Source organism: Lates calcarifer, linkage group LG4, assembly GCF_001640805.2.
Source record: "Lates calcarifer isolate ASB-BC8 linkage group LG4, TLL_Latcal_v3, whole genome shotgun sequence".
Lineage (NCBI taxonomy): Eukaryota > Metazoa > Chordata > Actinopteri > Centropomidae > Lates > Lates calcarifer.
Window position 1 is genome coordinate 20686140 of NC_066836.1, and position 124897 is coordinate 20811036.

A 124897-nucleotide genomic window follows, 5' to 3' on the forward strand; every position below is an offset into this window, starting at 1 on the left:
CGAATGAACACTGCTCTTGAGTGAAGCAAGTGGAAAGTTGAGAATTTGAAATAATAACACTGAGAAACAGCTGAGTGCTTTATGTCAGTAGACTGAAGCTTGGACATTTTTAACATGGTGGAATTTGAGAACAAAACTATGTTTTACACTTGGAATGTTCTGTGGAGCTATGCAGTCTGATCAGCTTTAAGTATGTGGAAATTAAGTCAGAGTGGACAGTTACAACTAAGACTGAATGAAAAAGAAATTTTCACCTTACACAAATTTGATCACTGGAGTAATTTTCAGTCTTTTTATTGTAATTTTATTTCTAGACTCTAGAAGCCAGTGTATCAAATTTATAGAGGTTAGCTGTAGTTAGATAGCAACATACACATTAACTGCATGTGTATGATGTTTCTGTTTGTGTTAATATATCACCCTGGCCTCACCGTGAGCCACCAGCTTCAGGTTGAAACATTTTCACCTGGCAAGGACTTTGCTACAGCAGCTATGCACCCACTTACATCTTTGTCCCGTGTATGCAATTGCACTTCTCCCCTTTTCTGAATACACACTTGGAAAAAATGTTACATATCATCAATAAATAAATAAAAATCTAATTAAAATCTCACCAGTATATTTGAACTGGCAGTCTGATGTTTAAGAAAACAGGACAATATTAGTGAGTGATTTAGATTCTGACCAATGTTTGCCTCTGAAGATTTAAATCATTAATGAAGTCATATGTCTGTGTCATTCATGTGTAAAATTAGACACAGCCTCCCTCTCTAAGATCAGAGACTACAGATTAAACCTGTGTCATTTTTGCTGTTGTGTGATGAATACAGGTGTATAATCAACTACACAGAGTAGATGTGACACTCTACACTCACTCATCATGGAGAACAACAGTATTGATGTTTTCTGTAGAACTCTGGGTCACAGGACTACACTTGTGGATGATATTGTTGGTAATCTTTTTAAGTCCAATCATGTATATTGTCAATGTGGATTTTAAAAAGTGTGGCAAATGGAAAGAGGCCACACTGACTCAGAGGTGTTTTTTGGAGAGGTTTGTACACCTCTGCCAAATCAAGGCAAAACATTGCCCTGCATCTGCAACAAGAGGTGATCTATCGCAGGTTTTAACACAAATGCAAAATCATGCCAGAACTGCCAGTGTGAACACAGCCTAAACCCCCCAACCATTGGCAGAAACACTTGTTCGCTGCCAATGCTATTACCAAACTGAAAATTGCATAAAAACTGTGTTTACTTGGCACTGGCATTGGAACAGGTTCAGGTAGAGAGAACAGGAACAGAGAAAGGAATAGGTAACAGGCAGGATGGTGAGAACACAAGACTCCATCAAAGACAAAACGGACAACGTAATGATCTGGGAAAGAGCAGACATGAAAATGGCTGGTATAAACCGTGCAGGCAGCAATTTTGAATGAAGAACAGGTGAAGTGGGTGTGGAAGTCAGGTGACTGGCACAAGTCTTGGGGCATCTGGTGGTCTGTTGATAAAGATTTAGCTTCAATACATGGTGTGCACATACCCAGGTGAGCTACTTGTGCGCCCCTGATCTGTGGCTCAAAATAAAAAAAACTGCTTCAACAGTGCAGATTGAAAAACCATGGTTAATGATAAAAATGCAACCACCTTACAGTCAACATTGGTTTTTCACTGACGTTAATCTGCAGGCCCCAAAAATGAACCAAACACTAATTTCCCAACATTGCTATTTAAAGTTCATTTGTGCTAGTTTATAAAAAAAAAGGGCCCCAAAACATCACTCATTACTACTTACAATTGGCAAGATGTATTTTAGGAGCCTGGTGAATCCATGGTGAATCCATGGTGAATCCATGATGTGTGTGTCCACACCTGCAGGTGTGTTTGATCCCACATAAAAATCCACCATCTGCTGCGATCAGCGCTCTTCAGTGTTCAAGTGTGTGTGCGTAACATCGGTCCAGTGAAACTGACAGCCAAATAGCTAGCAGACACTGACCTTTTGTTCTGTCCACAGGCACACACACACATGCACACACAAAATCAATCCATCATACACTATATGCATTGACACAGGCAGAAACACACACAGTGCATACGGTCTGTTGCTTCTCAGGCTTTGTGACAGCTGTCAGTCAGCGCTCATGCAGTCAACACACACAGAGTTTGAGGTTTAGTGGTCTGTGTGATCAAATTGGTGGACAGGCAACGTACGGCCCACGTTAGGACAATAACAATCCTTCAGGACATGTTTGGTGAATACCAGTTTGTGTGTGTGCGTATGTGTGTAACCCCTCTGGCTCTGGTGCTGTGAATACCAGTGTGACAACTCCCCCCACCCTGAGCTGACTGACACATCTGGGTTTAAACAGGACAGGCCACACACACACTTACACAAACATATAACAATGTATGCGAATATTCACTCTGGACAGGACGCCAACTTTCTGAGGCCGCTTTCATGCCAAGTCTTTGGCATGATCCAGCTGTCATATCTCCACTGGTGGGAACAAACTGATGATGACATGAGTCAAATATCTCAGCTTCTTCTTTACTTTATATTCACCAACAATAAAAAAAAAAGGCCAAGACAGTCACTCTGACTGATTTAAAGGTTCTGTTTAAAGGTAACAACATTGTTAAAGCCACAGACTGCAACAGATGCACAGCAGCTTTTGGTTGGTTGTTCACAAGGAGCAGCAGCTGGCATGTTGTCACCCTTGGCAACATGCAAGCTGTGCTACATGCTTGCAGCCAGATGTCCTTTTAGCAGCATGACATAGCAAAGTAACTACCTGGATTAATTCTATTAAATCTTTGATAGTAATACAGACACATAATGATTACATCAGAATCAGCTCCTAGATGTCCTTTTAGACACAGTGCATCAGCTGGAGTTGTATTTGAGGTCCAATATTCACTGTCTAGTTGTAAAGTCCAGTTCTAAATTTGTAGATCATAAAACAAAAACATTGGTTAAAGATGTTAAAATGCACTGAAGCTTAAATAAACTCCAGATGATTCTCTGACCTCTTTTACATTACATGAGGTCATTTGATCACTGTTAATATAAGTACATTTATTAGCAGCTTAAGAGAGTAGGAACAAACCTCCACTTTTGGGAGATCTTTACTATTGTCAGTATTTAGTGCCAACTGCCACAACAACAAACACCAAACTATCTCAGTATTGCTGTGATCTTTGATTAAAGCTATAATTAACTATAAACTATACTTACTAATTACTACCTAGTTGGTTTGGTGATTTAAAACTTTTCAGCCTTCTGCCTCTGTATGGATCATTTCAGCCTGTCCCAAAAGTAACAAGTAATGTAAGAAGCATCATCATGCTGACTTGCTGTCTTTTGATGTCTTCTGATGTCTGATTTTTTTCCCATTAGCTCATGATCAGAAATTGTGGGATACAACTTTAACCCCACTAAGCCTACAGCCTGTTAAATATATTATGTCCACTGATTAACAGCCGGTCAAAACAAATATGCAGGAACCTAACATCTCCCAGTTTTCTTCCTCTTAATCTATATCAAACAGGGCATAAAGAACACATTGCTGCACTCCTGTGATTTGACTCACTGTGACTTTCACATGTAAGTGAACATCATTTTATACTCTTTCTGGTTTAATGGCCCATCACGTCTAACATAGGCTAACTGTGACATGAGTATTAGGCTAAATCATGTTATTTATGACTCAATATCTTGGTCATATTATACCAATGTTAAATACATCGCATTAATACACTTATTACTATTAAAAAGGTGTCTATGCATGGTAACAAATACACTCAGGCCTGTGTCTGGATATATCTCCCATTATTATGACTTACCTACCTTCATACCTGCATCTCTTTATTCACTCAAGTGTTACATGTGGTTAAGTTGTGTGTTGGAGGGAAATATACCCAATCATGTCTCTGTAGTTTGGTGATAAGTAAAGTCTCCCACTGATTTAAATCCTCTTTCTGTTATGGCTGTCCTTTATTACACTGTACAAAATACTTAATGAAAAATCTAATCAACAACTCTATCCCCCACCCCCACCCCTCTCTCCTTCTTAACCCAACTGGTCGAGGCAGATGGCCGCCCACCCTGAGTCTGGTTCTGCTCGAGGTTTCTGCCTCTTAAAGGAAGTTTTTCCTTGCCACAGTCGCCTAGTGCTGCTCATGGTGAGATCTGTTGGGTCTCTTTCTGTAATTACCTATTTTAAAGAGTATGGTCTAGACCTGCTCTTTATGAAAAGTTTCTTGAGATGATTGTTGTTGTGATATGGCACTATATTAATAAAATTGAATTGAATTGAATTGAACTCAACAAAATAAGGTAAAATAATAAATAAAATGTATTTTGTACTTTTTTTACTTATCAATTATCAACAGCAACTGACTTAGACTTTGTGGACAAAGTGGAGAGGTCCAGATAACTATGTTCTTAGCCTGACAACCCTAATGTTTGTCTGCCCCTGTAATCAATGAATGCCATAACAACAACACAGATGACTGAGCTTTTTATAGATAGATATATGTGGGTTTCACTCTCTCATGGTAAAGAGGCTGATTAAAAAGAAAGATGAAAAGGTAGATATAAGGGAGTAAAAAATATTGATAGAAATGCTAACGGACAAAGGAAACAAAAGAGGAGGTGAAAGAGATTATCTTAAGAAACATGGACGAGGAGGAGAGAGAGTGACTACAGGAGTGACAAAGATAGCAAGACACACACGCACACAAACATGCGCACACACACACACGCAGAGGTGCCTTTGGGCAGTACTTTCACCTCCACTGACATTTAACTAAAAACCAATCTCCATGTCTGCCATCTACAGCCCCTAACCTCAGGGCTAGAGGGTGGAGAGGGCCGAGTGTGTATGTGTGTGTGTGTGTGTGTGTGTGAATGTAAGCACAGCAGTTTGCAAGCATGGATTTTGGGGGGATGGAGTGAGCACACATACGTATCTGTTCGCACATTCACAATTGTGTGTGTGTGTGCCCGTGCACATAAAGAGAGAGAGAGAAGGCACGGGAATGTCCATTGTCCCCTGGGTGAGGTCAAGGTCTCTGTGCCCACTCGACATCAACACTTCCTCCAACTACACACACACACACACAGCTCCAATAATCATGCCATTGAATCAAATATATAATCAGAGAGGAAATGTCTCCTCGTCACCACCATGCCATAATCCAGCAGGAATTGGAATTGGAAAACTTATACAAGGGTTAGCCGGTGCAGTCGGATGGTGCCCCAGGGCCTCAGCAGAGCAGAAGGGGGGAGGAGAGAGATAGTGGGGGTGAGGAGATGAGACAAGAGAGAGAGAAACATCCAGAAAGAAAGAGAGAGAGGGAAATAGAAATGGAATAAATGACAATGGAGAGTAGGAATATGATGTGGAAGAGAAGACACAAATATTACAGACAAAATCAAAGACAGACGTTGAGAAAATAAGAGTAAGGAAGAGAAAACACACATATAAGCATGTCCCTCCTCATGTTTGACATACTGCCCAGGGTGTTACAACCCCACTCACCCGTTGTCTTTCTTTTACACCTCTGCAATCTTCAGTGTTTCATGGGAGAGGGGCTCTGAGCTCAGGTTAACTGCTAGCCTCAGGGCCTGCAGTAACACTCAACTACCCCTCCATCCCTCCACCCAATCACCACCAGCACTAGTACCACCATTTTACACTGACAAGCTGTTGTCAGCAGCACAATGAAGTTAGTCAGATGACTAAATGAATGATGGGGTCCTACATTCTTACTTTTTCCCCTAGTATTTCATCTGCTATCAGTGGTCACCCAGAAATTGCCCCAATGAGGTATTTAGGTACTGTGCACGGCCTTTGTCTTGTGTTATAGACAGACAGTAAACAGCAGACTGTAAACTCTATCCATTGATGAAGGATGTAAATAGAAGATGCTGCCTTCTATGCTGCACAAGGTTCTATTTTTTTTTTCTGAAGCCCTCTGTACTGTCAAACCTACTGCATGGACAGGTCTTATTCAAATGAATGAGGGACTGGGTTTTCACAGTTCTAATCAGCTGGTTCAGCTGGTTTCATTCTAATTGTTATATGTATAACTGTTATAGGAACATAATATTTAAATAGATTTTTATTTTCTTCTCTTTTTCTTAAACAAATTAAAAGTTATGTCATAAACAAGGAAGACAAGTCAAGATATGTTTAAGCTACATTTTGAAACAAAAGCATAGCATTAATTCAGGCAGAGAACTAAATTCATTCATACTCATGAATTGGCTATCAGCTGACTAGCAACGTCCAATCATACTCTGCCATTATAACTTCACACTTCTTACTGCTGATTCATGCCAACTCCATTTGCTGCTGCACGTCCACCCTAATCTCCTCAAGCTCTTGGTAGATGCTTAAAGAAGATCTAATGTTCATAGATGTACTTGTTTAAAGGGGATTTGTTTTCCTAGCTGAATCTTCATTGCCACTCTGATTCTTTGAGAACGCCCTAAAACAGGAAAGCTTTTTCTGCCAGATATAACTCAAAGACTCAAATGTCAAATGTAGTGAACACAAAGTTATTCCACCAAGTTAAGTTAAGTTTAAGTTAGCATTAAATAAACAAATCCACAGGTTCACATGGTTTTCTGGGTGGCTTTCCAGTTCGCTTGCAGTAGATTTGTCCAGTGCAAACAGTGTCGGACTGGAATGGCAATCCTTATAGCCACAGAGGAGATCATGTACACAGAAACTATGCTTCATTTAAAAAGTATCATCTGAACATTATTGACAATGACCAGCTTTTGTTGAATCAAACTTAAAACCCAGGTCAAGGTTGAGTTGCCACATTATCTTCTACTTGACTGGATCAGTCACCCACAGCATCCAACACCTCCACACTCAAGACACCCGCTCCACCTTTACTGTCACTCCTTTTTTTTTTTTTTTTTCTCATTCCTTATCGCAGGACACTCTTGTGACATTGATTTTTTTCCCCATTGTCTCTTTCTGGTTTCCCTTTTTTCATCCAGTCTTTCTTGTTCTCATTTCTTTTCATCTATCTTTGTCATTACCTCAATTTGTTTCCTCTATCTCTGCGCGTTGTCTTCACCTCTCGCTCATTCTGCCTCCCCATCTCTCCCTCCTTCCTTGTTGTCACTGGGAGGCCATTGCTGTCGGTGAAGTTTTCCCAACCTCCTCATCCTCTCATTTTTCATCAGCTCCCCTCTGACACCCCCCCACCCCCACGCATCCGCACACACACCTGCTCCCATCTCCCCATTCGTCCCCTCCCTCTCCTCTCTCCCTGTCCGTCCGTGGCACAAATGCATTTGTTCAATACCTCCAGCAAACAGATTAGCGAGCTGTTATCAGCGACAGGGAGACGGTGATAATGGTTTTCACCACATCTTCTCTCTGCCACAGATTAAAATGGGCCAGGTCACCCATCACACACTCACACACACACACACACACACTTTTATGTTCACTCACAAACACGTACACACACCTGCATAATCAAAAACCCTGTCAAAAAAGTACCAAAAAAAACTTTTTTTAATACACATATCCTTATAAATGCATTCATACACACCCACAACACTCATATAATACACATAAACACACACACACACACACCTGCACAACAGCAACATATTAGCAATCTGTTTTCTTCTTCTGCCCCTCCATCCCCCTCTCCTCCTCTCCTTGTCTCTCTGCTTGCCATTGGATTTCCTGTCCAATCTATTGTCGCAAGCCGGGGCCAAAAGATACAAGGTGAAGTCAGTTTCAATCTGATGGGCCATTGTTTTGGCTTTGGCTTTCCCAGACACACACACACACACACACACACACACACACAGAAACATGGTCTCACACACACATTCATACTAGCTGATTCCCTGCTTGGCCATCGATCGTGGCTTTGCTCCTGTTAGGTGTGTTTGTATGCGTGCGTGTGTGTGTGTGTGTGTGTAAAACCTGATCAACTTGATGCTGCTTGATTAACAGGATTAAAAAAAAAAAAAAAAGTTGAGCTGAATTTGTCCGAGAAATGTATTCAAGATGTTTGCGTCTTTAAATTTGACCAAACCTGGACAGTGTTCATCCAACTGTGAGGTTATGTTTGGTGCCAGGTACAAGATTTTGAACTTACAGTCGCTGTTAAAAGCACAACTCACAGCAGGTACATGTTGAACTGTGAAAACATGCAATAACTTTATGACTGGACTAAAGTTTGCCTATACCTCATGAACACTTTCAACAACCAGATCAGTGTTCCCCTTATAGCAGTTCATGGCAGGTGAACCCTAGCAGCCAAGGGGTTATGGGCTTACAATGAATAACAACATCACTGGTTCGAGTCCAGTCAGGGACCTTTATTGAGTGTCACTGTCTCCCCTCTCACTCATTCATTTCTCCACTGTGCCTCTCCAAAATGCCCTGAAAACGCTTTATCAAAGTCATTCTTTCACATCTCAAAACTGCACTATGTCACTGAATGCCTTGTTTTGGTGCTGATCTTTATATATCAAGTACATGTTTGCACATTTCATATTAAAAACCTTGGATATCCTCTTTTGTAAAGTGCTAAAAAAATTGCTTTGTGAATACTTCATTATTAGTATGAAGGAAAGAATGATAAAAAACTTCTTTACCCAAGCACTGTCTTCTTCTACCTCCTCCAGAGAGCCAGACACACACTTTATAGATGAAGCCCAATTACGACCCCTAACTGGTCAGCCCTGACTAATTTCAGAATTGGCCAAATTTCTGCCGGATCGGTTGTCATTTGACATGCAGTTCGGGGGGGGGTGTCACGATGCCAGATTAACTGCCTGAATGATCAGAGTTCTAGCTCTTGGTTAGATTTCTTTGGCACGTCAGAAATTTTGGTCAGCTCTCTGCAGTTTGAGCAGTTCCACATCTGATTTCCAGCATTTTTTCATTTGTGGCGAATGTGTGCATGTACGAGGTGCATATTTGTAACAAAATGACTTCATACATGCTGGATAGAAGTTTAAGATTACTATAAAAGCTGAGCGAAGTCAGTGCACAGTGAGTAAGTTTATTTATGTCATGAGAAACAGGACATGCCCAAATGATGGTGTAAATCTCAGGATCTTCTGAGGACTTGCTGACAACTTTGATGTCAATATTCTCAACACTTACAGTAACACTTAAATTAACATAAAGACTCCATGTGCTTTGTTCATTTGCTTCACTTTCTCTCAGCACCATCCAGTGTCCATTAGTGATTAACTATGCCGGTGGTCAGCGTAATGTTTTCGCCCCTTGTAAACCCCTCCAGTGGCACCTCAGCCCGGTCAATAATTAATGCCAGGGATGCTCAGTGTTTTACAGGAGGCTACAGCCGTGTTTTATCACTGTAGCACATCATTCTCATTAGGCCAGATTCGATCAAGACTCACTGTACACAAAGACACAGAGAGTGAGACACAGTGAGATAGATGGAAAACCGGAGAGAGAGGGATGAGGTGGGTAAAGGAAAGAAGTGAAGTATACATGTTACGCTTTTCTTTCTTAACATGAATGACAAGAAAAAGAATTCACTGTTGACTGAAAATACTCTCCACTCTTTAAATCCCATCCTCCATCATGCTTTTTTCTGCTTACCCCTCATCCGTGCTCTTGCTCACCCATTAGTAGGCCAGTCTTCTTGCTCTCTCTACAGCCCCGTCCCTGTTGCTTGTTGGAATTTACTGCATGCAAATTGGTGTCAGTGTGTGTGTGTATGTGTGTGTGAGAGAGAAGGTTGGGAGATAAGATATACATATTTAATGAGATGGAATGAGATGTGGGTGAGGGCAAGGTCAGGGGTGACACACACACACACACGCACACACACATACACGCACACAAACACACATGCACGCACACACACAGACACAATACTTCAAACATGCATGTGCAGCCTCTCAGACTGTTAACATATCCACAAAGTGAATATGCGCGTGCACACACACACACACACACACACACATACATACACACACACACGTAGACCCTCGAAGGAGAGTGTGTGAAGTATGGTCTCATTAGGCAGGCTGTATGGGATTAACAACAGCGGTGACATTTGGTGGCTTGTAAGCGACCAGTCTATAAAAACAGAGGAAAGGTGTGTGTGTGTGTGGCTGTGCCCATGAGTCTGCATATGTGTGTGCGTTAGATATAAATGTTTCTACACTTTCATTTTTTTTTCGGTGTTACAGCCACTCACACACAGACACACTTGTACACGTACACCTGGCAACAGACGGGGCCCAATGTGCTTGATAGGAGAACCTTATTATTTGTCCCCAGGGTATTTTAGCCAGTCTAGTTTTTCGCTGAAGTCAAAGTGATTATGTGATCCGACTTTTATTACGCAGCTTTGTCCTAATACAAAGCTCCCCCAAAGGATTCTGGGTGAGCATGTGTGTATGTGTGCCCTACCATACCTCTGTCATTTCCTTACTTTGTGCCTGTCATTCTTTTTTTTTTCCCCTCTGAGAATCCCCTTTTTTTTCTCATCCCTAGTTTTCTTGCTGCCAACAAACACAAGCAAACCCCATGCAAACGCACCTACACACTGCGACATATTCTAACACACACAACATCTACAATTTACTGTCCTAAGGACGGAGGATGGCAGAAGAGGCTCAGCATGCGGCGGCTGCCAAATAAGCCGATATAGAGGAGATATTGTGGTTAACGAGCTGCAGAAATACAGTTCTCACACACTGTCTCCATGACTCGTATGTATGTATGTTTGAGAGAGGAAAGAAAGGAAAGGTAGATAAAAAGTCAATATCGCTCTCGTCTCTGTGTCATCCTCCTCTACCCCCTTTTCTGTTCTTTATGCTCCTGCATTTTAAACTCCACTCTCTTGTAGATACAGGAAAAGAGGGTGAACAAAGCCATGTAGATTTTCAATCAGCTCCCACATGTTTGGATTTCTACTGATGAATCGAGACTTGTCATTTAAATGTCTGTATCATAATCAGGCCAGGTTGAGCTGCACAGTTTGGTAGCAGCTTTTTTTGTCTGACTTCTACTACAAAGACTTTAAAAAAGCATTACTATTAAGAGTAGAATGTATTTCTTGGATTGAGAGATATGTTAACTTAACATGATCCAAGATTATGTATTCATGCTTATTCTGCAATTGCCACAAACAGTGCAACCTTTCTAAAGCTTAACTTTCAGTGTTATATTCATTATTTGAAAGGCTGTGTTTGTTGAGAAATTTGAAAAATTGTATTCTTGTAAGTCAAAAACTTGAAGGCTCAAACCATCTTCTCTCTATTACTTCTTTAGCATGAATTTACTTAAATATGGACCCACATTTTCACACTTGTAAACACACCAGCATGCTTAGATGAACAGGGAAGCTTGCTGGCTATGCAGTTAGCTGCAGCAGTCAATGCAGGGAGCTAATTTCTATTTACTTCCAGTTAATCACAGACAAGTGTATGAGATATGGAAACCTGAAATTTATTTGAAAAGCTTTTGAAGGTTCTTTTTACATTTGTGTTACATTTTGCCACCAGAGATCACAGTTCTTAAACCTCTACCACAGACGTGGTGAGTGGGGCAGACACAGTTTAAGTTCTGGAGAGGTTGTGATTACAGGAAACAAACTAAGGTTAACAACCCTGATGTGTGCAGATTTGGGCTGTCAGAGACAGAAGCTGACAATCAAGAGAAAAGCATGGTGAAGTTTTGGTCATCAGTCCAAAATGGTTGTCCTCTCACACTGGGAGACACATCCACCAGTGACTTACACAGAACTCGGCAACCAACCACAGCCTACATCAAAACTCTGTGTGTCAGGAGTTCTCACAAAATGACAACTTATACAAACCAACCACTTGCACTAAGTAACTTATAACACAGTACACCAGTCTATGCAATATTACAAGAGCCAACTTTGAATTAAGTAAAAGTAAAACTGAGTCAGCACCATGGTCAATGCTAGTTTTTGATTGCAAGTTGGTGGCATGTTTATGTTTGCAGTTTATTTTCCTGTTTACATGGCAGCCTGACAGTGATTTTATTAGACCCATCTTGCAGTGTGACAAGCTGCTGAACCTACAAGATCACTGTTACAGGGCCTAAGGGTATGTTTGATGTTAGGTTGAGGTTAGGCAATTGAAACTCTTGGTTGGGTTTAGGGACAGATCATGATAATGGTTGAAATGATGGCAGACAATAATTGTTGGACTGTGACAGAATCCAAACGCAGCACATGCCAATCCACCACTGTGACCTCTACACCCAGACTGTTTGTCCCGTTTCATTAAAGACTGCTGCTGACTGTATTCATCCAAGTCTCATAGCATAACTATTTCTGTATAACCATAATCAGAGGACAAAAATACCCTCTCATTCAGGTAACACTGCCACAGTGCAGCAGTAGTGTTGTGGCGTGGAGTGCATTCATTACAGAGGTAATACTAAAAAACAGTGTAGATAAAGAAAGACCAGCACCTATTCTGTCCTGATTGAGCTTCATTCCCTTTACTTCTCCTCTCTGTCATTCCTTCTTTTGCACTCTCTTCTTCCATTTCCCTCGTTCCTACCTACAATTTCATCATTTCTTCTCCTCTCCAGACCATTTCACACCATCTCTTCTTCTATCATACTATCCTCTCCTTTCACCATCTCACCTCTTTCTTCCCCTCTCCTATGCTCTCTCCACATCTCTCCCTCTGTCACGGCAGCGATGATTATGACTAGTGAGCATAATGCATAGCCATGAATAGGACTGTCCGGCTGATTGTGATGTATAGTTTTTCATTACCGCTCCCCAGCCCCCGTCATTAGGCACAGGGTGGATGGGTGGAGCTGGGTAGTGGAGAGGTGGGGGGGGGGGGTGAATGGTAGCAATGGTGGTGGGGTATCTATTTATCCACTAATTTGTAAGAAAAAAACCCTCCCCCTCTCTGTACGGTGGCAATCAGGGGACAAGGTAATCGCCTGCACGTGCAAGAGGCCCTGACGGCCAGCACCTGATGAAGAGCTATGTGGTGTCAGGCTATTGTGTGGAAGAGAGAAGCAGAGTAAGGAGCAGGAGAGGAAGAGTGTGTGTGTGTATAGGCTAGATACTTTAAAAAGTATCGATCTTATTTCATATAAATAAGTGAGGAAAGCTGCCAAGGTGTTAAGGTAGTTCCACTTATTTCAAAAGAGACATTTTCTTGACAGTAGTCTACCTTATTCCAACAGCAATGAGAGTTCCTTCAGTAGCACTGAGGACAAATTAAACTAAGTGCAAATGACTGAGTATGAACTAAATAACTTCAGTGATGTTAAGATCACATAGAATTGAATTCTCTTGACACTTTCTGAGGAGAAGTACCTGCTGGTTAGTTTCCTTTTGAGCATCAGTTTTTGGGAAATGCTCTTTTGCTACTTAGTTAGATGATGATGATGATGATGATGATGATGAGTTAGATGAGGGAATTGATAGCAGTATCTTAACTTTCCTCACAGACTAGATATGCCCAGTATTAGCATTAGCTAACTGCTAAGTAAGATGCTATGTCTTGCGTTCTATTTATACAAGTGTTAAATACACGATATAACACACATCACAGTCTATGCACGGTCAAAGTGTCAAAATTTCAGAGTGAACATCGGTGACTGGGCAGGTAGATAAACTTGCTGGTAAAGAAACAGTTACAGCATGTGACTAATCTGTAACTATCTGTGACTAATCTGTATGCTAATCTAAGATAATGTCCTCCTGGCTCTGGTCCATAGTAAATGCACAGATGTATACATGGTGCTGATCTTCTCATCTGTCTGAAAGAGAGAAAATAAGCACATTTCTCAAAATGTCAAATTATTCCCTTAGAACTGTGCACATAATTCCACTTGTACAAAAATGTGTATTGATTTAGCCTTACTTCTCAGATTTGTCAGCACATACATTTTCTTTTTAAGAAAAAATTGAAGTCAGTGTAAGAAAAATGCACTTTAAGACATTTAAGACAAGATGAAATGGCTATTTAAACAGGATGTGTTTTAGAAACCAGATTACAGCAGTCTGCCAACACTAAACCAGCTGGCTCCTCCCAGTCTTATCCCGTCTGGTAATTAATAACCATTTGGTGTAAATGGCAAATGGCAGAAAGTGAGAAAAGAGAGCGGCCTCCTGCGCTTGGCCTCTGATGGATATATAGACACACACACACACACACACACACACAAACACACTTCTCTGGCTGTCAGGGAGCAGAAGTTGCAGGGTGTATCTCATCAAAGGTGGGGACATGGATAGGCTAGGTGAATAATGATTTAACAAAGGGGGGAATTCATGTGTATCTCATTAACTTGTCCACACACACACATACACACACTCAGCAGGGAAACAGAGGTGTTTGAATTTATTTGAATGATGTTGATTGAAAAAAAGTTATTGTTACCCAAGACCTTGGATGTTTCTGCCAAAGCAGGAAGTACTGTACCTTTCATATGATGCAGTACAAAGTCAGGGCAGGGAGGCAGAGACAGAGTGGATGGATGGTGGATTGATAATTTACCATGACCATGACGAGGTTTCTTAAATCTTAACCAAGTTGCCTGTCCTGAAATATACTAAAATTAGGAATCATTGATTGATAAAGACAGACTGTGTTGCCATGGAATATAATCCAGGGTTTCTCAGAATCATCCAGTGTCATTGTTCTGTCTGGAAAGTTGCTTGTGTAGTCGTCATTCCCCCACGCAGCTGTGTCCTGGTGGGTCTGTGTCAGTAATCATCAGCTGAGTGTCTAAAACAAGCAGGATTATGTTGTTTTGCATGTTAAGGGGAAGTTTGGTAGCGTGATACAGGGAGAGACGGTCGCAGCTGTGTGTGATTGGGACAAAAACACTGCAGGAGGCACGACAAAGGAAGCACATGTACAAGCACACACACACACACACACACACACACACACACACACACACACACACACACACACAGAAAACAAGCAGGATGTAAACACGTCGTCATAAGTTGGCGACTGACCAGGCAAACAATATTAGATGTAGTGCTAGAAGTTCTTGCTTTTATCAACTTTAAGTCTGACTTGTATAAACATGCATGTAGAGCCACAACCATAGAATACAGTAGTGTTTGTCTTTCCTGCACTGATACAGGAAATGTTTCAGTCAATACAGCGCACAATTATTTTAATTTTGTCCTTTCAGACAGCTGATTAAGATCATTGAGAGTCAATATAAGCAGGAAGCAGCAAAGTATGAAGAAGGCAATTTAAAGGACTGCTATAACTGCCAACTCCCATCGCTTCATAAACAGCATACGAAGCTTCTGCTAATGCTAAATGAATGGGAATAAGTGGCTTGTTGCTCTGCACATTAGACTGTAAGCACTGACCCATTATTAGGATACAATGTGTAATAAAACATCAGCTTTGCTCTGAAAATGTTGCCCTACATTGTTGGAATGGCCGAGCTGGCGCTCAGGAATCTATTAGCCTCTGTGTAAATGGCTTGTTGCTTTTACACACCCTCACTCTGGAGCGCTGCCACTCGCTTTGTAATTAGTGCTGCATTTCTGCCAAGGAACCACTGGCTCACCCTGTGCATGCACTCCCTCATACAAACACCCACACTCAACAATTAGTGTGTTTTACCTGATAATGAAATTATGTAAATGGTAGAAGAGTCCGGGAGATGCTTGCTTATTCAATTCAAACAGGTTCAGGCCCCATTACCATATTTTGAAACATCTGACTTAATTAGGAGAACGAGGAGGGTCGCCGGACCCGGGGAGAGAGATGAGAGAGATGAGAGAGACAAAGACTTTTAACGGCATCCATTCGCCTCATAAAGAGGTTATTAAGAGTCGGGGCTGAAGATGGCCACTAATGATGTGTTGGGGAAATTAGGCCGATCAAACATTAAAAGCCGAGGCCCCCTCCTGTGGGCAGAGAAGCAGCCAAATGGGTCAATTAGAGAGGTATTATTTCTCTCTTTCTCGCTCCCTCGCTCCCTCTCTCAAGAAGCAGAAAACAAGTGGAAGCTGATCTGCATAAAGTGTTTATCAAGACAGACATGTCCACTTAGGGGTGATCACGCCGAAATACTTCATCCAGCTAGATGCAAACGAGGGGGGAGGGGACAAAGTTGGGCGTATGTGCATCTCGGCATGAGTGTGTGCTGTCGTAATTAACAGGATAATTTTGTCTTTGAACGTGTTCTTGCATGTGTTTGTGTGGGGGGATTTTTTGGTCCCCGCACACAGTATTGGCATTTGCTCACTGCAGGTCACACCGAGCATGTTTATATGGAGTTTACATGCAGCAGGATTTGAAGGAAAGACCAGAGAAAGAGAGAAACAGGGGCTATTAGTGGTCCTCAATCAAGAAGTAATTCAGTATTAACTGCATAATGTCCTGGTCATGAATTAGAATAACTGAATTAACGTGCAAAGCACTTGAAATTGCCTAAAATAAAGTACAGGCATACATCATGGAGGATGGGGAGAGTAATGATGCTGGCAGAGAATCTTCTTGCTTTAAATTGTCATTTTATCCCTTTTCTGCTGTGTTTTTACTTCACCTCAGAGTGGCATATTCTCAATTAATTGCTGCATCGTAAATGGAGTTCAATTTTAACTCCAGTGAAGGGATAAATTCTACAACCTGGTGCTTTGTTGTGGGTTAAATACACTTTGGTTTTACACTTAACTTCTGTCTCTCTGCATATCTTGGCACTTTCCTTTCTTGTGTTTAAGGGTTAGGATGGGGAGAGTACGGGGGGTGGGGGGGTGTAAAAGAGGCAGCAAAGGGAAGAACTGTAATTCTTGCGCAGGGTTTGAAATAAATTAGCTCTTAGCCATTTGGGGTTAGGCTAACATATTGGAATTTTCCATCTGCTTGCTCTAAATCATCCACGAGTCCGCTCAGCGCAAAGGGCAGGCTGCTCATCTCTCAACTCGTAGGACAGATTGCATTACTGAGCAATATACCTTTATTTCCCCCCATTTAATCCTCAGCACAGGGCCGACTAGTGCACAGCTAGGGATAATAGGACAGAGAGTCATGTATGTGCACAATTAAACGTGAAGAAATACACACACGTGCATGTTCTACATGCAGGATGATGAATGAAAAAGTGAACACGGAGGACTACGCCCACACCGCCATCAGGTGTCATTTCTAATCAGCTGAGAACGTCTTTGTGTTTACCCACTGCTTTGTGTTACAGAGAGAGGTGTCAAAACAGGGTCGACGCATCTGAAACACTTAGCAAAAACCACCCAGACACCACACACACACACATACACGTCACTCTTTCTCTTCAAGTAGTTGGTGTCTTGCCTGTCTCTCCCCGTGCATCAGTAATCAACCTTGATGCTCGCTGCTGTTGTGGCCATTGATTTTTCTGTTCCACATGTGGGTGAAAATTGCACTTTAAGTTACCCTGAGTGTTAAATTAATAATGAAACCGCAAGGGTGCCCTCTCCTGACTTTCAATTAACACCATCAGGATTAGAGGGGATGGATGGAGGGATGAGACAGAGAGAGAGAGCAAGAGATAGAGAGAGAAAAGGACTATCCATGACTCTCACAGTCAAGGTCTGAGGTTCGATCGCTTTGGCGTCCTCTCCTCGTGTGCATGTTAAAAACAGGGTCCACTCCTCTGAAGTGCAGTAGTCAAGCTTTTCAGAAAAATTTCGACTTCATTTGGGAAAACCTCAACTGGCCAAAAATCCAGCTCCTGCTGCCAAGGGGGAATAACAATAACAATGAAGGCGAGCAGCAGCATTTATTTGGAGAATATTTGGGGAATAAAGTGAGAGCTAAGGACAGAGATTGGGAAGTACTTGCTCAGAATGAAGGGACTTACCTGAGGTTTCAGTCACTTGTGTCAGAGATTACAGTAAACATGTGCCACCTGAGGCAAACTTGTTATTTTTTTAAAACGTCAGAGCCAGGAGTCCCCCTGGTTTCTCTGGTAGGACCATCCAGTCAAACAGACATGTGTCCACAGGAAGCTACAGCCAGCAGATAAACAACACACCAAGCCAGAGGACACAGGTGCCTGCTGGCAGCTGGCCCTGCTGGACACGCACGCGCACACACACACACACACACGCACGCATGCACGCGCGCACACACAGTGCCATTTCATTCTGACCCTGCTTTCCTGTCTCTCCGTCAAGGGAAACACCTGCCTGATAAAGCTCTATTTAAGGATAGAGGGAATATCCAGGAGCCTATGGAGCTAGCATGTCAGAGTGTGTGAGTGTGTGTGTGCGTTATACAAACGCAGTAATATTGTCAGAATTGCTCAGTAGAAGCTGATTAGTCAGACATTTAGACAAAGAGACACCTCAGCCAACCAGCCGGTCTGCCTGCTGAACTGTCCGATAGCCAATCAATACACGTCACACAGTGAGTTTGTGTTTAACACTTCATACTGAGCCATGATGTCATGTGAGTTTACTTTACATCCTGACCAGCACAGCCTGAACTCCACCCATAATGAGGTCACTGCTTTATTTCTGTCAGTCTCAGAGCTTGTATTTTCTTGAGGGCCTCACTCCCACTGGGTCAGAATGTGTTCAGTCACTGAAGTCTCTAAACAACACAAGGATAAGGTCGCCTTGCTCACGCCGGGGTTGTCATGAGGATGAAAACATATAATATGGTGCAATGAGCAGATAATTGACAGATTACCTGACTACAGCAGAAATGTCAATCATTTGTTGGTTTCAGCTTCTTAACTGTGATTAGCAGATTTTATTCTATGTTATATTACCTAAAAAGGGATAAATCTGTGTTTTGAACAGCTGTATGACAATAAGAAATCTGGAGATGTTTCTAGGAACTTTTATAACTGAACTTTTAAACTATGTACCAACATGTTTTCAAGTGAACAATTAAACAGTTATCCATAAATGAACAGGTTAATCAATATTGAAAAAGATCATAGTTGCAGCCCGAAATCAATCTGTCTGGAACTTGGTTCTTCAAGGTTTTAGTAAGTTTCCCATATTTCCCATATTTTTTCTTCTTTTTTCTCTGAAATTTTTGGCTTTAGTCTTTTCTAATTTCTGAGGGTTTTCTTGCAATTTTTAGACTTAATAATAGAGAATATTCAAGTTTTTTTCTCATAAATTTAACATTTTAATCTTGATCTTTTCCCCTGAATATTAGTCCCTACCCAGGCTCCTACAGTGGCTCCAATACACTATTGTAAATGTAATAGGATCATCAGAAAGAAGATTTTTTTAAATAATGTTTTTTTGGTTTGTACTTCATATTTATTGATTTTACCCAACCTCCAGACAGAGTTTAGTCTACCAAAGTAAAGGCAGGAAAATGCACCTCTGCTTTTCAACACACTCCCATTCTGTCATTTATTCAGGTGCTTCCTTTATTTCCTTTATTTTGGAAGTTTACCTGAGCATTGTGATGTTTTCAGGAAGTGGTGTGATACTGCAGGTGTCAGAGCAGTCACTGAAGTAAGAGTTCAACACACACACACACACACACACACACACACACACACACACACACACAGTTGTAAGTGTTGTGATTCTTTAGTTTCAGGACAGCACAATCTGGTCTTAGACCTCTGTCAGTCTTCCTCTTCCTCCTCTGGCATGCATGTGCACACACGCGCACACACACAGACACACCCACACACACACACAGTGCCAGGTGCAAGTGTGTCTCTGTTGTTGTTCTCTTGATGTACTCCACAGTCCAGTGTGTTCAGATCATCCTGGCTAATAACTTCCTGTTTCCTGTTTCTGACTCTGCTACTTCCTGCTCACTGAGCCACATAGATTCAGGCCCAGAAAACAAAACTCATATGTCACAGTCTCTCAAATGAATGCACACTCCACAATACACCTGCGACCTTTCCCTCTTTATATCCGCACAGAACGCACATCCTTGTGTTGTTGTAATTGAATTATGGACAGACAGAGATCCCGAAAGTCCATTAAACTGAGGAGGTCACATGTCATGTCTCAGATTGAGCTGTTTGCTTTTGGAGTTTTACTGAACTTCATTCACTTTACAAAAAAGAAAGAATGAAAGAAAACAGGACAGGGTTTAGTTAAATCATCTGGCTGACAAAAAGAAACATTAATCACATAAATAGAGCCAGAAGTTCATACATGCGGTCCTCGCTCATACACATACAGCACCACTGTAGAGTGACAGTTACAAGGCTGGTAAAACTCCTCTCTCCCTAACTGCCATGATGTGAATGTACATTCAGATAAAACATGCACATGCTTGTACAGGTGACAGGATACACAGTGCTGCCAATGGTTTCACACTATTCCTCTGATCATCAGTCTCTGGCTTTGCAAATGTTCATCTTTGAAGGCAATTCATCCAACATGTCTGATAGAGCTCAACACTGCATTTTGGTGAGTAACACTGAATTCAAACACAACTTTCACATGTCTACAAGAAAACCCCACAAGATAAGAGTTATATATAGATGTAGATTACTGAAACCTGCAAAACCAGGAATCCCACAAATGACGGACATACTTGTTATCTGTGTACATTGGTGGTTGGAGTTCCACAACCACCAGGCAATATCTGAAATCCTGAAATCAAATTTTCATCTGTTCCTGCACCAAAACAGAATGGAATCCAGTAAAAACAATTTAGTCTCCTAAATTATCATGTAATGTGAACGGGAAGCCAGAGGAAGCTGGAGGATAAAGAACTTCAGAGTGAGGTGAACTTCAGGGTGACCTATACTTCAGCACACCTTAATATTGGCTCATCATATTTTTATTCCTCTCATTTATATCGACAGATTCCAGTTGTTAAAAAAAGTACAAATAAAATTTTGAATGATCATAATGAGAATGGGCAGCTACTGGATCAGAAGGACAGTTATTAAAACACCACACACAGTAATTTATCTACTGACTGTCAACAGAAATAGACCCAGTCTAGACTGATGTCCTGTGTGTTCCCGAAGATTTAACACACAACTGCACAGACACCAGCTATTTTGCCGGACAGCAAAAGCATCCCAAACTGTGAATTAACAGCATTCTCTGGTTGTTGCTCTGCCATCCAGTCTCCCTTGTCTTCCTCCTCTTCTTCATCCCCACTCATTCAACCCTCTCTTCTGTTTTACTCCCCTTCTCTTGTTCCGGGACTATCTTCCTAATTTCCTCCCTTTCTCCACCCACCGCTTTTCCCAGCATCCTATTCAGCTTGTTAACAGCTCACTGTAGTCATAGGAAATAGCATGATGGTGAGTTAATGTCAGCTTCCTGTTTGACACATTCAGACAGTGTTTTGATGCTGGTCAAGGTGAAACGTGTAAACACAGGCAGACGGAGCGAGACATGGACACCAGGGGTTAACTGGAGGTTGAGCTGTGGCTCGTGGGGGCTGAGCAACATATCCCATGTGTTAATTCCAGACAATGACGCGGGTTTGAAATTCGTTTGACGACATTGACCATCTCTCATTTCCTCCTGCTGTCAGTCTTTTCCTGTCTTTCTCTGTGTTAGACAATAAAGTAGCAGCATGATTAAGCATGATTTTTAATGAAGGGATTTGCTTTTAGCAGCTTATACAGATGGCAAAACAAAGAAGGAAGGAGTTGGTTATCAGTCAGTGATAATATACACTGTATAATGCAAAATGTGTGTAGTGGAAATGCGTAGGTTAGATACTGTTAATACCATCAGTGGGACTGGGGGTAATGTGTTGACTACACAGTCTGACTGCTGCCTGTCGCTGGCTGGTCTCACATTATTCACTAATGAGTGAGTGACATCTGCTGGGGGCCTGTGTGACAGAGCGCTGTCACCCTGCCTGACACTGGGAAAACATGTCTATTCAGCCATCCATCCATCCATCCATCCATCCAACCTGCTTCTATCTTCCACTGCTGCAGCAGGCGTGGTGTAAAGCATTAAAGTTCGGAAATCACATCAGAAAATTCTTCTGTCAAGAGTAAACTAAATATAATAAGAATAAATAATATACACATAACTTACTTTCTTACTGTTTTAAATCAGGTGGATAATAGGAGTTACATAGAGCTTGTTCTGCATATTACTGACACCTGGTTGGAGACATCTCCCTCACCCATCTCACTCGTAAACTCACAGTGCTTCTGCTTGCATCAGCACTCAACCTCATAACAATTTGTGAGCAGTGGATTATGAGCTTCTTCTGCATAGTAACACTCCCACTGGTGTTCTGACACCTGATATCTCCACTTTTCCCTCCTTTCACACCAATTGACGAGTGACACATTCCCCGTGTGCTAAAAATTGTGATAATTTACAGTAAAATGGTACAAATTGTCACCAATTTTTTGTTCGTCGCATGTTTCTTGGAAATAAATGGTTTCCTCTCTACCTTTCCAGACCATGTGCTGTAGTGAGAGGTTCAGTATGAGATGAAACCCACCATGTATAAAAATAGGAGCTCCGCTCTTTGCAAATAATTAATGACATCTCCAATATAATTCCTTTGTGTCTTTAACCATATAGTTTTTGTAGCAAGTAATTTAACCTCATCATCTTCTTGCTTTTGATGCATCCATTCTTTTTCAATCAATCTATTTTCAAGCCATCCATTTTTTCCAGTTATATTTCTTCAAGCCACTACCTTCCTGAAGTGTCCTTGAGAAAGACACAGAACTCCCACCAGCTCCTCAGCTGCTGCTCTGTACCTCAACCTGACCTCTGACCTCTAATCTCCCTATGGAGAAGAAGACAATTTCACTACTGGGATCAGTAATATATCACATAATTAAGATTTTATCCTTATATACCACTCGTTGCTGTATGATTGATACCTAGAGAGCAAATTCATTGGCTGCATCCAATAAAACTTGCATATCAGACCAGCAGCATTACTACAGGCAGCTGGACTTGGCAGGATTATATAGGTCTGAAATTCAAACACAATTCCTGCTTGCATGCTCTCATTCCATTCTTTACATTTCACACCAAACAAAGCTCTGTGAAACATCATTCTGTAAATGAACCAGTTCTCCCACTGCCTTTTAAAAGTATGATGGGGGGCTGAGGAGAATGAGAGGTGGTGGTGGGGAAGGGGTGAAGGGTGGGGAGAGGCAGATGTGGAGGAGAAAAGAGTCAAGGAGAGGAAGGGTAAGGAGGGAGAGGGACATGCTAAAAGATAAAATAGGTAAAAGTGGAGGAAGAAGGTGTGGAGAGAGATTGAGTAAGACAAGATACACTTGAGTTTTTAAATTACAACAAGTAGTATGTTTTTATCCAAAGTCACTTACAAAGCATTGCAGTGTTGTTGTTATTACTGACTGTGGTAATGCTTTGGACCTTCACCCTGTTACATAGTTCCCACATATCAAACACACTAAGGAAAAGGAAGAAACTCTGCATTGCTCTTTGTGCAGTTTAACATTGATTTGTATTTATGTGCCTTGTGTCTACAAAAAAAGCTATTTCTTTCCTAAAACAAACTTTACTTTTTGAAGAACTTTGCTGGTGTTTTCACATGTCTAGGCTCATGATATAATGCATGCTCATCATTTTCATATGATACCATTCATTTTAAGATTGATTCCATACATATAGAGATATATAGAGCAGGACATTTTATAGTTGAAAAATCTACTTCTCACTGCTCTCCAGTGGGAAAACTAGTCAAAGTCAAAGTCTGCTTTATTGTCAATTCTGCCGTATGTACGCCATGTCAGCCAACACTAGTACCAGTACTATATATCTGCAATAATATCCTATCCTTATTGTTCTAGCTCTAATTCTGACATGGGTTTTAAGATTCAGCTGCCAAATGCCAAGACATTTCCTCAGGAAATCTAAAAGACAGAACAAACAACAGAAACATGAAAATACATACAGCATGAAATAGACTGAATCTGTAATAATGTCCATTTAAAACATGTTCTTTGACAAGCAAATTTTTAACTCTTAGATTTCAGAGAATCCTTGAATGCACAGACAAAAGACTTCAGTCCCCTCTGAAACTGCATCACCACACAATGACAGTAACTTTAAATTAAAAATTAAGAGGGCTAATGCTCACTGCAAGGGGTTATCTCAAGCAAGTTTCAAGTCCCTTGGATAAATTCCAAAATCCATTTAAAATAAGCAGAAAAAAAAATAAATGGCTACCAGAAGAAAATCATGTGAAAATCTAATGATCATGAACATGCACTCGATACAGGAGCAGCCATGAAAACTTTTAACTCTGGTTGGAAAAACACCAAAATTGCTGTTTTCATGCAACAGCTCATATAAGTTAGTCCCAGGCTCAGCTCAGTAAATTCCTAAAATGCAAAACAGGCAAGAGACTGACAAAGAAAATGAGGAGGCTGGAGGTGAGGTGATTGGGGAGGGCTTGTTTTGCTTCCTCGGTCCTCCCTCCTGACATACATGCTGAACACAAATATCATTCATTAACAGTAATGTGCCATCTTAACACTGATGGATGGGGCACAGGCCCACAGCCACACACACTCATACTCACACACACACAGCACTATAAAACACACAGAGACAATTTAAAGACGAACCTGCTGGGGAGCTGGGATGGCTGACTATCAGTCACACACACACGCATGCATATACACGCATACAAGCAGGCACAGACACGGTCTCACACACACAGAAGCCTGGAGCTCAGGTGTCAGGCTAGCACGCTGCAAATGAAGACATTTCCTACAGCTGGCAACCTTTGATGGCTCTATGATTCCTCTGCCGCTCACCAGCACTCCTCAGAGGAAACGAGATGAGAAAGAGAGAGAGGAAAGAGTGACCAACATAAATAGAGAGAAACAGAGACACAGAGAGCCACAGAAAGCTGGTATTTAAGCCTAGGGTATGGTACATCCTGAGGGGTCTTTGGTTTAAAGGTGCTGGCTGTACTGTTTTTATATAAATGAATCATTACTGCATTATTTTGGAGACATTATCTCAGGTGCCAAACACAAAGACATAGCTGTCTTTACTGGACTCTATGCAGTGTTTTACATACAGTCTGCATGGCGAGCAGGTCAGACTTAGAAGTATTAGTACAGCAAATGAAGCCAAATGGATTGTGAGGAGAACGACTTAATATGATTTTTTAGATAAATGACAAGCATGGAATCATACTCTTAAAATGTATCAAATGTCACATGTATGTCTGCTGCTGGTTCAAGCAAAGTTAATGTTTTAGAAGTAAAAGAGTTTAGCATTACGTCATACCGCAGAGTCTATTTATATTGCCATTATATGACGAACAAATGTCTTTGAGTAACAGGTCGTGGAACAACAGCTGGCTTTGATGTGACATTAAGATACAGCATCCATGTTCTACTGGATAATTAGTAGTTTCAGACATGTAAATAGCATTTATGTTAACGTCTAAATCATAATTACAACAAGGAAACTTGTTTTTCTCTTCTTCTCCCAAACAAAACAAATATGGATGCCTCACATCAGCAAAAGTCCATTACTCAAAGTAACTAAACCCAAATTGAAGATATACCGCTATATTGTCAGTGCACAGTATCTTTAAGCCTCACATGGCCAACTCTTCGTGTGAGTGTGTCTTGTGTCTTGTCCACTGACTTAAATATTTATAAGCCATGGACATTAGAATCTTTCTTATATCTACCATTCCCTTATGAGACATGAGATTGTACAGAAAAGACAATAAAGAAATTCAGTTCATCAACAGCAACTACTGGGTTAAAACACAGGCCACTAAAACTCTAAACAATGGTCTCAGTTATTTTTGTTTCAGTTGGTCTCAATTGGTGATTAGCAGTTCAACATATTATGTGAAATACCTCATTGCTATATAGTCTGTAAATTATAATGATGTCTGTCTTATCAATCTTATGTAAGAGCAAAATAAATAAAATAATGAATAAATAAATTATCATTTGCCTGCCTTTGCCAAGGATATGCTAATAAGGTTACCGGTCAGTTATTCCACTTTTCCTAATACATTTTCTCAATTTGATCCCTGGTTCAACATCCCATCACCTGCTGGCTATTCAGATGATAATATTAAGAGATGAGAGAGAGAGAGAGAGAGAGAGAGAGAGAGAGAGAGAGAGAGAGAGAGAGAGAGAGAGAGAGATTCAAATGATGGTATTAGAGGAGAGGGATGGTTAGAGAGATGGCTGCTGTCACCGTTATGCGTCTATGACACCTCAATGTGCAATAGTCATTTGTGCGTGTGTGTGTGTGTGTGTGTGTGTGTGTGTGTGTGGTAATATGAGAATTGATGCTGAGGGCTGACCTCCTCTGCCCCTCTCATTTCCATTCAGCCATTTTAGTTCTTTTTGGAGTCGGCGGAGCCATTGTGGCTCAACCGGGGAGCAGTTTGTCCTCATTAGAACTGTTCTGAATGAAACTCGAGAACAAAGCATGGTGGGTATAAATTCTGATATAACCACAGAGAAGAGAAGAGAAGAGAAGAGAAGAGAAGAGTCTTGTCATTTATCATTGTACAGTTAATTAGTGTTTATTTTTTTCAGCACACACGCCATATGCACAAATTAAAATTTAACAAGGTTGTGATTTATGATAAGAAGATGAGGATGCCAATAAAAAAATCATTTGACTTCTTCCCATGTGCTTCTTACTCTGTAAAGTACAAAAGATGGGACGTGAGCATCTGTTTATGTGTATGGGATCAGTAGATTCAGTGATATGTGAGATACAGAGAGCATTATCATACGGAGCAAATGTCTTGATATATAAGTCCATGCTGCCACGCCAGCGTTATGGTTATGGATTAGGCACATTCCATAAGTGCGGGATTGTGCTGTGAGCGAGGCAGAGATGTATCGGCTGTATAAAAACTGCATCTGTGATTCAGTTAATCATTTATTCAGCTAGCGTCTTCATTCCTTTAACACCTACCACCTATGCGGGACCATATTTTTCCAGGCAAAATAATTCAAAAGCCACTTCCTCTTCAGTATCTGTGTTCATCATCTCGTTTTTTTCTCATCTCTTTTTTTCAAGCTCTATCAATTTGGTTTTCTCGTCTTTGTTATTGAGTTTGATTTTACTCCATGTCCTCACTGCAGAGTTTTCCCCTCTCTTTTTGCCATCACCCTCTTTTGTCTTTCCATCTTTTCCGAGCTGTTTCATGTACAGACAGGTAACAATCAGGCTTTTACTGGAAGCAGCGGTGTAGAATGGGGACCGTATCCTCAATGCACCTGTCAGAGGTTATTTTACAGTGCTGGAGACAAAAAGACAACCGTACAAACGCGCACAGACTGATGCACAGAAGACTGGATAGTGGTCAGTGACAAATGGTGACAGATTGATCCAGTGAGAGTCCAGTCTGTCTTAACCGCAACCGTGTGTGTGTGTGTGTGTGTGTGTTACTCAAAGATCTTTTTTTTTTTCATTTGTTTCTCTGTAATGGCATCAGGTGAACAACTTCAAACATACAAACATTTTGAAAATCAGTTTATAATTCGGAGGCTTCTGATGCCTGTTAAATAACATGTAGTAAACAAGCTGCATGTAGTATTTTTAGCATTCATCAGCATCTTCTCTTTGAACATCTCAGTGTGAGTCTAAATGAATGAATATCAAACATACAGGTAATTTGTCCTGTAAAAACTCAAACCAAGTCTTAAAGAGGTAACAGTTTTCACACAGTTTTGTTGCGCTTTTTTATCCTTGGCCTTATCCCATGTCGGCGTAGAGATGAAAATGACAATAAATACAATGTGGTGCCACCTTTAAACCATGAAGTATACCACACAATACTTTTGAGGTTATGTGATATGTGTGAGATGATTCAGCTTTGGAATTACCCAGTAAAAATAGATGATAACTGGGACATTTTACCTTGAAGTAGTGGTGTGACATCTGTATTTTGTGATAGTAGGTTACAATTTGACATCTGTAGTGCTCAGAGCAAGTCATTCCTTACTTACAAGGAAAGATGGTCTTTTGGTTGTTTGGTACAAACCTAAATTAAAAATTAAAAACATAAACAGTATCACCTAAAACTCACTATGATCTAGAGCCTTAGAGGAGGCAAAGATTAACCACAAATCAAAGATCATATTGTTCTATAGAAACAGGTTGCTTTAATGATCTCCCAAAACAGAAAAGGCATTGTTTATGTGAGACTTAAGATGAATTTATTTTTTCTTTTATTTTTTTTTTTTTTTGTTTTGCTAAATAACATTTTTAACTGATGAATCTTTTATTGCTAGTGAAATTTCAGTGGGTCAAATGACCATGTGATGTGACCGGTAATAATGAAACCACAGAGAATTATTATTGACTCTGAAAGTTACTGTCAGCTCTACAGAGCTTTTCAGTGTATTTTCTTCTGTTCTTAAAGCTTAATGTTTTAGCTCAGTTTTCAGATGTTCACTCCTCCAGTGTTTATCTTCATATCATTGAGTGATCTAAATCTATTTACCTTTTTAGTACTTACTAACACTACCTACAAAATTCTGAAAGGATGAAACTACATTGAAAAGAAGGGAAATTGTATGCAGTGACTGTTGTGTCCCCCTGTTCAACACATTATAGTCATCCTGCTTTGTCCTGGTTTCACCTCCCTCCAGGCTAAACACTCACACACTCCCATCCCTGCATTGAAATTTATGAAAATCATCTTTGTAATATTCAGCCAGTGCCTGTCTGCCTGCTATATATATTTATATATAACAACCTTATTAAATCAGTTCAAAGTAGGACGATCCCATGATTACATTGAAGTGGGGAGAAGAGAAGGGGGAGAAAAAGAGGCAAAGGGGGGGCGGGGAATCAATGCCAGTCAGTAATTGCATATTACAGCGTTATTTTGTGCATTGATATTGATAATACGTATGTTTACATTTGCTGTGATTAAAATCAATGCTATAAAGTGAGTTATGACAGCGTGGCCTGATGGGACGGCTTTATGGCTGAGAGGGACTAATGAGGTGGTTGATGGGAAGCAAGGATTGCCTCCATCCATCTCTCCACTGAATACTTCCTGTGAGGGACTGAGGGAGCGAGCCACACTGACTGTCGCCTGTTACATGCCATGCAGGATTCATTTTTAATCTGCACATTTTTCTCAAAATATTTGAACGATTCTGACAGGAGTGTAACAGTTTCACTTCCTTTTGGTTTCACTTGTTTTAGTGGGTAATTGGCTTGAAAATGGCAAACAAACATTTTATCTTAAAACTCAGTAAATGATTAAATTACCTGTTAAAGGAGCAATTCACCAGCAATTCTGGATTGCCATTAAAATTTATTCACCCATTCACACACATTCATTCAGCACATGTTCTATATAGGAAGTGCTCTAACATAAACACACCCTTTCACTATCAATTACTTTTCTATTCAATATGGGCCTCAGTACCTTCCTCAGGGATACTTCAGCACATGGACTACAAGAGCCACCAAAATAGCCCTGACCTGTCAAGACACGGACTCCACTAGACCTCTGAATCAGCATTAACTTATACGCAGTTTGAGCTACAGTAGCTTTTCTATTGGATCAGACAACTAAGTACATCAATGAGCCTTGGCTGCCCATGACCCTGTCACCTGTCACCAGTTCACCTGTTTTCTTTCCTTGGACCATTTCTAGGAGGTCCTGACCACTGCAGACCAGGAAAATCCCACACAAACTGCAGTTTTGGAGATGTTCTGACCCAGTCACATAGCCATCGCAATTTGGCCCCCTAAAAGTCACTCAAATCCTCAGACTGCTTCCAACACATCAACTTAAAGGACAGAAATGTTCACAAGCTTCCTGATACATCCCACCCACTGCCAGGTGCCACTGTAATGAAATAATCCATGTTATTCACTTGACCTGTCAGTAGTCATAATCAGTGATAGCTGGTGGTGATATTGGGTGGGTGGGCTAACAAATACATTATAAAATCCAATTGATTACACGACAACAACAGAAGTAAAACGTATGGAATACAAGATACAAGCTACAGCAACAACAGTATACTCCTTCTTACAACACTAGAATCCACAAGAATGGCCTGCTGGCTAAAAAAAGAAGAAAAAAAAAACTCTCACACACATAGCCTACAATGTCAGACAATGTTTCACTACAGAGAATGGTCTAACTGTAATGACTGCTAATTATTAATGCAACCTTTTTTTTTTTTTTTTTAATCACAACTGTTTTGCAACACATTGTGCCAAACATCATGACCTCATAAGCAATTTGGAACCACAGTAAAAATAAGGATCACCGAGAGGTGGTTTGGGCCTACCTTATTTGGAGCTGGGCTCACACCGACGACTTTTCTGCGATGCAAACAGGTTAATCACCCTGCAGTCCGGAGCTTGAAGTCCGTTCTCAGTTAGTATCCTCAAAGGTGACAGTGCAGATGCTAGCTCTGTCTCTGTATAGCGATGCGGTGGGCCTCATCAAGTTGACAGGCGATGTTTACTTTACCGAGTTTACACAACTTCCAATGTGACCTGTGCTGCATGCCTGTGTCCCGATTTTGTCAGATCAATGTTTAAAATCCACAATTCAGCGTTGAGTCTAAGCCGTGTCTCCTCCAAATAGCAAGCACGGGAAACGGAAAAGTGAGTTCTTAGCAACACTTGACGTTAGCCACTTTCGTTGAAACCAAGTAACACAAACCTTACGATTTTGGCGTTTGTTCTTTAGTGTTATTTGAATATCGTTAAGTGTCCCCAGACTCTTCACTTCCAGTTTTACTGCCAAAGACACTGAAGAAAATGGGTGAGAAAGTAAGTAATCCACCTTATTCGTGCTACGGCCTGCCATTGCGATACATCTCCCTCCTGACGCTCGAACAAGGCGCACCTGTACTGTCCTCCCTCTGTCATTGGTCAGACGTGAGTGACGTTTGAGCTGAACAAATTAAACCCAAATGCACTGAATCAAGGGGGTGTGACACGACGCCTGTCACTCACTTGACAAAACGAAGTTGAATGAAAGCTTTTGCTACTGTTTTTGGGCTGTAAATAACAAGGCTGTTTAGATGTATCTACCTACTTTTTCTCAATATTAGTTGGTGCTGTTATCACATTATCTTTCACCAAAATATAAAGCAATCTGCTATAAGGTTTTTTTTTTTTTTTAACATATTTTCCTCCTCTATACTCAAGGGTGACATGGTGATGCAGTGGTTAGCACTGTCTTCTCCCAATAAGAAGGTTCTGGGTTTGAGCCCAGTGTTTCTCTGTGTGTTTCTATGTGGGTTCTTTTCGGGTACTTTCTCCCACAGTCAAAAAGTAAGTTAGGTTAATTGGTGACTCTAAATTGCCCATAAGTGTTGATGTTATGATAGTATGAATGGTTGTTTGTCTATATATTTTGGCCCTGCGAGGAACTAATGATCAGGCCAGGATGTACCCCACCCAATGTCAGCTGGGAGTGTTGGATGTCAGCCCCCTGAGACCCTTATGGATAAGTGGTATATATTGGATAGATGGATTTTTATTTAAATGTTAGGGAGGGCTTAGCCCTGTTAGCCCATTTATACCAGCTGGTCTTAATGTTATGTTGTAGGTATATTGCTAAATAGCTAAATACATATTAGCATGTTGAAATCAGCATCTAGCTCAAAGCAACACTGGTTCTAACCTGGTTGTACATGCTTTGTTTTGGTAAAATTAAAGTCTGTCATCTTTAGAGCCAGAATGGAGAAAAGGAATTAGTGCAGTGAGCGAGTTTTTCTGTTTACATGTAACATGCATGAAGCATTGCATTAAGTCTACACCTATCCTTTAATTTTCAGGATGGAGTTTCCTCCTCCTCTCTTTATATCACCCTCTAACTAGCTAATGTCACTCTACACTGAGAGCTGTTGAGTACAGTACCTTTGCTAACACTGTTATGCGGCTCTTTAGATTATGTGTTTTACTCCAGCTGCTAATGTTGGCTCAGTGTTTTTGGCATCAGGTGCCTCCGCTAAGTGTGTGCTCCTCTGTTGTGTAAATGCGTTAGAGGGTGTTTTTTTGAAACAAGACCCACTACAGGGAAGCACAGAGGGTTTAAATGTGCTCACAAATGCACACATGCAGTATGTTCATGTAAACGTGCACATACACAACCGCAACTTCTTTGGAAACCACAGGAAGCCATCTGTGATGACAGAGTCCTGTAAGTGCTATCAGATATACACACTGTAAGTACATTAATGCCCCGGCTGTGTTTTCAGAGGTCTCTTTTAAGTGCTTTACTACACACAATTCAGGTTTTGATGGAGGGTAAATAATTTATTTTCTGATTTCTCATTTCTCCTCTTTAACTGCTGTCATATATCTCAGACCTTTAGTAAAATATGTCGCTTAACTCTTAAGCAAGTAAATTACTATTTTAAAATATTCTCTTTAAAGCACCGGTGAAAACAAAGCACAGAGGTCATTTATGGAGGAAGTTTCAGCCAACAGGGTGTACAGTATTATGTTTTCAGACAGGCCAGATGGTTGTTTAATGGCTCTGGGAACTCACTTCTGACTGAGAGTAATACACATGAGATGCTTGTACATTAATTTGCCACAAACATGGTTTGGTTTCCACAAACAAGTCAAAACACCCCACTTATCACAGTGCCACAGTGTGTGTGTGTGTCTGTGTGTAAATGATTATGGAACACATTCATCCATTGGTTTGGGGCAGAAGGAAGCACTTCCAGTCTGAGTGTTGCATATTAGAGACACAACCTTGTCCATTAAGTCAGATTCATGGAAATTGCTTCCATCACACATGGAGAGAGAGAGAGAGAGAGAGAGAGAGAGAGAGAGAGAGAGAGAGAAAGAAAAGTGAAGAAGTTATGAGATGAACAGAGAAGAGAAAGCTCAGCCGCAGCAGCATCCATCCACTCATCCATCCCCCCCTTCCAGTTGCTCAGGTTTCAGGCCCTGTGTGGCCAAGGCTCTAACTTTAATTAAAAGTTTCTGCAGCAGAGGTGACCCATCTGTGTCGAGGTGAGGGAGAAGCAGAGAGGAAAGATGGAGTGATTAAAGAAAGGGAGAAGAGGGTGGACGCAAAAATATCATCTCTATTGTGTGTGTGTGTGTGTGTGTGTGTGTGTGTGAGAGAGAGAGAGAGAGAGAGAGAGAATGCAGTATATGCTTTTGAGGTGGCATGAATTCCCAAACAGGTCTTTATTTATATCAAATAAAGAGAGAAGGCCTTTACGTATTTATTATCAGACCTGTATCACCTGTATTTTTGATCATATCTAGCTAAGAACCTTTCCTGTTTGTCCCTATTTGCTTTTAATTTGCCTTTGCTGCTGTTCCTCCATCTGTTTCACTTTAAAAGCCTTCCAGGTTTTAATAGGACATAATCTCTTGACTTCCCCAGAGGACTGATTATTATTATTATTTATTATGAAACATTTGTAGGAAGTGTTTATTAACAGCAAGTCATCGAGAAAAGAATCATCGTTGTAAATTGTCAAAGACTGCAGAAAGAACCAGGCCTGTATTTAAAGGCGTATACTAACAAACAGGCCCCATGTTCTCAAATAAAAAACAGTATTAAAATTATGTCCAAGTCAAGTGATCAGCATGAGCAAATACAGATTGACTGTTTCCTAGGAAATATGTATTAACAGAGGAGTAAATCTATGAATTAATTCCAGGCACACCTACATTTGTTTTTGTTTTTTCACATTAAAAGCCTACTTGGAAAGGGAGGGATTATGTTCTTTGAGCCACTGGAAGGCTTTTAATGTGACTAAAATATACTTTACTGTGATTTGGAAAAGCATCTCCCCGTTTTCTGATTGTGTAAATCTGATGTTTAAATTTACTGTTGATGCTGTTAATTATCCTGTTCTCCGCTCTGGTCACTAGATGTCAAAACTCTAACAGATCATATTTTTAAAAATTTTTTTAACATGTACTTTCCTACATTCTTCTCTTAAAAGCCTCCTATGGACAAGTGTTGAGAATTAGCACTTGTGCTAAAACACTCAAGCAACGCATTTGGTTTGTCCAATGTTATTGTGATGTCCATATCAAATAAATGAATAAATAAACAAATAAAATTATAAAACCAAACTCAACACTCTCTCTTTAATTGTTGTCTTGCTTAATTCAGCATTAACATTAATTATTCTTTGCTGTTATTTTGTTCAGTGTTGAGCTACAGTTAATGAAACTCAACACTTCCTCCAAAATTATTCCACCTTAAAAGCCTCCCTTTCTAAGTAGCCTTTTAATGTGAAATACATGCAGGCACTTTATTGTAGTGTTGGTGACAGATAAACAAAGAACAAAACAGCAGGGTAGATGTGGTTGGAATGAATCAGTGTACTGACTTGAGAAAAACAGACAAAAGCTTTTCAGAATTGAGAACTGAAGCCACAATGCATTTTTCACATATGAGAGCTATTACCTTTCTTCTTTTTGCCCCAGTGGTCCATATCTGTGCTTGTACAGATGAACTGAACTTGTGTACATCTGTTTTCTTGTCCCCAAACATATCAGTAGTATATGTGTAGGTTGTGCGTGTGTGAGTGTGGCTCTGCAGCAGGCCAGCAGATCGTTGCGGTGTGCAAGCCATGGGGACAGTGAAATATAGCCACAATTAGCCCTGGACACAGTTCAATGATGATAGAGAGGCTCGGCACCCCTTAGACCATGATTAAAAGGCCTGCCCAGCCCACCACTGATAGAGACAACTGATCTCACATTATTAGTAGTACGATCACCACCAACCAGCAGCAGCAGCAGCTTCATTCTAATGTGATCTGTGACAGCGTTTGTTCATTTATCATTCACTACTGAAAATATTTAATTCTTAATTGCCTTATTTGTTGAATTTTTTGTTCCCCTTGAACGTTTTACTTGCTTATTGAGATGTATAGTCGTTTCCTCCAAATGTGATCTATGAAATGTAACAGATATTTGAAATCTGTGAATCTGTATTTTCAGACTGAGAGTTTGGAAATTTGGGAATAACATCAGAGGTTTAGAAATCTGTGATTCTAAACAAATATATTTCCAGCAGTGGACAAAGTCCTCAGGTTCCTCAAAATTGTACTTAAGAACAGTACTTAACTAAAATTACTTTCCACCCATATTTTAGGTTTTGTTTCACACATTTATTGCATATACTATGTATGTATTATAGTATCTGAAATATACTTAACATACTATACCCTGAATATAAACAAATGAGGAGAGAAAAGTGTGTTGTTTTTTGGAAGGACTCTGTCATAGGAAAAATTCTGAAATTCTGCAAAGTGGCTTGAAATCATAATTTCTGTCTGTATTTATTTATTCTGGGGTGTTTATCATTTTTTAAAAACTTTATCTTATGTTATTTTAGATTTGTAAATGTCCCTCAGAATTTAATTCTTTTTGGCTAGAAAACTCATACTGATGACATTATCGTAGATGGGTCTGCAGCTCTTTAACCTTCACATCTGTTTAATAGGATGTACTCTATTTCCCACCTGCTTCCATTTGCTTTCTTTTCACTCCTCACTCACTTCTTCTCAGTTGCTGTCCTGCTCGTAGATCAAGCTGAGACCTTCTTTATCTTTTACACATCAGTAGTGCAGCACCGTTCAGCCCTCCGCCCCATTTATTCACCAACTTTTTTCATTTTTTTTTTTTTTTTTAAAATACATTTGCAGTCCTGATGATGCTGCTGCTCTGTCTCTATTCACTGTTCACATCAAGTCTGCATGGGACAAAACTGCTCATCTGACTGACACCAGAGCAGAGAGAGCAGGAGGTATGACTAGCAGTCACACACACACATATTGTATATATGGAGCGTATATGAATGCATGAGAAACACAAGGAAGTAAATACACACAGAGGAAATTCAGGCTGAATAAAAACACATGTAAACAAACTCATGCTGCAGTGTATCATACACATTAACATCCACAGCCATGCAGGTGTACACACACACACACACACACATATACACACAGTTGTAGTGACCATGGGGCAGATACACACCGACAGTCACAGCGCCCCCATCTAAAACTGTGTCTGAGGAAAGTCACTCCTTTAAAAAAAAAAAAAAACAAGAAAGGTTGATAGATGGAGGGCTGGTAATGAAATGGAGACATCAAGGAGCATGAAGAGTAGAGGAGGGAGGGAGGGAGAGAGCGAGGGAGGGAGCATGGAAACAACTCAAAAGAGAGGCAGAAAGAGAAAGAGAGAGAGGGAGAGATGGGAATAAGAAGAATAGCCTTTCGCCTGTGTTCCATCAAGGGAGAAATTACACATTTACTAAGGTTTTTTCTTAAGACGACGGCCCTCATAGATCAAACCGCTTGGATGTACCAGCCAATTTTCAACATGAAATATAGACACCAGAAATCTATTACACCTGTGTTCTCTCTCCCTTCTTCCATCTGCAGCTCTCTGTCGCTCTCTCTCGCAAAGGTTGATGCATCTATATCACTGTCTCCTCTCTTCTCTGTGTCTATATCCCTGTGTCTCGCTTCCTGTCTTCCTCTGAGACCATGCATCTCCCACTGTCTCTCTCTGACATGTACATTATGTTATCCACCAGTACATCTGCTTGACAAATGGGGAAGTCGATCATATTCAATAATTATCTGACCTTTTCCTTTTGTTGTACTTCTGTTGCTTCTTTCAGTGCTGCAACATTAAGTAGACTTTTTAAGTACATGAAGCTGTAGCTATTAAAAGAAGCAACATCTGTAAGACTTTATGACATTTTTTCTGATTTAGACAAAAGTGATGATGGAAAAACACAGGATTTAACTTTGATATGATTAGCAACAGAAAAATAATATTTCAAGATATACTGGTTTGTGAATTTTGAAGATATTGGGGGAAAAAAGGCCGAGGTTTGCAGAGTGTTGGATGTAGTTCTCAATCTGTAATATTATTTGTTGTGTTTATGGAACAATAATAGACTATAGGAGACTGTGGAGAGAGTAAAAAGTCCAACCAGGCATAGATATTCATTACCTTTATTGTGTGGAAATGCACCAGTAGAAATTTACTGAAATATGGAATCATTTACATTAGAATGATTAGTAAAACTGCTGCAAATTGATTTGTTTCAAGTATTTTCTAAAATCATCATTCATTAGTTTTGATATTAATGCAGCAGTTGCCATCTTTAGTTTTTAAAAAGATATTAATATACCAACCCAATCTCATCAGTCTGTGTACAAATAACATGACTTTACTCTTTGAAATTGCATGCAGTGTATACGCCAACCTTTCCCATACTATTTGGATTATAATGGTTAGGTTAGGTTTAGGCACAAAAAAACACAAAGGTTGTGGAAAGATCATCGTATGTTAAAAATGCAGTTTTACAGCACCAAAACTTTTGACATGATGGTCAAAATGTCCACTACAATTGTCCACTTACTGGTTTTGAATAGTGTTCTCCTGCTGCTTCTACAGTTTCACTTTTTATGAGCAAATCTCTAGCTATCCACCCAAGCCCTGCCTCCTCATTATGAGACACAAATCTCCTCATAAAAAGAAAGTCACACATTACCTGAAATGTGTCAGATTGGGGGATCACCTGCATGCAAAATTGGAAGTCGTGTTCTATTAACAAAAAAAGAGCAAGTGGATGTGTTTTGAGGCTTGAGTGAACATGGACATGGGAGCAAGAGTGAGTTTTGAAGTTTATTAAGGACATTGGAAGATGGGTTCCAGCGTCAGAATCAAGCAAGACAGGTGGACAGTCTGCATTGGTACACAGGTGTACTTGCACACATGATATGACAGTGCCTCACATTTAGCACAGATTGACATCCACCAGTGACCCAGACTGAACTGCAGAGCTGCAGAGAAGGATGTGCTGGACTATTTTTAATTCACTGAGCCCTTTGAACGCCACACCTGACAAAATAAGGACATTAGAGATGTTAAAGTTGGGGAAAAAAAGATGCTGATATCACACATCCATTGTTTAGAGGGCTTGAACACCATGGTGTCAGTGAGGTGTTGTTCCAGTTTGACCTGTTAATGGATTATTACTGTCAGTGCAGTATGAACAAATAAAAGTCAAACAGCTGTCACCTGGACAGCAGGATGTGTTTAGGCACTGCACATCCTGCAGTTACTCCACACCCTCCGTCCATGAAAATAACACACACACACACACACACACACACACACACATGCACAGGTTGAACAATACATTGCAAAACAAAAATTTAAACTGATACCAGGGACATATTCAAGCACTGATTTCCATATTAAATATTGTTATCCAAATTAGAACATTACATATTATAGAATTTGTGTAATGTGATGGGCATCGCTCTATTTGTAAAAACCATACAGAGACTGCAGTTTTTTGGATCTCTCAGCCCATTGCTTTGGTTCATCTCTCTGGTTCATCTCTCTGGTATTGCTCTCATCAACCTTGTTTCCAGTTGCAGAAAAAAAGTTTTTTAGCTGGTGAACATTGCAGGGCTTAAGCTAGCAGCTAAAGAGCAAGCAATCTGGTCTCACTTCTAAGTTGTCACATATGGACACTTGGTCGGGATCCCACCAGTATCAGTTTTTTTTTTTTTTTTTTTTTTAACACACTTGGTACCACTTTTGCATAATTTTTCAACATGCAGTGTACTCCAGTAGACTTCCAGTATTCTCTGCTGCATTGAAAGCTGACACTGTAGTCAAACTGACGTATTTGGGATCAGAGTGTGTTATGGTTTTGAAGGCACAGTGACATTTTTCTGTGTTAAACCATGCCACAATCTTTCCCTGACCTTAACCAAAGTGCTTCTGTTACCTAAACCTAACCACAGACAGAACTCTGACTGCGAATCCATCTCTGTGACAGTTGTGCTCATAGCACTCCTGCCATCCACCCCAACCACCTCCTGACAACTCAGCTGTCATTAATAAATGCAACACTTAATTGATCCAAAAAATATCTTGCCTCTGCATGTTGAAAAATGATGCTAAAGAGGTAGCCTGTGTGATGAGAGGGAGTGAGAATGTGCTGGACCCAGATGTTTCCTTCAGGGGTTGGTGGAGACCAAACCAGAGCTATAAAAAAGGTTAGCCAGGTTGCCAGAAACATGAGTACAAATGAATGCTAATGTTGCTTTTTGTCTACTGAATGTCTAATGCAAGCTTGCAAACACAACATCAGCTTTACAAGATGATAGTATGTCAGAGTTGTGTTTACAACTTGTTCTGCTGCCCCCAAGTGGCCAAAAAAAAAATCCAAAATTAAAAAATCAAATACATTACTGTTTCAGTGTTTCATACTAGCACCTCTTTAGACAAAACAAAAACATGTTGCACTTTTCTACACTACCTATTGTGGAGCTCTGTGTTCAGAAAAAGCATTTCACCATAGGTCACCCCTACTCAACTCCTGAACATGATAGATGCTGTGATGCAGGAGAAAGGTGGGTAAGAAGAGGGAGGATCTTCATGTAAAATTCACTTAGCTGCCATATTTTTTTTTTTCCACCAGACAAGATTAATTGTGTTATAACTTGTTTCAGGTTGGGGTGGAGGGTGTGTGAAGAAAAAAAGCGCTTGCTGGTCGAACCCCAAGCCCCTTCCTCCTTCCCAACTCCCTCTCCTCTCCCCTCCTCTCTGTGGCGACCATCTCTTAATACATCCTGAGAAATTGAGGTTAAGAGGGGATATCCAGGGGGTTATCTGGTGTTGCGGCGCTCGGCGTGGGGAGATTGATGGTCTTAAGAGGCCGGGGTGCCGTGGTCATATTCATATGGTAATTCCTCCCTATTGTCCCTGCGGAAACCGAGGCTTTCTTTAATCTGAGAGGGAGGCCTCCTTTCCCTCTCTCTGTTGAAACGAAGCCCGGCATCACTTTATCATCTCCACAGATGCTGATGATGACGACGGGTGGCCGGTGACGTCTGGATGGATGTATCACAATAACATGTTTTGTGTGTGTGTAAATTAAAAAGGAGAAGAGGTGGGAGCATTGTTGATAGGATAATATTGGTGGGTGTTTTAGGGGGAGGGCATAGTGAATATAATGATAACTCTATACTGGATGTTATTTTAATCCCCCTCCCTCCCAGGAAAAGGGAAAGATAACTTCAATCTATTTGTGAATGAGAAGCATTCAGCGCTGACAATTTCAAGTTCCAGTTCTGAGATAGCAATCTTGTGTGATAAAGGTATTTTGGTTTTACACTTGTAAATCCATCTATTCAAACGTCGAGGATTGTATGAATGCATTATACTGTTTTATTTTGTTATCTAGCATTATTTTGTAACATATCTACTTCACTACAAGTGACGTATTTGTTCAAACTGAGCAAACAGATTTTGGAGAAGAGAGAAACTTGTGCTGTGTAATCTTTACATGTTTTTGTTCTCTGCAATAGATATAGTAACAATGAAAAACATTATAGCATATAGAACACAAGAAGCCAACATAAATTTTATGAAAATTTTCTCTGGAGGCACGGAGCAGCAGTTGAGTACAGATGCAGATAATGCGCAGTAAACCTGTCTGCGGTGGATCTATACGCTCACATGCTGAATCTATACATGTGGACCAAGATCTGCCAGAATAAATGGCTTATCTATATACTTGGTGGATCTATATATCCAGTACATGGCTGATCGATAGTAATGAATCTGAGCTCAGTAGATAGACAACGAGATGTCTCCTCTGAGAGCAGGCTATGTGGGGCCAGTCCACACACACACACACACACACACACACAAACTGTATACATACATGAAGAGAGACAGACACAGAACAGAGACACGTATGTCTGTACTGGATTTTCAGTGGTTTATGTAACTTTGTGTGATTATGTTAGTACAGAAAAAGTCTTTTTTTTTCCCCTCACTCACCAGTTATCTGTATCCTCTGATCTTCTGCAAGGTCACACAGGGCTAAAAAAAATGCAAGCATGGAGACAACATATCTACTGTTTAGCTTTAGCTTTCTATTTTCATGCAATTAAAGTGACTATTGGCTGCTCAGAAGCACTGGATAACATCATGTGCCAGGTATTCAGAGAGGAAATACCCCTTTATGTGAAAGAAAAATACATAATATGTATATTATATATTATATATAATTGTGTCTACCTAATTTTTTTTCATACACTTGCACTGTGTACAAAGCTTTTTTTTTTGTTTTTACACTATTGAAATGCTCAGGAAGAACAATTTTCCTCCTCCATCTTTACATAAAGAGTAGAATTAGTGCAGCACTGTGTTACCTGTTCAGTAAGGTATTCTATCAGGATTTTGACAAAGCAATGTGCAGCTGGCCGACAACAAAAGCTATGTCGGGATCAACTGTTTTTGGAGTGTTTTGATACAGTAATTTGATGACATCAATATGTGCAACTCTAGTAATTCAATAAGTAAACAGTTCAAGGTGATGTTCACAAAAGAGAGACAGACAGGCAGTAAGGAAAGGTAGATTGAGAAAATAAGAATGAAACATAAGTGCCATATTTTTAGCTACACTTTACAAACTCATAGAGAAACAGACAGACACAGAGAGAGAGAGCGAGGGAGAGAGAGAGATGGGGAGAGGCCCACGCCAGGACTCAAACCACAGCTTTGATTAAGTTGGGCTGCAGTGATTTTCTCACCACTGCTCTGATCAGTCTCTTCACTGACCAACCATTGACTTCCTATAGCCCACTGCTGGTGTGCGCACTTTCCCTCATATCACCCCTAACACACACACACACACACTCACTACCGCCTCCTCTTCTTAATCAATACTCATATTAATCATCCAAAATATCTGTGTGACAAACCAATTATTAATCTGCACCGTCAAGTCCAATACAGTGAGATAATGAATTTAGTGGGAATGCTGTGGACTCCATCCGTTCATTAACTGCTGATGGCTGCTGTAATGACTGCTCAATGTCACCAGGATATTCTACTGCTATTGATGAAGCAGAGAAGGTGGGCACACACACTTGCGCACACTCACACACAGAGACACAGAGACACACACATATATACATACAGTATGAAGGGAGGCATGTTTGCATAGAAAGAGATAAAATTACAAAAAAAAATACATAGATAGATATCTGCCTCATCCACTAGAGGGTGTCATCGTTATCGCTTCTCCCTCCCTCACCTTCCTCCTCCTCCTCCCCTCTTATCATTTCCTTACCTTATCCACAACTTCTTACCTTCTTTCTTCCTCTCCCCGACCCTCCTCCTCCTCCTCCTCCTCTTCATATTGATGTCCCTGCTCCTCGCTCCAATAAGCGTCTAATCAACAGCAGAGGGGATCAGATCAGATCACAGCAGGATGATGGATCTGGGAATCATTTACTGGGACTGGCCCACCCTGCTAAACCACGGGTACGAATCTTCAGGATGATAGGTTGATGAAATGATGAGCTCTGCGTTCCACATGATGAGTCCACAGCTCGTACTAAATAAGAGCTGGGGTAACTTACAGATTGGGAATTTAACCTAGTTTTTGGGGCTTTATTTCTGAAGAAAATGTTATTATTAATCACCATTAGTAAAATTACAGACTGATTCTCACTCATCAGAGACCTCTGGTTAATAAATTATTGTATTGACCTGTTGTAAAATAATCAGACAATTCACGATTTTATCGCAAGGCAGGAAAATATCTCAGTTTTACTAAATAAAATAAAGTATTTGCCTAAAAATCCTTACCTCTCTGCAGCACTTTCAGCCAACGAAACACATGGTGTGTTAGGAGCTGTTTATTTGAACCCTGAGACATTTGCTCCTTCAGTTCAGCTAATTTAGGCAGATGAGCATGATGCAAAGTGGACTCTGATGGTACTGAATAACAGCAGCAGGACCCCTGAACTAAGGAGATGGTTCTTGACTTCAGTTACTCAGGCAAGTCATCCTCACATTCTTATCTTCTCGTGTGTTTAAAAGGCCCTGGTTCTGTTATTACTACATTAGTTGTGTGCATATCAGGATGTGTCCACACATATGGACAGCTAGTTGTTTATCTACCCATCTTTATGCAGAACTTAGCTAATTGCCTGCTAACTGTAGCTTCATATTTAGAGTACAGATATGTCATTGGTGGTATTACATGTTATTATCGTCTTAGATTCCCACTACATCACCAAAAGTCGCCTCCAAGTGTTCAGTATTTGCACACTGAAAATAATGATGAATCATGTCATGCAGGCTCTGGCTGTTCAATGTGTGGGTCATCGCTCAGAGAGTATTTCTGTCCTCCATGTTGTCTGATGCCAGCTCCCCTCTCCTCTCCCAGCAGCCTCCAAATTTGCATACAAATGAACATCTAAATGGGCTCAATGACATAATTGACTCACAATTACAAATTTTCTTGAGTTGGTCACTTCGCACTGGATGGACCATGTGCACACACACACACACACATACAGAAGGAGAAAAAAATGGCTGCTATTTTGCATATTAATGAGAGTCATTAGCTGTCGCTTGGCAATGGTTGACAGGGGGACTTATTTATGCCATGGCCCTCGATGCCTGACCGGGGGAAAGTGTCCAATTCAGCGACTAGCGCTAATTGTTCCTGAGCATGTTGTCCGGCCGATCATCATCATCATCATGGGAAATTAGGCCTGCTTCAGAAAGACGACTTGGCTGACGTTGAGCGTGGCCTATTATGATAACTCTGTGTAAGCTTTTAACTTTTGCTGCTCTACAAGAGCCAAGCTTTTAACTTGGACCCATTAAGGGCCTTGTATCATGCTGTTTCACTTCAAGTAACAACTATTGAATTCCAAAAAGCTGAAAGACGAGCCAGAATAGCAAGTGACTCGAGATGCAGCCCATTATGCTAATATTTTGATAAATAGAACTGGCTGAGTCGTATAAGCTGGACCTTCATGGAAAACTGTTCCTTTCTCTATTGGAAACAGCCAGAATTCAAAGACTGTTTAATCTAATGATATTATTGCACAATACAGGATGTCTCAAAGCCTCTCAGACTGACATAATGTCATGGGTATCTTGACAAATGGTGTAACTTTACTATGCAAACTGTGAAGGATCTGAACTGCGATGTAAACCTTACTATTTTTACACAGTGATAGGTAATTAGACTTATAGGTTTGAAACTGAGATTGTGATGTACACAAATTTATTTTGGATCACAGCTGAGGAGAAAGGACAATAGTGTGGGTTGCTGCATTTATAAGGGAAATATTTAACTATGTGTGGATTATTTTTCTTATAAAAGACAACAAAGGGTTTAGTTTTTATTTACAATCATCATTACAAAGTTGCCTTATTCTGAGCAGCAGCCATGGAATAAGAGTGTAAAAGTATCAAGTCAACAGTTGGAAATGTAGGAATCTGTGTATAACTAAAATGCAGCTGTAATCCTAATTATGTAGTTAGTGTGGCAAACTTTTCATTCTAAAGCTCTGAGTGGTCAGTAGCCAGGCTACTGGCAGGTCCTCTGAAGTCAACCATGCAGCACCATAGTGATCTACCCTGACTAAAAGTGAGCCAGCTCTGTGATAATAGCTTCATGAACCTGGTCCCTGAATGAAGAACTTCATATTATATGACATGCAGAAAACAAACAGATCCATTGGATTCCTGTTTGTTTTTGGATTTATCTTAAACCTGGTGAAATAACAAGATTTTTATTGACAATCAAGTTACTGGCAAATTGTGCACAAACACCTGTAGGTCAGTGAAGTAGCATGAAGCGACTGGCAGAAATATGAAACATCCATATATGCATGCATTATACACCAGAACAAACAAAACAAAGACCCTCTCATTAAAAAAAGATGCTTTAAATCAGTGGATCATTTCATGATAAAAAAATAAACATTGGCTGCATGTAACTGACACACTCTGGCTTCCCAGAAACTCAGACAACCCACACAAATGTTCTTAGCTCTAATTATCACTGCTACTGTGTACATGTGCTGATCTTGTTGTCTATTCCTCTAGAATGCAGAGGCTTATATGCTTCTTTAGTGAAAAGGTCTCTCTCTCCGTCTCTCTCAGCTGGAGTGCCAGGCAAGCTGCTCTGCAGCGATCCAGAGATGAGGAGTGTGACAACAAAGAGGTGGAGGACAAGGAGGTATTAGTGCACACACACACACACACACACACACACATACACACACACACGCAGCAGTGTGCAGTAGTTATGGTCTCGACAGCTTTAGCACCCCCATATTGTAAACAGGGGGGTGGTGACCGCCTCCCTGTGCTTGTTAACATCATCTCCGTCATTCAGCAGACGCGGCACTGTCAGCGCCTCGCTGTGCCCCGGCACAATCAACATTAACCATGACACACACTCACACTTGCACAGGCACACTGACTATGTACATTCATCCAAAACTTTACACATACACCACATACCCACACTCTCACTAGCAAATTTGTTTACGTACCCCACGATAAATTTGCGCACAATATGCATACACTTAGATTTATATTGAGATACAGATACTGTACGTGTATGCAAAGTCACACACATTAAACCTCTTGCTCCTCCACACACACACACACACACAAACACACTACAGCATATCCTGGCAGCGCCCCATGCAATCAGCATTATCCATGTGAGCTCCTTAATGGGCACCTCGTAAAACAGACGACAGCTCTGCTACCAAAACCATCCACAGGAGAGACAAACTACCTGTGCTGACACACACACACACGCACACTGAAGATATACAGGAACCTACACACAGTCTCAATCCATGAAAACAGTGCTTGTACACAAACAAGTATGAAATTGATATTGTTTTGTTCAGTGGTGCTGCATGAAGAAGCACCTCAGTATTGTCATATTTCTTCATAGCATAAAGACATTTTTGGATTATGAATCCGTTTTATTACATCTTGTTTAAACTTTATCCATCAATCCTATCTGATCTGTATTAATCAATGTTGAGCAAGTTAGCCAAAAAATGTCACTCACTCCTCACTCCATTACTACTTGCTAAGAAAGTAACAAGCAGCCAGAGATAGAGTTATTTACTGACCATCAACAGCTAGCTTTATGATAGCCACAGTGACCACACACACTGCACTCATCTTCACCATGAAGTTGCTGGGTTCACACACCCTCCAACATCTTCCAACAGGCCAAAACATGGGTTCACCATTTGAAAGCTAACTGTAAGACATCCATCCAACCATCCACCCGTTTTCTACACTGCTTATTCGTTAAGGGTCACAGGGGGCTGGAGTATATCCCAACTAACATTGGGCGAGAGGCAGGGTGCACCCTGGACAGATCGCTAGTCCATCACAGACAACTTAAAAGTTGGCATATTCCTCCTCTTTTGGCAGAAAAAAGCTACCTCCTCCACTTTCAGCCCCAGTGCCAAGCTAACACCAGAGATCAAAACCAAACCTCTCATCCAACTCCTGCTAACACAGAGAGCAAGTTAACAGAACATACAGAATCTAGCATCAGATACTTCTAATTCCAGTGCTTATAATGTACTGAATTTTACTGAACAAATTGTGATGCCTTAAAAATGTGTAAACATCTGTCACAGTTTACAGCTCAACTTCCTGGTTCAATTTTTATCTTTTGTCCTTGCTGTACATGTGCTTGCCCATGGTCAAAGTGAGGCATTATTTTGGACAGACTGCACCTTTACAGTGTGTTATGACATTCACATCACCCAGCATCCAAAAGAAAAAGGAGCAAGAAGGACAGAAAATCTACACACACACCACAAAACAGTGATGCATTTTAAGGCTTAGTTGAGTTGAAGATGCTATCAGGTGAGGCTGGTGCCATGCCACCGGGTGTGTGTGTGTGTGTGTGTGTTTGTGTGTGTGAGTGTGTGTGGTCACTGGGACATAAAACGGGAGCACGCCACCCATGTCTGATATGCTGCCCTTTCTGCTAACAGCTCCAGAGGCCACAGAGGCTAACTGCCGTCACTGCCCCCACCTCTGCCACCCACCCACACACACACACACACACACACACACACACACACTATCCCTCTATCCCTTTCTCACATGCACACTCACATGCACTCATACACTCAGGCATGCATAAAGCTGCAGTCCACACAGCCATGGTCATTCTGTGCATCTCCAGCCAGCTAGCGGCGACATTCCCGTCACAACTGCCAGTGCATTTGACCTTTCCCGTCCAGGCCTAATCGGATTGTGTCCCTCTTTATGAAATCAGACACTAAAGGTCAGCAGGCTGTTTAACATGGGGTGGAGGCCCAGAGCTATGGAATTTGCCTTGGCAGTAAATTACCTTTATTATGTTTGGAGCGTGTGATTCTATACCCTCCCAAAGGCCGCGGGGCACCGGACATGGTGATACATGGAGATGGGCTACAGAGCCACAGTTTTCCTCAAATGCACAAAGAAAGTCTTCACTCTGTAGAAGGAAAACTGAGCTCCAGAGATCCATGATGTTATTGCTGCACACTTGCAACATGGTGAATTTTCTTTCACCTTCACCTCATCAATCATCTTGCAGTTAAAATATGCAGAAAAAGATTGATTAAAGCAAATCCTGACGAGTCATTAAGGTAAGTATATACATGACAGGGAGAAGATAGTCTAACTTGTCTAACAAATTCAGTTATAAAAATCTGTTTTACAGTGTAGTGTATAGTCATGTTTATTTAATCTACAAATGACTAAAGCCTGCTAAAAGAATTTGAACACGACCATACTTTTTATGGGTTTAAAAGCTGAGCTTCAAAGTTGATTATTGACAACAGTTATGGACAAAAAGGAAAATAAAAGTCACCTTTCTGTCCATTTAGTTGTTGTCATATCATGATGGTCACCAGCATAATTGAGCTTTTAATTTCCTTTTTTCTACAGAGCATTTAAATGATTTCTAGTCCATGTTGGCTTTAAGGTTGAACTTCAAATTTGATTCCTGAAGAAGCCAGGTGATGTTATAATGTGACACCTTAGCTTTGTTAATAGTCAGTGTTTTATAAACCAAGACCACATTTTAGGTGTTCACCTACCTCAGCATAATTTGATTTGTCTTTTTAAGTCACTGGGAAGAAGAGTGAGAGAAATACGTAGAACGAAAGTGTAATAATGTATTTGTTAAAAGCTGTGAGCTCCCACTCTCGTCTTGGCCTTCTCTGATTGGTTAAAAGGGCAAGGCTTGTTCAAAAGTAGAAGTGAATATATCCTCACTGCCGCCAGACTGTTCACTGACAGCTCCACATTTAGATATGTTCTGGAATATATTTCAACTAGAATATATTAGAAAAAGTTACATACAGTAGCCTTGAGTTAATTTATATAATATATTATATAATGATAATTAACAACTTGCTCACTTTCTAGTAAGTCATCATTAAAGAATAATGGTGTTTCTCTTGACAAGAAACCATGAAGTCTGCCCAAAACTTGTCTTTAGAAATGCATTATTAGTGATATTATATTATTAACTATTAATACAGTTTTTACGTGCAGCTGCATCTAAAACTACATGTACTATGGCATACTGTGACAGTTCTAAACAATTTTGTTTGTTTGGACCAAATTTCCCTCATGTTAGAAAGAATCAGTCTGATTGATTTGTACTTTACGCTTTATGCAGCTGATACACACTCTAACATGAAAACAAACTGCATATGATGTATGATATTAGTGACTGGATAAAAAATGTCCAGTTGACCAAAAGCACAGATGGTCCTTCAAACATATTAAATTGATAATAGGGGGACAGTCAGACAGCCCTACATTTACTTTGATAGACTGTATTCATGTATGTTTGTACTTGTGTGTGTGTGTGTGTGTGTGTGTGAGAGAGAGAGAGAGAGAGAGGGAGAGGAGAGAGAGAGAGAGAGAGGGAGAGAGAGAGAGAGAGAGAGAGAGAGAGATACAAGGACAGGGCAGAGACAAGTGATGAAGATAAAGACACAGACAGACAGAATGACCTGAGATGAAGAAAACACATCATTCTGGATATTGGACACTGTCTATATTGGGGGAACGATCTCTTCTCCTTCACACACACACACACACACACACACACATCATACATTGTGCTGTCCATTTGAGGAATGTTTCTGTCAACCAGGAAGTGCTCGTTTGGTTGTCACCTCACCCTCTGATCCGTCACGCAAGCCACTTCCTGATCCCTAACCCCTTCATACCTACTGATCATCACTCACATGACATGCTCCCTACATCACACTGAGCATGTGTGTGTGTGTGTATGGTACTGGATACATGTTTGTGTCACTAACAGACCAAAAGTCTGCTGTATCCATGTTGACGTCCGTCGTGCTCCTGGCTACTGGCTGCATGATGATGGAGATGAAACTGATACATGCAGACAACAAAGAGAAAACCTCTTCAAGGCCTTTTATGCACTGTGAGTATCATCAAAGGGGGCAGATGGTGATAAATGTTACCACAGATGACAGTTATCCTAAAAATCATTACCCTCATGTTCAGTCACTCATTCAATTGTGGCTGTAAAAGACGCATTGTTTTCTATTGAAGCACAGGTTTGCTGCCTTATACACAGCGGTATTACTTACCCATACATTTTACCTGTCATTTCTGAATGACAGGAGTCACCTTCAAACTTCATCCACTTCACCCTAATGTAAGTATGGATAAAAAACAGTTTGTAATGTTTAAAAGAAAAAAGAAAGAAAGAAAGAAAGAAAGACAAAGAAAGAGGGAGAGCTGTGGATTATAATAGAATCTTAACTCATCTCTCACTAAAAGCCTCCTCCAGAAACAATTACAGATAAAAAATGAACATTGCCTATTTCAAACAGAACATGCGCACATTCATAACCCCCTAAACCAATTGTAAAAATGGCCCCTTCTCTGGATGAGCTGCAAATGTTTTCAGACTAATACCATTTCCCTCATCAATCGGCTGCTAATGACTGCGAGGTTTCAGAGTTGATGCGAGGGAAGGGTCGGTGGCACATAACTTTGTCTGGAGAAGATTGTCTGCAAACTCTGGGGAGTGATGCTTTACAGTAAAGGTGAAATCCACAGAGTTTACATATGTGATTCCTTTCTATCTTAGCTTGTCAACTGGGAGGGAGGAACCACTGACTCCACGAGTATTCCCATTTCTCAACTAACTCAAACACAACTCTCCTGGATAATGTAACAATCATATAGACAGGTGGCAAATTAAAGGGAAAATCTTGACTGGAGAAACTAAGGAATTCAGATACTTTCACACAGGTGCACTACATGGTACAATTGGTGCAGTTAACATCCAGTCATGCTTTGTGGCTTGTATAAAAATGCTAAGCAGACACAGTTGATTCTGATGTTTGTATCAAGATGGCGAGAGGAAAACATCTAAGTGACTTAGAAAGAGTTTTCATTATTGGGGCACAGATGACAGGAGCTTCAGTCACAAAGACTGCTCAACTGGTTAATGTTTCTGTCAAGCGTAGCAGTGTGGACACAGGCGCAGACAGGAGGCAGAGGCAGAGTTTACCAAAAACAAAGTCCTTTAATCAAGCGGGGTCGGTACACAGGAAGGGCAGAAAGAGAAGGTAACGGTACAAGAGGACAAGGCTGAGGCAAGGTCAAAAATACAGGCAAGGGTCTAAACACTATGGCTGCGAGAGAACAGGTTTCTTACACAAAGGCTGGTAGGTCTGGTAGAGGCACAAGACGAACTGGCAGGGAGTCCAGGGAGACACAGACACTAAATACACAGGGGCAGGGCAGACAATGAGACACAGGTGAACCACATTAGGGCGGGGTAGGTAATCATCAGGAGGAGGGAGCACAGAAGGAAGGGGAAGACAAGACACCTGAAACAAGAGGGAGGTCAGTGATTACAAAATAAAACAGGAAATAAAACAAACACAACAGAACTACAAAAGAAAAGCCCTGGCTCAGAACTGACACCCTGACAGTTTCAGTAGGAAGCAGTAAGTAAATCTGATGTGAACAACTTAACAAAATCAGATTTCAGCCATACATTAGTTAGTAAACCTCCAAGGTCAATTAGCTTTACTATCCTAGCTTTAGCTTTACTTTACTATCTACAAAAACTCAGCCACTCTGTTCTATTCTCTCTGTACGGGACTATTTACTTTGTTCTCAGAATTATAAATCATTTTATTCACCTCACAGCAAGAATGTTCCAAGTTTTGAACTTCTCTGTGTGGAGTTTACATGCATTAGGTTAATTAGTGACTTTAAATTAGTCCATAGATGTGAATGTGAGTGTGTTGACCCTGTGATGGACTGGCGATCTGTCCAGGATGTACACCACCTCTCGCCCAATCTCAGCTGGGATAGACTCCAGCCCCCCCTGGGACCCTCAACAGATGAGCGGTATAGATGATGGATGGATGGACATTGAAGATATAAAAAAAAAAAAAAAAACTCTCCAGAAGAGGAGGATTAAAGTGGATGGTACAACACAGGTAATAAGCCATGATTTTGAAAACACCTGTGTAGGGGGAACATGGGTTTAGAGCCTTTAAAGGCTGTTAGATACTGTATATTATATTGTTACACTCACATCATTACTGTAAGACTTTCAGTGATTCTCAGTAAAGAAACAAACAAAATACAAGACATTTCAAGAATCAGCCAGAGCAGGAACGGCAGCTGTGAGGCAGAAGTTTGGCGAAACACAACAAAACACTCATTACATTATTCCACTCATAAAACTATAATACTCAAACTTGCATTATAAAAAACTCATTTACACATTAAACACTCTACACTTGTTAAGCTTAGACTCTGTTATCATTACAAAGTCCACCACTTAAGCCTACAACATAAATACAACGCTGCAGTGGACTGTACAGTAAAAACACTTGAGAGCGCACATGCCTTCCATCAAAAATTAACTTGAGTAGCTTTGATAATTATACGATGGTGTAAAATATTTAACAGCGAGTGGTGAGAGAGCTGTTTAGAGCAGCTCGAATGAACATCAACTTCATCCAGAACAATAACAATTACAAACTGCTGACTGCTCTCTCAGCCACTGTGGACCGCACCGTGTCTCACTTATTCTACTTTGGCTCTCTCTCTCCCTCTAGTCCTCTCTCCACACGTCTCTTTCCACACTTTCTCTTTCTCTCTCCCTCCCTCTGCAGTGAAGGGAGGGAGGGGAAGGGAAGGAGATGATTTAAGGTAATGAGAGGAGTAAAACATCATTAGTGCAAATTAACTTTTGTCAGCTGAGGTGATCTTGGTGGGGGCGCTTCTGCCACCGGCGGCAGCTCAGATAATGGCAATTTATGCATTAACGTGTTACAGTGTGTGTGTCTTTCAGTTTGTGTGTGAATGTGTGATGATGGCCACCAAGGACGCTTTCAGTCTTAAAGGGCAAGTCCAATCTTATAAGAGACCTTTCTGTGGAAACCCTAAGTGTTTTTATGCCAACTACTCTAAATACTATGGTTTTAATATAAGGGTGAGAAGACAACAGAGGATGGCCTACAGTTGTTAACTTCTTTAGGAAAAAAGGCGAAAAATAGCTGCATTTATGTTAAAAATCTAAAATAAATGATTGTAGTTCAAAACAAATCACACGTTCCCTGAAACCTGGATTCCTTTGATAAACTCGAGATCATTGCCTATAAAGTTACCAAATGATGAAACATCTTTACATACACGTGAGGAAAACAAGGTCACTTTCCATCCTCTGAAAACTCAAATACAAAGTGTCCTTGTGTAGACACCAAGTCTAAAGAGCTGTTGGTTCTAGAAGTATCCTCCACACTATGAATTCCCAGTTCAGTACTCTACACACAGAGACACATCAAACTGCAATATAATTTTAAAAATATGATACTATAGGTTTATTGTACATTATGGCCACTAGTTTTAATTAATTCAGTGTCATTTCTGAGACTGAAATTAGGGGCTGTGTTTGCTATATTGTTTTGTGAAATAAAGTTCTCCTAAAAGTCTAGCAGTTAAGCTACTTGAAGTGATAGCACTGGCTGCCACGTTTTAAAACAATTTTCAAAACACTTTCCTTAATTAGGAAAAAAAAAACACTATGACATTGTTGTCGAATCCAACCAGAAACTGACAGTGAATCAGAAACTAAAATGATTTAAGCTGCTTAATTTATCATCTTATTTCTACAAAGCTAAATCTTTAGCATCAACTCAACTTTACCACTGAAGTTACAATATATGATTTGATGTTCCATAACGAAATGCACCTTGGGAGTGGCAGTGACTTTTTTTTTTTTTTTCACATTTTTATGTGCACTGTCTTGTGCCTTTCGATCAAACAACCAGATATTTTCTAATGCAGGTGTTTATTTGTATACTGCTGATCAACAGCAAGTTTCATATCCATCATTGCCTTGGAATTTCTCCAACTGGCAGTCAGCTAATATTGCAGAACATGCAGAACTTTTACTTCTGGAACCACAGATGGAAACATGATTTCAGCTCTATTGCTCTTTTCTTTTAATTGAAGAGTAATTGTTACATGTGAAAAAGTTTGGATGCCCTACTAAGTCAGTATTTAGTAATCTCCCCCTGGCAGATATCACAACTTGCAAACACTTGTTGTAGCCAGCTAAGATTCTCTCTTTTCTTGATTTAGGATTTTTCACCCAGCCTGCCTACAAAAGATCACCTCTCACCTTTTGATATAGATGTTGCCTTGTAGACATCAGACATTTACTTTTGTGATGAGGTTCCAGGTAAGGTTTTCTTCTGATATAGACCCTGTTTGTGCATCAACACTGCGCAGTAGAATTGAACCACTCCTGTGTCAGCTAAACCTTCCTGCAGCTCCTTTGCAGTCATGCCTGGGTTTTATTCTACCTCTCTGTCCAGCAGATGTGCAGTTTCATCTGAAAGTTTTCTTGATCTTCCACATGTTATCTTGACCGCCACAGTTCCTCTTAACTGCCGTTTCCTACTGACATTTCAGACAGTGGAAATTTCAGACAGAGCTGGAGGGACTCTGGTATCTTTTTATAGCTCCCCCTGAAGAAGGACTTTTTGATGTTTGTTTGCTGCAAGGCTTGTATTGTCTTCTTTTTACTTCACTTTTTCTCAAATCAACACAATATGTTATTTGCCAAGGGGTGGTCAAACTTTTCCATACAGCTGTTTTTCTGGATTAACAGTAAAATTGACAGTAACTTTGTTCTGCATATTTTTAAGTCATGTTATAGTGTCATGTTACAGTGTTACAGGTGCATGTTGTTCTTTGTTGTCGCTTCTCTCTCTCCCGCTCTCTCTCGATCTTCCTGTCTTCCCAGGTCTGGCAGCAGAGGGAGGCATGGTCATGTTTAATGCATGTGGTTTGTGTTGCACTCAGCACTGGAGAATGGGCTCCAGTCCATTAATTAGTAACAAACGGTCGTTGGAAACAAGACAGGCCCAGGACGGGTCAACCAGCTCCAAGGTCTGGAGTGATGTGGACACTGATGTCTGCCCTGGGCCATCTACTGTCTGCAGCTGGGGTTCACACTGCATCTTAACTGATTCACAATGGGTACAACTCTGGGCACATTCTTCCCTGAATCACTTATCTAGGGTGCCAATATTGGTGGCTGCTTGTGCATGCTTGTGGAAGGTTTAAAAAGAAAAGGGCATAATGATTGCCTGAGTCACATTCTAAACCACAAAAAGGTCCATAAATACCAATGAGGTTGCCTAACATTTAGTTAAAATAATATCATTTTTTCAAACATGGAAATGAGAGGGGGTGGGTGGGGGGTTAAAAGACTATCTAGAGATCATTGTTTCACTGCTTGAAATTGCCACACTGTGGAACTGATGTTTTGATTTTCAGGTTTTCTAAATTTCCTTTCCCTCATGAACATCAGATGACAATTGAGACACTGGCTGGCCTTCATCACCACCCACAAGCTAAACAATAATGTTGTTCTTTAAACCACAAGTTTTGCATTTGTCAGCATTTGGATTTCAGTAGGTGAAATGATGAACTTCACGTGTTGATTATTATTTATATTTTCATTATTTTTTAAAAATATATTGTTCATTTTTTAAAATGTCTGAGTAAAATGCATTTTGTCTCACCTGATGTCTTGATCAGACATCACAAAGTGCTAGAGACACAGCACAGAAGTAATGTGAGATTAACTCTGATAAAAATAAAGAAGTACAGAAAAGTATCTTTGGTCACTAGTTACAGAGGCTGGATCCTGGACCAGCCAAAATACATCTATTTAATCTAATTGGGTCTTTCTAAGTAGAGTCTCATTCTTGTGCTGCTGGTCTCCACACTACTGCTGGATCATTTTATCCTAGAGTCTATTTTGGCCATGGTCTGAGTCCTCTGATCTCCTTTACACTGGGTCTCTTATTAAGTAATTAACAGGTCAGGTTAGTTTCCAAATGGTTCCAGTTTAGATGAAGTCTAAACTTTTGGTGCTGTAAAAACCTTTACTCAACACTGAACTGGCCAAATCAGAGTGCAATAACAAAATAATTCAAGCACTTCAAGCAGACACTGGTTTAGATTGCTTAATACCATCTGAATATCTACCACCCCTTACTAACTTGAAACCTGAGATCTCATCCATGTGAGGAATTTTTTTTTTTTTTTTTTTTTTTTTACCAGTAACAGTACAGTATCAAATGACTTGGCTTCAGTCTCAGCTACACACAATGCTGTGTGTGAAGAATACCTGTTAATTAAGCAGCAGAAATTCTTTGTAATTATCACCACAGGACCAAAGCACAGAGAAGAAGAGAGGGAGGAAGGGAGATAAAATCATGTATGTTAATCAAGCCATGATGAATTGTCCATGTTCATACAAACATGGCCTCTTCATGAGTCCCATGTGCATTCCTCTCACACACAAACAGCACAACAGAGTGGGTGGAGAGGAGAGAATTAATTCTATGAAGTGAGCTGGCAAGGAGACACTGTATGTAGATAAGTAGTGGGGGTGTGAAGTATATGTGTGTGTTTCTCTACATATCTGTGTGTGTGTGTGTGTGTTTGAGTGCATGACACAATATAGGATTAACTGACCAACACTAGTGCATATGTGAAACTGTGTGTGTGTGTGTGTGTGTGTGTGCAGAATGGCAAGCAGAAGTGAGGTAATATACAATATACTCTGCAATGTGTTATTCTGTGTGTGTATGTGTGTGTCTGAGAACATAAGTAGTGTGCTGTTGTCATCCTGGTCATGGTGGCAATGACATATCTTAATCTGCTTAGTTAGCGGCCAGGGGTCTTTAGCTAACGGATTATCACCCAGATTTGAGTAATAGACTCCTCATTTGGCTTTAATGCGTTTTGCATAGAGAGCAACCTCCCCTCATCACTCTTTAAGATGAATCGGCTTCCCAGCTACAAGATAAAGGAAAAAAAAAAAAAATCTAAAGATATTAGTCTGCAAGCAACTGCATAAATCATAACATTTTGCTAATGGAGGCAAGGTTAAAACACTAACACAGGCTCTGTAGTGTATGAACACTGCAATACACACACACACAGGTAGGCAATGATACATACACATATAGCATACTAGTAATGCTTTACCAAATCAGTATCTCTCCTCTTAATTTCAACTCTCACTGTTACATAGGAAACTTTGATGCTCACTGAAGGAGTAAACCATATCTGTGGTTTCCAATCTTTTTGTCTTATGAGCTCTGAATGGAACAGTTTGACATTTTGGGAAAAATACACTAATTTGCTTTCTTGCAAAGAGTTGGATGAGAAGATCAATACCACTCTCAATGCGCACATTAAATATAAAGCTGGAGCCAGCAGCCTGTTAGCTTAGCACAAAGACTGCAGCAGATGTAAAGAGCTAGCCTGGCTACGTCCAAATGTAAAACCAAAATCTGGGCACAAGCACCCATAAAGCTAACTAATGAGGATGTTTTTTTGTTTGGCTTGCTGTTGTTTTAACTGATAAAACAAAAAAAAAGTTAATTTTTGTTTGTATCTATATCTGCATGTGTATTGTCTGATCTTGGGTCATATTTGCTGAACTAATCATACCGGACATAAACTTGCTAAGGCTAGTGTGTAGCACTATTTTGACTATTTTGACTATTTTACTTTTGATATGCCATCCCTCCACACCCAGATCTGTCCATTCATACCCTACATAAATTATGTGATCAACCACAAATTGAGCTCACTTTAGAAAAAAATTCTTAGATTTTTTTGTCTTGTGAGAATATTCAGTCCCTGTGTGTATATACACACACACACACACACACACATACACACACAGTGGGACATCCTGTAAATGATGCAGAGTCCTGACATAAAGGTTGCATATATTTACATCTTTGTCTGTCCACACTGCCTGCAGGAGACCTACAGCTTTCTTTTGTGTTTTAATAATCATTTATCATCTGATGTTCATCATATTACACCTCAGTGTGTAGAAAATTATTTTGGTTGCTTTGACGCATATTCAGGAATAAAGGTACAAATTCATGTTGTCTTTACTACTAAGCAGCATCATTGAATTGAACATAATTTATCTCTGTTCATATTGAAATGAATAGACTTGACTGATGGGAAAATAGGGTTTTTGTTTGAAATTGTGTAAAGTAATAATTAGAGGACTATATTCCCATGTTACTGGATTTTACACCTTAGAACTCCTGTGTAATCCTGTTAAATCATCAGAATGGAGACATTCAAATCATCACTATGGTTAGGTTGTGTGTGTGTATGTGTGTGTGTGCCCAGACATGTGTGACACTCATGTTTCACTTTCAGACATACCTCATTAGATTATTCCTTCACACCAATGTGTGTGTGTATTTGTTTATTGCAAGCAAGTGAAAGATGCATGTAAAAAAAAAAAAAAAAAGATGCATGCCACAAATCTAAGCCTCTTTTTTCTTACACACAGACACACACACACATGCACACACACAGACTCACATACAGATATTCACCCACAAACAAACACAGACAAAGCAGCCCTAGGCCTACCACTGCCATCATACACTCGACTTGGCCTGTCTGTGTGACACGCACAGTTTGTTTGGTAGTTTTAATTTGACAGGGCTCTGAATAGAGCCTCTGAAACACACACATTCACGCACGCACACACACACACGCACACACACACTTCCTCAGACCTACACACACACCTTTAATTTGACAGCGCTCTAACAAGAGCCTGCTGCTTGTCAAATGTTCTCCAGTGGCAGCAGGGATCCGCAGAGCCGAGGGGGTTCTGTTCAAGGACATCTGTGAAGAAACACACACACAGACACACACATACACACACTCCCTTACTAACACACACTCACTTTGAATAGGCTGTGAGAGGCAGCCTGCTGCACCACACGATGGGAGAGAGGCTGCACACATGCTGAGGGGTTTCTACACTGCTGTTCCTCTCACTCTCCATCTTCCTCTCTCTCTCTATGTCTCTCTGTCTTTTTTCTCTTTATCTAACATTCCATCGCTTTTTTTGCCTCTTTTGGTCTTAAGTAGAGGGCTGAGGGGCTGAGATAGACCAGGGGAGATTTTGATGACGGCTCCCTGACTGGTCCAACAAGCCGATTCCCTTCTCAGACCACACACACACACACACACCTCAATTTTCTCTTCCTTCTTCAATCCAAAACACCAGGAGACCTTTTAAAGTTACTCAAAGGCGAATGGGACTTTGGTCCTGATCCTCTGCATTTCATCCTACTGAAGGTGTTTGTGTGCAGTCATGACGCATTTATTCCTCTTTGTGTGTGTGTGTGTGTGTGTGTGTGCATGTGTGTGAGGGAGCTCCCATGCTGTCTTGGACTGGGCTTCCACGGGACACTTTGCTCATTAGAAGGAAGAGAGGGTGACTTGAGTGACTTCTCGTCGGCTCCCTGCTCAACTTGATCACAAGGCCGGTCCCGTGGAGCGAGAGAGAAAGGCGAGGTTTCAATGCTGTGTGTGTCGCCTGGAAAAGACAGCATGACACACCTGGGTATGAATGTGTGTGAGCTACGAACAAGAGGACTATAAAGATTAAGAACAGGGATATAGTAGAAAAATAATCTGTCTATCTGTCTACCTAACAAAGTAACACAAAGCCTAGAGTAAAAAACACAAAATTTAGACAAAGAAACATGAATTTGCCTCCATTATTACAAATACTGTACTTTTTTATTGCCTTATTGCAAACCAGTGTGTAAAGGAAAATTCTGGGGAAAAAAATCAGCGTTATCGTCGGCCAGAAAATCACAGTATGTCAGACTTTAAATCGAAATGTCAAACACTACACAAAATCAGTCCAGATCACCAGAGAAAGAGGTACAGAGATGCGCCATTACATCCTATCTGATACTTTGTGTACCTGTGTGTGTGTGTGTGTGTGTGTGCCTGTCAGATAAAATACTGCACATCCCCACCCAATGATCTAGAAAGAGGGTTCAGAGGGTAGCATCCAAAATGTCAGCATGTACAGAAATACAAACATTTCTTCAATTCGTACTGACATTAAACCAAGGGAAAACCATTGCAGAGAATAAACAGATTCCTTAAAAAATATTCAGTTTTTGGCTTTGCATGATAACCAGCAATCCAAAGTGCAGAAGGGAAACATTAACCTGTTTAAAGGTGCTGATTGTATTTTCCGATAAAACTGGCACTGATGTGACTCCACACTGAAGATGTTTGCAGGTCTTGCGATGATAAAAAGCCACCTGGATTATTTGAATCCTGTAAATCACAGCTAAAAGTCAATGTGTAAAGCCAAGGTCTATGAAACTATCAGCGTGGAATAGAGAACATAGACGATATGTTACCGCGTTGCCAAGTGCTACCACTTAATACCATTAATCTTGGTGCCCTCCCCCCCATCCCTCTCACTCCATCTCTGCGTTGGAGTGCTCAGCGTCCTCTAAAAGTATGGATCTTGACCGCAGCCATTTTCCGCAGAAGAGGGAAAGGCTAAAGAGAAAGCGCTGACCCCTCTTCGCCGCAATTTTCCCCTCATCAACTTGTGAGACTTCATTAACTTCCATGGGGTAATTTCTTCTTTCAGTGCGTTTCTGAAAGGAGGGGTTGGTTATGATGTTTTCTCCCCCTCCATCCATCCTCTGTTCTCCTCTTTTCTTGTCTTTATCTCCCACCCTGAGCTGAAAAGATTCTTTCTTTAAATTGGATAAAACTGTTTCTGTTCACCTGTAATGTCCGAGAAATTACAAGAAAGAGGAAAGAGGGATTTTATAACATTACTGTTTGTTGGTGCAGCACCACAGTGTTCCACTTTTCCAAATTCAAAGCAGTGCAAGAACGCACAGAAACAGCTTCTAAAGGTAACGTTTCACAGCCGTTATCCCTACGGAGCCCTGAGTGAAATATCCACCTGATTGTAGTTGGCTTGATACACAGGTGAGGCCACAGTGAAATGTTGCATGATGGGAACTGTGAGTCAATGCTGCCCTCTTGAGGAATACTACTGTCACTGTGAGGATAAAATGTCATTCAGATATTGTGCTTTCTTCATGGATGTTGTAGTGTTCAGGTGCCATTTATGTACAAACTACCAAAGCATTCTGACATATTGCTAGAGTATCTGAATGTATACCATGTTCTTGCAATGTAGATTCAGAATCTTTTTAAATCCTGTCAATGAGCCAACACCCACCCTCATCCACCAACATTACATTTATCATCTGTGAGGCTTAATACAATCCAGAATATGAACTATCTAATATGTAAAAAAAAAATGCTTTTTTTTCTTGGTGTCTGTGATTCTAGAGACAAATCACTGCCACACACATTGCTTCTCCAATTTTTTCCATTTCCTCTTTACTTCAATACTTAGAGATTCTCTCACAAAACAGAAATAGTGATATTTTGGTTTTGTTCACAGAGTCTAAGCACAGGAAGTGAATGCATCTGTGGTTTATTACATTCATATGTGGCTGAAAAGAGATTTTAAGGGTCTTATGTTAGATACTGAGTAGAACTCTTCCTCCTTCTGTTTTACTTATAAAGTTTTAGGTTCCAGCATGGGTTGCATAGGTGTAACTAAGTAACTGAAGAAAACTGCATTTTATTAAATTTCTCATAGCATTACATTAACAATGTCTCTGTTCTATTCAGGTGTCCCAGTAAGACATGACAGTGAGATGGTGAGCCAACATGAACAGCACCAGGATCCTGAGACCAAAGTCAGCTACACGGCATTGAGCCATCATTAATTATACTTACACACCTGTATTTCCTATTGTGTCATGTCAAAATGTCTTGGTGTGATAAAGGACAATTGTGTATGCTAGCTCACTGATTCTTTCCCTGCTACGACAAGACTAAATGTTTACCAATAGAAAGATCTACTGTAAGTGCTGATCCTAAGGTTTCCTAAGGATCCTATAGTTTTTAATATTTATTCCACATTTATCTTACAGCTACACTTTACCTCTTACTGCTAATATTTTACATTAGAAACATTAGATTATCTTGTAACATATGATGTACAATTGCAATTTAAAATACAAAACAGCATATACAGTTGTTAAATTGTTATTTTGTCAATTATTTCTTTCTTCTTAAATTCTTAATTGTTATACTGAGATTTTATACCATGTACAACAAGCTTTGGGCACTCATTGTACTTTATTATTAAGGTCTTTCCATTAAAACTATTAGTGCTCTTTGCAAATAATACAATCATATACATATAATACATATTAAAAACAAGATTATTTATTCCCAAATAATCAGTACTTTGCTTCTGATGCATTTACACTATGCAAAAATCTGAATGAAGCATTTACTTATAATAGATTATTTTTACACTGCACCTACTCCATAACTTTGTTTAATGAAGGATCTGAATCCTTCTTCTACCACTGTGTGGATGTAATTCTGTTTCTCTCAGTCATGCAGACATTTCTGATGTCACAGTCAGACAGGTGTTTCCTTGTTGTAAATCAACAAAAGAGAAAGCCAAATCTAAAATAATCATCATCAGTGTGGCCCTTTGATTCAGAATAAACAGTGCAAACACGCTGAGGACTTCCTGTTAGTGAAACAATGCAGCAGACCAGCAGCTGGATCAGAGCTGTCTGTCTCATGTGCACTCCAGTAAGCGATGTTCATCTGTCTGAGCCGATATGTAAACTTTCCTCTTTCTCCCTTTCCTCTGAGAAGCTCTACATGATACATGAAGTGCCAGGGCCAGGCCTGGTGCAGAGACAAATGCCAACCACTCGCTCTTCCAAATGTCAAACTTGACATGTCGCAGACATTCAATAACCAGCCCTGCTGGACCAATTCAAGGACACGCTCTTCAAACAGTCCCTGACGTCTCTTGACGAGAGTCGAGGGGAAATGGCTGGATTTGATCTGCTTCTGGGTATGAGATCACAAAGACACCTCTTGATGTCTTCTTTTCAGTAAGCCCCCCCGATGATGAAGCTCATTACATACAAGTAGTGAGGCCCTCTGGTCTTCAGCAAGTGAGCGAGGAAGTTAAGTTTAAATAAAGCAGTGCTCTTAACTAATAAAAAGGCTGTCATAAACTCTCCCAAGTTAAAATGATTAAAAATGTTTAAGGCCTTTGACTAGTGACACAGCACATGTAAAACAAAAGTAGATGATTCACTAACTTTACATTTAGAAGTAATACACATATTAACATACATGTTGATTCCTGTCACCTAATTGTGTGTAGGATAGTGTAGGTTGAAGAGTATTGCATTTTCTGAGCAAATGACAAAATCAGCAGTTGTATAAAACTGAGCTAGTAGGAGACAAAAATGGGAGAATATCACTGCAATTTGAGCTGAACTTCACTTTGTTTGGAAGCTTCTTCTTCTTTTCCATATTTCATTATTTTAGAGGGTCCCTATCAGTCTGCTGTTCCCCAACTGACTCCCTAACCTGTTAATCATAAGCTGAGATATTACACTTTAAAATGTCATTTTCATACTGTCTGGGAACCAGAACTCTACATCCAATGCAGTCCCACATCACTGTAGATAAGCACTTGATTTCTCAAGAAAGCTAAAAGTCATCAAGTCTGTGAGTCACACAAACCTCACACTAAATTAGTGCAGAGCTCAGTATAGAACATGTAGATTTGGATACCATTTTATCTTCTAGTATATCAAACTTTGATTTCCACTGAGGGGTTTAAGAGAAATAAAACTCTGACTCCTTGTGTTGCTAGAAAACCTCTTAACTAATGCAAGGTCTTGCCACCTTATGCAGTGCAATGAAGTGATAGTTCACAACAGAACATAACACACGAACAAAGGTCAAACACACCCCTAACAGGAAATGTTTTTTTACTCACTGAAATCAATAAAAAACAATAGCAGACCATCTTAGTTCAGCGATTCATGACACACCAGACATAATGATTGACAGCAATTCCAAATCTTTTTGCCACCATTTTAACACCAGTGTTTTTTTTGTTTTTTTTTTTACATCAGGACTAGTGGTGTTTGACCACTTTCTTTCTGCATCTGCACACACTCAATTTCGTCAATTTTTTTGAAGAATTCTATGATGAATGACCAGACTGTCACAACTGTTTTATATGGTAAAAACAATGCAAACATGATCAAAAATAATTAGGCTGACAGACTTCTCTATGAGCATTCTGATTTATTGAAGGCACATCAGTTAAAAAGAACACATAGGTTGTGCTGGACTTATACATTCATCGTCAATCACCTTTTTCCTTTAACTCAATCAATTTTGTATCACATATTAGTGTTGAGTATTCTACAATTTCTGGTCCAAAAAACAAACAAACATCAGATTGCATTTACTGTTTAGGGGCAACAATTTAGATACTTTTATTTATTCAAAGAAAACATATTATGTGATCAATCCTTTCACAGTTACCTTCACTGTGAGCAACCTAGTGATTTCATTTAATGATTAAAACCATAAATACATTTTAAATTTTATAAATAGAAGATACAGATTATTATTTTCCAATAACCAGTCGCATCAGTTTAGAATCACTACTACTAGTCTACGGTTAATCACATTTAACAGCAATATTAAATACCATTTAAATTATGCTAAAGGATTTGAGTCTCAATTTTCCAGTGTATAGCATCTGTTTGTATTGTTATTTTTACATGTGGTGCATGACTGTTCAGTAGGCAAGGTTAAGCCTTTGTGCCAAGGACATGTGAATTACAGTGTTGCATATGGCTGGTTTTCCAGATATGGATTAAGCACAAAAGACCTAGACCACATCTGTGGAACCTTCCCATTACGTGCACTGGGACGGAGAACACATTGCCAGGATCTTATACGAGTTCAGTACAAAGTCCAACCGTTGTGACGCAATTTTAGGACTCAATTTCTAGCAGATTTTTCAGACCACTAAGGAAAAATTAAGTAGTCTGACTTCCTTCGCTTCAGTTCAAAATCTGGAAAAGACTGTTTAACAGATGGTTAACAAAATCCTGTGAGAGTCTCTCCATGTTTCATTGACTTGGAACTCGGTGTCTCTTCTTCATCTCAGTCCCTTCTAAGTCCTTCATGCAAGCAACCAGGAAATCACGACACTTAAGAGTATACTGCTCAGGGAAAATCCTGGAAATGACAAACATGGGGACTGAAAGCAAAATCAAAACTGTCCACAGGGACGCCTTTCTGCTTCACAGTCTCCACAAAGAGCTCAATGTCCCTGTGCCTGATAACTTGGTCAGCCTTGGAGTACAGGTACAAATGAGGCCAGGCGGGCGGCCTCTCCCGCACAGCATCATAGTGGTTCTTGTGGATGTACTTGGTCAAAGGGTACAGCACTACTCGTAACAGGAAAACAGTCACTGCGAAAAGCGCTAAGAGGACATACCTTAAAAAAGGACTTATTTTTGGCCCTAATGTGGCCGTCAGTGCACGCAGGGCCCCTCGGACGTTCCCACTACCCGGTGCGCTGTCCACTACAGCCCCAATCACACACAGGGAACTGAATGGTTTCTCACTGTGCAACAACTCTACAATGTAACGGTACAGCATGAAGCCACCATTACTGAAAATGTGAAAGAAAATAGGACTGTTTTCCACCTCATAGTCATAGAGTATCTCCAGCAGCTTCAGGGCTATGCTCCTCAGCTCCTTGTAGCCAAATGACTCTGAGATAAAGACGGTCTTCAAGGGAGCTGTGTAGCGGATGGTAACACATCCCTGAAAGTGAAGAAAACAAGAGGGAAAGAATAAAACAAGTGGATATATGCTGCATAGAGCTTCTGAGATGCCACACTGCTGTCAAAGGGACAACACAGAAAACTGATGGTTTGTGAGATTTGCTAGCCTACGTAGTTTTAACCTGTTCATTGTAGATGGAGCTGTACTTGGAGAGGTGCTTGTCTTTGCAACCAGCCCAGCCCAGCAGTATCACTACTGGCTCCTTTGTCCCTTGCCAGTGTCTCTCTGAAAACAAGACAAACAATAAAACAGCGCATTAGCAGAGCTGTCACAGCGGGCTAAGCTAAATTAAGCTAACAGACGAGTTAGCAGGGTAACATTTTCGCGACGTACACGCTATAATAATGTTAGCGCCAAGGCTAAGCTAACCGAGGCATGAACATACAGTACAATGAAATGATGCTCACCCGATGTCCCTGCATCTGGAAACACGATATTGTAGTCTATTTCATCGTCTGCCATTTCTGTATCCGAGAGTTATCAGCTGCTGTCGTTGTCTAACGGTAATGTTTGGTTCATCTGGCTGTTACGAAAAACGGACAATTATCAGGCTACAGACCGCACAGACTGCATGGAAGGAATAGTGCACCACAGATAGATCGGTGGACTGTCCACTGTAGTCGTTCTTCTCTACCGGAGCATTTCTTCTTTGCGTTGTTGAACGACGTCGAGTTAATGTTGCTTTACCGCCCCCCTCTGTATGAGAGTAGCTACCGCTTCTCTGAAGTTACTGAAATTCTGCATCTAAGTAATGTAACACTGTTGTGAGGAGAGGAGGTTGTGTCAGTACATGATGTCCCAGTGCAGCTGCCAGCTTAACATCACAAACTGTTACCTTACTGTAAATAATTACACTTGGGAACGAACTGAACAAAGCTCTATTTGTACAACATTTCTGTGCATGTTGTGTGTTGTGCTCATTTTCAAGCTTAAGTAGAGGCATTCGCCTCTGCATGAGTTCTAACTGTCTGTAGGCTGCATTCACTACATCAAGACAAACTGAGAACATGTTTTATATGTTTGCAAATGCATTAAAAATCCCAAACTGAAATCTTATATTTACAAATTATACAGACTCTTTGCTGCCAGGAACACCCTCTTTGATTTAATCTATTAATAATGATTATTATCCAGAGTCCTCCTGTGGTAAAGTACATAGTGTAGAGCATAGTTTAGAGAGGCACAAACTTGTATGTTCTGTAGAAGGTCCCACAATTCACACTGGGGAACCCAAAAAACAAAAGCAAATTGTTTTGTTTTTTTGGGAGGGTGGAAGGGGGGTTCCCCACCAGCCCAAGCTCTCTAAGAAGACAAGACAAAACTCCCCCATGGGAAGAAACCTTGGGAGAGGCAATTCAAACACAGATCCCGCTCCACAGATGGCTTGGTGTTAAGAACCACCTACTCTTGTACAGCTCAACCAGAGCCAAACAAGGCACTGGTTTGTCTGGGTTTTTGAGTGCGGCTGAGAACAAGCTGTACAAGAGAAGGAGGATTGAGGTTCTTAATATTAAGCCATGTGCGGAGGGAAATCTTTTATTGAATTGCCTTTCTCAAGGTTTCTTCCCTTGGGGCAGTGTTTTCCTCATTTTCATAGAGAGCTTGGGCTGGCGGGGAACCCAAAATACAAAACAAAAGCAATTTGTTTTGTTTTTTTGAGAGGGTGGGTGGAGGGTTCCCCATCAGCCAAGTTCTCTAAGACAATGAGACAAAACTCCCCCATGGGAAGAAACCTTGCCGATGTGAAGAACAAGCATACTAATAGCTAAATGGCTTATGGTACTTAAAACACAAAGGCCATTGTAAAGGCTTTAGCAGTGAGGAAAATGACATTGGCAGAAGTGGTGAGAGAGGTTGACCATGGTCAGTTAAAGGAAGTGAGAGAACAGTATTTTTTGTTGTTTGTTGAATTTGATGAGTAAATTATCCAGTTGATAAATTCATTAAGGTGTTTAGATTGTGTTTCGAAAAGGTAAAATTGACTTCTGACTATCATAGACCTCTATAGAAAAAAAAAACAGTGAAATCTCCCTTTTTGTTTCCACAAATAGAATAAAGATAAGATAATTGCAACAAATGGAGAAATGGTCCCTCAGCACTGTCAATTAGGTTTCCCTTAACTGCCCTGTTGGAATCAGTGAAGCAGAAGCTAACGTCAGTCGTCATCCTTTCCAGCAACAGCAATCATACTATAGTCAAAGTCACAGAGATCACACAGAGATTCTCATTTGTTTGATATGAACTTGTCCTGACCTGTAGCTGTAGGATTTTATGCATTGCACTGCTGCCACAATGATTGACTGATTGGATAATTGCTTGAAAAGACAGGTGTACAGGTGTTCCTAATAAAGTGCTTGGTGATTACATCTTCTGAGCAGATGGAAAGGCAAATAAACATCTATTGACTAGGGGAAGAGCACATTTGGTTCTGTGATTTATATGTATCAAGATAAACAAGTGGCAAAACTGCATCTATTTGTATATGGATGCATTCAGGTGCTGCAAGAGTTAATGAAACATACACATTGTCACACAGCAACTCAAAAATGTAATGTGTCTCTCACACACATGCATGGACATGTGTCAGTAAAAGTCATGAAAACAATTAAGCATTGCATTTGAGGTAATACATTAGAGTTACAAGTCTATGAAATTTACCATTTACACGTGTTGACCTGATGCTAAAGCTGTCTGCTGGAAGCATAAATCTTGGATAACTGCTAACCCAGAAAACTTCTGCTCCAAAACCAATCGTTGGATACCTGAACTAAAGGAAAGCACAAAGAACACAAAACAATTTTATTAGAAAAGTGACCTCCTGCTGGAAAAAAATGTCTTTTAATGGACGCCCAATGGAGGAGAACCTGCTGGCCAGAATCAGACGGTGGATCAGCTACTATGCAGGTATGATATCTATTAATATCACACCTGGTTTGATGAACTGATGAGCCAGAAAGAGTAGGATAAATCGTAAGAATGATGTGTTTTCATTTGAAAATAAACATATAAATTGGTATTGGTTATTTTGTACAATTTTCAAATTGTATGTGGATAGTCTGTTTTGTGTTCACACAGATGTTTGCCTGTCAAAGACTTGTGTTTGCATCAGTGAACAACAGTGTGAATAGTGTAAACTTTTATTGTAGCATGAATGCAGAGTCATGGCTCATTATTTGATATAAGTGGTAGTAGCACGTTGTGTGCTGGAGGCTTTTCTACAAGGTGCTTATGATGCATCTGGTGGAACAGGTGTGCAGTATTCACAGTTTGTGTAGTAATAGGAGAAGTATACATGCAGTTCACGTAGGTTAGGGTTAGGGTCAGATTTACTGATTAGGTCTTTAAGCCTCCTGTCTAAGCCTGTTTTACGAAATGCAGAATTTGATCTTTTTAATACTTTTCCGCCTTCAGATGCCTTCTTTTGGCCATTGAACAATAACATTGAACGTCCTTATGCTGAAAGGCCTGAGGAGAACAGGATCATTGATAATCCTCCTCTTGCTCTGAATGACGAGGGTCATGGCAGGTTTGACCGTCCCAACAGTAGGAGAGGTGAAGAAAGAGAGGGAGAATTGAATCATAATGATGTCAGAGCTCCCTCTCCTCCACTTCAGCAGTTCCCACCACCGAACTTTGGGATGGACTGGAGACTGGAGGCTGCTGTTCATATTCCTGTTTATTATCCTCTTCCCCCTGCTGACCCTTATGCTCTGCCCCTCTTTTTTCCTTATGCTTATCCTTATGCTGTGCTTAATGCTCCTCCTCATGCTTTTCCTTATGCTAATCCTTTTGCTTTTGCTTATGCTCCTCCTTATGCCCTTCCTTATGTTCTTCCGTATGCGCCTCCTGATGCTTATCCTTTTGCTTTAGCTTATGCTCCTCCATCATGCCCTTGCTTATGAGCCTCCTCACGTTGCTCCTTATGTTCCTCCTCACGCTGCTCGTCATGCCTTTCCTTATGCTGATCCTAATGATGTTCCTGAGCAGCTCATTCCCAGGAACCAGCAAGAGAGACCTGAACAGGATCCTGGAGTTGATGCCATTGGTGTGGATGAAGAGGGAAGATTTGAGATTCCTGAACATGAGGTGTTTGGGCTTGGTCATCCTGAGACCATTGGGCCACTCACCACAGAGGAGTTAAAAGGATTCTTCAGCAGCTCCCTGGAAGGAGACACTGTAGCTCCCTCAACCTCTGGCCTCAGCTCTTCCACAAGGAGGAGCAGGGAGGAGAGCGACGAGGAGGAAGCTGCTGCTAAGAGGTGGAAGTGGTCTGATGAGGGTGACTCAGACTAACTCCATGATACCCTACGGGGATGACAAACCACCCCTAAGGTGTCATTACCTAAGCTTCTTGCAGGATGACTGCAGTTACTCTTTTTGTCATCGACAACTGGCCTCTTTGTCTGGCAGGACCAGTGAGACCCATGTTAGCGTATTGCAGGAGGAACTATGTCTACAATTTCTTAGAGCTGGCATAGTCTTGGGATTGACCCTTTTAACCCTGAAGACTGGCCTTTATGTCTGGCTGAGTAAAGAAAGCCCAGGTAACCTTGTGAGTCTTTCACTAGACAGAAAAAGTAATGCGTGTAATGTGTGTATTCTGTTAATTCATATCGTATAACTTATATAACTCGCAGCACATTCATGTTATATATGTTAACATATATGTATGTATATTTACAATTACCTTGAGATATAGGAAGTGTATTAACATAACAAGAACTAATGTTAGGTGGCTGTGAAAACTCTCATTTCCTAACTACTTTTCCTTGACCTCAATGAAAACACCATGAGTTCAAAGAAAGATGTGAAAGCAAATTTATAAGAACTTAGGAAAAGACAGCCACTGTATGTAGAGACTCCAACTGCACTATTTTTGTGAACCAACTTTATTTATAACACATGAACTTTATTTATAACACATGAAGATAAATACACGAGCTACAATTTGAATAAGGTTTCTTGTCACATCCCCTCAAGAAGATATTTTCAATTTATAAACAGGGAACATTTTTATCCATTAATTACTCACCATAAGTAACAACAAAATAGTTATTGTTGAGAATGAAAACAAAAACAACCAGGATTGAAATGTTGAAATAATATATTAATATGAAAGGACCATACAAGTAGAGTAAGTTAAGCCATTAAAATACTGATTAAATTACATTTAGGAATATTCAGTCACACATATACATATATATGCTTTATATACATTTGTTAAGATGTCTTTAGTTAATTCCACAATATTGTGAAACAACATTTATGTATATAGTATTTTGTCATGATGATGATGACCAGAACTTTAATATGTTTGTTCTTCAATGATGACTCGTTTATATTCATGGATATGCAGTTCAGCCACTCATGAAGATTTTCCATTAGATTTGGATCATGTCACAAGCAAAAAAAGGTGCTCTGTTGTTTCTTCATGTTTGTGGGTCTGCCACGGATAAACTGTGATGGTGCATCGGCCGTTGCTGCAAAGAATTGTGGGACACCATTATCTCCTTCTAGAGAGGAGTATGTATCCCAAGCTAAAGGAGATAAGAAAGGAGGCATTGAAGCTCCTTTCCTTAGCATCTGTATAATTCAACCAGCTCTTATCATTAGTTCTGGGTCATTTCCCTCAGTTTGGAACGTTGTTAAGCAGAAAAGACTGCTTGAATGCAGCCAGTGTGTTACCACTGTCATGTGCCATGTTTTTACCAAGTTGTTCAAGCTGGCTTTAATCATATGACAGGACAGTGCGTTTCCCTCCTCTTCTCCACCCTCTCCTGTCTCTCAACTAACCCCTGCTCCTGTTTTTCTCTCTCCTGCTCCTGTCTGTCTTTTCAGTCCTCCTTTTTCAATCCTCCTCAGGCTTTTGCTCTTCTCCTTGCTCAATTTTTCTCTCTCGTGTTTTTGCCGTCACTTGTTTTGTTCTCACTTGTCAGTGTTCTGAAAGATAACTTAGTAATACTGCTTTAATGCAATTGCAAAATAAATTTCAAGTGTACTACATATTCCCAATCACAGTACAAAATGCAGCTTCAGATCACCAGTCTATCACAGGGCTGACGTATATAGACAAACAACCATTCACACCTGCAGGCAATTTAGAGTCACCGATTAACCTAAAGTGCATGTCTTTGGACTGTGGGAGGAAGCTGGAATACCCGGAGAGAACCCACACAGGCACAGAGAGAACATGTGGGCATGTGGCTACACAGACAAGCCTCGGGTGAACTGGGGCTCGAACTGTTCGAACATGGAACTTTGGACCATGGGGCCATGCTTTGCTCAAAGCACATTCTGAGCAAATAATTTAAAAAATGCAACCAATTACCCAATATTACTCTTAAAAATCATAACCAAATGTATGTATTCATGAGCAGAAAGAATGATAGATTGACACTTACTCGCTTTTCGTCATTAGTTGCAGCTCCATGAAAAGATACTGAGACCTTCGACACTAACAGCTACTCACGTTGCATTCATAGAAAGCAAACAAAATATTGCACAACTAGCACCCAGCCTGCTGTCCTGATTATCAACAGCTAATGTCTTGGTAAATGCATTCCAGAGGTCCTCTTAGTTCACACACATCCCATAAACCATCCATCCATCCATTATCTATACAGCTTCTCCGTTCAGGGTCACGGGGGACTGCAGCCTATCCCAGCTGTCATTGGGCGAGAGGTGGGGTACACCCTGTATGGATCGCCAGTCCATCGCAGGGCCAACATATACAGACAAACAACCATTCACACTCACATTCACAGCTACAGGTAATTTTGAGTCACCAGTTAACCTAATGTGCATGTCTTTGGACTCTGGGAGGAAGCTGGAGTACCCAGAGAGAACCTGCACAGGCACAGAGAGAACATGCAAACTCCACACAGATCTCTGAGGAGACAGTGCTAACCACTGGACCACTGTGCCGCCCCTCCCAGAAAACAAAAACACCTATCCATGAGACGTCACCCCACCTGTATCGAGCTTACGCTGAGCTTACTGGAGGGTCTTCACTAAACAGAGCTACAGTAATATTTACTGTAATATTTCGATGGCACATAATGCTGTGTAGCTCAACACTGTAAACTAAAATGTATGTAATGAAAGTATAATGGCAGTGTATTTTTACAATGAAAATAGTTGGCCAAGATTCTAATGCTAATGCTAGCAAACAAAGCTAATTAAGGTAGGTAGCTAAATTAACCAAGGACACAACAGAGCTTAGAATTAAAGTTGACTTACCTCCAAAGATCTTGGTAAAAGGGACGGTTCAGTGTGCCGCGACTGTATTTATACTGCACCAGCATTCTGGAATGTGGTTGTTTTTTTTTTGTTTTTTTTATGTGTTGTATTTTTATTTTATTTCATCTTTCTAATGCCCAGTATGATAAGTTTTGATTGTAGATATGATTCGTATACACTAGTCTGTAAATTAAAAAAAAATGTGAGCAGACGTGAGAGGATCAATTGGTTTCTGTGCACACAATGTATGATTTTATTATCATTATTTTATTATTGATATATTTACTTTTTGGTTATATACTCCTGCACAAAAAAATTAAAAAAGGTATTAAATTACTTACTAATAAAAATTCTGAATCTATAGATTAAAAAGAACAAGAAACCACAGGGAAGGTAACTCTTAAAAGTGAAGACTCAGCATTCACACTAATAACGATTCTGAAGAATTACAGTGTAAATGCTGAACAGCATCCAGTGTTCTGAATTTTACAGTTTTATGAGTAGGGTCAGAAATCCAGAGAAGACTTCTGAGTAAATAAAAGCAATATGAGAGCATAACACAAACCAACATGGATTTTTTTTTTTTTAAAATGGTTGCCTTTAGGGCTGCAGTGTTTGCTTTTCGTACTGATAAATCTGCCAACTATTTTCTTCATTAATGATTTGGTATATAACACATCAGACAACAATGAAACATTCCCATTGCATTATATAAAGGCACAAGGTGACATCATCAAATTATTTTTGTTCAGCCGACAATTAAAAACCCTCCAGAATATTCAAGTTGCTATGATGTAACAATGAGAAAGGTAACTAACCCTTCCATTTGAGAATGCTGGACTGTCAAAGACGGATGGAAATCTTTATTTAAAAAATTACTATAACAAGTACCAGTGAATTAACTAATTAGTGCATCTCAATTTTCTATGAACATAAAGGGAGAATTACCCCAGATTGTACCTCCCCATTCTCAGAAATCACAGGAAAACCAAGAGGAAAGCCATGCTGGTGGTTCATTTAGGATGTGCTTAAGCAAGAGTGGTGTTTTGAGCTAAATGCTAACATGCTCACAGTGAAAGTGCTAACATATTTAATCAGCACGTTTACCATCTTAGTTTTCAGTATTAGCATGCCAACATTTAACAGAGACAGAGCACAACTAAGACTGTTATGAATACAGGTAGTTTTGCAGGTTTTTGGTCATGAACCAAAGATTTGGACACAAAATAACAAAATTTTGACCTGATTCTGACCTGAATCAATAACTGTTTTAATGTTCAACTTGATGGGAACATGGACATCTCTCCCAATATTTTGCAGTCCATCAAAAATTTACCAAGATATTTCACTACTAAACAAAAATGTAAACCTCCCTGGAAGAAGTCGGTGGATCACCAAAGTTAGTATTGTTCTTCCTCTGAGTAAATGTTAAAGCAATCCATCTCAACATTGCTGAGATACTTCAGTCTGGCTCAAAGTGGAAGAAAGATATTGCCGTCCATAGAGCCACACTACTGACATGGATAAAAAAAATTGTGAGCCTCCACTTGTATAAACAATAACTATCCTGCTGTGTGCAAGTGCGTACACTACATTCTCCCTCCCCACACCATCTCCATCTTCTGCATGTGGGCCTTGGATGACTTGGAGAAGGTGCTTTTAACCACATTGAGAGGAGCTGCCTTGCCACTGAGGTAAACCTTATTGAGACAGGTAGAAAGCCACGACTGCTCGGCCTCCGTCTCCTCTACAGCTCCCACGCCTTCCTTCTTGACAAGGGTACATGAGTAGGCAAAGACGTATCCTGTCATAAAGGCATCAAACCCTGCGCGGTGTGTTCCAGCCTCAGCCGTCTTCTGAGCGTCAGTCCTGGCTGAGTGACCACCTAACGCCTCTCCTCCATCTCCTGTACTGTTTTCTGCACCGTCTTCTGTGTTGGTTTTCGTGTTTGTGTCCTCATCAGCTGTGGCAGTTGTTACAGAGTCTGTGTTGTCTTCACACACTCTGTTCTCCTTGCTGTCTGTTTTCATGTTCTCTCCTTCATTATGTTGGCTGTTTCTATCACTGTCCATTAGAGGTTCAGTTTCTGGGCATGGATCAGCAGTAGCCTTTTGCCGGTCATCTGGTGTTTCCTCTCGATCCACCTCCATGTGGGCTATTTTGTTTTCGGGGGCACCGTTAAAAATGGAGGAGTCCTCTGCTACATCTCCTCCACCTCTCCTCTTCTCTCTGTGTCTCTTCCTTTTTTTTCTCTTGTCCTCTTTGCCTTTCTCATCCTGGAGGATAATCAGGTCAGTGTCATGGGATAATGGACACTGGGTACCATTCGAACACCAGCCAAATGCCTGTGAAAAAAACATAGAGACATACAGTCTACTTGGTTTGTCTGTTTGAGCAGATATGACGACTGACATAGGACAGATTGAACCTCTCCTCAGCTCCTCGTTGCCAGTACTTCATTCGTTTCACAATTTCACTCTAGTGTGACAATTTTAGTAAATCTCTTTCCTCAGGGTAAAAAAAGTAAAAAAGGTTGAAACTCACAGAGAAACGTGGGCAGATGACAGTCTGTGCCTCAGCAGAGGCGACAGCTGGACACACTCTGTAGTCCACATAGGTGGACATGTGACCCGCATACTGACAGAACTCTACATGGACATGAGGTCTGGTCCCTCCAGAGGTCAAACTGCGACTGTTATCCAGCTTACTGGGAGGTGGGGAACACGATAAGAGGAAACAAACAGACATTAGAACTAATGAAAACACACACATTAAAACAACAACATAGCCCATTTTTAAACTTTTAGTGGCAATGATTCAGCCACAATGGGTGTCCTGTCATAGTGAACACTGCAGCCTTCTTGTGCATTATAATAACAGATACAAATACACAGTTAATTAGTTTGCATACATTAAAACAAAACAAAAATATATATATATTTAATTTGAAATAAAACAAACACTACTAAGGTACAGCATATTATTTCAGAAAGGCATATTATTCTAAAATATGCAAAATGTGGAAGTGCATTTAGTGATCTACACACTGGGTAAACTGGCCACATTTTGCACTGTGGTTGTTAAAGTCAACAGATTCTGGAATAAAAAAAAAAAAAAAAAAAACTTCACTCTTGTTTAAACTTGTTTAAAGCACTGGCAATATGAAACACATTAGATTAAAGATGTCAGAGAAGACACTGTGGAGTCGTTGATAACCTTATACTTTTTGATGACTTGTTCAGTATTATGCTGTACAAGGGACATTTTTAATAATCATTTTAGATCTGAGGTTAATGACACCTTCCACTGAGTTCTGGTCCATCTGACAAGAGGATGTATAAAGTTAAAATAACATAAGATAAAAATAAAAATGTCAATAGATCCTGATCTTCTTCCAAAGGAGTTCAGTTTACATAGACAGTCCAGATGTTACTGAGCCTTCTTCACAATTGCATCATGTTTTCACTAAACCTTAAACTGTTATCAAACACTGTTTGGAACTGTTTGCAGGTTTGGATGATTTCAAAGTGTTGATTTGACTCTGTATTATATTGTAAACCCATACTAACCATTTCTTATAAGCATATTCTAGATAGGAGGCAGTGAGCCTAAGTTCAAACTCAGTGACATATTTGGTGTCATAGATGCCAGCAGGAAACATCTCAGACAGGTCAGCTGTGAAGGTGGCCAGGCGCTCCGGCAGATGAGCATAGAAACTCTATTTGAAAGTAAAAAAAAAAAAGCACTTATTAAATAAAAACTGTATGCTGTGAGAGATACACAAACCCAATGTGAATTGATAATTATACTTAAAGCATTTCTGTCAGGATATGTGCAGAGTTGTTTTTACCACAGCTAACATAATGATATACACTTGTCAAACACCATAAAGATAAATTATACTGTTTTGTTAACTTGCTAGATAACTATATACCCACAATAACTAACTAAGATGATGTACCACAAGGGCCATACTAGATGCTGCACACGCTTTACTGTAGCTTAATCAAACTGAAATTAGAATCCCCCTCTGTTTTATATGAAGACAATACAAACTTGAATTAAAACTGGTGCTATTGTGAATAAATTGAAATAAAATTTTAACTGTAAAAAAAAGCCTATGAAACACATTTGACATTTTGAACTAAAACAAGATGACATTGAAAAACAAAGATATAATATAATATAATATATATAATATAATATTTGTTACCTGGTAAAGGAAGGCCATGTCAATGAGGCCATTGTGGAGCACCAGGGGTTTCCTGGCACGTAGCAGCTCAGTGAATAACGCCCTGATGTGGACACCCTGGTCATCAGATCCTCCCTGACAAAGAAGGTAGAGAGGTAAAGGACAACTAGAAATTAAATAACTAACATCTGAGGAACATAAATTATCTTTTGCAGTGTCAAGATCTATGTTATATTGGACCAGACAGATACAATAGAGGACAGTGGACACAGTACAACACAGACAGAGCATGTAGACATCATCACCTTATTATTGCCCTTGCAGTACGGGATCCCATGTGCGTACTGCTTGTTAAAGTCAAATCCATGCTGCACCAGGAAGTGGACTGACTGGGGCTCTATGATGTACTCCTCTGAACACAGCAGGGTCAGGTTATACACCTGAACCAAGTATGTGTCTGCAGCCTGAGGAAGGGGGTGACAAAGGGAAAAGGGAGGATGAAAGGAGGCAGTGGCAGAGGATAACTTCACATAAATAGCACGTGGAGTATTGAAGAATTCTACAGTGGCACATTGTCTTACTTGACATGCACATGATATATCTCACACTGGTACATCTGTATAGGTTATGCTCATTAGAAATAGGTAATAAGCGAAATCAAACATATATAGACAATGGTGTCCCCGAGTTTTAACAGCTGTTCTTGGTGTACCTTGTTGTCCAGTTTCTTGTAGCAGGCAATTCCCAGGGAGAGGATGGAACGAGAGCGTGCTGCATGGCATATGGCCTTATATCTGTCCTCTATAGATCTGCGACATCATAGGGAGAATTAGGGCAAACTCAGAGACATGTTGACACTAAAAAGCAGTTAGCAAGTGTGTGACACTGACTGAGAAACTGATATTTAGCATCAATTGCATGACAGCCTCTTAATACTGTTTCAGGTGCGTAAATATATGTGCCAAGAAGTATAGAGACAGAGAGGATCTCTTAGGTTTTCACTCACTCAGCCAGCAAAGACTTCCTGTTCCCAAGACCGCTCAGCTCCTACAACAACACAGAGACAACTAACTACTTTAGAGTGTATGTGACACCGACGCACATCCTGTAACTTCTATCACACTGACCCTAGTTGTGCCTGTCAGGTGATAATACACAGGACGGTAAACTGGTGCTGATACCACATACATACAAATGCATTTAAGTCAGGTTCAAACAGGCCGGACTGAGACGTTTCCACTTACCGTGTCTAGTGCAAGGAAGGACGACGTTTTGATGGCCACTACCATGGCTGGCCAAAGCTCTTTGAAATTATCATTCTGTACGTCAATGACTGGGACTACCAGTGAAGATTCCATGTTTGTCTCAACGTTATTTATTGTGTAGAAGGATAACAGCTCTTTCTCGCGGCTGTAATGTTTTCTGCAGTTACCGATGCTAACTACAGTATTAGCTAGCTTAGCTAATCTGCCAAGGTACTCACTGTCGGCTGCTTTTTGTGGAAATCTAGCTTGCTGCTTACGTGCTATATTATCTTCAGAAATTAATTTATTCAAAAAGTTATTTTAAGAGTTGCATATTTCATGTAACTCATTCGACTTGACAACTAACCGCGGATCAGCCGTAAACATCTCAACGTGCTTCTTGGGGTCCTCTGACACACAACTCATAGTAGTTGGACTATAACCAGAGCGCAAATAACAATAATAACAACAAGTCTGTTGCTAAGTGTATGTCACACAGTATTCATAATAAATGAACATGAAATTTTAATCATAAATTTTGGAAATAATGTTTTAATTTTCCCCTTGTGTTTGACTTTTTTCTTTTCAATAAAGTTTTCAGACAGGCGTTTAAAATGGACACATATAAACAATACGTCACTATACTTGACCATCGAAGATAGGTGCGCCATTTTGGCTCAAACAAAGTAAAAGAAACATTTTAGCTCGGACAAACTATTTTAAACGATATACATATAATACCATGTAAACATCTGCAAGACAACACTCTGGTTTCCACGAGTGAACATGTAATGCAATGTAACTTTTTCTTGTTTTTACACCGTGCAAGTAGGTAGTCAAAAGTAATGATTAAAACCCCCAACTGAGCTTCATTTCCAGCCAAGCTAACTTAACGTTTGCTAAATTTAGCTTTGCTGTTTGTTTAAACCGCCGCAATGGGTGGCTGCTCCGCTCCGAATTGCTCTAATTCAACCAGCATAGGCAAACAGCTGTTTAGGTTCCCTAAAGACCCTGTCCGAAAGAAAAAGTGGGTGGTGAATTGTCGTCGTGACTTTGAACCAACTCCTCACTCCAGACTTTGTCAGGTAAGTTTACACTGAGACTGGCATCTTATGTTCTGACGTTAACGTCTTAAAGTACTAATGTGGACATGATGCATCAGTCCATAATAGGACTCAAGGTTAAACTGGATAGAATTTAGCATTTAAAAAAGTAAAGTCACCACCTTTATTGATTTTGTTATTTACGGCAAATTATCTTTTCACTAATTTCTTCTGCCACATCCAGCTAAACCTTTGCACTCCATATATTCATGACATATATATCTTGTGTCTGGGGTTCATCAGTTGGGTTTAATTGTATCTGTTTATATCTGTTGTGATTCCACAAGGATCATTTTGAGCAGAGCCAGTTTGAGGAGATAGCCAGGTCTCCAGCTGGGGGAAAGAAGCTGAAGCCCAATGCCATTCCAACTCTGTTCAGTGTTGGAGACCCTCCTTACCCTGCTGTCACCACTCCATACATCCTGCTCCCCCTGAAACCTGAACCAGGTTAAACTTAAATGCATAGAAAACAACACTACTCTGTAAATACAGTCTATGGTCAGCTATAATGTTTTCTGCCCTCTGGTGGCCTAAAACTGATTAAACCAGCTTTATTACACAAGAAATACACCAAAAAATAATCAGACACAGTGCATCTTCATCAAAGTTATGTTATTATCTGGGAAAATCTTAAAAGTTGTAACTGTGATATCATATTACAGAGCAGTCTGTTTAAAAATGATGGTTTAACTTAAAAAATATACCAGGGAGGAAGTATTGTATTAATAATAGACAATATTTTGTGTCCTTAGTGGAGAAGGAGCTGAATTTTGGGGATCATGGCTATGCCAGACGCACCCCTCTGCCTGGCATGGAAGAGGATGATGCAGACGGGACAGGCGAGAATCAGCAGCCCTGCACACAGTGTCAACTCCTGAAGAAACAGTTAGAGCAGGAGATGCAGCACACTGCAAGGCTACAGAAGGAGGTAGGATGGCAACTGGCTTGATGTTTTTTTTGTTGTTGTTTTTAAATAAATCACTGTCTGCTTTCCTGACATTTTTCATTTTGAAGTAATAGCATAATATTTTTTTTAGCACCAACAAATTAGTGTTACATTAAGAGAGCTACAGTTACAGTGCAAAAGCTTTCATTACCTGGTTGTGTGATTATTAATTCTCTGTTAACTGTGTTGACTCTGATGTGGAAAACTATCATCTTAAAATGTAAAAACTGAGAAAGGAGTTCATTCATAAGCTGAAATGAGCAGCATGCTTAGTAACTAATAAACCATTAACCTCTTTGTCTCTGCCAGGCGGAGGAGATGAAGAAACGTCTTTATCGTCTGGATCGGATCGAGAAGGGCCTCCAGAACTTCCTGTATGAGGACCAGATTCGTGCCCTGTCCCTCACCAAGCGCTCCCGTCGGGCTGTCTGGTCCCCAGAGACCATCCTGAAGGCCCGAAAGATCCGATGTGCAGTTGGCACCAAAGGTTACGAGTACTTGAGAGAGCTGGGGTACCCATTACCGTCATACAGGACTCTGTGTAACCGCCTGGAGACTAAGATCATGGTGACGACGGACATGAGCTGTGAGGAGCTGGCAGAGCTGGGACTGGGGCTCATGGCCACCTGTGACAGTCCCACAGAAGGTGTTGGGGACAATGATGAGGAAGAGCTGATAGGTGTTTTGTCCTGATCCTGGTAGTTTACATGATCTGTTGACTCTAACCAAAGGAAGCCTGTGCAGAATTTGCTGTGTTTCACATCTGCAGATTTGATGTCAAGTGAATATGGGCATGTTATGCTTCTTATCTCACCTATGAAAGATTTAAGCGTCAGTTTAAACGTATGCTTCTCATAGACAGGTTTTACATGTTACCTGGTTGTGCTTGTGATCAGCACCACTAAGACACGGCTTTGCTTTGTGAGATGCTGGGGTCTTCAGCTAGCCGAGGTTTATGCTGGTATATTGTGGTGGTACCATGAAGATGCTGAGCTACAGTATAAGCTTGAACATGTGGTACCGTGTGGTCTGACAGGCTACCACTGAGGGGCTGAGATTGTGTGTGAAGTGTAGACATAATTTGCACAAAGTCTGTTGAATTTATTGCTTGCGTTCAAATGTTCCACTGACTGTGTTTACAAGCACAATAAAACCCTGGTTTTATTCACTATATCTAAATGTACTGAGAGAACATAAGCTCATCTCTTGGGGAAGGATTATTACAAGGATTCTGATTCTAGCATTTATGCAAGCTTTATTTTTTGGTAAAATTGACTCAAAATATTTATCTGTAGATGGTGTGTGTATAGTAGTAGCACACAACTGGGATATGGATTATGTTTACTTTAAAACATAATCAGTGTGTTCTGGTCTCAAACTACACTGTTTGAATAATCTATTACAAAGAATTGCTCCATTGGTAGATAACCAGTGTAATTCTACACTAAATTTCATTTAGTTGAACATTAGACTCTTTGCTCTGTCTTGAAGTGTCTTTGCAGTGCATTTGTAGTTACCACAAAGAGTATCAAAGAAGCTCAAGCTTATCTCAGAAAGTCACATGACACTCAGTATCTGAAACACTTGCACTGTGAGAAATTAAAGTGACTGTAAGAATTACAGGTATTTTTCTCAGTTTTTGTGTGTGTGTGAGAGATACACATTTCACTACAGCTAAAGGTATAGTACATTTAGGTCTGCACTGCATGTCAGCCAACAGACAGATAAACAGCATCACTGGCTATATTAGAAACTGATGTATGTAGCTTCTGTTAAAGTTATCTTAACCCTGAATAAAACAAAGAATATATTTTGCTTTGGCCCAGTTTGGACTTTGAGCAAATAACTCACATGAAAGATTAGATATGTGTTTTGCAGCTGGCTTGCTCCCTGAAGTGAACTGTAATACAGATAATACTGAGGTGGAAAAATATGACAAACTGTAAGTTACATACAGGTTTGTGTAGACTGACTAACGCATTAATGTGCTGTACAGTACATGTACACAGTAGAAGTTGTAAAGTTATATCTGTTTCTTTGATTGTCATTACAACTCTGCTGTAAATCTGTGACATTGACCTTTTTGCTGATTGTCAATGATTTTCTTGCCTGGTGCTGGAACTATGGGTTTGTTTGTCATGGTGGCATTCACCTCTACACAGTCCAAAGCCAGACTCACGCGTAGTAAAGCAAATATTACTCAGTAATGAGATCAATATACAACACAACAAGACCTCTTGATGGTGAACAGGAGTCTACAGGCACACAAGCGGCTCTGCAAGAACAGGAGTGTTTTGAGATAACTGTTAATGTCAACATGCAGATGTCTAAGAGGTATAATGTTCACCATCTTAGTTTAGTCTGTCAGCATGCTGACATTTGCAAATTAACACCACACATAAAGTTCTGTTAATGGGAATATCATCTGTTTTTTGCTGATATTTCTCATAAACCAGATACTGAGGCAATTAAATTTTGAACCTGATGGTGGCGCTATCTGATCAGTCAAGTTACTCCAATTCATACTAACGGGACCAGGGATATCTATAAAATTTCAAGGCAATCCAGCCAGTGAGTGTTGAGACACTTTAATGTCAACCTCATCATGGTTCTAGAAGAAAAGTCATTAGCCAGCTGCTAGCATGCTAGCAGATACTACAGCTCCACACCAGCCTTTGTTTAGGAGGTGACTTATCAGAAGTTACAATGATTCAGTTACATAGGTTTAAATTGGCATTTCATGTTGAGTCTTACATGAGTCAAGAACCAGGAAATGGAAAGTCCAGCTGGGTGTTGGGTATTAACACTAGTACAAATGAAATCAAGCCAAAAAACAAACATGTTCAAATGTGTAATATTGGGAAAAGTGACAAAATGAAGTCATTATGCACAGAGAAAATGCTTCACAAATGTTAATTTGCACTGCTGATGTACTGTAGATACTTTCAAATTAAAGTTCTTTAGCACCAATGGTTCTATATATTTATATCACCAATATTTGAATTTGATGTGTTCCAGATCACACACCAAGTAAATGTTAGTACGTACACACACACACACACACACACACACTCTCTCTCTCTCTCTCTCTCTCTCTCTCTCTCTCTCTCTCTCTCTCTCTCTCTCTCTCTCTCTCTCTCTCTCTCTCCTCCCTCCCCCTCTCTCTCTCTGTTTGATTTGGGGGAAGTGCTCAGTAAACCCCGAAAGCTTTAAAAACAACAGGAGTTTACTGTCTGTTTATGTGGGTCACAGGACAGAGCAAGAGGGCAGAGGTAAGAGTTTATATTTGGGCTCATATTTGTCCATATTTACTTTAATTAACCATCTGTCAATTAGTTAATTGTCAGTAAATCATTATTATAAAATGTGTCATGCAGTTGTATTTGACTTTTTTCTTTTTAAAATGATCAGATTTTGCATCAGATTGGTATTCTTAGTTTCAAATTCATTTTAAGCTTTGTTGGTGCGCTTTTATACATTTAAGATAATGTGAATTATGTAGGTAACCTTATAAGACACACACATGCTGTTGTGTTGGCTGTGTGTTTAAATTAACATCAAAAGAGGTGCACTTATCTGAGAAAAGCTGATCCAGACCCTGCTTGCACAGACAGTACAGTTTATGGCTGTAAACATCTCTGTCTCTTTGTCCCTCTGCCTGCCTGTTTGCCTGCCAGCTTGTCTGTCCATTTGTCCCGACATTCCTCTGTCTGTTGGCTGTTTACGCCATAATAAGCTTGTTTTACTGATTATCTCTGCATGTGATGAGAGAGACAAAGAGTCTGTACTTTTTCAATCAATTTTGGATCAGACTGAGTGGCCATTTGGTTCAGGAGAAACAGGAGAAACCTGCCAAAAACTGAATCCTGCGTACGCTGCTCTGCACTGTAGCCTACAGACAGAATTAATAACATTTTAGTTGTTATATTAGAATTTTAAGCTTGTTAAGATCAGTGGTTGATGACCTTACTTTATTAACTTTAGAACTTTTTTTCTTCAACCTCTCTTAGACTTGTAGGTTTTATTTCATGAGTGTCTTAGAATTTGTTCTTGGATTGTTGATGTTTAAAAAGTACAAAGTACCTTTCATCGCACGTTTTTTTCAGGGGGGAACAATGCGCTCGCTCTCTTCGCTGTGGCTGTACGCGGCCCTGCCAGGTGTACTGTGGGCCTCGCATGTCACTCTTTTGGTGGAAGGAGACAATGATGCCTCTAGGATCTGCAAACCTGCCCCCAACTGGACGATTAAGGGGCAGGCACCCATGCAAGAGCTGCTGGGAAATGTGGTTGTTGTGGCGTTGCTGAAGGCCAGCTGACAGTTCTGTCTCACTCAGGCCTACAAGTAAGAAAACAGAACATTTTTAAGAATGTCAAAGATAGTCCTGTTGAAATCTATCAAAAAACAAACAAAAATGAAGGCATGTTTCATTACGATGAAACTGAAAAGCTTTTATCTTTGTGGCTATTTCATGATCACAGTCTGAGAAATAATAACCTTGTGGCACACAAATGAAAAGCTAGCTGCAGCTCACACACAGCATCATACAGCTCTCTTCTATGTGTAGATGACAGTACAATTTGCCAAGGACAAAATTAAAGACTTGTAAATCTTTTTCTATTTTTTGTGCGTGTTTACCCTGATATCTGTGGTATGCTCCACAACGCAGCATTACCAAATGCTAAATACTTCCATCAACATTCTGGAAGTCTGTTGCAAAAAAGTTTTTCATATTTACACTCTTTCATTTTTTTGCTTAATACACAAGTAAAGAATGTGACAGTCTAATATCAGGCTCGGCAGACCTTGTTTGTGAAAAACCTTTCAAGTGAATTTGGCCCATAAAAGTCAGATGAAGGCCCAATCTCATATTTCACATTCTAACTACATGTTTTTTAATTGGTATACTTAAAGACCTGAGATGTCAGCGATGCGTTTGCTACTTCTACATTTTCAGACTGTCTGGATTAGCAGCGAGGTAAGATTATTCCATGTTTGCTCTCTTTCTCTCTCTGCCCTCTGTAGTATTCGAGGCCTGCGTGACAGGCTGAACCACAGCAACCTGACGGAGGTGTCCTTCATGATAGTGAACGAGCGAGATGCTCACTCCAGAGCGATGTATTGGGAGCTGAAGAGAAGAGCTCCAGTCGATGTTCCTGTATATCAGCAGTCACCCTTTCAAGATGATGTGTGGGAGGCTCTGGATGGTGACAAAGATGACTTCCTGGTCTATGATAGGTAGGCTTAACCACCTCTTTAAGACACGTTGATCAAATTCAGATTACTTTACCATCCAGCAGGCTTTATATAAAGACGACCTCAGTAGGGTCTCAGTTCTTTGGTATGTTCTCATCTCGTGATCTTTGCTTTTGCCCCACATTATTAATGCATATTTCCAACTATGAATTTCTGGATTATAGGATGGACTTCATCTTGGATAAGATTTGAAAAACACAACTACAATTTATCACACTATGTGAGCTAATTAGTTCGGAGTCACACACAATATAACCCCCCCCCCCCCCCCAAAAAAAAGAGAATCTTCTTTGAAATGGCCTGGCATGGTATTTAACCCAAGACCTGTGCAAGCAATCAAATCTTTAAGATAAAAAAAAAACTTGCCTATGTCATCTGTTTATGCATCATATTATGAAATTATGGGAGGAACCATGATGTCCAGCTACGTTTTCATTCTCTCTGTTCTCCTTTTTCTCCAGGTGTGGTCTCCTCACCTTTCATATAGTGCTACCATACAGTTTCCTGCATCTCCCCTATGTAGAGGCTGCAATCAGAGCCACTTACCTGAAAAACATCTGCAACTGCTCTGTGAGTAATGTCACAACCCAGCTCAGAAGCCATGACAAAAGGAGCGAAGACCACACATAAGTTCTAACTAAAACACATTTAACATAATTGAAAAGGAAACTAACATTAAGACACACAGAATACAACCAAAACCAAACAGAGTGGAAAAAAAAAACAGAGGGCAGAGAGACTGGCCAATTTATATAGTGCAGCCAGACCAGGTGAGCTGAATCTGCCTGACGACCAAACTCCGCCCAAGAGTCTCAGGAGGAATTACTGACAGGGTCGTCACAGTAATCACACAAAACGCACACACATGCAAACACACATACCAATGCTTACACATATAAGTGGATGTGGATAGTAACACAAATTCCTTAAGTAACACAAAAGTGTTCAGTTTGTTTTCATTGTGTTTAGTATGAAATTCAAAAAAACAAAATTCTGCCTTTGGATTAAAGCTTCACCAATTAATATTATATATCAATGATGGACCAAATAAATTTGTGTAAAGTGAAAGTGGGTATTCATAATGACAAACCCACTTATTCCCAATTATCCCTCCGCTCTGCACTTTTAGCCTCTTTAAGCTCATTGTTTTGGTTTCCCGGCCTATAGCACGCAGCAGCTGATAAACCCAGTATACACAAGTTCCCCACCATCAAACAGCAGACAATATATTGTAATATATATATTAATCAGAAACACAACTTGAAAATGTTGTGTCATGTCTGCTGGATGTGTAAAAAGGCAATTGTAATAGCAACGTGATTAAATAATATGTTTATGTTGTGTTTTTAGCTTGTTCTGCTGCCCCCAAGTGGCTAAATAAATGCAGCCTTAAATCAAGAACTACAACAAAACAATATTATCTAATTCTAGCACGTGTTTTATCTTTCCCAGGCAAATTCTACTTTATCAAGTGGCCAGAACAACGTTATGAAGAATGAGACAACACAGGTGAGCATGAGCCAACCAACCACATTCCCCACAATGGCCACTGATGATCCAGAGGAGGGAGACAAAGCACATGGAAGTCATCATCACTTCCATGACCATCATCACCATCACCATGACCATCATCACCATCACTACTCTCATACCACTGAGCAGAATCAGTCCCAGCATCTGCAGGATACAAGCCAGAATAAAACTTCATATCATCATCCTCTCAGTCATCATCACCACCAGCCCCACCATAACCACAATCATTAGACATTAAACTACAAGAGTTTTTACTTGCCTCTGTCATCATTAGTTAGTTAGTTAGAATCTGATTCCTTCTTATTTTGTTTTTACTAAGAGTATTTTTAGAATATGCAGGTAAACATCAGTTCACTGAGCAGTTGAATCTGTTTTGAACAGTAATCAGATTGTGGTCTCTGCTCTAATACTTCTACACCTCACTCCTCTGTGTGGGTGAAGTAAGCACTTCTGCCCTATCTTCTCCAGTTAATGAAGTCTATGGTGTGAAACCTGCCTGCAGGAGGCTGTAGATGGATGTGTGTGGAGAGATGGAGCAGACCAACACTTACTGTCATTCACACAGAGTCAGAGGATGGTGTGACCTGCGGCTAAGCAGACCTCAGGGAGGTTACTGTTTAAACTGGATTCAAATTCTCCTCAGTTCTGTTACTTTTATTATTGCTTTTATTACTTAATACTCAATTTTGCATGTTTTCTGTGTTACTCTGATTTCTAAATAAAAGTAAGTAACAACTAAGTAAGATTATTTCGATCTAGGATTTAAAAGAAGATACATTTAATTGACATTTTATCTGTAAAAGCATTCAAATAAGAAAAATTAAATGAAAAATTAAAGTAGCTCTTAAAGCTGTTGCCTGTGTAGTTCATGTGAATTAATTTGTGAAGTTGTGTATCCTTGCTCCTATTTCCTTTATAGTAAAGAAAGCCTTTCATAAAAACAATACTTTTCAAATGTCTTTTTTTATGTCCTTCTTGCTTTTCTTGATGTTGGAGTTCCAGAAAATGAGACACTGGTCCATTAAGGGTTGGTCCAACCTTGAAGAATTCTGCTTTATACTGAAATGTAAAATGTGACATTCCTATAGTTACAATTACTCTGATTTTCACTGCAAACTGTGTTAGAATGGACTTAGCTGGAAAGTACTTGAGTTGCAGCACTTATGCAAAGGAACACACTGCCATATGTCAAGCCAAACACACACATAAACACACACACACACACACACACACACACACACACACACACACACACACTCACTTACACACAGAGCGAGCAGGTGGCTTACCTCAGTGCTTAACACATGGTTGAGATGCAGCATGGTTTGAGCGGTGGATGAGCTGAGGAGAGAAATCAGGACCATTATCATGAAGGTAAGGTGACTTTCTCAAAGCTGTCACATCCATGTCCAAAATCTGTCATTATTAAATGAGGTACAGACATTTCAGTTTAATGTGAAGGACATAAATATTATATTGTGTTTATTCTTGTTACTGATTGAATCAACATATTACAACATGGTTAGTAGATTAACAGTTTATTAATGTGACTGAGTCCCTGCATGGAGAGTCCAGACTGAATAAACAGTGCAACATTGACCACATATGCTGCAGCTTGTCACAACACATTGTAGAGTCCTCCAGCTGTCATTACAGTCACAGTTAGTTTAGTTTTAACTATAATGTTTATATACAACTGTAATTTTCAAATAGTGTAATGTGTTTGGTCTTGTTGTTTTTTTTATACATTGCCATACAGTACTGCTTTGCATGTTAAACCTCAGCAGGTTGTACAGGGCTCTGTTAGGGATTTCCCTCTGTAAATCCTTGTGAAGAGGCTCCAGGAGAGGCTAAACTGCTTAACTCCATCCACACAGCCTCTTCCCTCTACCACTACAGTAATTAGCGTTTTTACTGACATTCAGTGGTGGAATGTTAAACAAAACAATTAGATTGGAAAATATTGATGTATATATTGATGTATCTGTATATACTTGACATTGGTCACTGTGGGTTGAAGGTATGGAGTAAAGATTTATGCTACAAACTGGTGAAGCTGTTGCAGACTGTTAAATTCACTGAGTTGATTCTTGATTATGCAACTTTGTGAAAGAATCAAAGTAACACATGAAATAATACAACATGTTCTTGCTTGGAGAGGAGTAGATCTAACAGCTGCTATAAAAAGAGAAAAGAAAAAGGTGTGATTACATCTATTCCTCAGATAAAAATGAGAATCAGATTGTGATTAGAGATTGTGTCATTGTGTGCTCTATAGGATGTTTAAGAAAAGAGGGAGCGAGGTCTACTAAGGTAGACATTATCTATCTTCTGCAGCCCTTTCCCCAAATCCAAACCCTAACCCACCTTATCAAAAGTTGCTCTGATTATTATTTATCAATTTAACTGTTCAAGTAATAAGTAAATATGTTGAATTTTATCTCTCTTTTATATCTGTATCAAAGCCTTTTCCAAACTTACAGGATTAAATTTTTGGTAGAGAAAAACTAAATCCCTTTGTTATACAGTGTGATTAATTAATTCATTTGCCCGAAAATCACATTTTAACATTATTTGGGATAAATATTTATAATCAAAAACAAAAAACAAACAACAACAACAAAAAAAAAAAAAAAAAAAAAAAAACAATTTCCACAGATATGACCTCTGCCTCCTTAACAAACAAATTTTCCACATTTATAGACAAATTCCAAAGACCAAAACTGATTAATGGACCTGCACCACTAGGGGGAGCTCAAGTCTCAACAAAAGACACCAAATATATGAAGGAAGATGAGGGAGAGAGGAACTGACCTGTTGTGTGCAGAGCTTTCATCTACAAACACTAGGTGGTACCACTGTCATATATTAATCAATGTTGGAAATTCATCAAACTGTCGTCCACATTAGGCAGCCATTCATCAAGAGGATTATTAATTATTATCCATTATCAAGAGATACGTTTGGATTAGCAAACATAATCCTTGAATTATAATCCAGATCATCTCTGGGTAGCTTAATCAAATTTGTAGAGGGGAGTTCTTCTTTATGTAAGACCTTTCAAAGGAGGGCACAATTTAGGAACTTGTAAATAATACTTTTTTCTGCTTTTACAAAGTGCTGTAATTTGTTCTGTGATGTATTTCAGCAGCATCAAGGTGACATTTTTTCTCAGTACTTACCAGAGTTGATGATGGTTAGAAGACCAAAGCATTATTTCAAATACATTATAATAACAACTGTATTTTGCACTGTAGGGGAAATTTGTCTTTGACAACACCTTTACCAGAGTAGTTCTGTACCAGAGTACAGCTTTGGAATTGAAAGACTTTTTTTCTTTCAGCCTCTGTGAATGGATGTTTCTTTTTTGGCCTTCAAATACCGTTGTGTCTTCTCTTTCCTGTCAGCCACTTTTTTTCCCCAGTTTCACCTCTCCCAAATTTTCTTTTGAACAAAGCGTTTGATTCAGTTCTGCACTTACAAAGTAAAGAAAAAATATTTCCTTTGCTCTTGTGTATCCATCTCAGGGTTTCCAGGCCCTCACCCTGTGGCAGAAAGTCCAGTTATTCTACCAAGGGATTCTGGAAAATGGAGGCAAACCTTTATTTTCACCTTATCAGTGTAATTACTTACATATTCTAATGATATATTGTTAGGTAGTTATGTCAGCACAGTCTTTGCCTTTATGTCTGTTTTTCTCTTGCTTTTTGTTTGTCCTAGACAAGAGGACAGACAACTGGCTGCTGGTCTACTCTCCTGTTCCAGTCGGCTGTATCTTCCTGTGCTACCTGATCATTATATGGGCAGGACCGAAGCTGATGGCGAAGAGGCAGCCAGTCAACCTCAAACCTGTCCTGATAGTTTACAACTTTGCCATGGTCTGCCTGTCTGCCTACATGTTCTATGAGGTACTGCTGTGTTGTATATGGGTTGCAAAGCCTGAAAAGAGATAAGTATAGGATAACAGTGCGAGTGTTTTCTAATATTTGTGCGGTGCTAAAGGAGTTGCTCATAGTGACGAACCCATTCACCTTATTCTGTAATTCCCTTACCCCAGCTCTACTTTTTGGCACCTGTCAGGTATTTGTTTTAAGCATAAAATCTGAAACCATTTCTGTCGGTTCGGTCTCTGTGCTCTCTCAGTTTTGGTTATAACAGGCACCAGTTTCTAGGGGAAACACTCTAAAAAGCTTCTAAATAGAATTAATTTAGGTTTGCTTTCACACACATATTGACTTAACTGAATGTTAATACCTGGTGTGTAAACAGAAAGCCATTGGGGAATTTATTACCCAACAGTCTTAGAGGTTAGAGGTGCGTTTTTGGGGGTAGCTTGTTTCTGCTACCCTCAGTGCCCCAAAAAAATCTATTTTAGGTAGCTTTAATCGGGTAAAAATCTTCGGTCTCCTCTGCCCTCCTGTGAGGTCAGACAGATGGAAATCTCAGGGGATTCCATACTTTTTATGTGTCCTGGCTGTTGCGACATTTGTCAGTCCAACAGGAAGTGATTTCATCATTCACAGCCAAATCTTTGTGTGACAGAAGTGGGATGAAAGGTCCCTGTGCTGATGGAAAGAAACTAAAGCAGAGATGAAAACAGCCTTTGTCTTCCCAGTTCACAGCCTCTTCCTGGTTGGCCAGATACAGTCTGCTGTGCCAGCCAGTCGACTACAGTGACAGCCCACTGGCCATGAGGGTAATCTTTTTACTACATCTTACTTTATGAGACAATTTCTAGATAAAGCGCCAGACAATCTGTTACAGCCCTCAGAGTACTCATCCACATGTTCATGTATATTTGCAGTTTGCATAGTCTCTCTATATTTCTATTATTTATATATCTATCTGCAACCTCACACAAAGTGAAACCAGATTATAGAATATTAACTAATGCATTTTGAACAGTGTATCACAAGGAAAGGCAAATAACATACTTTTTATCCTGTGGACAGATGGCTAGAGTGTGCTGGTGGTTCTACTTCTCCAAAGTCATAGAGCTCAATGACACTGTGAGTATGAAAGAAGTGAAAATAATTTTGTGAAGATTTCATCTGTTTAACAATCACAAATTATATACACACATCACACAGCAAAATAAAGTGACAGATTTTCAAAAACATGCTTGCATGGTCATGTATTTCTGTACCTGCTGTGCCTCCATGTAAATAAATAGCTGCAATATCTTACTGTATGCCTGTCTTTGTGTGTTTGTGTGATTCAGATATTTTTCATCCTGAGGAAGAAGAACAGTCAGCTGACCTTCCTCCATGTCTACCATCACGCCACCATGATCTTCAACTGGTGGGCCGGGGTTAAATATGTGGCTGGCGGCCAGTGTGAGTACAAACCCACCAGCCACAAAATGTCATGACAATAGAGCAAACTGTGCAAATTCTGTCTGTTTATGTACAGGAGAGCACGCTGACACATATGCCCGAGGGCATGAAATATGATACTCATCCTGCATATCTCTCCATAGCTTTTCTGATTGGTCTGATCAACTCCCTGGTCCATGTAGTGATGTATTTGTACTATGGTCTGGCAGCTCTGGGGCCGAGCATGACCAAATACCTCTGGTGGAAACGCTACCTCACCTCCCTGCAGCTGGTCAGTATCTGTCTCTGTATGAGTGTTTGAGCGAGTGTACCATTATGCCCTTAATATCTATGTTCACTCTGCTTCTGCGTCATACCTAAGAATGTCCCAAAAGCTCAGAGTATTCAGTTTGACAAGCCTGACGTGGCAAATCTCCTGCTTGGATTGTCATTGTTCTGGCTGGCTGGCTGTTGGAATAGCTAGACAGATTAACAGCACTGATGCGCCTCATCCACTGGACCATCTGTTTTCTCTTTATAGAGTCGATGAAGAGACAATGCATCCCATAGCGTTTTTCCTTCTATGTGGCTGTAGCATATATAGGTCAGTATGGTGACTGACTGCCATTATGTAATAATAATTGTACTGACCTTAAAGATGAACTCCAAGCCTTCTTTACAGTTGGCTTCACAATTTGGTGAACTGAAGCTGAGATATTTGAGTTGACTGGGGAGATTGGAGATTTTTCTGTGTCTATGAGTGTATGAGGGGGTTTGTTTTGTGTTTTTGAGATGTAGTTATGATATATTTTAAAAAGGTGGTGGTGTGGTCTGGAGTGGGATGCATAGTTAGATGCACAACATCAATTATGTCCATTCATATACACAACTCCTGCCTGGGGCCAAAAAAACTGTGGAGACTCTATGAAGCATATGGATATAGATCAGTCTGCATGTTATGACAATGATGGTGAAGCATCATGTGGAATTAATGCTACTCTTTTCAGCTCAGTTAGATTACTGTCCTTGTCTGTGTCTGTTCATGATGGTTATTACTTCTCATACTAACCACTCAGTTCTTTCACTAAGGAAATAAACACTGTTTTTGCTGTGTAAAGCTAGCATGAAGTAGCAACACACTAAATCACTATTTGGGTGACTCATAAAGGAATGCTAAAACCTGCAAGATTAGGTTTAAGTAGTAGCCAGCGAGCTAATCTACTAGCATGTTTACTGCCAAACACCACTGCCTAGTTGACAATGACTTGTGAAATAAAAATGTTAAAATGGTTACTGTTAATTGTAAAATTATTATCAAAAATGATGTTTGTTCATTTTTCACTACAACAACATGGTGTTGTACTTTTGTACTTTTTTCATCATCAGATAGAAACTAACTATCTCTATTATCATTTAGAATAAGACAAAAATACAGACTGGATTGCTCAAACAGGTGCACACCATTCATCAAAATAAATCTAAAATTCAAAGAATATTTATGTCATGAGAAACAGCAGCCATATGTAATATTAATGGTTAGCAGAGTCAGATTCTGAAGGGGTTAAGTTTCACATGTTGGTCCTCTAACTGTCTCTCACCCTCCCAGCTCCAGTTTTTCACAGTAACCATCCACACCACCTACAACTTGTTTGCTGAGTGTGACTTCCCCGACTCCATGAACGTGGTCGTGTTGGCTTACTCTCTCAGCCTCATCGCTCTCTTCAGTAACTTCTACTACCACAGCTACCTTGCTGAGAAGAAGACCAAGAAGACATAAGGAGCTGAGGAAAAAAAGCATATGCGAAGACAGAGAAAAGAGCTGAGATAAAAGAATGTGGAAACAAGGAGGTAACACGGAAAAGAGCGAAGGAGATATGACATACAGTACTGTGTATGAAAATCAGTACAAACTGAGAAGTGGATCATATTTATGATTTTTTTTTAAATAAAATTGTGTGTTATGACTTGGTTATGCCTTGAACACACACACACACACACACACACACACACACACACACACACTGATGCTTACTATACATATGAGGGTCTTCCATTTACTACATTCAGTCATTTATTCAATTCAATCAATTGTTCAATCTTGAACAAGACCACAAGCACAGTCATCACACATTAACCTTTGTTTCATCACTCCCCTCCCCCAGCTGCTAATAGATGAGCCTTTCTAATCACTATTGGAGTCGCTTTATTCTTCTCCTACCCTCATTGGCTGGAAGTCATAGCCAATCAACTGTTGGCTGCCATTAGCTCTGTATCCTGCTCTCTCCATCTTTTCCTCCCCCTTTTTTAGATCAGGGTCTCCTGTCCCAGTTTAATCCTGCTTACCAACAGGGAAACCCCAGCCCACCCTGCAACCCCCCTCGTGCCCCATCTGCCATGATGCTGAAATATAATTGCCTGTGTCCCATCCACTCCCCCTTGTGGACAGAAACGAAAGAACCATTAGAGGAGTGACTAAATTAATCACAATTTTGCCCTGACATTAAACTTCCCCTGCCACCATCACTTATTCCCATTCTGTTGTCTATTTCTCTACTTTTATCTCCAGCAGCATATCGGTTTTGACTAGCCTCTGTTCCAAAACTCAACAGGGGGCAGACAAAATAACAGACCACATGAAAAAGCACTTTGAAGTGACTAAATCAAAGTTCCACAGGCTGCTACTCATTTTAATACTGATCGGCACAATGTGTTAGCTTGAGAGAGTTCAGAGGATCACTCCTTTACATGTCACTTCTCAAAGCAACATGAAACAACAACAAAGAAAACAGGGACCAAACTAGTATTTGCAAGAAAGGACATTTTAATATGGAAATGTGATCACTTGGTAAAATTAAAACACTAAACAAAGTAGGTTTTAGAGATTCTACATGTCACAACAACAGTGAATCAAATATTATGGTCTGATGAGACATTTTCACCAACTGTTATACAATCAGATAGGTTTGTCTTTGGAAGAAACTAAATGAAGTCTATACCCTGGAATAATGTGGTAAACCTGAAGCAAGTTTGGAAGCCATCTTGTTTGAGTATTTATAACTACTGATTTTGCATCTGTATAGTGTTGAAGGAACAAGTTCAACTCTAGAGCAGTTGCTGTTGCCGTCCCTCAGGGTGCTGCAGTGTCCAATCTAACACATGCAAGTGTACATTCCTAGTATATTACTTGGTAACACGAATGCTGTATACCTACTGCTTACCTTGCAACTGGATGACTAAAGATAAAGTGGCCGTGACATTTGTCACCAAGATAACTTTCCTGAGTTGTAAAATTCTGACTCATAGTTTTGTAAAGTGCTCTGCTGAGTTTGGCATCTGATAAGCCCTCAAACTCATGGATCTGTTATTAATTTGGACTCTTTGGATCATATTTCACCATCTCACTGGTACTTGCAACAACACACCCCTTCACCCTTAAAAACCTTAAAAACCTCTTGTATTTTAATTTCCACAATGTGGAGATCCGCCTTTGGTACACGTTGCACAGTACACAGAACACATAGTACATGCGACAATACATCATCTCAGCATACACATTCACAAAAACTACAACTCACAATACACAAGTGCACAATAAACATTGTGTTACATTAACCATCTGTGCACTTGGGACAAAAGATTTTTGTAGATATTTCTATTAGTTATTGGAAATCTATATTGTTTCCCTGGAGATAAAAGTTCAAACTCACTGTACAGTGGATGATACAGGTTGTTAATAATTCTGTCAGCTTCATCATATATACTTAGCTGCTTTTGTGACTTCCAAAAGGTTTTGGAGGCCATGTTCACTATTGTCTGCAGCTTATTCCTGCTCTCAATGTTCAGATTACTGTAGAGAATAGAATGCATTCTGTGCTTACTTTTTCCTTGCTTTTTTGTGATGTAATTGCACACTGCATAATGGTATATCTACTTGAAAATGATCATACTGGCAACCATTGTATTATGTGTGCATTTAGGCCTCATACATGCACACTCATTCATTCCTGCAGACTATTTCATGCTGCTTCACTGACAGCACTTAGAGGGGGAAGGAAGAAAAAGCACGCTAGCAAACATGGATTTCAATAATACAGGTTCTACAATATTCAGAAAATTGTCTTTGCTAATATTTAATGCAGGGTGACGGAGGGCAAGGAAGGGTGCTTCAACACATTCATTGGCCTCAAGGCTACACAAGGAAGCACTTAGGTAAGAAATAACACAGGACACACTTGTGTAGCATTATAAGCCATATTTTGCTGTTGGCAAGTATTTAATCTGGTCTGCATCTCAACACAAGTGTGTTACTAGCATACACACACACACACACACACATACACACAGACAGCATGATTGCCAGAAGCCCATTTAAAGACTGATGTCCCTCAGCCTCGCTGCAGGCACAGCTCCAGGTTGATTACTGCTGAGTGCCGTACAGCTCAGGCATGACTGACCTTTCTGGCACACAGTCACTTTGATCAGCTCAGTTTTGCAACCAGGTGATGGGTTTCATCTTGAGTGTTTAGTGAGTTATGGGGCTTTTGAGATGATGCCAAGCTAGTTACAGGTGTCACTTAACCACTGACATTTTTCACATACATGTGACTTGATTGAATAACTTTTCATCAGCGTGCATGTTAATTAAAATACTCTGAGCACCACAGTTGATACAGATTTGAGAAGACTGAAAAAAACTCATCAACCACTGTGCTGTGATCGTGCTTAATTCTATGTTTCCTGAATCTTGTTTGTGAATGACTTTGTGCTGGTCTCCTTGGTAACAGTGTTAGACAGTGTTTGGGCTGCGGTCAGCTAGAGGCAGACTGTAATTAATAATCAGGTTAGAGGGAGAGGATATTGAAGCGCTCTCGAAGCTGCTGCTGCTAACTTCCTAGCTAGTGAGAGGGACAGAGACACACACACTCACACACAAGGACACACATGCACACACTCACAGGCAGATATAACTGTTGATAGTGAGAGAGGTTTGGCAATAAGAGGCTGATAAGCGTGCTTGAAGGTGAGCCACTGGGTTGTTTCATACAATGAGGGTTAACAAGAGGCTGCAGCAGTCTAAGCATGATGGGTGCACACTCAGCCACAGACAAGCTAGTGTTAATCAGCCAACCAACCAGCTACCAGCTTCCTGTCAAGTGTGTGTGTGTGTGTACGTGTGCATGTGTGTAATTAACAAGCACAAAGCTCTAAGTAGTTGCCAATACAGAGATGGGAAAAGAAGAGAGGGTATTTTTTCCATCTTTCAACATTTATGTCTGTTTAAAAGCATCTATCAGTCACTTTGTCATCTCTTGTGTCTGTGTGTGTGTGCGTGCCATGTGTCTTCATTTTCAACAAGAAAAACCCCATCTGTTGGTAACACCATCCCCATTTATGAACAATAGGATGAACCCAACGCCACCTGTATCCATGTTATCAAAGTTATATGGGGGATGTGCCATTTATCTTGACAGGCTGATAGCTTGATTTATGGCTTTCATTGTTTGCTGTGGGTCAGACAATCCTGGATGTTTATTTCAGAGGGGCTCAGACCCACAGGGTGTTGTTTGATTGAATTCATATTTGCATGAACCTGATTCTATAAATTTGCCCTGATAGCACAAATTGATTCCTGGTAGTGCTGTCACTTTTTATTCAAATTCATTCAAATGTCTGCTTTCTCGCATTCAAACATGAGAGAAATATTACTTGTATTCATAGCAATGATCTGTTAGGCCAGAGGGCGACAGGTCGTGAACTCCAGTAAATGCACTCTGTCTGACCCATTGTACTCATTGTCTTCCCCTGGTAGTTAAAGGCTATTGATGTTCTCTTTGGGAATGGAGAATGGATGGAGAAAGCCAGAGAACAGTGCTGAGCAGATGATTATGACGTAACTGAGAGTCTGTTTGTTGACTTTGGAAAATGTCAAGTGCCTTACAGTAACGTTCTCATCACTCAAGTGAGGCATTGGAGGCATGGTGTAGTTTAGGATAAGTGATGTGTGTTCTATTCAAATTAATTCAAATAAGTTACATGTTCATTCAAATATGTTTGAACTTGACTTGAAGTAAAAAAAAAAAAAAAAAGTGGTCTAATCCCTGCTGATAGATGTGTTGACTGATTAATATTCTAATTTGACAGAAAATTCATCAGTAAGCAGGTACCAGTGCTGTTACTTTCTGTACCAAAATATAAGACTTCCTTATTCTGTAATGAAACTTTTTGTAAAGATGTCAGTAGCCAGAATATAAAGTGCCTAATGTTTTTTTCATCAATACTTGTTCTTTGTTTGTATTTCCAGTAAATACAGTGAGTCAAATAACAGTCCTATAAATGATTTTTACTATATTTGGCACCACAAACCCAACATTACAAAACATTTGAAAGCCTTCCAATCACTAAACCAATCACTGCCTAAATTGTGAACCCTTTCTCTAATCACATCTATTCACATTCACAACTACAAAGTACATGATTTTCTCCTATTACATCCCCTAAATTCGCAGTGGTTATTTAAGGCTGCAGGAGGTGGGTGTCACACATAATCTGCAACATATAAACAAAATTTGCCTTGAACTTTTCACTAACTCAATTTCAGATGATCCTGTCTGTGGTGAGGTAGAACAGTGGTTTATCTTGCCTGTAAAGCCTCTAAACTTATACTGAATTCAATTTAGATTGATCCGTTCAATCAAAATTATGCTGATAAAAAAACGAATGATGTATCCAGCTGCATTATGATCAGCTACAGAGCAGAAAACACAGATCGATCTTTGAGATACACTTCACTCTATTTGCATGTTCACAGTAATGAGTTTTTAATTTTAGATTAAGCAATTTTGCACAAAAAGAATGGTCCATCAATATAAAGAATGTGGTGGAAAAGACCAATGCGTTATGCATTTGCATCAGCCAGTCTATCTATAGTACAGTCACTCCACTTTTTCACCCATCCTTTGAGCAAAACTGTTGTTCACTTGTCCTTCAGTCTTCAGTGTCACCATAGGTTGGTAAGGCACATTGAGAAAGTCCAATGTTGTCGATATTTTCTGGGACAGACTCAAAGTTTTTCTGTCTCTGTGACACAGACCAGAGAGGAAGGGGAGAGACAGTGTGTCACACAGAAGTAGACAAAGACAGAAGAGGAGAAGTGGAAGGTGGTAGTCTGCTGACTGCTGACAAATTCCTTTGCAATATTAGACTGTACAGGTGGCAGGTTTAGTGTGTTTTAGCTTCAATACGATATAGCATATCCATCCATTACCTATATCTCGTATCCTTAAGGGTCACTGGGGGGGCTGGAGCCAAACCCAGCTGACACTGGGAGAGAGGTGGCAAGGACAGATTGCCAGTCCACTGCACAGCTGACATATAGAGACAAACAACTGCTCACACTCACATTAAATTCAAAGTCACCAATTTACCTAACCTACATGTCTTTGGACTGTGGAGGGAGCAGAGTACCTGGAGAGAACCACACAGGCACAGGAGAACCAGGTAAAGTGGGTTCAAACCAGAACCTTCTTGCTGTGAAGCTAACCACTTCACTACGGTGCTGCAATATGGCATATTTCACTTTGATTTTATTTCTAAAAGAAAACATTTATTTATATCCAAGACATTTTGGAGAATTTACTTGTTTCTTTTAAGTAAGAGTTAGATAAGAAGCTAATTGTATGTTAGTGACAGTATGTGACAGTATGTGTTTAGCCAAGCTTTGACACAAACAGCTAGCCTAGCTCAGTCAAAAATTCTCACCAACAACAACACAGTTGTGATATTAAGATTTTGTATCTTCTGTATTTTAAACAATGTACAAATAGGAAAAAATATTGTGAGGTTACACCAAGTTAGCTAACACGTTAGAGCTAAGGTTATACAGTTAGCAGAGGTCACACCTGTACTAGCTAGCTTCCGTTCCTTTAGTTTGTGGGTTTTCTCATGAACAGTTTCACTGATATTTCTGAAGCTATAACGTGTTGGGATTTTCTTATTTCTGCCTGCTCTATTTTCTAGCCATCAACCGCTGGTCACACTGACTGCATATATTAAACTCAGAAGTGCTCTCACCGGTGTCATGTTTTGGCTTTGTACACTTTGTAACTCTGAACAAAGCCCAGTGCTTTCTCCAGTCTTTGTGGTAAACTGATAGAGAAGAAAAATGCACAAATTGATGTCAAAAGCATATAGAGCACATTGAAAATATGTTATACTTTGCATTAATTGTTCTGTGGCTCTTGAAATATAATGTCAAGGCAAGCTAGTAATTAAAGGCTAACTAAAAATATTGTCAGCTTCCAGTCACTAGCTTGCTCTCTGTTAAACATTCAAATGTATTACAAAGCTCCTGCTTGGTCTTTCCTCTTCTTTTCCCTCAAGTCTCCACACTTCTTGTACTTCTCTTCCTCCCTTGTCTCTCTCCCACCATCATTTCCTCTCATCTCTTTCCACCCCTTCCTCTCTCCTCCTCCCCTCTTGCAGTCACCCCTCCTCTCACCACCTCAGCTCACCCTCTGATGACTGCCGAGCACATTTCATTTGACATGAAGACAAAGGGCTGAGTACACATGTGGTTTCTCTGCAAGTCCTGTGTAATATGAAATATTAATGCAGGCATAATTTGGCTCCCTGGATGAGGGGTAGAGGTGGGGTGGTGGGGGTTTTATAATCACCAGTGACTGCCGTTTCCTTCCCCAAAGGATGGTAAGGCTGTCAGGATGGATTGAGAAACAGTAAAGATAACAACAACAGAATGTTTACTGTTGGTGGCTACCGTGGCCTATTTCTGTCTCGGTGTTTAATGGTTAGATTGGCTCATTGCCCAAATCACTGAAGCAGCTCTGCCTGGCAGGCTTTTCAGAATGAAAGGTGCTGGGTGCAGTGTTTTCAACCATCAATAATCATGGTCAAATTAGATGTGATAGGCTGGTGTAATTACCATAAACAATTGCTAGCCTCTCTCATACAACGGCAGTATTGCTAGTCGTATATCTCATATTTGCGTTTAACCACGTTGCTTCAAAGAAGATGCTTTTAATTATTCCTCCTTCCACTCTCCATGTTTTCCCTTTTGCTTTCCTGAGAGGGAAAAACTTTGTTCCATCCATGATTTACTCATACCCGACTGACTGCTTTTGTGAATAATGGCTGAATCTGATTAGTGGTAATAATAATGTAGCTAACCTTCTCTTTTTCATTTGGCAAAGTCTGCAAGGTCTTTCCACAACAGTTCTGTTGTGAAGGAAGTGTATTTAGTATTGTACTGTACCCAAGCACAATTTAAGGTTTGTTGATTTATATACTTCAATACTTCTACACACATTTCACAAGAAAATATTGCACTTTTTACCTCACTGATGACACTGTTGACAGACATACAGTATTACTACCTTACTTTACACCTATACATTTTAATTCTATTACAGTGTAATAATATATCACTCTGAAAGGGTTCATTCTGCATACGGAGTGTGCAGTGTATACTTTTGATGTTTAAGCAGTGAAACAAGCTGTAAACTCACTCTCTGATTGGAAATAGTGGTCTCCACCAACTCCTGAGAGAAGCATGTGGATCCATGTGGAATAGTTCAGTGCTCAACTGTGTTCACCAGCTAGTTGGTAACTTTGCCAGTCAGCCTGCAGGACAGGTAGCATACAGTGGGTTTACGTGAAAAATAAAAGTTGCCTGCTGCCGCTGGATGAGAGTGGTGAAACAAAGAGCTAAGTTGTGGACCTTTAAATAAAAAGAAAGTGACATGAATATGCCAAAAAAAAAAAAAAAACCTATAGAGCTGAGAGTGACTGCAGACTGATAATTCTGTGCGTGATCATCAAAACAAGTGACACCTCTCTCAATCCTCCATTGTGGATATAAAAATATTTAATAATAGAGTTCTTTACTTTAACTACTGTCACTTTATGCACTTTTAGAAAGACATATTGTATATTTTATTCCACTACAGCTAGTTAGCTACTTGACCTTGACCAGCCACATTAAAATGCTGCTCACACACACACTCAAGCATAATAATCCAACAGCATATAAAAATCATGATAAAACACTATGAAAGGAGTAATCCTGCATAGCAAATCATTTTACTTTTGATAGGGAAGTGCCTTTTACCACAAGTATTGCTGTACTTTTACTTTATATGAGATAAAGTAAAAACTCAAAGCTCAAAGTATTTACTCTCCTGCCGTAGAATAACAAATTGGCTAGTTTAGGGGACTTAGTGAACTCATTTCCAAAAGCAGAGCAGAGCTGCAGAGAGGTACTGAATATAATGGGAGACCGTTCTTTAAACCACAAATCTGCACTTGAGTCACATCTGCTAAAAGAGTTGGTGAGATTGGTGCAAAGTCACTCACGTGTTGGAATGTGCTTGTTAAAGCATATTTACATGCTTCACTCCTCTTTGTGTCATGTTCAGTTAAGTCAGTTACAACTATCCACATCTATTTCACTCTTTTAGTTGACTAATTAGAATGTTTCTAATCAGACCAGGTGAGACCGCATCATCTCATAATGTGTGAGCATAATAAGCTGCATTTTCCATACCATTACCCATGTGTTCCTCTCTCTTTTCAACAGAGCACAAAACTTTAGCATCAAAGTGAGGCATGTGCACTCACACACACACACACACATTTTTCTCGCGGGAACCAGCTTTTTGCATCGGCTCTTTCTCTCTCTGTCACTATTTCTCTCTCTCTCGCACATACGCTCACTCATGCTGGGTGACACCTCTGCACACACACAGAGACAAGGTCGCAATTTGTCTTTTACATTAAATTTTCTCTTTCTCTCTGTAAATACTTTGTTTTTCTTTTTCTCTCCTCCTTTCACACGCAAAAAAGTAGCCACACATTTTTCTCGTGCACATAAACACACACGCACCAGCGTAGGCTACAGTTGCATCACTGGTGAATTACCATGCCGTTCCGCGTTATTAAACATGACACTCGGCCCAGATAATGGAGCCTTTCTTCATCTCAATTTGGAAGGCTAATCTTATTGCTTTGATTAGCAGCAGCTTCATTTGCATATCAAGGCCTCCCCTCCTTTAATTCCTCCATCGCAAATCCCCTCTTTATAGCTGTAGATAAAAGGAATCTATCTATATGTATCTTTCTTTAGAATCTTTTCTTCATTCCCCCCTTCTCCTCCTTCGTTCCCCCTTCTTGTTCATATTCTTGTTTTCTGCTCTCTTTTCTCCTCTTTTCTTGTTTTTCAGCAGTTTTGCTTAGTCGTCTTTATTTCACTCTGAATATATAATGAAATATGCCCATCGTAAAGCAAGCAAAAGTAAAGCATTCATCGACATGTGATTGGGCATGAGGTAATGCTCAGTAAACTTGGTTACTTATTATTCAGTATGATTCACTCAGAGGGGGGAAGAGGAGATCAGAAAAAAAGGAATGTTTCAGCAAAAGTTTAAATTACAGCCTACTATTAAAGTGTAACCACATGGTTACAACATCGACAGTAACCTTCAACAACTGTACTTTGCTCACTATTCACCGCTGTGAGTTTTGGCTTAACTTTGAGACAAGTGAATAAAAATAAATGGAGAGAAAAAATATTAGTATTTTTTTGGTACAGGACATTCTGTATCTGAATCATCAGAATCACCCATACTGATATTGATATTTTTTATGATTAAAAGCTGCTAATGTAGGGAAGAGCCAAGTGCTATTTATGTGGTGATTTCATACAGCAATTGATTGTCTTATTCATTAATGATGAATTATCTGTCTTAATCACTTAATCACATAAATGGTAAAATATAAGAGAGTTTTAAATGGTGATTAACAAACATTTATTGGGTAAATTCTCTAATATAACAAACAAAACCTATTGGTGGAATAGATACTTCAGCTATTGATCACTGCCTCACAAGTATAAAGGCAAGAGCTTGACCCAGTGGAGAAAAAGGTGATTAAAATGCCTGTTCTTCTTTGTGCTAATTGATTCACCTGTGTGTTCAGAAGAAAAACAAGATAAATGCATCAATTAAAAACGAGACAAAACTGTGGAAACCACATGAGGAAATGTGCATAACAAGACACACAGCAGATTGAACACTGTGGAGAAAATGTTGCATCATCGAATGTATTGTAGAAGGTCAGTTAAAGGTCAACCAAGAAAGAGAGAGAGAGAGAGAGAGAGAGAGAGAGAGAGATAGTGGCTGTCTTTTATAGGATGTTGGCCAATATGATGTTTTATGTATCTATAAAGAGCTCCAAGGCCATGTTGACTTTTCATGGAGTAGAAACACTATCAGTGGTCTGTGAAAATGGCTGTATTGTGTGAGATCGAAGATAAGTGCAGCATCAAAAGCTTTTACCTTTTTACGGTTTGTCAGGATTGAAGCCCGAGGTGCTTCAGTCATGTAGTCACCTTAATGGACAATTTTCAGTCACCAATGTGTGCAAGCAACATTATACTGTAATCCCATTTAACAGTGTGGTCATGGAGTGTGTTCATCTTAAAGAAAGATTTAAGAAGTTCACTAGTTTGTTGTTTTTATTCAATTAGCTGCCACACATACAGTGTTGGGACTCTCTCAGTTATCTGAGGGGAATAATATTACTTCATATCACATATTTTGTGGAGTCGATTTCAATTAATCATGTCAAAATTATTTTTTTCTTTAATCACGTTAGGGCAGATGCTCCTCGAACTTTGATATCTGGAGACCAAACTGTGATTTATATCATAATTTTATGACCTACAGTACTTTTTATTGGGTTTTCAGATTGTACAATATATTTATACCACTGAATGACATGATCAGAAATATTAAAAAAGATAAAAGAATATACATCAACTTCCCCCAATGTTCAATTCAGTCACCAACACCATGTTGAATATCAAAATAGAAATAATATATCAAAGTTTAATACAGTTGAGATAAATGCAGTACATGTACATCAGCCCATGCACAGATCATGGTCTTAATAACATATTTGAGAGCTGTGGAGCAAAAATATGCTGCTTGCTCTCTGTTTACACTCAGTATACATCCACAGACACACAACACAATGTAACATAATGTCAGCTCCAGAAGGCCACTGATGTTACATGAGTATTAGTTGATTGGCAGCTGTTTCATCCATGCTCAAAAATCACTGTTCATACACCAGCTGCTCAGCTACCAGCTGACTAGTGGAGTTCAGTCATATTCATGTAAATGTGCTGACTGCACAGTTATTATCTGACTACTAATACTGTGCTGATACCTTCATGTCCATGCTGTTTAACATTAGCTCCCACCAAGAGTCCAGGATCCAAACAAACTGGAACCATTTGCTATAAATGATCCATTCCTTGCTTTATTAGTCTCTGACTGAACTCACACTCACACACACATCCCCTGCCCACTGTGTATTGTGCATGTACCCTTACACTTGTTGATGTTCCCATTAGGTACAGTGCACACAGCACACTATAGATAGCACCTTCCTTACATTTTGCCCAGAGACTCGGAACCAGCCAGGACACCTGTGAGGTAATGATACCACCTGGCCCCAGTTTTTATTTGTGTCAGTTAGTTAATGGTCAGTAAATCGCATGAAAACACCAAAACCAGCTATTGACCTCTTATCGCCTGTGTAGTCACAGCCTGCTATCTCTGTGCCACTGAAATAAAAACTCTTAAAAACAAATTTCATACACACAGTTTTGCTGGGGGTGCAGTGGTTAGCGCTGTTGCCTCACAGCAACAAGGTTCCAGGTTATTTGGTGACTCTAAATTGCCCATGGGTGTCAATGGTTGTTTGTCTCTATGTGTTGGCAATAGGATAGGCTCCAGCCCCCCCACAACCCTTAATGGATAAGCAGTATAGACAATGGATGGATGGATGGACAGTTTTGCTGCTCTAAATGAAAGATCAAAGTCAACCCTTATTGTCAATTCTGAACAAATACTGAACAAAACAACAAAGGGTTTAAAAGTACAAATATAAAAAAAATAAGTAAAGAAAGAAAAAGAAACACTAGGAATTTAAATATTTATAAGTTAAGCTGTAGGGGGGAGACAATAACCAAGCACAGACCAACAACAGAACTTTAATGATAGTAAATATAGTGCAAATAGTGGTGAGAGGATGTGCAAATAGTATGTTATCCACAGCATGACTAAATAGCAGCAGTTTTAAATTGTATTCTGGACAAAATAGTTGAGTGTAGATGTGTGCATATATATATTTTGTGTAAAAAGTTCTTATGGCTGGTGCTGTTGGAGAGGGTGTAAGGGGTGTGGATTGGATGAGTTCAGCCTCCTGAGGCTCCAGTATCTTCTCCCAGGTGGCAGGAGACTGAAGGAGCTATGTGAGGGATGGGTGGGGTCGCTCAAAGTGCTGGTGGCTTTTCAAGGTTCGGCAGGTGTTGAAAATGTTCAGGAGCTAAGGGAGCGTTATTGCCGATCCCTTACTGAATGTGGTCTCTCAGTGAGAAAGTTGAGAATCTTGCTGCACAGTGAGGTTTTCAGGCCCAGCATGTGCAGTTTCCTTATCAGCTGCAAAGAAGATGATGGTGTTCAATACTGAACTGAATTGTATGTGGTGTATGAGTATTCAAAGGCACTTGATGAGGTGAAGGCCAGTTTGGTAGTCTCTGTCACAGGATGGTGGTGACTTCATTGGCACAGGTTTGATGGTGGTGACCTTGACGCATGTGGGGCCTGACTCAGGGAGGTGCTGAAAATGTCCTTGATTTCTTGTTTTCAGGTTGGCACTCACTGTTCTCAGATCAGCTGCATCACCATCTCTGGAGGCAGTACTCTGGACCCTCAGCAGCCCATCAGCCTCCCCTGTCAGCCAGCCTCCGGTTATCCTGAGTGGTGGTGGTCTTGGCGACAGTCACATCAATGCAAATAATCACTAGTGCACCAAATCCATGGCTGCAAATAATACCTATTTACTGCTGTTTGAGTAACATTTGCCAAAATCTATAGCAGCTGGCCTTTTTAGTACGCTGAGAGTATACGTTCATGACCCACTTTTAAAGATTTGTATCTTCAGTAAGAACAAAAGTGCTTGGGACTAAGCGCCACCAAAAGGCTAGAGAAGTCATTAAGTACTGAGAAATTCTCTATAATTGTTGGTTTTAGTCTTGCTGACAGTAACAAAAAAATCCTTTAACACTACTTTATTTAGAAATATGTGTCATGTAAGCACAAGGTATACCAAAATAATTAAATTATTTTTACAAATTAAAATAAAATACTTTTTGAATTAATTTTATAAAAATAATAATAATCTTTATTCAATTTTTAATTTATAAAATATATAGATCATAGTCATGGGGCCCCTCCGCCACAAGATGACCTTATAGCTTATATTGTATTTAGTGGTGCAAATACACAAATATATTTGCAGTTAATCAAATAAAATCCAATTGAGACACAGTTAACATTTGGGGCCCAAGACAGTTGCCCTCTTTGTAATCCAGCCTCAGTACAACCACATGATGAGTTAGACTAATTATGACTAATATAATAATTATTTGTCTACACAAATATATAAATTATGAAGTACTCATGAAATGACTCATATAGCATTTCATCATATTCTGGTGCATCCTAAATGTTATTCTATGACCTTGAATAAGTATATAATCATCTTTTTACAGACCATTAACAATGCTAAGATAACAAACTGCTTCAGATAGAGATAGATAGATAGAGTTATATTTCTAAACAAAGGTCTTTATTTGATTTTAGACTCTGCAGCAGTAGAAGTGGAGGATGTGACCATAAAGCCATTGCAGGAGAGTTCATTGACCTGGAGGTGAGCTACCAGCTCACCGTGATGAGCAGTCAGCATTTTACTCACTGCCTGGGAGCTCCATAAACGCCCGTTTATGTGGGTTATTGCCCTCTCCCTCGTAGCCCATTGTAGTCATCATCTTCAGCTGTAATTGCTCTCTTGTGTCACCACATGCAGATGAGGGAGGTGGCGAGAGGTGTACAGTATATAAACAGGGAACAGTCTCGGTCTCTCTACCTTGCTTTTCCCTCAGCTTGCCTCAGTGTCTCTGCTCGCACGCCTCCACACACCAATACCACCAAAATGGCCTTCGCTGGAAGATGGGAAACCGAAACCCAGGAGGGATATGACGCATTCTGCAAGCTGCTTGGTGAGAATCTAGACTGAATCTAAAACTCTTCTCAGCCACACAACACATGCATTTAAACTCTGTCCTCTTATTTTCTTGATTGATTTGGGCTGTTGTATCCTCACACTCTCCCTCTTTTCCCAATGCAGGTATCCCTGATGACATCATTGAGAAGGGCCGTGACTACAAGCTGATCACAGAGGTCACCCAGGATGGAGATGACTTCTCCTGGACCCAAATCTACCCCACAAACGCCAAGGTCACCAACAAGTTCACCATTGGCAAGGAGTGTGATATGGAGACCATTGGAGGAAAGAAATTCAAGGTAGGAGGGGAAGAATCCAGAGGTTGTTACCTTGTATTGAGTCCTAAGTTCCAGCTGTGCAGGGCAGAAACATGAAGCCATGAAAGTAGAGTGAATATAGACCAGTTCCCAGACTGAATATAAGCTGTGTGTTTTCAGGCCACAGTGTCCATGGAGGGAGGCAAGCTGAGCGTGACCTTCCCCAACTACCACCACACCTCTGAGATCTGCGGAGGCAAGCTCGTCGAGGTAAACACGCTCACTTGGGCTTTTAGTGCTGAGAACCCACTGTAGTGACAGCATTATACTCAGCATCTCACTGGATCATTAGAGTCATTTATGCTACATTTCTGCAGCTCAGGAGAAGCATTAGCTAACGAGAAAAAACGTAGAGTACTGCCTAAAGTTTGATGTTGATGTGATGATCTCCAAGTGTTACACAGACAAGTTTCTGCTTTTTGGAAACTCTCAAGATTGAACTTCTAAATTCTAGGAAAATTGAATAAGTTCCTATTTTTCTGTCTGTCTCTAGACCTCCAAAGCTGGCTCTGTGGTGCTGAAGAGAACCAGCAAGAAGATCTAAGTGCTGACTGACTCTGGACCTCTTTAACAGTTACAATACAGACCTCAGAACTAAAGCTACAGCAATTAATAAACTAAGATATAATACTAACATGAATCTATGTTTCTGTCTAGTGCATGTGTGTCTGTGTATATCTTATTGTTGTACCATTTTAAGGATGATGCGTAATTTTTAGACATAAAAAATATTTAACTATAAGGATTTATGCAATGAGTTAAAAGGCATGTGATTAGTGCAAAAGCTTAAAAGGAGTCCATACATCCAGCCTTGTTGGGATCGTCAACAGAAGTACATATGACTTCTATCAAAATGTTTTCTTAGAAATATGCTTGACTCACATTATATTAATAGGGCTGCAGTGGTTCCCTAAATGCCTTAGAAACATCTAAATAGAAACCAGTTTTGATAGAAATACACGAAAAAGAAGTAGAAATTTGATGGAAAAATAGACTGAGAATAACTGAGAAAAGTGTTTTGTGCACCCTAGATAGTTTGTGTAATAATGAGTCAGCTTTAGAAGTATTGTTAGTCGTATGATTCAACTTTAGAGTTCCCCTGTTTCCACTCTTAAAGTTATGCTAAGCTAAAACCCCCTGGCTCAGGGTCAACTTTAAGCAGAGGTCACCTAAGTGCCTGCCAAGGGTGCCACCAGGTGGAGGGGTGCCTCAGAGGAGGAAGAAATGTTAAAAGTCTGTCACTGACGTCCAGTGATTCCTTTACACTGTTGAAAATGATATAGAGGATGTAGAAGGACACTCTGCTGGGGTCTGACCTTTTTTGTCTTCTCTGAACTAGCTCACTATGTAAAAATCACATGAGCAGCCAGGTTACTTGTGCTCCATGCAAATATCATATGATCCACACCAGGATAAATCCTAATCAGGTACAGATGCAGATACTCTATGTGTGCAGGCGAGTTCTCAGCTTGAGTCATGTAGTCAGTGAGTCAGTAGGTTTAACAAAAGAAGGTCTGTAATAATAAACAATTAAGCTGCCCTGAATTTAATGTAATGTCAGTGATGCCCTGGGCAGGCAAATCCAGGCATTTTGATATAGATAGCCCAGATGTTTGCTCCTAGAATAACAGCATTTTATTTATGCTGAGATTAATGAATCTGTCTAAATCTAAATCTAATCCTGTCTGGATCTGTCTAAATCCTGTCCAGACACTGACATCCTCTATCTTGGTGTAGAAAAGTGTCCTGACAGTTCTATGATTAAAGAAAAAAATGGAATTAAAATATATGTATTACAAAATGTGATCATGTTAGTAACACAATCATGTAGCTATAGAATCATACAGAGATACATATGAATAATCAGGTGATGCTCTACATCATATATGGTTAAAACCAGGATAATACATGACAGACACTAGTGAGACTGTAAAGATGATAACTGACAGATGATGGCATAGCACAGAAGTCAAGTAAAATTAAACTTAAGTATCATCATTATTGTGATTGTCATAAAATATTCTGATGAAAAAATGTGACAATGTGAATGAAGGTTTCTTACTTCTGAAACAGAACCCAGAAGTCCACAGCTTTCCACACAAACCATGTAAAAATCAAAGTTAGGGCAGAATCACACCAAGCTCAGTGCTGCCACTGCTGGAAGCTGTATGGCAACCAGACAACTGATTAAAACAATAGTCTCATACATCATCTGTATATGAAATACATGTTTAACTTCTTTTTACAAGACCGTGAAATAGCTGGTGGCCTCTCTCTTACTCGTTATCTTAATTGTCATACCTTTTTTCTCCATAACACTCATCTATTCTTGTTTTCTTTCCCTCCATTGTTTCCTGTTATCCTCTTTATTCTCCTATTTTTTCACCCCTTTCTTTCCTCTGTACTTTCCCTTTGCCTGCCCTCTGTTCCTCCTCTGTGCTCCTGTTCTCCTCTGTCCTCTCCCCTCATGTCCTCTCTTCTCCTCTCCTTCTTGTCTCTCTCCACTTCTACCCTATTTCTCTGTGGCTTCCAGCCAAGCAAACAATCAGTTAATTAACCAGCTCAGTCCCAGGATCATTGTAGCAGCTCTCAGAGGAGCACCGTAAAGGCTCTCGTGTCTCTAAATTTACAGCTTCATTAAGTGGACCAGAGTAAGGTACAAATCTTTTGAATAAAATTGCCAGTCTACAGCCTCAGTGCATGTGTGTGCATGTGTGTGTGCATGTGCGCTGGCCTTGACTTGAGAGCTGGTGACTCAATAGCTCCCTAATGAAAACAAAATCTCTGTTTTTTGCCTCTGAGGTGGCGATTGTTTTGGTGTAATAATGAGACGTCCTCTCTTGCCGGCACAAATGCAATCAAGATCTCGCACTCCTGGAAAATTAGGGTTGGAAGGCAACAAGCAAGGTGTCATTTGAGCATGTTTGTGTAGCTCAGCACTGGTGCAATCACTCTGCAATATCACTTCCTTTGTCCTTGCAGACAAACAGGCCTAATTGGCTATTTCCAAGGCTACTGTTTTTGATTGGCCATTCTGCCTCTTTCTGATTGGTCTCTATCAAGGCAACCACAAGTGGAGAGCAAACGGCTTGTTAACGTCTCAATGCTGTGTTTCTCTTTCTGCCACAATGTGAATTTGCATTCCCTGGAAACTAACTGCTACTAACATCAATTTTTTTCATTAGAGATATGGATATCCATCTGATCATGCCACTGTCAGTGTTGTGACTAAAATCTGTGCTCTGAAAATACTGCTTATGTGCAGTGTTGATGATGGTGTGCTGCTTTTCTCTCTGTATTGTTCACCGGAGCACAAGGAAATTATGACTACTAGAAAGTACTGCATATTTAACTAGTGGACCAATAGCATGAAGACTTGTAGTTAGAGATTAAAAAATATTTCCAAAATATAATCAGTTCATTAAGAAGGAACTAAGCAGGTTACTAGGATTATGAAATTAAACAACAATGACTCAAACATAACATGACATCAGTACCAAAATGAAAAAGTAGGTCATTTGTCAATACCTTCCAAAATGACAGCCTTGCAAAAACCACATATATAAGTTCTGCAGCCTGTATGGTTATGGTATTGTATGGTTTAATTTACGCAGCTAAAACTATTCTGTCATCGGAAACCTTGTGGTCATGATCAGAGTTGTGAGCACAGCCAGCCACCTCAACTTCCTCTACAAGAACATCACAACACTTCCTTTAGCTTTAGCACTGAATGTAAACATTGACTGTTTAAAGTTGTCAACAAGTGACCTTTGCTGAGTTCTGTCTCTCTTTTCTCTTTTGGCAGCCTGCTTTTACTTTAATTTTCAACTCTAATGACACACATGACACTGAAAGCATGTGGTGACTTTTCTAATTGTCCACACTAATGGATGACGCTTGGTGGTCTGACTTCATGCTCGCTTTTGTCACAACATGGAACCTGTGCTCAGAGTTTCTATTCATTTCACCAAAGATTTTGTCTGTAGCAGCTTCCTTTGCATCTGAGTGCTTCTAGTCAACTTAAATCTGCTTTATGAAACAGAACCAGAGACACTTGTTTTATTTTCCCCCAATTTCTTGATTTTCTATTTGCCATCACTGAAGTTACTCTATCATCCCCCAGCTCCAGTTTCAATCACAGCAGCTGAAATCACAGTGCTTTAGAGAATGCACAGAATAACAAGACACAGATAGACGAAAAGAAAAGTGATTCAGTGGGGATGAGTGAGGAATTGAGACAATAATAAAAACTAGAAACAGCAAGAGAGAGAGAGAGAATACTCTGAGTAGGATAATGAAGGGGTGACATACCACAAAGTGATTGGCATGTTAGGCATTAATAACCTGGAATTACCTGTAATAACCATGGTAACACTGGCAATTTGCTTGAAGATCTCCTGTCTTGGTGAAAGGTGGTTGGTCCTGCTAGATGGAGAAGAAAACTAGGGAGCTCAATTTAGTATTATTGTGTGCATTTTCAGCCTATAGCTAACCTCCTGCTTCTCTCTCACTGTGCTTCTGTTGTTCATGAGGTTGTTCTATTACTCTACCACAAAAGGAAATATGCCCACTTCTAAAAGAGATTTTAACAACTTTCTCAAACTTTTTTTTGAGTTTGCGAGATGGATTGTACCGGATGCCAAAATGTTTTCCATATTATAAAGGGCTCAGAAGCACGATGAATGTACACACAGAAAGTACCAAAATACCTCTGTACATCTGGCCAACTGCTGTGTGAAGTGGGCGTGCTTGTTGGATTGCCAACATTGTTAGATCAACCGACACATGCTTGGTTAGATCATATCGATGTCTACAAGCTAACAGTAATTCATTGACTAATGAATTCACACATTAAACATTATTTTATCTTGTGCGCCACAGTGTTGCAGAAAAGTGGACTTAAGTTATCCCAAGAAGCACCTTAACAAGAGACTGTTTTCAGATGTACCCACTGTGGATAGCATTTTTAAAAGCAGCCTTCTTCCTAATAATAGAAGAGCCCCTACAGCAGCCCCACTCAAAAGGTTGTTTTTATGCTTTAGTTTTTGGAGAACCATAAATACCTTTTATGCTCCACCATGTCTTCTATATCTCTGTTACTTGTTCTAATACGTCTGTTGGGAGAGAGAACAGCACCTTGGTCAGCTTTGAAATATACTTCACTTACTGTAGCCCTACTGGTAGATGGACGACCTGCACAGAGAGCAATCCACCTCTCACTCAGCTGTTATTGGATAAGACTTAGCATGTGGCAAACCTTGAATTTGTCAGTACTCTACTCACAGACCAACATCTTACAGTATTTCTGTTCCATTTCAAATTAGAGTGTTGTACTGTGGATACAGAGTTTCAGAATTTTATTCTCTGTGTTAATGTTCCAACACTATTTCCTTTGTCCAACATCTGGGCTCCATCTCCTCTCTGATACAACTGTGCGACAGACTGCATGCAGCACTGAAAGTGTATTGATTATTGCAGGGCTATACTGTATAAAAGGCTGAATACAGAACTCAGTACACTGACAGAAAGCCAGGGTGAATGTACAACTCAATGTAAGGCTGAATAATGTAGAAGTGAATGTACGACTGAATAGCACAGTTGTGGCAGCATCTGACAGTACACTCTTTTATTCTGGAAATAGCCCCCAACCTTCACTGCCAGCCCACTGGTCTTTACCATACTGCTGTGCTAAATGACTGATAAAGGCTTAAGAACTTTTATGATTACTTTTCATTATTAAATTCTTTTGCAACAGAGAAAATGGAATGTGGAGTGAAAGAAATGTCAGACAAATGCAGACTCGTAGTAATGATTGATGAAGACATAGTAAGGACTCAAGAGAAATGAAAGAAAGACTCAATTCAAAGTTTTCCACCACATTACTACATAATTTAGGCTACTTTTTGTACCATTTGGGAAGTTTTTTCCCCAGTTAAAAGTTAGGATATATTCCAGTGAATTGCCCCCCTCTCTTCTCCAATTAGTACTGAACTATCATTGTAACTGAAAGGCCTCTGCACTCAGTAGTGCAATGGACACACAGTTACTGACAGGACAGAGAAAACCAAATTATTACAACCAGATTACTCAGCTGACTTGGTGAAATCACTTGAGTGATAGATGCTTACAGTTATATTATTTTCTGACTTTTCTGAGTTCAAGGTCTACAAAATAGTATCAATATCAATAGATACAACAACTTTGTTTTGAATTATATTATTGAAATTCAATCATAAAAGTGTGAATGAAAAGGATGAAAAACAATACAAAAAGTATAAGAAATTACATGTCAAATATTTTACATTGTATTTTATGTGGAATTTCAGTAGTCATCAACATACTGAGATAATTAACTTAATACTTATCGTGAAAAATATCATCACATTCAATAGTGGCATATATTACACATTTAGTGATGACTCCTGTGTAATTTTCTAATTACAGTAATAATGATGTATTGCTGGTCAGTGACTGATAACTCACAGTTAAAGGTGAAGATGTCAGACATCCTGACTCCTCTGAGCTATTGATGTGATGAGCTTCAAATATTGATGTGATGTGATTAAAAGTATTACTTAGTGAGTCTGACTTTATTACCCACTGGATTTAATAGCTGTCAGCCAGTGTGCGATTGGAAAAATGGGGCCAGAAAATGTCTCATCAGGAAGGACAGACTGATTATCTAAAGACAGACTAAGCACTCTTTTGGTGTTTTTGAACAAAACTATGTGGAGTTTTTTTTAATCTAAAAATGACCAAATTTATCAGATAAAAAACAACAGTTTTATTAAGTAGTTTGGAAAACACTTGATATTTGGGGGACAGCTGTGATCAAACCTTGCATCTGATTTAAGAACATCCTCAAACTATTGGTCTGCCTTTTTGTCAGCCAGCAGGTTAGCTAATCATCTATTCATCCATCTATCCCTCCATCCAGAGAGGCTGACTCCTCATGCCCTGTAGCCCAGGACAGGGCCTCTCTCCAGGGGGACAGAGGTCGGCTTTGTTCCTATATCATGCTTTGCATTCCCCAGACTTGCCCTGGTTCCCTGACATGCCTGCTCTGTGGGCAAGCAGGCCGACCAGCCTGCCAGTCGGGGAACCAGCATCCATCCAGACAGCCGGTCAGCCATCCATCCATCCATCCATTCATACACGGAGTGGCTGACTTCTTGTACACCCCCCCACCAGCCCAGAACAAGGCCTCTCTCTGGGGGACAGTAGTCGGCTTTGTCCCCCCCTGGCCACCCCTCATGCCTCACATTCCCTAGACCTGCACTGGGACCAACCCCCCCCCCAAGGCACAGGGCACTGGGAGGGGCACGGGCCTCTCTACGCCCCCATTTTCCTTTCTCTTTCAGATAGTATCGCTCTTTTACCCCCCCTTCTGAAGGTTTCTCTCTCCAGCCGTAAGCTTTTACTAATGCCCTCTCTTGGTCTTTCTTTCTTTCTTTTTCTCCCGTCAGACCATAAAACTGACAGTTAACAACCTTGTCTCTCCTCTCTCCGTCTCTTACATCCATTCTCTCTCTTTGACTCCCACACACTCCCACACACACTGTATCACTCCTGTTTTCCTGAAACCCTCTTTTCTAATTCAGTTTTGTTGGCAGGATTTGTTCAAGCATATATACCAACATTATATATATATATACATATACATTATATCTATATAATTACACTTTTATCCCATCTTTTCTTTTTCTTAAAATACTCCAATATCCAAGTTTCCAACCTGAGATCAGCTATTCACAACTCTGTGATGCTGGTCCAGGATCAACACCCTCCACCAGCTCACTTCTTTTCAACCGCTTGCTCAACACATAACACAAAACACAAAAACCTGATCCAGCGCCAGTGGCTGTCTGTACCTACAGCCCACTTCTATTCACTGAGAAGAAGGGTGGGGGTGTAGGCCATAATTAAAGATGGCGGCCTTGCAGTCGCACAATGGCCCTGTGCAGAGAAGGCTTTTATTGCATGTATTTTTCTCAACAGGAGAGTGGGCAGTCAACCCTCTGTGAGCATTTAATTGGTTTAACAGCTGGAGAGGAGGAGGAGGAGGAGAGGTGGGGGGGGTTCAAAGGAGGAGTGGAAACAAAGACATGGGAGAAAAGTGTGAGTCACAGGGATTTTAAATTTGTTGTGTCTGATGTTTATAAATTTATCAGCGGCAGACTGACTTTAGATATTGTGCATCAGAGTGGAAATTAATAATTTGCAGCCCTGTCACCTCCCATCTGCACAGCATTCATTAGCATGCATCCAAATCCTGATCAGGAGTGTGTTGCAGTTGCTTGAAAGAAAATGTGGCAGGCGTGGGCTCATTGGCAGGTAACATTTTCCCTGCAGCATCATAGATATTATTTTAAAAAATACTTAGATTAGGAGCGAGTGAGAGTGATTTTTTTACAAACACAGCACATTACCTCCCACCCACTTGTGAGGCTGTGTGTGTGCGTGGTGCATGTTTTTTTTTTTCTTTTTTGAAAGGTTCTGTGTTCTGTCTGTGTGTATGTGCTCGGGTGAATGTGGGTGCTGACAAGTGTCTTTGTCTGTCCTCTGCCAATAAATGAAAACTGGAGCAGAGCCTTGGGGCAAGGTGAGGCCACAAAGTTCCTCTGGAGGTTTCAGCTAATGGAGATCCACTGTTGGGTTGGACGACCGGCCCTCAGGGGCTCAGTTGGGGATTAAAAATGTAATCCACTGCACACATTATCACAGAGAGACTGGAAATTGCAATCTGGGGTGTAAGCGCCCACAGATCTGTACTTTGACTGGCATACTCAGATATACCCCCATTTTTTATCCACCCTAATGTCAATACTGGTGAAATGATGGGGTCATATCTCAAACAAAAGGAAACCTTCAGAACATCTTTTCCTCTCAGTGGAGATAAAGCCTCTCAGTATCACAGCAGACATTATAAAATGAATTAGTTGCAGCACATTTTATTCAATGCAGTAAAATGTGGAAGAGTTGACAGATGTTTCAAAATGACTGACTATCCTCTACCACTCACAGTAAGGGAAATTAATTTTTTTTTTTAACTACTCAGGGGCAGAACTTTACAACGACTTAACAAACGTCTGTTTTGGCTATCACAAACACTTGAAGGAAATACCTGGCTCTTTAGCTGCACTGTGTTCACCAGCTAAATGCTAACTGTGCTGTGTTCATTTGGTGTGAAACCAGTTTCACACAGTAAATGTACTAACAAATAAATCATGACCGTCATGAAGCCTAAACATCCATTCTGCTGAAGAGATGAAAAATAGCAGTAGATGAAAACATCAGATCTGTGTGGAGCGATGAGCAGGCAGGAATCAAATTAATACATGAAACAAATATTAATACCATATTTACCATCATGTTTTCTACATTGTTTTCCACTATTTGGGGCTTGACTGGCAGTTAGTGCCACCAACTGTTTGTCACGATGCACTCAACTCCAACCAGATTCCCATAACCATAGCAGAGATGGAATTAAACATTAATTAGCATTTTTTCTACCAGTTTTCTAGACATCTGGTTAAAGCCTGGCCAATAAGAGGGTTATACCTGCTAAATACCTGCTAAATAAAAGAGAGGAATATATTTGAAGGAAAATGATGTCTTATGTGTCATTTCTGAGGGCAAGGTGGCATAAAATAGAAGTAATTATGGGTGAGAGCTTATAGAAATAAGTGGGTAATGTTTTGGGCTGTCCTCATCCTCCTGTTGTCTTCTTCATCCTGTCATTATGTGGCTATTTCATTGAAGGAAATCAACAGTCAGTACTCCCATCCTGCCAGTAAATTGGTTTTATTTACACATTCACACTGCCTTTTCCATTCACATTCAGTAGTTGACTAACTATATTATGTCCATCTCCTTCTTTGGATATACACATATATGGCTTTTATAGAGGGTATGTAAGATCCTCAGTATCTACTGTTCTTATCTTAGAAGCACATTATCATTAACAGTACAACATGAGGTTTTTGTAATTTATAATACCTCCATGTTATCTTCAGTGTGTTTATTCATCAGCACTATATCCTTGATGGTATGTCTACCTTGTCACTATCAAATGTTAGCTTTAGTGGAGGCCTAATGGGCAAGGTGGGAGGCTGTGTAGATGGAGGAATAGGTGGTAAACATGTGTAATGTGTTGAGGGGGGATTTCCCACAGCTACACTCCAGAGACAGGGGAGCTTATTTCACACTTCATTTCATTCTAATATCTAGAACAACAGCATGGGAAAATGGACTTATAGACACACACCCGCATACACAAACAAACCTCTCCTTAATACATGCCAAATGTGGGCAAACACACACAGTCACACGAGCCTATAAACACTATAAATTTGCATGCCTGAATCTATGCACACAATTGTCTGTCATCCACACACCTAACAATGTAAAATGACTGGGAAGAAGGAAATCCTAGAACAAAGAGTAATGAAATACAGCAGAATATGATCATGTTCTGGTAAGGTGTGTGTGCGCGTGTGTGTGTGAGTATGTATCAGAAATCTGTGTTAAGCTAATCTCTAAATAAAAATGCTGTTTGTGTGGGCTAACAAAAAATCAATGCAGCACAGCTTATGACCTCTAAATTGATCCTTTCGAAATTCTATTAAAGGTTTCTCTGAGGTATTGCAATAAGATGATGAAATTATATTTATCTAATAGATGGTAGCAGGGAACAAAATGAAGGCCTGAATTATTATTAATATAATTACTGTCTCTAACCTTGACTTAAAATGTTGGATTTTTTTGGACCTGAGGCTGAACAGTTATTACCTGATATATAGCCTACATCCTGAGTTTAAGCAGGTCAGCTACTAACTTTGAATGTTAACTGGCAAAAGACTTATTGAGCAGCCTTGTGTTTGCTTTGCGTTTCACTGTTGAGTTGTGGCAAAACTTCTTAAAATCTACCTACTGGTGAAATTCCATCACCTGTGTCCCTCAGGAACAGGAATCTCTTGAAGGGCAGCCAGTGCAGCTGTCTGATAGCACATTGCAATATCTTATGTTTTCAGATATGGGTGTTACAAAGACAAAGATTTAATGTAAACATACATCTACACGCAGATAGCGTGTGCAAATACAATACATAATATGTGCAGAGTAACACATGAGCAGTGATGTGATCGCAAGTCAATACTTACACATCCTTGCATGTGTCCACATTTGAGCACGTGTGTGCTCACTGAAGCAATCTGACAGTTCACTGACACCTGACAGTGTTGCAACCCCCCCCCCACACACACAGTTTCTTTTCTTGCATAACTCCTTCCAGTGTGAAAATGGACCACACCAGGTCTGACCCACCACTGTTTGAGGGCTGAGGGTGTAAATTGTTCAGGAGTGGAAGAAAACATGTTCCTCAGATGGTTTTAAATGTTGATCTCCACTGTCTCTCTTGCTTATCAGACCTCTAAATTTTGCTGAATATGTGTCTGACCAGAGACCTGCTGGAGTGTGCTAGCTCTGCCCCACACTCAGAGAAACCAGCACTCCACCTACCCAAGGCCACCATAGTAAGTAAAACCTCTCAGTGAGGAAGCCTCTTTTGAGGTTTCCTCTAATTACCTAACTGGCTCAGGAGTCTTTACTTGTCCTCTTAGAGAACTTTGTGCTGGGCCAGGAACCAATACTGATGAGGGATTGAAAAATAATTACAGCTCTTCTTAATATTGTACGGTCATATGAATGTGACAGCCTTACACATTTCTTTTCATTGAAAGAAATATGACATTGTAGGTCCTTGAAGTTTTCTTAAAGAATCTGCTGAAAATGTTTTTCATCAAAGCTCTGATTGAAACCAGAAAATGTCTTCAGCTGAATAGGTGTGATAACAGCAAACCACCCTCAGAGAAATTCAACAAGCAGAACATGTAAAAATAAAACCTCTGAATGAAAGCAGAGTCTGAGTAAGGAACCATGAGCTGTGATTGAGTGAGGTCAGTTTATGAAATCATGGAAACCTTGAGAGAATTATTTTGTAATGTAATTACAAAACAGATGCATTTTGTTCTGCTCTAACATGAGCAATGTTATCAGAGTTTGGTGTATGTCCTTCATGCTTTATGACTCAATGAACAGAAATATACAGTTTGTATGATGTATAAAATCAACATAAATACTGCTCTAGACATCAGTGTGTTGTTGTTGAAATGTGCTGTACAAATTAACTTGCCTGGCAGCCGTTCACTCGCTCTCCTCCCGTCTCTGCTGTTTTTTACCCACTTACAGCATGAATGCAATGCATGATGGTATATATTGCTTGGTTAGTGACCATCACTTAAATGTTACTTTTCACAATGTATTATGGGAGTACACTATATAGGACATAATAATTATCATTATACATTCAGACAGCAGTACAAAATGGCTAACTATATAGTGAGTATAATGAGTGATTTTGAACACAGCCTATGTGAGTTTAGGCCGTATTCAGTCGTCCATCTTAATTTTTAATCAATCTAAACATCTGCTGTTTGGTCCTTGTCAAAGAAAACTGTATCACTGAATGACTATCACATTTTAGCAATCCATCTAAGAGTTGATGAGACACTTCAAGAATAGAATAGAATAGGCTTTATTGTCACTGTACCACCAGGTGAACCTCACATTGGTGTGTCAGGAAAATTTTAATTTGTCCCAGCAAAACTTTTTCCATTGAGCACCATAGAACACTGAATTTACCCTTTGCTGCACACCACTCATTTTTCATATGGTGACACTGCTGTAGGTCCACGCACACAACCTCGCACTTGGGTTTGTTTACGGTCACAGAGATACCTCTTCAGAACGAGTGCCATCTGGTGCCATGGACATATAGAGTGTGTGTGCTCGAGCATATTTGAGTATATGAGTTTGTTTTGTTGGGGTGGGCATACAGCATTTGGACCTACCTGGAATACCTTCATTACATGCAGTGATCTGGAACCTAAAGATCACCCCACCACTATCACCAGGCGCACACTGCCATGTACACACATACACACACTCCTGGAGCATAGCTCAAGATTCCTTTAGGGCCGTGTGATGGTTAGCTGTATTAACAGGATGATGGGGGAGGTGGGAGGGACGATGCAGAGTGGAAATGACAGAGGGCAGTGAGATAGAGCAGGGAGAAGAGAATGACTGAGGGGAAAATGATTGCTGAGGGCAATGAAGATGGGAGCGCTGGCTGAGGTGAAGAAGAGAGTGCAGTGGGGTAATGATACAGTGTTTAAAGCTGGATTTTCTCCTGTGTACCGTTATGATACGCTCCATAACCTCTGAAATGTGAGCTGTGTCCTACTAGCTAAAATCATTTCAGTTTGCCCTGTCTGCTTCCTGTGATGACCTGCTGATCAAAAAAGTCCTCAAACTACAGCAGAGTACAGGTTTTTATAGTGCAGTTTAACCGTTTCAATAATTGCCACTGATATGTTTTTCCTCTGGATGTTTACTAACCATAGAGAGAGACAGACAGAGTCAGGCTCGTACAGGGCAAACAGTACAAAGATGTGTGGGGCTGTTTTTTTTTTTCAAAATAAATAAACAAAGCTTATACTTTTGGAAGGCACTTTTGGCTTTGGTGCTTTTTTCCAAATCCTTCAACATGCCTATGATAATCTACCATCAGATTACCTAGGGGTCAGTGCATGTGAAATAATTACCTGCAACCTGTCGCATAGTAATTACATACAACTCTCAGATGATCTCCTTCTGACTTTCTTTGTTTCAGATTCTTTAAATAACATTGTTTTCTTTGTATGTCTGAGCTGACACACAAACACCGCAGGCGGACACACACTATGCACAAGCTCAGGGAGTATTACTTTGTCAGCTAACGTTTGTTAGCTAAGAGGGAACATCCTTCTTCTGTATCTGAAAGCATTGGTGATAGTGTCACATTAGAAAACAAGCCAATGCTAAACTAGCTAAACTACCAAAACAGTGAAAATGTTAATTTTGGTTGAACTGTCCCTGTGCTTGTAAAACTGAACTGTGTTGAGGCTGGTGACAGAATACTCAGAAAATATTATTAAGATGATACTGCTGCTGTTCAGCTGTAGCTGGCCTGTGGCCTAATGTCATTTAGCCCGGAACTGAATGCTAATGTCAGTTTGAGCTGGAGGGAGCTGCTGGGTTAAGACTGAGTTTTCTTTGATGCCTTAGGTGTCACGACTGAGCTAGGAACAGGTGGCAGGTGGGCTGGCAGGCAGGCAGGAACTAGACAAAGACAACAAGGTAAGTAACAAACTGACTAGCAAGGCAAAGAGGAGCCGAAGTTCTCTCAAGACAAACCATGTACTGGAGTGACAATCCGGCAGGGAATGAAGGCAGGAACGGGGATTAAGTACATCCTGGGTGACGAGCTGATGGGAAACAGGTGAGCTTGATCGTAGAGGCACGGCAGGTGTGGAGTGGCAGACCCAGCAGGAGAGACAGAGAGCAGGGGGAGGGGCAGGCAACACAGAGACACAAACAGACACTGACAGGCAGGTCAAGGAGCTGACCTCGTGACATTAGGACTGTTCACTTTTTAAATTGTCAGCATGTTTCCATGTCACATCTGGGGACATCTGTCTAGTACTACAGTGGCCTGCATAAAACACTCCTAAGTTAGTCCTTAGGTGTTGCATCCGTGACTGCAATAAGAATTTCCAAAAATATGAAAGTCTGCAATCACATCTTTACAGACATCACAAGTGTGTGATGGAGTCTAGATTAAATATATACCCTACAGTCTGCCTATCATGTTGACTTTGTAGTGCCAGATGTCATAAACTTACTCAGTTTTATTTCCAACTTAAAGTAACAAAGTGCTGCATGTACTTGAGCGAGGAGCCATGGTGGAGTTCTTCAAGAACAAACCCACCACTGCAAATGTTTGGGAAGTCTCCACACACCACACACATAATATAATGTATGTAGCAAATACTCATCCATTCAGAGTCTATGATCAACATAATATTGATAAATATTAGACATTTTTCTTTCTGGGCTTGCTACAGTTATTTCTGCTAACTACACCTTTTTCCCCAAACTACTTCAAATGGTCTGTAAATTTTGATTTTGAACAGATCATTACAATTATAATAAATTTTTTTCTTACCATTGATCAAAAGTTCACATTTGAATAAAAATTAACAGCCCCACAACTTACTCATTTTCGAACTGGATCACGTAACATAAGAGGGCAACTTTTCTTTGTGTTCCGTGGCACCATGTGCCATGCCAAAATTGACAAAATCGAGTAGAGTAACAAACAACAGGTTGGGTCAACTTTTCCATAAGGCTGCTGGTCTGGCAAGGCGTGTCTCAGTCTTCTCTCTTTTCTTGGTCTCATCTTTGAGAGCTTCCTCCAGCTGCTGTACTTTGAGGGAAACATCCCATTTCATTTTAACAGAGGATGACAGGTCAGCAATAAGATGTTTCTTCTCCTCTCTCATCTCTTCCAGCTCTTTTCTAAGTTGGTCTTCCCTCTTGGTTAAGGTCTGCCCTCTTTGCTTTAGCTCTGGAATTTGGATGAGACTCTCATTGGTCATCCATGTCTGAACTGGCGTCGAGTCTGAGGTCTGCCTCAAACAGACATTGAACTGAGGGCGGAAGAGGAGACTCAGCTGCCTCTGCTTCCATCTCAACTGTAGACGCCCAGTCGATGGCCTGGTTTAAATTTGCTTCTGTACAAATCTATTCAGCGATTATGTTGCCACCACACTTGAGCAGTATATAAACATAATTTCTGGAAGACAGAGTTGGTTACTAACAGCTGTGTGAATCCACAACTCACCCTAGGGATATTTTCAATGGTTTATTGAAGTTGTACTAATCAATATTTGTTCAACAACAATCAACAATGGATCAAATGACAATGTGTAAAGTAAATAGTGTCACTTGTGGTCACAAACCCACAGAGAATCATCACTGCCCTCACATCTACAGAGGTTTTTAGCATCTTTCAGCTCATTGTTTTGGTTTTTGAGCCTGCACACTGCAAACCGCATGGTATCATGAGTTAGTGGAGACAGAATTAGTGAATCAACATTGGACTTAACTTGTACATTAGTCAACTTGTCAGAAACATGACTCCAAATAAATGCTAATGCTGCTTAGTATTATCTTGATGTTTAGTTAAGTCTCTGTTTTACCATAACAGCTGTATTAGGTAATGATGTGTTGGATGTTGTACAGCTTGTTCTGTACAACATCCAACAATTAAAGTAGCCAGGATTTTGTTAAAAAGTTGACTGTATGAAAACAAATGTTTTAGAAATAGTCCATGGAACGGAGGTCATTTACATTAAGTTCAAACACTGTGATGTTCTGTCAACTCTTCTATGACGAAATGAATTGTTTGAGGATGATGGAGGGGGCTGTATGACAGAGGGTGTGCGCAAGACAGCACAAACTCATGAGTCTGTTCTGTCAATAAATGTTGCATGATGAGTATCATTAATTTACAGCAGGACTCTATGCTTCAGGTGGACTGGAGAAAACTCCCAAATGTAAACACACAAACAGTGAGGCATTCACATACATGTGCATGTTCTCTCATGCAAGCAGAGGCAACTACCCACAGCACACATGCAATTTCACTGCTTGTCAGATTTAATTTGCCAGATGACCAAACA

General features: G+C 40.1%; 6 protein-coding genes across 6 annotated transcripts; 4 read left to right on the plus strand and 2 right to left on the minus strand.

The window, feature by feature from the left end:
• Nucleotides 1-63400: 63400 nt before the first annotated feature.
• tmem53 (transmembrane protein 53) lies at nt 63401-65679 on the minus strand. Its single transcript, XM_018677566.2, has 3 exons — nt 65391-65679; nt 65105-65208; nt 63401-64962 (listed from the first exon to the last, which is right to left on the minus strand). Exons 1-3 carry the CDS (start codon nt 65443-65445, stop codon nt 64357-64359), a joined length of 765 nt encoding a protein of 254 aa, XP_018533082.1. The 5' UTR covers nt 65446-65679; the 3' UTR covers nt 63401-64356.
• Nucleotides 65680-73295: 7616 nt separating this feature from the next.
• toe1 (target of EGR1, exonuclease) lies at nt 73296-78093 on the minus strand. Its single transcript, XM_018677567.2, has 8 exons — nt 77659-78093; nt 77421-77461; nt 77127-77223; nt 76720-76878; nt 76436-76549; nt 75792-75940; nt 74767-74929; nt 73296-74567 (listed from the first exon to the last, which is right to left on the minus strand). Exons 1-8 carry the CDS (start codon nt 77770-77772, stop codon nt 73812-73814), a joined length of 1593 nt encoding a protein of 530 aa, XP_018533083.1. The 5' UTR covers nt 77773-78093; the 3' UTR covers nt 73296-73811.
• Nucleotides 78094-78299: 206 nt separating this feature from the next.
• On the plus strand, nt 78300-82677 carry si:ch73-382f3.1 (uncharacterized protein LOC100151273 homolog). The gene is made up of 4 exons (XM_018677568.2): nt 78300-78743; nt 79049-79208; nt 79514-79689; nt 80017-82677. The coding sequence occupies exons 1-4, from the start codon at nt 78594-78596 to the stop codon at nt 80398-80400; spliced, it is 870 nt and encodes a 289-aa protein (XP_018533084.1). The 5' UTR covers nt 78300-78593; the 3' UTR covers nt 80401-82677.
• A 178-nt stretch (nt 82678-82855) lies between these two features.
• Nucleotides 82856-87438, plus strand: selenop2 (selenoprotein P2). Its single transcript, XM_018677569.2, has 5 exons — nt 82856-82979; nt 83814-84049; nt 84731-84943; nt 85423-85531; nt 86414-87438. The coding sequence occupies exons 1-5, from the start codon at nt 82947-82949 to the stop codon at nt 86723-86725; spliced, it is 903 nt and encodes a 300-aa protein (XP_018533085.1). The 5' UTR covers nt 82856-82946; the 3' UTR covers nt 86726-87438.
• A 1078-nt stretch (nt 87439-88516) lies between these two features.
• elovl8a (ELOVL fatty acid elongase 8a) lies at nt 88517-93724 on the plus strand. Its single transcript, XM_018676161.1, has 8 exons — nt 88517-88521; nt 89985-90088; nt 90215-90402; nt 91110-91190; nt 91447-91503; nt 91716-91830; nt 91974-92101; nt 93416-93724. The coding sequence occupies exons 1-8, from the start codon at nt 88517-88519 to the stop codon at nt 93584-93586; spliced, it is 849 nt and encodes a 282-aa protein (XP_018531677.1). The 3' UTR covers nt 93587-93724.
• Nucleotides 93725-107736: 14012 nt separating this feature from the next.
• On the plus strand, nt 107737-108912 carry fabp6 (fatty acid binding protein 6, ileal (gastrotropin)). The gene is made up of 4 exons (XM_018676198.2): nt 107737-107950; nt 108079-108254; nt 108393-108482; nt 108766-108912. The coding sequence occupies exons 1-4, from the start codon at nt 107752-107754 to the stop codon at nt 108814-108816; spliced, it is 516 nt and encodes a 171-aa protein (XP_018531714.2). The 5' UTR covers nt 107737-107751; the 3' UTR covers nt 108817-108912.
• Nucleotides 108913-124897: the final 15985 nt, after the last annotated feature.

What these genes read in the sequence shown, in the direction of transcription:
- tmem53 (XM_018677566.2), bottom strand. Translation starts at nt 65,445, where the DNA reads ATGGCAGACGATGAAATAGACTACAATATCGTGTTTCCAGATGCAGGG. An exon ending in TCCAGATGCAGGGACATCGG is followed by an intron (nt 65,209 to 65,390) that starts GTGAGCATCATT and finishes TCTTGTTTTCAG; the next exon opens with AGAGACACTGGCAAGGGACA. An exon ending in GCTCCATCTACAATGAACAG is followed by an intron (nt 64,963 to 65,104) that starts GTTAAAACTACG and finishes CTTCACTTTCAG; the next exon opens with GGATGTGTTACCATCCGCTA.
- toe1 (XM_018677567.2), bottom strand. Translation starts at nt 77,772, where the DNA reads ATGGAATCTTCACTGGTAGTCCCAGTCATTGACGTACAGAATGATAAT. An exon ending in AGGAAGTCTTTGCTGGCTGA is followed by an intron (nt 77,224 to 77,420) that starts GTGAGTGAAAAC and finishes ATGATGTCGCAG; the next exon opens with ATCTATAGAGGACAGATATA. An exon ending in ACAAGAAACTGGACAACAAG is followed by an intron (nt 76,879 to 77,126) that starts GTACACCAAGAA and finishes CCCCTTCCTCAG; the next exon opens with GCTGCAGACACATACTTGGT.
- si:ch73-382f3.1 (XM_018677568.2), top strand. Translation starts at nt 78,594, where the DNA reads ATGGGTGGCTGCTCCGCTCCGAATTGCTCTAATTCAACCAGCATAGGC. An exon ending in CCCCCTGAAACCTGAACCAG is followed by an intron (nt 79,209 to 79,513) that starts GTTAAACTTAAA and finishes TTGTGTCCTTAG; the next exon opens with TGGAGAAGGAGCTGAATTTT. An exon ending in CTGCAAGGCTACAGAAGGAG is followed by an intron (nt 79,690 to 80,016) that starts GTAGGATGGCAA and finishes TGTCTCTGCCAG; the next exon opens with GCGGAGGAGATGAAGAAACG.
- elovl8a (XM_018676161.1), top strand. An exon ending in AGGGATTCTGGAAAATGGAG is followed by an intron (nt 90,089 to 90,214) that starts GCAAACCTTTAT and finishes TGTTTGTCCTAG; the next exon opens with ACAAGAGGACAGACAACTGG. An exon ending in TCATAGAGCTCAATGACACT is followed by an intron (nt 91,504 to 91,715) that starts GTGAGTATGAAA and finishes TGTGTGATTCAG; the next exon opens with ATATTTTTCATCCTGAGGAA.
- fabp6 (XM_018676198.2), top strand. Translation starts at nt 107,752, where the DNA reads ATGCAGATGAGGGAGGTGGCGAGAGGTGTACAGTATATAAACAGGGAA. An exon ending in CGCATTCTGCAAGCTGCTTG is followed by an intron (nt 107,951 to 108,078) that starts GTGAGAATCTAG and finishes TTCCCAATGCAG; the next exon opens with GTATCCCTGATGACATCATT. An exon ending in GCGGAGGCAAGCTCGTCGAG is followed by an intron (nt 108,483 to 108,765) that starts GTAAACACGCTC and finishes GTCTGTCTCTAG; the next exon opens with ACCTCCAAAGCTGGCTCTGT.